We start from the raw sequence: 144,179 nt of genomic DNA, 5'->3' as shown, positions 1-144,179 counted from the left end.
ATCAATTCTGTTTTTTCTCGTTTCAGTTTACAATCCATCAACCTCTATCTGGTTTGGCAGTTCTTCTTGGATGTTGGCTGTCGTTGTATTCAGTGTATCTAGGACTTCGTTTTCTCCATGTTTTTTTCTGCCTTTTGTTGTGTTTTTGTCGCAGCTTGAAAGAGAAAATGATGCATGGGGAGGGGAGTTTTATAGTACCTAACTTTTTTCTGATTGGTTGTTTTTTCTGTGCTGCTGTGGAGTTCTAGTAAAGAGAAACTTAAGCAAATATTCGCCTCCTGTCATTAATAAAATTAAGATTATAGGTACACTAAAGCTAGCATAATCTACAATTATTTATTCAATTGTATAATTTACATAGATGTAGAAGACTGTTCCCTTTTAACCATTTGTTTTTCGGTACTCTAAACTAACCAGCTATAAATATATACAGCGCAGCAGATGGAAATATGGTTATTTTTATATAGCAGCACCTTCCAATTACAGAAAGGCCCTGCTCAAATGAGCTTACAATCTATGCGGATTTGAGATAGGCAGATGTATATCATTAGAAGTCTTGTCCAGGGACACTTACTGGTTAGGTGGTCTAACATGGATTTGACACTGGGATTCGCAGTTCTAGAGCAACAATATAACTAGTTCTCTAACCAGCCATTTCAAACATGTCCCACACTTTAGTAATGTTAACGGTAATAGAAATGCAGAACTGTCCAATGCTTATAGGCAATCTATGGACATTGTAACGCACCTCACAGCCCTAATTCAGTTCTTCACTAAAAGCCTCAGGAGACCTGAAATACTTCTTGCTCTTTAAATTTACGCATATATTTTAATAGTCCATTTAGGCTGAATTTTCCAAAAATAGCTCTTTCTCCAATGCCACTTTTTTTTTGCCTTTTCTTCTTCACACTGATCTCCCTTTGCTCCCTCGTCTGTTCTACATTGAATTTCTTTATTTCGATCCCAGCAAGGTATCGTCTTTTCTCTTTCTTATATACTCTCTTCTTGTGTGTCTGTGTGATCTCAGCGCTGTGTGTACCCCAGATACACAGTCCTGTGTTCTCTACAGAAACCTGTGAATGTCAGTACGGCTTTATTCTCCGTATACATTTATGTGGCTCTTCTTTGACTTCTCTGTTTAGACTTTAATCTGGGCACCGATTCTTTATATTTTAATCTTTGAACTATATTGTTCAATTCTGGCAGCATTAGGACCTTGAATTTGGGTGGGTTTAGTTTCCTAATATGAAGGGGGAACAAAACCATATTCAAATGAAACCATATTCAAATGTTCACAAACAAGGTTATTCACTAAAATCAGAATTGTCAGGAATTCAAAGTGAATTTCAAATGTAAAGCAACAATAAAGTGCTAAAGTGTTAAATTGTCCCTGTTTATATATACCTCCCCTCCCCCCCCCCCCCGCTCCTTTTCTTCCATAAAAGATTTTACTCAAACATTTCCAGCGTTGAGGCTTCCTCGGCATTGCTTACCTCTCTGCCTCCTGCAACAGCATGGCCTCCTCCATGATGGTCCAATCCAAAGCTCCTCATAGAGGAGTATTGTTGACTGAATGTGCATTTGCAGCAAATCACAGTGAGAAGCGCGAAAGCGCCTCTAGTGGCTGTCAATGAGCCACTAGAGGCTGGATTAACCCTAAAATAAACATAGCAGTTTCTCTGAAACTGCTATGTTTACAGCAGGCAGGGTTAACCCTAGATGGACCTGGCACCCAGACCACTTCATTGAGCTGAAGTGGTCTGGGTGCCTACAGTGGTCCTTTAAGTATATGTGGGTTTTGAGGTATATCATCTTTAATAGCAATTATGGCGTCTCCATTTAGTTTTAAAGGAACCCCACAACATATTTATTATTTTGTAATTATATTCATATTGAAAAAAAATTAGTTAGTAAAACATACAAGGAAATGGCAAACAATGTGCATGCATAGAACTTTGAACATCAAACCCAACATCAAGAAGATGAGAATGGTTTAGAATAGCGTGTGCATGAAATAAGAATATGAGGGGACAGAGGGGAGCTAAATTAAGGAAAGAAAAGTCTGCAGTGTGATGGGATACCTCCAGAAATTATATACAAACCAACTGAATGCCTTGGATGAGAAGTGCAGAGTTGCAGTGATTTTCTTTAACAATTATGTAAGCTCATTGAGCAGGGCCCTTCATTGTTCTGTTCCTGTACGTCCAGTTGTCTTGTTACAATTACATGTCTGTTAGTCCACCCGTTGTACAGCGCTACGGAATCTGATGGCGCTATATAAATAATATTAAAATAAAAATAAAAAAAATACCAGATTTTATTTTCAATCACAGAACGTGAAGGAAAGCCAGTCTTACAGTTTTTAGCAATTGTTAGTCTAACAGCAATGAAAAGATGAAAGACCAGTTTATTGATGAGCAGAGAGATTATTTTGAGACCAAGACTCCTCTGTGAGTTGTAAAGATCTTTTTTTGTAACCAGGTGAGATTGCGCGGTGCAAGGGTCATTTTCACTCCATATACTTTCACCAAGAAGGAACTATTATATTTATACGCATTCGGGAGCTGCTTGTAAGTGACCAAAGGCGAGATATAAAAATGAAATGTTGTCGTGTGAAAAAAGAAATGGTATAGTGGTTATGGTGCCTGTCGGGAAGGCACAGCACTTTATTTGAGCCAGTGCTGACCTTCACTGTATACAAACATCCAGCATCTCCATAAAAGAAGCCGGGACGCAGTGTGGATGCCTGGGGAACCTTGGATAAACTGTCAAACTCTACTAAAATGCTTTCACTACTTACTGCAGGACACCACCAAGACACTCCTGGCACGATAACCTCTACAGCGGGCTGTAGTGCTTATGGTTCTTAGAGTATTACTTTCTCCGGATTTACACAGGATTTCCATTTTCATCGAATTTCTGTAGTAATGGTGGAAACGGACCTTTGACTATCCTGAATGTAATCAGCCGAGCCTAATCCCAGCTAATATTCCCTTCGACCCTGTTTGTGTAGATACTTTATAAACCTTCTCTTGCATTAGGTCTAAGCTAGTTTTAGGATCACCCCCGCATCGGCTGTATTGTTCGTGAATTCTGATTACCTGGCGTTTGACTCTCATTGTTTATGCAGTGCTCTGCCTGATTGTTGGCAGCTCTTGTGACCCTGCTTCAGATATTGTCATTGCCTGATCTCTTCTCTCCTCCACTCCAGTTTGCATAATGGATTTTCTTATCCTTTTTTCACTAAGAACCAGACACCCCTTGATTGTAGCCCCATAGCGAGTGCGAGGCCCCTATTTCTGTGGATACCTGCCTAAAATTCATCTGTTGGACTTTTTTGTGGACATTAAACAATTGATATTTTACTGCTTTGTTGTGGATAATCTTCATTTCTTTTATTTTCTAAAGGTTTCTAAAAACCTTAACTGCTGTTTCTCTCACTGGGCCCTTGTTTTAATGATTATTGAATGACTATTGTTGCTTAACTACTAATATTCACTAAATGGGACATTTAAAGCACCCGTATTTTTCACAGATGATCAATCTGCATTTCTAACTTGTTTCCAGAGACCCCTGGGGACAGCTTTTTACCTTATTGTGTTAACTCATTTAGTACAGAGGGGAAATGGGTAGTTACAAAAAAATGGTTGGTGGTAGCTTTGAGATCAATGGAAATGTGACGAGGGAGGAAACCAGCAGAGGATGGTACATAGGGGCAGGTGGGACATTTAAGGTCAGGGTAAAATGATACGCGCCAATAAGCTCCACACAGATACAACTTCACGTTCATATACACTGATACAACACACACATACATATCATACGTTTGCAGTGGGAACAAGCATTTATGGCCCCTAGAGAAACAAGTAGGTGCTGACCAGGTATGACTGCCTTTAACCCCTTAAGGACCAAACTTCTGGAATAAAAGGGAATCATGACATGTCACACATGTCATGTGTCCTCAAGGGGTTAAGGGACCAAATTGGGGAACACCTCACTCCTCTACAAACTGGGGATCCATAGTAAGTGTTATAAAGTGCTTCAATTGTAGCAGAGTTCCTTGGAGCAGACATAGAGTGGTGCAAGTAAGTGAAGCCGTTTGCAATATATATAAAATGTGGGTACTGACCCCTGATATTGGGGTATCCTGTAGAAAGTGGTGGGCTTAAACTCATTTTGGCCTTACGATATGACAAATCATAATATTTTTAATACAAGAAATGTGTTTTTAAAATGGCCTTGAAATATGATTTGTGTGTGCACCGAGCCATATTGTTGTATGATTTCAAGAGACCAAACATCTTTCTACATAAACCCTATATAACCCCGCTTCTATTGAATACTGAAAGAACAAACAATAAAATAAATAAAACTCCAGAAAACACAGGAACCTACATGCTCTAGCCTTGAATAAAGTGTGTGTGTCTCTAATTTCATTACTACTTAAAAATCGGTAGTAACGGGGCGTTGTGATAGATTGTTGTTCACTGCAAAAAAACATAAACGTTTTTACGTTAGATTACATTTACTGACTATTTTTTCTAAAAAAATTTCCTCTATGTTGCAGAAATATTGAGAGATATAAATTATTGCAGGTCGTACACTAATCTACGTCTTACCATCTTTTCTGAGAGGTTTAGAAATATTAATGTAGAAGGGCAAATGCTAATTTTAAATTCCATGCTGTACATATAAAAAATGTTATATAAATAAAAATGACAATAAAACCCAGCTCGTGGGTGATTTAACAACATATGTAATAAATACGGTGTCTGTGAGAAATAGCACTGCATACAACATACAGATACACAGCTACTTTAAATTCAGCATGTACACAGGCTCTATAACCTGTGACAGGGGCTTTTTCCCTCTAGATTTGGTTACAACAGGCCAGCAACCTCTGTAACTGTTTGCTGAATATCCTGTCAATTCATATCTGGGGTCTTCTTGATAAAACAGGACCTGAATGAATAACTAGCTGTGAATCAATAGTGGATTGGGGAGGGGGGTTGGGACATTTGCCCCTTCCTGGAATGAACAGAAGATTGTACGACTAAGGGCATCGCATTTTCTTTTTTCTATGTTGAATAGGTCTCCTTGTCTGGTGAATTTCAAACCAGAGACACTGCCTTAGTATCATCAGGTGGCATTCCTGCAGGCTGAAAGGCTGGAGAGGTGAAATTGATGTCCATCGGGAATGCCGGCTTGAGACTATGTCAGTCTAGTGGACTCCTGGAAGATGAAGTCATCGGGAGATGAATATAGAGCCAATGAGAAATATGTCACCTGCAAAAAATGAGAGGTGTAGGTACATCCACCATGCTCGTCTCCTGCAAATTACCACCATGGATGCAGATAAATCACTCTCTTTCTTTGAAAAAAAAAATGGAAAGACCCTACAGGTGACAATTCCACTTTAGCTCATGTTGTTGTAGATGCGGATGCAACATGCACATGCATGTCACAGGAACTCAGGAAACTTCTTAGGCGGGTGCTCAGCCGTCAACTTGAGCGAAATAGTTGGCACCACTTGTAAATGTGAAACGGCCATTTTCAAAGCCTAGGATTTCTGGACCTAAATGTAATACAAAAAAAACTCCACATATTCAGTGAGAAGCAAACTCTGAAGCTTAGGAAGTCCCCAATGAAGTGCCAGGGGACCCAAAATGATAGTAAGTTAGGGAAAACAATAAATGAGGAAGGACATGGGAATGGCAGACAGCAGATAAGGCAACAATGTATGATGTCCGTCAGCAGCTGGTAAGGCTAATAAGGTATTGTGATGCCTAACGAAGGTTCTTAAGTCACAAGATGAAAATATAATTTTACTGGGGTAGGCTACAGAATTATTGAAGGGGAATGGAATATTTTATTTATTTAATGAGTGTTGGAGGGATTATGATGATAGTCTACTGATTTATACAGGGCCAGCACCAATAGTGCTTTGATAACCTGCTCATTAATAGAACTGTACAAAGAGGAAGATGATGGGTGAGTGTAATCAGCTGTCTAAGCAGAATTATATGTGAAGAATATAGTTACTCTTGGACTATACTCCTCTCTATTCCACTTAAAAACCTCAAAGGAACTGAAAATAAATTGGTGGCTGGAGTGACAATCACTGGACTGGAATACCATAGAAACTCAACTCAGCTAATAGATCAAACATTAAACCAGGCAATGCTAAAATATCTAACATTAATGTGTAGCTGTTAGTGATGTCGCGAACATAAAATTTTCGGTTCGCGAACGGCGAACGCGAACTTCTGCAAATGTTCGCGAACGGGCGAACCGCCATAGACTTCTATGGGCAGGAAAATTTTAAAACCCACAGGGACTTTTTCTGCCCACAATAGTGATAGAAACGTTGTTTCAAGGGGACTAACACCTGGACTGTGGCATGCCGGAGGGGGATCCATGGCAAAACTCCCATGGAAAATTACATAGTTGATGCAGAGTCTGGTTTTAATCCATAAAGGGCATAAATCACCTAACATTCCTAAATTGTTTGGAATAACCTGCTTTAAAACATCAGGTATGATGTTGTATCGATCAGGTAGTGTAAGGGTTACGCCCGCTTCACAGTGACAGACCAAACTCCCCGTTTAACGCACCGCAAACAACTGCAAACAGTCCATTGGCACAAGGTTGGATACCAAGCTAGCCATGTCCCGTTCCTTGTCCTCACTGATGTCATTGAAGGTCTCTTCCTCCACCCAGCCACGTACAACACCAAGGGTCCCCGAATGGTGACAACAAGCCCCCTGGGACGCCTGCTGTGTTTGGTCTTCCACCTCCTCAAAGCCACCTTCCTCCTCTGACTCCTCTTCTTCAGACTCCTCTCTCTGCGTTGCCTCTCTCTGAGTTATTATAAGGTGTGTTAAGTAGTACTATTCCTATCAGTTTAATCCCTGTTACGTCCCCTATCAGGGGACGTGTATATAAGGCATCGATTTTAGGAAGCGGTAGATGGAAAAAGATGCTGGGTCGGTCCTCCTACTTCAAATTTGGGGCACTGCGCGTGCAATCTAATGTGCCACCAGATAGGAGTGGTGTGTTAAGTAGTACTATTCCTATCAGTTTAATCCCGGTTACGTCCCCTATCAGGGGACGTGTATATAAGGCATCGATTTTAGGAAGCGGTAGATGGAAAAAGATGCTTGGTCGGTCCTCCTACTTCAAATTTGGGGCACTGCGCGTGCAATCTAATGTGCCACCAGATAGGAATAGTACTACTTAACACACCACTCCTATCTGGTGGCACATTAGATTGCACGCGCAGTGCCCCAAATTTGAAGTAGGAGGACCGACCAAGCATCTTTTACCATCTCCCGCTTCCAAAAATCGATGCCTTATATACACATCCCCTGATAGGGGACGTAACAGTACTACTTAACACAATCTCCTGGGAGGTCTGCTTAATTTCCAAGCTCCTAGTTCCTGGTATCCGCATAAGCTGATTCAGGGTCTTGGTATGTGGCTGCACAAACGCTGGTGCTCAACACCAGGGGGCGTGCGTTTACCCTGCACCAGACCGTGCTAATTCACCTCCACGCTGAAGACTCCCACTTAACATCAGGCATATTGGGTCCCGGTCCACGCACCGCCGCCTGGACACTGTGTCTGGGTCCCGGGCACCGGACCGCCTCCCTGACAGGTACCTTCCACTGCGGTGTCCCAATAGCTACAAATTTTTTTAAAAGACCACCAGCTTGTATGGTAAAAGCTGGCGGGCTAAGAGTTCAGTCAAGCCAGCTGTCAGACGCCGGGCAAGGGGGTGACTTTGTGACATTGGCTTCTTACGCTCAAACATGTCCTTGACAGACACCTGACTGTAGGCAGATGAGCAGGAACTGCTCAAGGCGAGAGACGGAGGGGTGGATGGTTGAGAGGGGGCAAGGAGGACAGCAGTGGTTAACGTGGCTGAAGATGCTGGACCAGGAGGAGGATGGCGGCTTTGAGTTTGTGTGCTGCTTGCACTCATGTGTTGATCCCATAGGCATTTGTGATGTGCGATCATGTGCCTAGGTGGGTGTTGGACTTCCCACGACTCAGTTTCTTTTGGCACAGGTTGCAAATGGCATCGCTGTTGTCAGAGGCAGACACACACAAAAAATGCCACACTGCTGAGCTCTGGAATGACGGCATTCTGGTGGTGGCAACAGCATGCGTTGATTGGCGTGCTGTCTGGCTGACCACGGGTGCCGATGCATGCTGTCTGACTGTGCCACTAGCTCGTCTCCTCCTCCTCCTCTCTGTCTCCCAATCTGAACTTTCCCCCTGTTCTTCTTCTCTTCTAGCGGGCACCCACGTGACATCCACGGACGCATCGTCATCATCAACCGCTTCACTTGTATCTGACAACTCAGCAAAGGAAGCAGCAGTGGGTACAACATCATCATCATCACACCGTACGTGTGTAATGCTGCCTGACTGAGACATATCCCTGTTATCTACATCCTCTGGCAATAATGGTTGCGCATCACTCATTTCTTCCAACTGATGTGTAAATAACTCCTCTGACATACCAAGTGAAGCGGCTGTGGTGCTAGTGTTGGTGGTGGCGGCAGGCGGGCGAGTGGTAACTTGAGAGGTGCCCGAAGCTAAGCTGGAGGAGGATGGTGCGTTGAGGTTCCGAGCGGAAGCTGTAGAAGATTGGGTGTCCTGTGTTAGCCAGTCAACTATCTCCTCAGAACTTTTCAAGTTCAGGGTACGTGGCCTCTGAACACTGGGCATTATTCTAGGGCCAAAGGGAATCACAGAACCACGAGCACAACGGCCCCTACGGGGTGGCCTGCCTCTGCCTGTCATTTTTTTTTTTCGATTAGTGCTACTATGCGTGCAAGCTACTGTGTCAACAGATATGAGTGGCACTGGTGTGACACTGTGTCCTGGCAGGCCCTGAAACTCACACTCGTGAAGGAAACTGACTGCTATTATATTACAGTCCAAAAAGTTATTTTTTTATTAAATGCAAGCTTTTGGGACACCAGTGAGTGAGTGGTGGCACTGGGCAGGCCCTGAAACGCACACTAGTGAAGGAAACTGACTGCTATTATATTACAGTCCAAAAAGTTTTGTTATTTTTAAATGCAAGCTATTGGGACACCAGATATGAGTGGTGGCACTGGGCAGGCCCTGAAACGCACATTCGTGAAGGAAACTAACTGCTATTATATTACAGTCCAAAAAGTTTTTTTTTTGTTAAATGCAAGCTATTGTGACACCAGATATGAGAGGTGGCACTGGGCAAGTGGGCACAGTATACGCTGCGAGCCTGACACACACGCTGGCAGACAACTAACTGCTATTCAATCTATTACAGTCAAAATTGTATTTTTTTTTTTTAAATGTACACTACTGTTACACCAGATATGAGTTGCACTGGTGTGACACTGTGCTCTGGCAGACCCTGAAACGCACACTAGTGAAGGAAACTGACTGCTATTATATTACAGTCCAAAAAGTTTTTTTTTTGTTAAATGCAAGCTATTGTGACACCAGTGAGTGAGTGGTGGCACTGGGCAGGCCCTGAAATGCACACTAGTGAAGGAAACTGACTGCTATTATACTACATTAAAAAAAAAATTTTTGTTGAAATGCAAGCTATTGTGACACCAGTGAGTGGTGGCACTGGGCAAGTGGGCACAGTATATGCTGTGAGCCTGACACACAGGCTGGCTGGCAGGCAGGCAGGCAACTGCAATTACATTACACAGAAAAAAAAAGCAGACTAATGTTCTAGCCCTAAAAAGGGCTTTTTGGGGTGCTGTCCTTACAGCAGAGATCAGATGAGTCCTTCAGGACTGTAGTGGACACTGAATACACTAGCCTAGCTATCAATTTCCCTATCAAATCAGCAGCAGCTACAATGTCCCTACTCTCACTAAGAATGCAGCTTCACAATGAATGTAAAATGGATGCTGTCCAGGAGGTGGGAGGATCTGGGGGGAGGGTCTGCTGCTGAATGGCTGGAATGTGTCTGCTGACTGTGAGGTACAGGCCAGGGTCAAAGTTTACTCAATGGTGAGGAATAGGGGGCGGACCGAACAGCGCATGTGTTCGCCGTCCGTGGCGAACGCGAACAAGCGATGTTCGCCAGGAACTATTCGCCGGCTAACAGTTCGGGACATCACTAGTAGCTGTTTGACTATTTCAGCAAGGTCTTTTTTGTCTTAGTATTTATTTACCCTTTTATTTTGGATAAAGAAAGAACTATTCTTGTTATAGTGTGTGTTTGTTAGAAATTGCTTATTTATACGTGTTCAAAGGGCGAGACCAGGTTGTATAAATAGACTGCGAAAAAAATCTGTTGCCCATTCTTTCATTTTCAAAATTCCAACTTTCATTCTATAAATCAAACAACGACAAAGAAAAACAGATTTCATACCGAGTACACACAAACATAACAAACATTGCAGTGTTCCACACGGATACTTTGAATACTACTTAAAAACTCAATAGTGGTAGTGTGCCATTTTTGGCTATAAAAACAAAAATCCTGCAGATTGATGTTCTCACGTGGGGGATAACATTTATTTTCTTAGTAAAAAGATTGCCCACGTCCCATTTTTTAGAGATTTCTTACCTGCTGGTCTGCATACCAACATAAAACTTACCTCCCTTCATGAGCCAATGGGAAGATATTTTAGGACTCGGTACTACTACTGCTGACAGAAGATCATTTCACCCAATGAAACACTGATGTTGGCTGCAAAATATATCAGATGCTACTGAACCCTTGTGCCTTTCTGCCTACATTCTATGCTGCTCCATCTAGCCAGCCGCTAGACTCCTTCATTATCTGACAATCCTTTAACCCAAGGATAGGAAATCACTTGTCATCTAATCAATAAAATAGCTCAATCTCGTCTTCCAATACGCTTGAAGGAACCATTTCCACAATCAACAAAGAATAGAGTCTAATGCACAAGATAGATTACACCTTCTCCATTCCTTCCGTTCTTTATCAGAGAAATTTAACCAAAGTGAGAATGCCCATAATTCAAAGTGAATTTAAAGTGAATTGGAAATTTAAGACCAAAATAGCCTCTGAAACGGAAAACACAATTAACTTTGAGAATATTTCTAATTTGGCTAGTTATGATTAAGTTTAAAAATTCATTGTGAATTCCTAGCAATTCTTCCTTTTTTGGATAATAACAAAGTATTTAACCAGGAAAGGTACATTCAGATTACACTAGTTTCATCCTGGGGATGTTACTATTACCCAATTTAATTGTACCCATTTTATCTAACTCGGAAGGGTGAAGGGATGAGTCAACCCTGCTGGGAATTGGACCTGCAACCCCCAATGGTTCAACAGGTTCTACTGATCACTAGCCCACTGAGCTATCTCACTGGAATAATCCTGCATATGTTTAATAAAGTCCCTTCTATTGCAGCAATGCACAGCTTCCTTGTTGCTAACATTTTAATAGGGGCTCACAAATTAAGAGTGCAGTACACTAAGTCACCAATTACTGCTGCAAAAACTACAGAGATGCTGTTATTGTACACAACAGACAAAACCCAGCTCCATCTGGTTGCATTTATTGGTCCTAGAGCATACAGAATCCTCTCCTCCCTGGCTGCAGCATGTATAATATAGCCATGGGTAGTCTGAAATTCTCTTACCATCCGCTGCGTTTCCCTTTTGCAAAAGGGCACAAAGAACATGAATTTGGAGACATGGGCAAAGCATCAGGAGATGTGTAACTATATCACAGCTGGGGATCTGCTTCCTGGCTGCCTGTGCACCTGCCTATATATATATATATATATATAAACATTAGATTCTTATATGCCTGGGCCAATACAGAGTTCTAAATGTAGTCTGTATTCAGTCTGACTGATCTATATTTCACCACCCTCAACTCTCCAATCTCACAGAAACCTGCACTGCCTTGATCTCCAGCATTTCTCCACCAAACTCCAAACTAGACATGTGTAATTTGTTTCGTTCAGAATGTAAATTTGGACGCATTTCTGCAATTTGAATGCTTCCTAATGTCCGAATTACAGAATTTCCAAAGTGCCGAATTTCAGAAGTGTGGAACCGAACCGAATTGCGAAGTACCGAATTGCCGAATTTCAGAAGTGCCTAATTTCGGAAGGGCCGTAGTGCTTCGGATTTCTGAAAATTGGCAAAAGTAGAGAGGGAGGGAAAATTATGTCAATGATGACAGGAATCTACACCAATAAACTAATTCCTGGCACTGGGATCCCATTAGATGTGTAAGTGGTTGTGGTGGCAGTCGGGGCACCTAACCCTACCCTACCCTACCCCTAACTCTACTCTCATCTCAGATATTCTGATATCACGCCTTTCATTATATCGTGTGATCTTAAGAGGGAAAAAACACAGCCACAGATAATGGGATCACCCTTGCTGCTCTGCACCTGGATAAAAGCAGTTTATTAGGAGAAAAAGGAGTTAAAAGGGTCTACAGGGGATCTAAGTAAGAGGTGACTTTTGTAGGTTTTCTTGATTTTGTTTAATTTATAAAGTGTGCTGCACATTAATTCAGTTATGCAATATTCTCGTGTGAGAAATATGGGTCCTGTACGCTCTCTCCAAAGTAATGTTTGTATTATGTATAGATCTCCAAAGTAGAAGTGACCTTTAAAAAAAAAAAAAAGTGCAAATAAGTATGTATCTCTGTCTGTATGTATTGGGAGTGTTTATAATACTACCCATGTGTAGAAGAATTTACCTCTGGTTACATCTTTAACATTGTTAACCTTATACCACTTTGATTACCCCACCCCCATAGTTTGGTGGACCAGAACTACCGTGAAAGGCATCCTAAGAGACATATTGATAATCAGACATTCTGTAAACCTTCTAAAACTGTCATCATTCTATATGATTCCACCAGGAAGTAGCATTGCGATGGGTTTCTGTCTCCAAACTTTTTATTTTATACTCTTTACGCTTTGTATCTAGCTGTGCATAATTTCTATATAAATAAATTGTATAAAAAACATTCACCGCACCGAATAAGGGTGAGAATGAAACAGCCATCGGTGGATGTCATTGTGCAGAGCAAAACATGGGTTACTCTTTCGTCAACTACAGTCCAAAACATTAATGTGTTAAATCCCATGGAATAACGTACAGATGAAGCACAGTGGTGGCTGATTAAACTCATTAATAAAACACATGGAACCGTGGTTTTACTGGTTTACAGAACAACAACAAAAAAGGGATACTGGGGGCTTGCAAAACAATTAAATGGTTTAATTTAAAAGGACACTCAAGACCCCTAAAGAACTTTAATTTACCTAAGTCCTTCATGTGTGAATCGTGTGTCCTCTTTTTTTTCCATGTTATACAAAATGCAGATTTCAATGGAAATTGACACTTTTCAGAAACTGACCCTAACTACACCTGCCTTGCAAAGACTCATTGAGCTGCATTGGGAAGTCTGTGATTGGACAGAAACCGAAATTATGGACGGCGTTAGGAGAGCTTTTTCAAACTGATTTAGCTCTACCCCAATGAAAAAATACAAAATGAATGGTGTATATCTACTAAACAATGGTATGTATGTTTTGTGTGTCTGTGTGTTTGGGCAGTGTAGTGTCCCTATAATGATTCGGTATTCTTGCTTCACAATGATGGAATGATTAGGTTATGGAAAAAGCCCCATGGGTGCATGCCTCTACCATTGCTACTTTATGATAACATTTCCCCAATAGTTTAAAGCAGAACTAAAAAAAATCACTAGCCTTTAGCAAGTGAAAGTTTAGCCCTGGCAAGTAGAAATTCACCCCCCGTGAGTATAGTATGGGCTCAAAGGCACGCAGTGGTGAATTACTTTTATTGCCTGGATAGTAGTATCGGAATTAAAATTTGAATCCCTGGTTTAAAGGATTCTCTTAGGAGGGTGTTGCCCCGTGCCAAAAGGCTAGGAATTCAGCAAAATCTGATCAATAATCTGAAGAAGGTTGATGGGAAACAATCAGCAAAAGAGCTCCACTAGTAACAAGCGTGGTAATCTGTGGGACACACTAGAGAGTCGAGAAAAAGGGAGCTAGTATCCAAGTACCACCTGCTCTGCCTTAAGAAAATGAAGACAAAAAAATATTGAATGTAACAGTGTGGCTAGTAGTGTGTGTAACAGAGTGGGTAGAAGTGTGTGTCGTTTTCTGGCCCCAGTTCTCTTCCCATCTATCTTTGCTTGAGATTTTTGTGTTGTATTCTCTCCAGGAGTTCCACATAAAAGTCTCCATAACATACCGCTGTTGCCTTCTGGTAAAAACCACAGGATGCAAGTGATAGACACATCATTTAGGCCAGAAGCTGAGCAGGAAATGTCTGTAAATACACAACTGTAAGCATTTGTGTAGATTGCCTTTCCAACACTTGCCCATAGGATCCATGAAGAACGAACTGTCCTCCATGAAAATAGTGGTTTTCCTTGTAAAATAAAAAAAACATTGTCCAACTTAAGCTCTGAATCCTACACATTCTCGTTGTTCCATTCACGTTGCTGAATGAGTCTAAATATCCATGGGAACGTTTACTTATTCCCTGTCTAATAATGCATGGCCCAGCCAGCCATTTTCACAGATCTTCAGACTTGTAGTTTAGATTTTGAATGACAATTCAAACTCTTCTTCAATCAGGAAGTTTATGATTTTGCACCTATAAAGCCCAAGTTTTGGCTTTCATCTTTAGCAGATCACAGATGGGACCAAGGTCCAGTGATTTCCAGGATCTTCAAGGCAGTCATGAAGACAAGTCCACCAGTAAAAATCATCTCCCCGTTGTTATCCTCACAATAAAACAATTACTTGTCGCGGGGGAATTTCATGGTGGACTGGGGATAAAAGTAAAAAATATCCTGGAGGGATTACTTCAAATAGACTAATAATTAAAAAAATCTCTTGAACATATGGGATACAAGTATCATAGGGTTGCCCCTAGGTTATTTAATGCAAAATGTAGCTGATTTGAATCTCTATAACTGGATTCAATCAGGTCTAATCAAAAAACATTTTTTATTAAAAAACAATAAAATAATTGATTTTACATATATTTCTATAGACTATTGATTACATAATAGAGAATTAAAAAATATATATTAGAATAAAAAGTTATCGATGTGATCATTTAATTACAGACAGGCCCTCTAAACAAATTAAAACATAAAAAAATGTTTAAGAATATAAAAATAAAAAATCTAGTTGCTGGATGTTTAGATTTACTTAGAGGAGATCTTGATAATCCTATCCAAATAGTTATAAAAAAAAATGGGAACAATAACCAAGTATTAGAATTAATCATGACGCATGGATTGAGTCACTAAGATTGGTGAACAAAAAACTAAAAAGTTAATTGTTTAACTCTATTACTCTAATCTACTCTACTCTAATTGCTTAAAGGGAAACTCCAGTGCCAGGAAAACAATCCGTTTTCCTGGCACTGGAGGGTCCCTCTCCCTCCCACCCCCCAATCCCCAGTTGCTGAAGGGGTGAAAACCCCTTCAGTCACTTACCAGGGGCAGCGACAGGTCCCACGTCGCTGCTTCCTCCTCCCCCGCCGCTCCTCCTTCTGGTTACGTCGGCCGGTGGGCGAGACTGATCTCGCCCGCCGGCCGAGGAGACCTAATGCGCATGCGCGGCAATGCCGCGCATGCGCATTAGCGCACCCCATAGGAAAGCATTGAAAATGAATTTCAATGCTTCCCTATGGGGAATAGAGCGACGCTGGAGGTCCTCACACAGCGTGAGGATGTCCAGCGACGCTCTAGCACAGAAAACCTGTGCTATGAAGCAGGAAGTGTCCTCTAGTGGCTGTCTAATAGACAGCCACTAGGGGAGGACTTAACCCTGCAAGGTAATTATTGCAGTTTTAAAAAAACTGCAATAATTACACTTGCAGGGTTAAGGGTAGTGGGAGTTGGCACCCAGACCACTCCAATGAGCTGAAGTGGTCTGGGTGCCTGGAGGGTCCCTTTAACTCTGGGAATGACACCTTTGCAACTATTTTGGAATATGATTCACATTAAAATTCAAACTTTACTTAAAGGAGCACTATAGTGCCAGGAAAACAAACCAGTTTTCCTGGCACTATAGGGTTATTAGGTCCCCCCCTTCTGCTGGGCTGAAGGGGTTAAAACCTCTTCAGCTTCTTACCTTAAGCCAGCTCCTGAGTGGAGCCGAATGCACATGCGCGGCCAGAGCTTTCCTATGGGGATCTGAACTCACGCTGTGTGAGTTCAATGCGATTTTCACACTAATAATCGCGAAAGCGGCCTCTAGTGGCTTTCAGGGAGACAGCCACTAGAGGCTGGATTAACCCAGCAGTGTATACATAGCAGTTTCTCTGAAACTGCTATGTTTTCAGCTGCAGGGTTAAAACTAGGGGGACCTGGCACCCAGACCACTTCATTGAGCTGTAGTGGTCTGGGTGCTTATAGTGGTCCTTTAAGAAAACCTTCAAATTTCACCCTGAGTTGATTTTATTGCAATTAAATATTTACAAAACTTTTAGCCCTTATTCGTCTACAGTCAGTCATTCACGTTTTGGCCACTGCCAAGATGTTAGTAGGGCTGATGTTGGAAGATGGTATCAACCCCTTGCTGGCCTGCAGTTAAAGAACAGCTTATTTTTTCGAATTAAGATGGAGATGGGTATTTTCCGGTCAACGTATGATGGATATAAAAAGTGGCTTGTGCGTATAGAGGAACTATAATGGTGAGGTTCACCACAGACGTGATTAAGTTTCAATAAAAAGAATATTGAATTTTTGTCAAGTTGGGTGTACTACTAAAAAAGCATATTTAAAAATAAATAAATAAATGAATAAACAATTACTTGTTGCGGTTATAATCAGCCAAATGTATTTCAGAAGTTCAGGCTTTCATCTTTGAATAACCCTATAATGCCATTCTTCTAGGTATGGCTGTCCCTCAACCATTTCAAGGCTTTCTTTTGTCTCATTTCATTATTATTCTTTCAAAGGTCATTTTTTTGAAGAAATAAGTTACATTTCAGCTTTAACGCCCACTTTGAGAAGATGGATATCTCAAAAGCTTTCTAAAGTTATGAAAATTCTTCTAGGGGGGTACAATCAGCATTATAAATGATTCCACAACAGCCATGTACACGTCTTGGGGAGCTCACACAGATGTATCTCCTGACTCTAGCTGCAGGGCAGCCATTTATTGCTCATTAAACAAATGTCCTTAAGCATCATCGATTGGATATAACAAAATAATGAATCTTCTTTTCTTTGAGGAACCTTATCTTTGGTGATATCTGCTTAATTATTAAACTCTGTTTGTCTTCCTCTTCTTTGGCAAGGCTTTTCCCGACAATTCACCCTCACAAATATCCATGCGTCAACACTAATTACTATAAAAAATAATAATAAAGATTACCATATTTTGTTTTTGTGGAAGAAATGATGACACTGCCACCGTAAACGTCTGCATGTATTGTATACCAATAATCTTATAGGCAATAAGCTTGAAACAATGTAGCCATTAGACTTGTGCACAGCATACATTTTCGGTTCTTCTGAATACGTTTCATCCATTAGTCGATTGATTTTTGGATGAAATTTTCCCAATATTTTCAGTTAGGAATTTCCATTCAGATAAATGATATGTCATGATCGTCAGCTATGGTTAGTAGATAGATTCCTATTTTGGTATTTCTAAATATGGCAACTCCACCTAAGGGTACCAACTTAGGGAGCTATCTACAAAAGAACTGAAAGATCAAAGTTAAGAAATTGACTTTTCTTAATTTTAGCCTTTTAGCTATTTAGTAGATTGTTCACCAACTAAATAAAAATCGTTACCCTTGTTTGGGATTGCCATATTCTAGGTTACCAAATTAGGGAGCTGTTTAGTAGATATAACTTGCTTATTGTGACGGCAGTCACCATCACCATCACACTTTATGTATGACCCTGGGCTACTCCTATGTCTAAGTCACCCTGTGCCCATTATAGGTGCAAGCTGTGTATAATGTATTTGTTTATTGTGCTCTCCTGTCCTGCTGTTTGTTACCAATTCGGTGGATTTGGCAACAGAGCCTGTATAGCGCCCTCTGTTGGTAGCAACAGCTATATGCACTACCTGAATAGCATGGAGTTAATTTGAATATTCAGGTAGATTTGCATATTGCTAATTCTGCAGTCGGGAAAGATATTTTCTGCGAATTATTGTCTTCCCCACCCCTTATAAATATGTCATTATGTTTGCATAATGTTCCTGTATCTTGTCTGATATGATTTGATTATTTGTATTTTTATTGTGTTGTCACCATAAGTTACATGTAATTAGCATATGGGCTAGTACCAAGAAAATGTGTGCCCTGCGTCGATTTTTAGGGATTGTAGTAACAGAGTCTTCAGACCTGTTGGCTGGCTGCATGTAGAATATTTCACATTCTATGTTTCTATTGATTATGTATGGATGTTTTTTTTTATAAAAATAAATACATTTATGACCTTAACAGAGGGAAGAGGGGGAACATTTCCTGATCCCTGGTGATCGCAGTGGTGAGAGTAAACTCTAGCCCAGGAGCTGCGGGCTAGAGTTTACTCTCACCACTGCGACCACCAGGGATCAAGAAATGTCCCCCCTGTTCCCTCAGTAAAGGTCATAAATGTATTTATTTTTATAAAAACATTTTTTTTATGAAAAAGCCCCCCTACCCTACTCACCACACTTTTACACACTGCCCCCCATACACACACACCATACAATTCACACACAGCCCACCATACACACATTGACCCCCACACACACACATCCCCACATACCCCATACACACTGCACCACTGCTCCTATGCCCTACTACAGCCCCATATCCCAGCAGACCCCAGGTAAGTTGTCAAACTGTTCTTAAACGGTTTGACTACTTACTCTGGGAGGGGTCCCGGCACCATACCCACTACACCGAGCTGTAGTGGTTATTGTGCATGGATTATTTCTTTAAATAATCTACAAGTGCCCCACTCCTATGTCTAAGTCACCCTGTGCCCATTATAGGTGCAAGCTAGTTGCCATGGCGACCTGGCACCTGGGATTGGTCGAGCCCTGTGTATGTGTATAACCACACACACACATATATATATATATATATATATATACACAATTTATAACTGCCCCCCTACTTTCGTCCCTGGCCCCTTATGTGCCCCCCCCCCCCCGCCCCCTCCCCCCCCCCATGAACCTTGGAAACGCCACTGTCCTAAAGCTATAGTGTTCTTTTAAAAGGAAAACAGAAATGTCCTTTAACCCCTTAAGGACCAAACTTCTGGAATAAAAGGGAATCATGACGTGTCACACACGTCATGTGTCCTTAAGGGGTTAATGAATCTAGCACCTAAACTCCATGTTCCAGAACTAGTTCAGAATCTATGCAGTTGGGACTTATCAAATTGTCTGAGGCTGAGAACAATTTTCGTGGAACAAGGGGCCATGCTTATGTTGTGGAAAAGAACAAGGACATCTCAGACTGAAATGCCCTAATCGTCTGGAAAACGCATTTTAGAGGACAGGCTCTGGGTGTTGGGGCCATAAATGGTAGGTGTCTTCAGACTATTATGATCACTAAGGAAACAATCCCTGTGCACATGACAAGGGTGTAACACAATGAGGTTGTTATACTCCAGGCTCTTTCTTCCCTTTCTTTTAATATTGTGTTGGGATATCCATGGTTGATGAAACATAATCCTAGAATAGATTGGGAGGATGTCAAATAATTATTTGGAGGGGGCAGGGCTTGGCCGCCATGTCGAGCAGTCGCATGACACACAAGCTCGACAATTAATCGTCTAAATCATCAACAATAAATCCACCCGACTGCACAAATCGGTTTGAGCTGATACCTGAAGGAGCCTGAATGTTGCAGGGATCCCTGAAGCAGCTTGCTTCCATCTGCCGCAGCCGAGACCTGAGCTGTTTGCCTTGCGGCCTAGAGTGGTACAAGCAGGGAGTTACAGCCGAACTCGCTGGGGGAACACTGTGGGCCGATTTGTGGTGCTTTACCCCCCCCCCCCCCTCCTTTGGACCAGGGGCGTTACCAACATCGCTGTTACCAGTGTGTCACTTACCTGAACGAAAGCCTTTACCCTGCCTCGGCTAACATCCGCATGCACTTAGTGTCGCCAAGATGGCGGACGCTTCTGATCCTCTTGTGAGCCCACTATACAGCTCAGGGGGGCTCCCCATAGCTCAGTGGAGCATATCCTGCAGAGGATCAATGACATCTTTACATGATTCTGGACAGAGCTAGAGAAACACATGACAACAAACCTACAGCAGCCTCGGGAGGGAAGTTGGAGGAGAGTGAGCCAGGAGGTGAGAGGATCTCCTATGGGCAAAGCAACTCCCAGGCATTCCGTCTAACCAGATGCTAGCCTACCCAGGCCGAAGCCAACCAGGAGCTCAGCCCCAAGGCATTGACCACCCAGACGGAGGGCTGTGCGCGCTGCTGGCAGCACAAGACCATCCATCTCCCCAAAGGTAGGAAGGACTAGGGGCTCACAGATGCCGGCCTATATCAGAGCCTGGGGCTATAGGGAGATACCACCTCACTCCCACTACACAGCTGACCCCACCAATTCCCTTGTGATGACGGAGCACATTTGAAGCATGGGCATCAGCTGAAGACTGGCACATCAAGCTAAGCAGCACATGCCATTCACCCTACTTTCTGAGGATGCCTGCCCTTGTCGAACTCAGTCCCTCTATTATTTGTTCATGTTACTGTATTATCTTCATACATGCCTTTTTTTTGTTTGTTTGTTTTTTGTTTAAATGCTCACACCTTCACCTTGTCTAATTCAGGGTCCCCACAGTGAGTCTAGTCACACCAAACATGATTGCAAACCATGTTGAGTATAATCGTCTGGAAACATAAAAAGTCAGTTAATACAGCCTTTTGCTCCTCTAGATTTTTCTAATCTACCTGTTGACATATTTTCCTCATCTTGATGACACCTAATTAGTAATCACCATCTCGAGCCTATCCTCACCTGAATCTCTTAGATCAGTCTCTCCTAGACATGTATACCTACATTAGCTTATCTTTTTTCACTATTTTGTTTGTGTAAAATGTGCACTTCTCATGACATGCCATGTATTGTCTGTGTAATGTCTTGTACATTAAAAGAAAAAATTGCAGCACATCTTGACCTTTTAAGCAGATCTTTGTGTTAATACTTTATGTTAAATGCCTTATGTCATATTTTGTATAAAAAAAGAATTATTGTTTGGAGACATTTTTGTCAAGAAAGTGGTCTTACCAGTTTTCGCATGATCAACGTTCTCACAACAGCTCCACTTTCTACCGAGGTTCCAGAGCTATATTTAGACCTGAAAGAGGTTTTTGACAAGAAGCAAGAACATTGCCACCTCCTCATTCACATGATTGTGCCATTGATCTGCCTCCTGACACTATGTCACCTTATTAGCTAAGGAGCGTATAATAATGGAGGAATACAAGCAAGACACCTTGATTAGGGTTTTATAAGGTGTTCCTTTTCTTCAACTGGTGCAGGGTTATTTTTTGATGTCTGAAAAGGAGGTAGACTCTAGTCTTTGCATTGATTATAAGGACAAAATGCAAATCTCTGAATTGACGGGCCAAGGTAGCAAAAGGTTTTACCCAGTTGAATTCCGAATGGGTATACAACTCGGTAAGAATCAAACAAAGATGATTGCAATACTAGGAGCAGACAGCAAGAATACACGGTAATATAGTTTGGATAGTGTGACGCTCCTTACCATCTTGTAGGAACTCATAATTGATGCGCTTAGGGATTACATACATGGCTTCATCATGTGACATTTCAATCCATTCCACAGACCGTGAAAACCATATTCAAGTACATGTGATTTTACAAAAAGTATGGGTTGTACTGCAAACTAGAAAAACGTTTGTTCGATCGGTTCCAAGTACAATTCCATTACCTTAGATCTAGCTATGGGTTTCAGATGGATCCTAAACATTTGGAGACTACTCACTTGGACTTTACCTTTTCACCTAAAGCAATACATCACTTTATAGGCTTTTCTAATTACTCTAGGACAGTGGTTCCCAAACCGGTCCTCGTGCCCCACGAACAGTTTAGGTTTTGTCAGTATCTCCATTGGAATAAAAACGGGAAATACATTAATCCTGATGGTGGGCCATGAGAACTGGTTTGGGAACCATTGCACTAGGATATTCATTAAAAGATTCTCATCCATTCTATCTGCCATCACTCACATGGCCCCAAAAATGGGCTAAAACCCATAACCTTTTTCCTGAGGCCCTGATTGCCTTTGATAATCTTAAGACCGCTTTCTCTTCTGTTCCAATTCTTGTACGTCCTGACCCTTTTTCATTCATAATGGAAGTGAGCACATCCAAAACTGGAATCTGATCACACCAGAAAGGAGATTATGATATAGGAAAATCCTTGACAAATCCTGGCATATTGCTTTAGTAAAAACCTCTATATCCCTTCTGATTTCTGCTCGTTCTTGACTTTCTCTTGTGCCAGCCATTTTGCCTTCTACAGGCACAGCATTAAAGGGTGGCCACTCTAAGAACTAGTAATACACCACTAGCCATTTTCTTACTCTTTTACGTAGTATTAGTTTAAGTTTTGCATGCCAAGTATATCTTTTACCTAGACAGGGACAAGCTGACCAATAAGGGATGGTGCCACCAACACTAGGCTGAAACATAATTTGCAGGCGGTATGAATACATTTTCTTCTTTAATTGCAGGTTGCAAAATTACCAGTGGAAATGTTCGAGGGCGTTGAATACTAATCTGAAAGTGTCTAATACCGTACGCTGAATAGAGCTTTGTTGAAACCCCAGCAAAAAAAAATAAAAAAAAATATATATATATATATATATAAAACACAACGAGGGAACCGGCTGGTAGCCTAAATAGAGATAAATACAAAACGAATATAGTGTAATAAAGTTTTACAAAAATAACATTGCGCAATATGAAATGTACTCACAGGATCTTGGACAGTTCAGGCATATATGGTGCCTCCCCTGATGGTATGGGGGGCAGGGGGAGTTCCCCTGGACACTTCCCTGGATATTTCCACCAAAAAGCAGGACTCCGGGTGAAGGTATGAAAAAGCGGCTTTAATTTTCAATAAAATATATATAAAATGAATACAATAACGGTCCTACGCGTTTCGTCCCTTCTATAAAGTATGGGACTTCCTCAGGGACCAACAATATTAAAATTACAATTAATGCAGTACAAAAAAGCAGCCTAACCACCCTCCACCCACAAGTCCTTTAAATAGGGCGAATCCCTAAAGTTAATTAGTCACATGTGCCTCTCTGTCCCTCCTCATTGGTCCTGTGTCGATGAATATCATCTGTTGGAAATTGCATTCTCCAATATTCACAGCTGATCTTCCTTGCTGTTTTGCAATTAATTTCGGCGTTTTCGTACATTCCGGAAACCGGAAGTGCTATGCGTTCCAACTGAGTTCGCAAACCCGGAAGCTCTGTATAACCGGAAGTAGCTTGCGTTCCACCTTCGTTTTTTTGCGTTCCACCTATATTGGGGGAAATCTAGCCACAACAAATACACATAAAAGGTCTGTAATTTGACCCAAATGTTATATCACCATATACTATATACCTTTATTGACCTTAAATCCTCTATAAAGTGTTCAGTGTTACAATGAATTTTCCCATTATATTTATACAATCCTATCCAATTGCTCATTCCAGCTAATGCAACTTATCATAAAATATTCAAAGGATATGAAAGATAAAATTGAGGAGGAATTAGAGCTATTGGAATCTAATGCACAGATTGACCTAGAAAGTATGGAGTATAAAGAGAGAGATGAAGCTTTACAAACAAATGTAAAACAATTAGATGAAAAAATTGCAGAAACTAAAAGTAAAAAATACAGAAGGGATAAGGAAGACAAAACCAATAACACTTTTTCCACCCTAAATAGGATGTCGAGGAAAAAACCTCACTTCCAGAGAGGCCCCACTTTGGACTCTCACTCCCCCTATAGGAAAAAAACAGTATCATATGAATACAGGAAAAGAAACCTAGGATATTCTCAGAGAAAGGAAATTACTAATAGATTTACCCGTACCCCCTCAAGAGAGAGAACTGGGCTACAAAATAGAAACACACGTCCACTTGAGAAGAGAGTTACTCGTACTCCCCCAAGAGAGCGACCAGAGTTTCATAATGGGAATGTACGCCCATTTGAAAAAAGAGGAGTAAGATCCTATGCTCAAGTAGTTAGACAAGAAGAAAACAATAGTAGTTCTAGCTCACAATATAATGAAAAAGAGGAAAGTTTTCAGGGGAGGACCAGAGGTCCAAAAGAAAAACCCATTACCAACTACTTTTATCCCAGGGCCAACAACTGGGAACATCGCAACCGGTTCTCACCCTTACAGGTAGACTCTCCGAACAAGAGAACACGAATGGAGGATTAGAGGATTTGGCACGTGGTATGGCCATTGTGAAGGCCAAAGAAAGGGAAAAGGGCATCTTTAATATATCTGGTTTACCTATATCAGAAGACGAGATACAATTATTATCAAAAGGCATGAAATTTGCTCCAGATAAGAAATCAAATGAATTTAATTTATATATTGATTTAAAAAAGTATATCAGATCACTAACGTTGAAAAGACATTTTTTGTTACAACCAAATCAGTTAACAACTCCAACTATGGATGAGGAAGAACTGAGAAATAGGAAATTTAGACCTAAATCCCACTTTTATCCCACGCAAAATAGGGGTCCATATTTGGAAATTTTTGAAAAATTGGTGGACAGAGAATTTAAATCTATAGCTAAAAAACAAAACTCTAATAATAACAGAAATTTAACGAGGGAAGAAGAGAAATGTCTAAATACACTAAAGAAGAGGGAAGATATCATAATCAAGGAAGCCGACAAGGGGGGGGGATTGTTATTATGTCTAGGAATTATTATTTACAAGAAGCCCAAAATATTCTAAGTGACAGTGATACTTATATCATATTAATACGGGATCCGACTAAAGAATTTAATTTACTTTTAAAAAATCTGTTAGAAATAGCAAAGAATAAGGATATAATTTCACAGGCAAATTACGATTTTTTGCTTTGCAATAACCCAAGAATTCCAATTTTTTATTTTATTCCAAAAATTCATAAGTGTTTATTTAATCCCCCTGGCCGCCCCATAATTAGTGGGATAGATTCCTTGTCAGCCAACCTATCTGCATTTGTAGATTCATACCTACAAAGGTATGCCCAAAGTGCCCTTTCTTATATAAAAGACACAAAATCATTCCTACAGGAATTGGAAAATATTGAATGGCATTCAGATTATAGTTGGGCAACATTGGATGTATCATCCCTTTATACTATAATTAGCCATAAATTAGGATTAGAAGCCATCAATCATTTTTTGATGGAAGATCGAAATCTCCCTCAGGATGCAAAATAATTTATCTGGCATTCAGTTAAATTTATTTTAGAGCACAATTATTTTTTCTTTAACGACCAATTTTTTCTACAATCACGGGGACTGCCATGGGCACCAGGTTCGCCCCCAGTTATGCCAACATCTACATGCGTAGATGGGAAGATCTAACTGTTTGGGTTGGGCATGACTGGAGGGAGAACCTGGTGCTCTGGCGGAGATATATCGATGATGTTATTATAATTTGGAAGGGGCCTTTTTATTATTTCAATCATTTGAAAATTATCTGAATCAAAACAAATATAATCTAAAATTTACTTCTGCGTGGAATAAAAAAGAAATACATTTTTTGGATTTGTCACTGATAAGTGAGAATAACCAGATCAAAACTAAGTGTTTCTTTAAACCGAGTGATGGCAATGGATATGTTCATAGGCAAAGTTGCCATCATCGCCCCTGGCTTAGAGGGATAGCCAAGGGACAATTTGCTAGGGTGAGAAGGAACTGTTCGCAAGTTCAAGATTTTGTAACACAATCTAACCATATTAAGAACAAATTGGTAGAGAGAGGTTACAAGAAGAACACCATTGACAAAGAAATCCGGCTAGCTTTGCAAACCGATAGAGGCAATTATTTAATGGACAGACCTCGTGCCAAATCCTATCAAGATAATGTAGCTGCCTTTAGAACACAGTACTGCACGGACCATGCTGGGATTAGGAGGAGTTTGCAGAAACACTGGTCGATTCTCCAACAGGATCCTATACTCAATACTTTTTTACCAGAACAGCCCAAACTTATTTTTAAGAAAAATCAGAATTTTAAGAACACTCTGGCACCTAGCTATGCAATAAAAAATCATGGAGATAGTCAGAAACCAGTTGCAAATGGTTTCTCCAGAGGGTGTGGAGTTTGTAAAGCCTGTCGGACTGTTAATCTAAAAAAGATAGAGGTTTTTTCTAGTTTCGTTACTGGGGAAGTATTCCAGATAAAAACAGAAATTGGTTGCCGCACGGACTATGTAGTTTATGTACTGCAATGTCCGTGCGGCAGGCAATATGTGGGCAGAACCAAGAGGCCCCTAAAAGTGCGACTTCTGGAGCATATAAATAATATAAAAAAGAACTTGGCCACACATTCCATCCCAGTACACTGTAATCACTGTTCCCAATTTTCTTTCACGGGTTTCAAATGTATAGGCATTGAAAGGGTATGTGTTGATTGGAGAGGGGGGGATAGAGTTAAAAAGTTATCCCAGAGAGAGACCTACTGGATCCACAAGCTACAAACTCTGGAGCCTGGTGGTCTAAACGTGGATGTGGATCTAGTATGTTTTTTATAAAACATATCATTATTTGTAATAGTCACTATAGAATATAAGAAATAGGGATGGGACTAATATTAAGCACTGTTTGTTATAAGAATAATTTGGTTTATTAATAATAACACAAAACAATAAAAAAAAAAAAAATCCTCTTTGATTAGAAGAAGGAGAAAACAAAGTGATATATCACAAATTAGAAGTATTATATGTAAATAATATCACATAAAATAGGACATTAGAAGTAATGGTAAACATATAAATTAATATTGTAAAATTATAAGATAAGGAATTAGTTTATATTAGATACACTTCACTAATTATTTGTATAAATATAATGGGAAAATTCATTGTAACACTGAACACTTTATAGAGGATTTAAGGTCAATAAAGGTATATAGTATATGGTGATTTAACATTTGGGTCAAATTACAGACCTTTTATGTGTATTTGTTGTGGCTAGATTTCCCCCAATATAGGTGGAACGCAAAAAAACGAAGGTGGAACGCAAGCTACTTCCGGTTATACAGAGCTTCCGGGTTTGCGAACTCAGTTGGAACGCATAGCACTTCCGGTTTCCGGAATGTACGAAAACGCCGAAATTAATTGCAAAACAGCAAGGAAGATCAGCTGTGAATATTGGAGAATGCAATTTCCAACAGATGATATTCATCGACACAGGACCAATGAGGAGGGACAGAGAGGCACATGTGACTAATTAACTTTAGGGATTAGCCCTATTTAAAGGACTTGTGGGTGGAGGGTGGTTAGGCTGCTTTTTTGTACTGCATTAATTGTAATTTTAATATTGTTGGTCCCTGAGGAAGTCCCATACTTTATAGAAGGGACGAAACGCGTAGGACCTTTATTGTATTCATTTTATATATATTTTATTGAAAATTAAAGCCGCTTTTTCATACCTTCACCCGGAGTCCTGCTTTTTGGTGGAAATATCCAGGGAAGTGTCCAGGGGAACTCCCCCAGCCCCCCATACCATCAGGGGAGGCACCATATATGCCTGAACTGTCCAAGATCCTGTGAGTGCATTTCATATTGCGCAATGTTATTTTTGTAAAACTTTATTACACTATATTCGTTTTGTATTTATCTCTATTTAGGCTACCAGCCGGTTCCCTCGTTGTGTTTTGTATATATTGGTATTGAAGTTGATTGCTAGCTGGGAGCGATCTGAGGGAGGCTGTATTTCACCTACCACTGATAAGTATCATTGTATATAAGTGTGTGTATAAGGTGCATTTTTTTGTTGTATTGATATATATATATATATAATTTATTTGATTTTATAATGAATAAGCACTGATGCACAAAAATGCATCAGGATTTTGCTGTAGTTTCCCATAGTTTCAATGTCTTATTCTATTCAGCAAGAGTTTGAATCTTATGAACATGCAACTGAAAGTATTTACAGTAAAATAACCTTGTTTGGACACGGACCTCTCCTCGTTGGAACTGCTTATTCTGTCTGTGGTTAAAGCTTACTATGGACCTCCAATGCACTTTGTGTAACTTGTTTAGGTTTCTAAATTGGATAAGTTAACTTTTAAAAACCCACAAGAAAAAAATAGATCAACCGTGGCTAGCACCTAAATTTCCCACAATGTTATACTATATATGTCCACAAGTGGAGCCTTTTACAACTACTACAGCTTTAGTTCAACGGAGCACTTTTGGTGTATAGATCATGCCCCTGCAGGTTCACGACTCTGCCACTTAGGAGTTAATTCACTTTGTTTCTGCAACGATAGCCACATTTCCCTTGGCTTTGATTTACAATCCCCCTACACAATTCCTGAATAAGAGGTCTAGTTTTTAAAGAGTTACTCCAGGTACCATGATCACTGCAGTGATTTGAAGTGGTCATGGTGGCTTGGCTCTATATGTGCAGTGTTTCGCCAACTCCTCTGCTGCAGGAGGTATAACAACGTCAGAACTAGAGTTACAGGCTGGCTAATGTCAATTCTGTCCACCTTTGCACAGAATGACAGTCATTGGGCAGCTCACACTCTCAGACAATGAATGTCCACTCCCACGGCCTTCGGCTTCCTCTGCAGCAGGTAGCACGTCACTAGATCACCAAGGAACATTGGAGTCCAGCATAGACTCCGGTAAGGAGGAAACAGTTGCTAAACAGTTTGCCCTATTACTGGGGAACTGGGCTAGGCCAGCAGGCTGTAGTGGTTATGATGCCTGGAGTAAATCTTTAGCTTACATTGTGTTTAATTTAGAGTCTCTAGTGTGCAACAGACTCCTGTATGTGGAGATAAGAAATTCTAAAGAGAATTGAGCAGTGGTGCTTACAGTATCCCATTAAGGCAACAACAACAAAAAAAAATAATTTAAAAGGCGAACATGCAACACAAATTATGACAGGTGGCAAGAAACAGTCATAAATTGACACCAATGGGAAAAAAAAAAAAATTAAAATAATACACATGGAACTTGCAATCTGTAAGACAGAATTTCCTTGTTTGCCAGGATGATGAGAATGGCATGGTTGGTCACAAAACATTTAAACAAAATTTTTTCATAGGAAGCAGAAAGCATTCTTGACACAATTACCGCACATTAATGTTGACATACGTAGAAAACTCACAGTTTCTCAAACAAAAACAAGGGAAAAATTAGATAACGCCAAAATTAACAGAAAACAAATTGTATCATGCTGCCTCTTCCACTCACCGTAGCAGTAAAGGAGTCTGTCAATCCCTTCCTCATAAACAAGGGAGGTGCATTATGCATATCATACATATATATAATACATTTATAAAGAGGGGTTTTCTTTTCGTCAAGGACACAGGTACCCTGAGAATTAATCACATGATGCTGGTGTGCTACATACTGGATTGGGCGACAAATGCTTCTTTCTAAATTGTCTGTGTCTTAACCACAAAGTTACAGGTCAATCAGCACTCTCCATAATACCTCTAAGCTATTGCCAATGGGACACCGAATGTCCGATGTCAAAACAAGCATGAATTCGAGCCCACAACACACTATACAGCAGAGAACTGGAAAGGAGAGTAGACTGCGGTCACAGAAAACAATGTTAGAAGATGGTAGTAAAGCTGAGAAGGTCACTCTCTGGCACATGATGCCCACAGACATAAAGGAAGTGCTGTAAATTTAGGCACAGTAGATAGTCACACACAGTCTCTGACATGTAACATGGTATTTGCTGCAGGTCCGTGTGTGATTCAGTGAATGTGAGAAGGAAATAAAGTGGGGCACAGTAGGTTGACGTATAGCTTCAGTCTGGACCATCATCCACCCCTCCTCTTGGTGTAAATCAAATGACGAGATCTCTTTACTTTTCAAGTTATACATTTATCTCAAACCTAAACATAGGTTTAAGAAAAACAATCCAGTCACATCTACAATGATTTGGTATCAGCTAACTTTATACATGTGACTTTACCGGAATGTACTGCTAGATCATCAGCATAGCAATAAAGACTGCATCTAATTGTGCCAGGATTGCAGCTGACCCAGCCCCCACTTGACATAGTTGCCTCTCATAACCCTTAGCACTAGATATTATATGTGGCAAGCTTCAAACGCTGCATGCCACATCACGTCTAGGGCACCACGTTAGGAATGGAAGACACGATCTTCAGGTGATTAAATCATAATCCATACCTTTGACGGCTTACTGTACAGATTATACCTTCCTGAAGGTAAAGCTGCCTCATGGTTTATGGATGGTGGGTTGGAGAAAGTATTTGAAACTGTGCGTGGGGTGAAGTTAGTGCAACTACACGTGGGTTTTAAAAACTGGGTGCAGGAAGTAATAGCACTACAGACAAAATGGTGTGTAGGGTGGAGATAGGGTTTTCATGTGTGTTTTAAAGTGACAATCCAAAACTCGAAGCAATGCACACAAAAATAGTTGCACCTGGGTTTTATTCAGCTAACTGAATTGTGGACCACTAAAAACTGAGATTGCAAAATTCAGGCTAAAATAGTCAAGCTGTGACCGTAGAAGAAATGTCTAATTTTTCCGAAACCAATTATTTTTGCTAAAATGATGCAGTTTGTTTTTTCAATCACTACAATTCAGTGTTTTGTGAATAAATCCCAAGTCTAGTCTTCCAACGGTATAAGAGGAGACTACTAGCAGGTTTTATACCATCAACGTTTTACCCATTTTTATATGCAAGTTTCCCCATTCCAGTGCAGAGAATCACAGGGACGGCTGAATGAGAGTGAGCATAGGCCAGCAGTCGCAGCACATAGAAAGAGCAGTAGCATGGGGTACAGTAAAGGGTTCTCTCAGTACAACAAGTGCAGCAGGCCCTGTTTGAAGTAGGCACCATTGGCAAGAGACAATTTGTATGCAAAACACTGTACATATTACACACGAGGCCCGGTTCTTATAAATACTTTCTGCCTCTATCCTCATGCCTGGGGCAGAGCCAGATGTTTAGTTCTTAGTGGTATCTGAACAGCAGAGGAGACTACGTGGTCATATAAATACCTTAGAAAATGAAATTTAATAGCCAGGTTAATAAAATAGTAAACTTTTTTTAAAAGGTAAAAAGGTCCACAAGACACATGGGCACCTCCCCCCCAGAATTCACAGGGTTCCCAAGCCACCCCTGGCTCCCACATTGGTTTAACATTGTGGTACATTAGATACCGAGCTCCAGTCTCCATATATATATATTTTGCTTTAGCCATGAAATCTGGCTACAATGTTCCTCTATCAGGAGCTCATACTACAACGTTTCCAAACACTGTCTGTCTGACGAAGAAGAAGAAGAAACAAACAACTTCCGTGGTATTTTCTTCTCTCTCAGAACTCGGATCGACCCAGAACAGGCTTTTTACCCATAGGGTTCACGCAAAACACCGGTTCCACCGTCTTTAAGTCAGTAGCGTACAAATGGATTAGACGTTTGCTGTGGCTGTGTATCTGTTGGAATACGGAGAGAGCAAAACAGAGAGTCTGTTATATTGTTGTTTCTGGAGAGTTCGATGTTCACATTGACCAGCAATGACTAACCTTCGCACTGCAGATATGGATGAAAGTACGTTTCCATTCTATCGGAGCCAAATATCACAGGAAATGTAGTCTTACAAAAATCTGCAGTGTTTGTTTAGCTACTAGCAGACACCTTATACAGGACAGCAGAGAATGGCTAGGAATCATCAGTAGTTCTGGAACTACGAATATACTTATTACGTTACTCACTGGATAGTTGTTGCTGTAGTTGCCGAACGAGTGCTGCAGTCTGTTGCTGCTGCTGAGTCTGCTGCAATCCCGTTCTCGGAAACTGGGAAAAGAAAAGAGGTCAGAAAAATAAAAATGAGTGGTCAACTCTGAAAACGTCCTGCATATACTGGTAAAAGGGGTGTTGCTAATTACCATTGGTTGTTGAGGGGGCAAAGACTGCATTCCGAGTCCAGGTGGCTGCCCTTGAGACTGTGGTACAGATGCGACTTGCTGGGGAGGTGGTTGTGGCTGTGCCTGTTGTTGTGGTGGAGCCTGGGCCTGCTGTTGCTGCTGCTGCTGTTGTTGTTGTTGTTGTTGCTGCTGCTGTTGTTGTTGTTGTTGTTGTTGCTGCTGCTGTTGTTGCTGTTGTTGTTGCTGCTGAATCAAAAAAATCTAATTAGTAAACTAGTGCAAACACTCACAAAAAAAATAATCATAACCTTAACCCCTATAAGAAACACATGACGGTCTATGCCATCATTCAGTGCAGGCTTTAACGCCCAGTGACGGTATAGACCGTCATGCAATAGGTACCAGCAGGGAATACAAAGGAACCCCAGGTATCTTTCAATACTTGAGGTTCCCCTCTGTCAGCTGCACCCACAGCTGCACAGTTAAAAAAGGCAATAATACAAAAAGGGCAAAACCTGCATCTGCAAGAATGAGGAAAGATAATATGACCCTAGTGAGTAAAAATCACCCTTGGTGAGTGGGACATGGGCTCCCAAGGCTTGCAGTGGCAAGTAACGTTTCAGACCTGGCTAGCAGTGTAAGACTTGACATTTAGTATCTATAGTTTATATATAGAGAGAAGAATCCATATTTAGTCTTCATAACCAACGGTCTTTTCCTAACTTACCCGTATCATTTGGTTTCTTAAGTACTGCTGCTGCTGCTCTGGTAGCATTTGGTTGGGCCGAATTGCCCCTGTTACCGACTGAGCAGTGATGTGACCCATTCCGGCCATCATTCCTGCCTGTGGCATCTGCTGGTGTGTAAATCTGGTGAAAAGTCACAAACATTCAAACAAGGTTATTAATTAATTAATAATTAATAAATGAGGACAGCGAACATCACTGGGAAAGCGAAAATGTAATTTTGTGAAATACCTCGGTCCTCCAGAAGGCGCATAACCATAGCCGCCAGCTGCTTGTTGGTGAACATAGCCCCTCTGGGGCATTTGACGCATAGGGTCAAGGAGAGCCCCACCAGAAGTGGTAAGAGTTCCAGGGTAAGGCTGAGTGACATAAGCTGGAGATACCAATGTGCTGGGTTGAGCAGGAGGGGGGTGTTGCTGGATTGTTAGATGAGGGCTGTAAGATGTGTAACCCTAAAGCAGAATGGAAAGGTAGACTTTAATAAAGCTCTGTGTAGCCTGCACCGTGTTACCGTTTAATATGATCTTAAAGAACACGTCATACTTGAGATGAGGGCATTTTATTTTCTAAAGCAAATAAAAATAATTTATAATCATCATTTTACACACCATTCAATTTTTATTTATTCTAAACAAATGGAAATAACTTTACTCTAACATCACAACGGCATTGCTAACCGTCAACTTGCATATCCCATGATTCCCATCTCACACTGGCTAAACGCAATAAAACAGCAACGCATATTAACAGGTTTTTACAGTAAACTAAATTACATTTTTTATGTGTTTTGCTAAATAGAATTTTTGGAAATAGCAAGCAGAAGTGTTTACAAAATGGGAAAAAAAAGTGAAAGTTCCACTTGACGTCACCTTATGATATCAGATGTAAAACTACGTTTACTAAATGAGACATTTCTACTCATCTTACATACCTGATTGGGCTGAATGGGGCCATAGGGAGGATTTGGTGTCATCTGCCGGCCAGGCTGGGGCATAGTTCCTTGTCCTTGCTAAGTGGGAAGTAATTAAACATCGGTCACTAATTTTCTGTACAACTACATTTTTATGCCCAATGCAATTCCTTTACATATACACATTATTGTATCATCGTGCAAGACTGACACTTGGCCCACTTACCAGCTTTGCCTGTAGATGCTGTCTCAGTAGCTGCCCCTGGGGAGTTGGAGCCTGAGGTCTGTACATTCCTACATTGGAAGGCATTACCCCAGGATATTGAGGTCGAGTCTGTGCCACCTTTACCATAGAGACCCTAGGGGGTCTATAGGCACTACTATCTACACGTGGGCCACCTGTTTGGACAAGGAGATGGTGTAATGAATGTAGTTAGAGGCAGCAGTGACACACATTCAGAAGAGGAATTCTACAAATTATTACCATAATGCAATAGAGAGTAAGGCAACACTCACCAGGAGGAAGTGGCTGATTATGGGCAAAAAGTGTTGCTACATTTTGTGCAACATAATTCATACGAGACACTTGCCCAGCCCCTTGGACATGCAAGTGGTCATTTTGTATTCCAATCCCTAAAGGCCCAGAACGGCCCGCACCGAGCCCGTAATCCTAAAGTGAGGCAAATAAAAGGATGGTTACAGAGAATGTGTGTGCTGACAGAAAAGTAACATTGTCTAGTTATTGTGACCAATTGCAATTAAAGGTTAATTTAAATATAAGCACCACTAACTGGTTCAGTTCTTTATGATAAAGGTATGTAAAGACATACAAACCTCTGCTTTACTTGTTGCCTGGGCTCTCTTTTTAGTTTTATTCCTATTTTGTTTCTTTCTTTCATCGGTGGCACCAGTGCTTGCCCCTCCACTCTTATCCACCTTGATGGGCTCCCCAAGCTTCTTGTCAGGTTCTATACTTGTGGGCGTTGGAGGCTCCTCGTCCTCAGGGGGGAGTGCGAGTGGCTCCAAGTAGTAGGTACGTGGCTTGGGTTTAATGTGGGTGTGGTACAGTAATAAACGTTGCTGCTCTTCTAACCGAGACACGCGCCTGTCTACACGCACAGTCCCAAACCAACCCCAAGAGAGGGGGGCTGACTGCTTAAGTCCCTCAAAGAGATCCCACGGGGAAATCTTCTGCTTGGTTGAGACTTGTAAACCCTGTTAATTAAGGAATAATGTCAAATTGGAACAGGTTTATACATGAAACTATGCCTCTCTAGATGAATAAAAAAAAAAAAAAAAAAACACAAAAGTCAAGGAATACTACTGGGAGATGAGAGGGAAAACAACCGTGAATATCCCCCGCTAACAAGTCTAAGATGACTGAACTGGAAAAGAACAAACGGCAAGTGATAAATCAATATTCTCACCTCCTTCTTGAAGATAGAATCAAAGCCAGCGATTTTGTTTCCTTTGGTATCAATGAGAGATCCCTGAGGCTCGCATGTGATCACATCCCGGGTCTGCTTAGGAAGTGGTAACAGCTGTCGCACTTTCTCCAGACTTTCCGACTGACGATCACCCAGCTCCTTCTGCCGAGATACGGAATGATGGAAATCAGAGACTGTCTAACACTCATCATTCACACGGAAAACACAGACGAAGCCTTACCCGAAGTTTTTTCACCAGATTCATGTACGCCCTCTTGTTCTCCTCCATGCTGCCCTGAGAGATACTGGACATGTCGGCTGCCAAAGTTCCGTTAATCAGCACACTCAGCATGTCTAGGACTGTAGTGAAGAGCTCGCTGGTAGGAATAGGAGAGATTACAAAATAATTTTTTGTGTGTGTCGGACAAAAGAGCTGGAAAAGTTTTGAAATAAAAGAGAATAATAAATAGTGAACGAGAGTAATACCGGTAATTAAAGGGGAGATGTTGTATATATATATATATATATATATATATATATATATATATATTGGAGTCTTTATAGCAATACATATAGTGAAAAGCTTACTTGTTAGATTGCATATCGACTGTGCCGCTGCTGATAATGTCCAATAAAAGCACGGCCCACTCTGTGGTCTGCTGAGTGCTTCGCTGAACTGTGTCAAACATACCGCCCACCTGCAGCAGCAACAAACAGTCAGAAGAAACACAGCACACAGTAGAATATTCACAGTGCTAAAACAAGGTGACAAGGCAAATCCAGCCATATTAAACCACATGCACATTGTATTTGTGCTCTCCCAATATTATTTCCAATTTCATGTTCATTAAGACTGCTTCAATTAGGAGACAGTTTTACAAAACTCACCAAATTAAGTCTTAGTTTTAAGACATCATGCAGCAACTGAGGGGTCTTGCAATCATCCTGGTACTGGTCCTCTCGCCAGTTACTCACAATCTATAGGGACGGGTAAAGAGAGTCAGAGGTCATATATAAGCAGAGTGGGAATATAAACATAAAATAGAACTTCAATAAGGGCTGTGTTGAGTGTGAGATGGATTAGAGAGAGACTGGAGGTAAATATACGGGAGGCAGAGGAGGGGTGTTGCACTGAAGGAGCAGCATGATATTCCAGGCAGAAGGAAATGGGAAATAAAATCACTGATGGAAATAAGAAAAATAGGGCTAGCATTTCAGGATAGAAAAAACTAACATCAGTTTCACTTACCTGCTGTACCTGACTGTACAGTGAGGTCAATAATCCTTCCCTCTGTTCATCCTGGCCCTTTAAGCAAGTCAGAACCAAAGAAAGGAATGGCTGCTGACTAAGCAAAGACATGCTGGAGGTGGAAAACAAACAGTGAAATATGATCAATCAACAGCACTGATAATGACATGTTGGTAGAATGATGTTTGAATAGATTTTGATAGGTTTCCTGGAAGGACACTGTCTACATGATACATTTGGATACAGTACAGGGATTTTATAAACGCCAATTTAAGTGCTCAATTTTAGACTTTGAAGATACAGAAGTAGTGAGGGTAGGTGATACACTGTTACATCAGTAAGTAAAGGATGCACTGTTTTGTCAATACGTGTGACATATTAGTTAAGACTGTAAGCTAGGGTATCAAGCACTCAAATTTGTGGCGTTTCTTGTTAAAAGGACAGGATCACTGCACCAAGACCTCGTCATTGCGATGCAGTGGCCTGGGTGACTATAGTGGTCCGTTAAAGGGCACTGTCTTGCCAGTTTTGTTTTAAAAAGCCCCCCTTAAAGGTGTTATACCCATTTAGAAGGTGGTACCCAGTGGAGGGGGTAGGCAGGTCAAATCAGTCGAACCTCTCGATACTCAGTGCTCCCATTTTCTGCTAGAGAAAACTGGCTATCAAGTTGTCATACTGTCAAACAGTCTGACGTCTTACAGTTGGGTGGCGCCAGGGCAATCCTGGGACCATGCTCACTACAGTGGGCTGAGGTGGTAATGGTTTTTAAGTATTCCTTTAAACAGGTACATGCATCACACCTCTTCTGCAGCTGAGATGCGTGCCCAACAATGCAATTGTTTTATATATTCTGGTTTGTATACTTGTTTAAAAGTGTTAGCTTGCTGGTTTAAATAAAATAAATAAAGTGATGCCTGTCCCTTTAATAACCGTGAGAGAGGATATCGATTGTGCAAAGTACTCCTACATGAGCTGCTTTTCAAAGCAGTGTAATACTCATTCCCGAGCACATCAACTACAAATATTTACCCCCGACTGGTGAACAGGCTCATTTTCCAGACCTGTAGAAGTGGATGACTGACAGCTTAATCATAACTACGTTCACTTGATTTACTGATGAATTGCAAAGTGTGTGTTCTTTTTATTCTCTGGTTACTTATCTCTCAGTAACGTACAGCTCCGGTATATATAAATATATGTATGAGGCAGGTTTAGACAATTTATGCTCTATAATTTAGGGTTAGTCTAACATGTGCTACAGTACGATTAAGGGTTGAAAATGATTGCAGCTATGCAGCAAATATTGCAATTTTGTTGCTTAGGAACAGCCTGTCATGAAAAGCATTGACGAGGTAGGGTTTATTAACCCTTCGAAGACCTAAGGCATTAGCACAATTTCTGGGAAGCTCCATTCTAAATTGCCAATGTGCAAGGCAGTAGAATACAGAATGATAATCAGATAGCTAAATGCTAAATGAGTGGCATATTCTAAGACATTGCATGGTCAAATAAGGTTTAAAAGTCTCGGATTGTCAGGGACTGGGTTGAAACATGACTGATACGCTCTGTTTCCATTTTATTTCCCTGGTGGTGTTTTACGACATGTTTAAAAACACTTATGGTAGAAGGAAAGAAAAAGGAAAATTGACCGGAACAGAGAGAGACTCTAGTTTTGGTGTTTGAGCTGCCTTCAACTGTATGTGCTAGAAACCTATATGGTAAATATTTCATGTTTGAAAACACTACCTAAACCCTCACTGGCGTAATTTTGAGTTAGAAAGAAGGTACAGAAACAGTTATCATATGAACACTCCTAATTCACCATGAAAAAAGCAATTAAGCATTAGAGAGTCTAAGCATCAAACCTTCAACTGCACAGAAGCTGTCCCTTTGCTCAGACAGGTAAAATATTGCCATTTGTGAGACCCAGCAATGTTTTACCAGAACGTGTGTCTGACGGCCACTAGAGCAGGGCTTGACAAACGTAGGCACTAGATTAATGTGTGTGTGTGTGTGTATATCAGGGGGCCTTTGTTTTTTAATGGCCAATGAATACATAAATAAATTCTTTACAAAATATTACAATAAATTGGGCAGCCTAATTTTGACTCCTAGAGGCACATTTTCGTTAAGACCATTTTTGACAGTCTGCATGTTTGGGATGATGCCGAACACAGCTAATGCTTCTCATAGAGAATAACTGAATTCAGTAAATTGTTCATCAGAGAGAATGATGGAGCTCTGAATTATGCCCAAGCTTTACAATGCTTTTCTAAAAGAAGCATTGATTGGACCAAAGATCATCAAACCTGATCACAATATCCATTTAAAAAAACAAAACAAAAAAAAAACATTTTTAAACAACAGAAGGAACACTATCCTTTAAACAAGAGTACCCCAAGCAGCTGCATTTACCTTTTCTGCTTTTGTCGATCACGTTCCTTGCGAGATGAGGACCCAAGGTGCTGTCCTTTCTCTAGTTCCTCCCCAGCTGCCTTCAGGACATGGCCTTGTACAGACGTTGGCAGTTTTGCTATCAGAGGAGCCACAAGCCATACACCAGACCGCTCCAAAGCACTGAAAGAAGGGGGATTAAAGGGTCAGATATGGGAAACCATGCATTACTAGTTGGGTTGGTGGGAGATTTAAACAGAAAAGAATGGGCTATATACCTGAGCACTGGTTTGGTCTTGGCATTGGGAGGAGTGTTACTGGGAGGTGCATTGTTGAGTGGAGGATTTGTGGCAGAAGCTGTACAAACATTTTCAGCAGATTGTTGGAACACTTCAATAGTTGCTTTGGCAATGTTCTCCAGAAGTGAATTCATTTCCTGGTTTACATGGAGAAAAAAAAAAAATCAAATCCATCTTTTCACCTGACACATGTTAAAACCCTCTTGGTTCATTAAGCTAGTTTTTTTTATAGATGGGACAATTTAGCAGCTAAAATCAATCATATCCCCACTCCATGTGGTGATATGGGTGAAATTCCCCGCATACAGGCAGCAGGAATCCCCTTGTTACAGTAATGGCTGTTCTTTGCTTTGCGGAGGTTGCTGTTGGGAGAAACGGAAACTACGGAGAGTCTCTGGAAACAGTTTAAGCAGCTTAAAGGGAAATCCATCTATCTGCCCACACAGAGTGGTGACATGCTTGATTTTAGCTGCTAAACTGTAAGTGCAACGATTTATGAAAACAGAAAAAAACGATGCAATACATTCTCATACAAGAACAATTAGATATAGAAGAATGTACCTGAACCATCTGATCCCTTTAAAGGGTGATAAGTGTAATGTGTTTCTCTATTCTTGTGTTCATACAATACCCCCTATGTGTAGCTTATAATTACTATTTTCAGAAGCACAGCTTAGTGGATTACCCAAACTTATTTTAGGAAGTGCAGCTTTTTTCCCCCCCAATGTATTTTGTAAGTGATTTCTAGTTTACGGTGGTGGTTTTTGCATCACATCTCAGTTCCTTTTCACTTGTTTTTTTTGGCATTGCTTTAATGGCACCCATGTCTTTCCAACAAGAAGTACAAAATAACTTTCCCCTACTTGTCTGTATCAAAACAGGGACCAATCTAACCTACGGAGGCCTGGTAGTAAGTACTCCTTAACTATATACGTGTCATGTGACATATGGAAGAAACATAGAATGTGACGGCAGATAAGAACCATTCGGCCCATCTAGTCTGCCCAATTTTCTAAATACTTTCATTAGTCCCTGGCCTTATCTTATAGTTAGGATAGCTTTATGCCTATCCCACGCATGCTTAAACTCCTTTACTGTGTTAACCTCTACCACTTCAGCTGGAAGGCTATTCCATGCATCCACTACCCTCTCAGTAAAGTAATACTTCCTGATATTATTTTTGAACCTTTGTCCCTCTAATTTAAGACTATGTCCTCTTGTTGTGGTAGTTTTTCTTCTTTTAAATATAGTCTCCTCCTTTACAGTGTTGATTCCCTTTATGTATTTAAATGTTTCTATCATATCCCCCTGTCTCGTCTTTCCTCCAAGCTATACATGTTAAGATCCTTTAACCTTTCCTGGTAAGTTTTATCCTGCAATCCATGAACCAGTTTAGTAGCCCTTCTCTGAACCCTCTCTAAACTATCAATATCCATCAGGAGATATGGTCTCCAAGCAGTTCTATTACAGACAGCCATCACAAACAGTGTGACCCACAACAATCTCTGGCAGATGACTAGGTGCTTTGCTAAGGAACGAACACTAGCCTTATATAGTTATGTAACCACAGAACTAAGTGTTATGGTTATAGTGCCTCGCTGGCATTACTTTCCATGATACAAACTTTACCATTACGTATTGTAATTTAATTGTTACACACACAGTAACACAGAAAGTTTACTATATGCAAGACAGATAAAGACAACCAAACACCACAACACTGTTTTTTCTTACATTGCTCGATGTCTGTTTGATCATTAATTGCAGCTCCAGTGAAGATTGCCGCATTGTCCATTGATCCAAACTCTGCAATTAGGAAAGCACATGTAAGTAGAGAGGGGGGGGGGGGGGGGAGGCGGGGGGAAATATAGCAAAGACAATAAGAAAATGAGAGTGAGAATTGTATTTAATGGAAAAAGGTTAAGCTTGGAAGGGATGTTCAGGGTGTTTCATATTTCCATCTCAAAAAGGAACGTCAGATTGTCAGCAACCTTTGTTTAACACTTATCCATGCTCACCTGCAAGATGTGTTTAATGCGCTGCCTCTGTGGGTTGTCGCCCTGCTCTGTGTCATTGAGTCTGTGCGGATAGCAAATCAGCTGCATCAGGCGCTGGGCCTGCGCACTGCTGAGAACTGGATCCTGTAGGTCATTTGAGTCCTCGCATAGAGAGCGCACGCAACGCTCCCCTACCCACTCCTAGCAGTGAAAAACAACAGCAAACATGATGCACACAGTCTTAAGCAAATAGAATAGCATTGCACAAGGCTTCTTGCACTAGCAGAGACCATATAATAAGGCACAAACAGGATTTGGGACTAACAGAAATCTTATGTGATGTGAACAAAGTTAAAAACATAATTGCAAAAACAAAAGGGCCGCAATACAACTGCTTAATTGGATAGGGCGGATTTTGGATTGTTTGTAACACTTTTTCAACCTTTCTTTTCTGTACCCCCCCCTTTTTTTTTTTTAAATTGAAGAAAAATTATAAACAAACTCAACAACCACTTAATTTATAATTTAAAAAACAAAACCAAAAAAAAAAAAAAACGAACCGCCCCAAAAACTGGTGGCGAAAAATGGACGATGGCAGACAGCACTAAAAATCCACCCCTTATGCAAAGATGGAGAGCACTGTGACTCTATACAGGGATGTAGAGACGGGATGCATACAAAACCAGCTCAGGGAGAACTGAATCGGCTCAGTAAATTGGGAACTGAATTGAGTTTCAAAGCAAGAGGGGCCTGAACTTAAATAATACAACAAATTCACCTTAATGAATAAACAGCTTGTATTAGCAAACGCTAAACTTAAACAGATCCATTATGGTTTTATTTTCAACATAAAATGATTTTTATCAGAATCTGCAGTTTTTACATTTGTTTACATGTTTTTAATACTGCAGGTTTATTTAAAATTACAGTAGGGAATACTTTTCATTATGAGCGGGTTTTTTTTTTTTAATTATCTCTAAAGTCCCTTTAGAATGTTCTGCTTAAATCCTCCTCTTTTTCCTCGATTATTGGCTGACCTCACTACTGGGTGCTTTTCATTAAAATATACTTAACATTTATTTGAAACACGGAAAGCATAGCAAACAAAAAAATGTGTAAAGATTCCTGTTCAGACATGCAAGAAAAAGGAATTAAACCGGTGTATATTTACACTATTTCTTCATTTATTCATGCTTCTTTCACAGAAATATGAAGGGATAAAAAAAAAAAAAAATGGAGATTATTTCAAGCCTTGCAATGCCTCAGACCGATTCTAAAATATTATTGTAAAAATGTGAATACCAGGTTTGATGAATAGAAACAAAAAATAGACAGATATCTGCTTACAGATATGTGAAAGGATTCTACTGACATTTCAAGAAATGAAAACAAAACAGAAATCTATATGTGAGCATAATAACCACACACCAGGAGTCGAGTTGTAACAGCCCTGTTTATGTAGTGTATAGTGTGCCCCACAGTCCCTGCCTCCAGGAAGTAGCTCTGTACTCTGGAGCCACACAGGCTCTCGTGTACAATAAGGTGGTGACATTCGCAGTCCCCTGCACATTGCGGAGGGATGGCCTGGAGCCTCTCTGGTAGAAAATGTTCCTCTACTGAACAGCAGTACAGCAAGCACAGGGTGCAGGCAATGTGACCTATTTTTACAAACTCACCTGCTGGCAGATGCTACGAAGAACATATTTTGCATAAACATCTAGGCTGGCTGTTTCTATGGAGACAGGACGACCACCTGTCTTCTTGGTTGCCAAATCTTCCTCTGTGATATCATCAGTACCCGCTGGGAGAGAAAATCCAGAACCTTTCAATTCTGCATCACCTGCAGAAAAGGGGGGCAGGAAATACATGACAGTGGCAGATTCCACGATAGGAAACAAGTGGATGAAGAGGTAAACTCACATCTTACCTAATACAAAAACAGCCTTCAGGACAGCGAATAGTGCCCCAGGGACAATGCGATTCTGAGCAGCTGCCAGCAGGTGGCGGTCACAGGAAGAGCGAATCCCAAATGTTGGCTTGCCTAAAAACAATCAGTTTTTGTTTTTAATAATAACGAACCTCTCAGATTCACTCAAAATATGTACATCCTCCTGTCTGACTGCCAACGTCCCCTCCTCAACTCAAGCTCAACCACCTTTTCCCAACTTATTGAACATTGCACTCACTTCCGTCTGGTTCATATGGGTTGAGTTGCGGAGTCTTGAAAAGCTGCAGCAATATACGACATGTAAGCCTTGCTCCAGATTCTGAATCCTGCTCACTGCATGCTGTGCGGAGAGAAAAAAAAAAAAAAAAAAAATTTGATCTGTTGGACTACAAAAAATACTAGAGAAATGGAAATGAGCATTAAACAACATTAAAGGGAATCGATAGTGCCAGGAAAACAAAGTTGCTTTCCTGGCACTATAGCTCCCTATAGTGCCGAAGGGGTTGAAAAACCCTTTTGTTACTTACCCGAGTCACGCAGTGATGTCACTCGGATGTACGCTTCTCTCCAGTAGGCTGAGACCCATTGCACATGCGCAGCAATGGCCGCGCTCATATTAATTCTTCCCCCATAGCACAGCATTATACAATACTTTCCTATGAGGTTTCGGGTGATGCTGGATATCCTTATGCATAGTGTAAGCAAAAGTCGCCTAACTACCCTGAAGTCCTTTTAGTGGCTGTCTGGTAGCCACTAGAGGTGGAGGGAACTCTGGATGGTCATTATTGCAGTTTCTCAATAACTGCAATCATTACTATTGCAGGGTTAAGGGACCTGAGAATATGCACCCAGACCCCTTCAATGAGCTGAAGTGGTCTGGGTGCCTAGTGTCCCTTTAAATAGTGTTCGGCAAATTTATGTTCAGAGTATTAACACTAGACTTAACAAGAGATAGAATAAATAGTTACCAGCATTGAGTAACGATGGAATGGCTGCACAACGTATCAGATCCTCGAGGGAGAGACACTGGCGAGCGACCAGGATTGCAACAAACGTAGCAAGGGAATCATGGAAAGAGAGATCACTAACCTGATGGAGTAAAAAGTGATTATTGGCTTGAGATGAACAATATTAAAAGTATAATAAAAAGATGGTAGACATTATAAAAGGAAAATAAGTGGCCACCGCTATATACTTACATCCACGTTGCACAGAAGGTCATTAAACCCACAAGTGCCATTGTTGGAAGAGCAACAAAGTGCTTTTAAGACTCCCAGCCATTCAGAGCTCAGATCTTTGCAGGATCCAGTTAATTCAGCACACAAAATGGCAATGTCGTTTACCCTGTAGAGAAGAAAGAGGTCAGATCTGCAACAAAAGTCTCAGAGATACACGTCTGCAAATTCCAAAGCTATCGGCAAGATGGTGCCCTCAATCTGTTTTGTGATGATTCTACACGTGGTTGGTCCCTTACCTATCTGTGTCATGATCTCCTGCACACACATGGACAAGTGCATTGCACACAAAGCTGTAACGGTTTGTAGGAGAGTCTTTCAACAGCTTTCCCAGCATTGCACAGTTTAAACTCTGTGGAGACGGATTAATGATTGTGTCCAACATGAACTCCTGTTCCCAAAGCATATTGGAATCCGATGGCTCAACAATACAATATATTGTGTTTTTCACCTTGGAGCAGAAGTCACTGTGAGGAAAAAAGGGATATATATATAATATAGAAGATACACTCTAGTTTGGCCTGGACGTTCATGAGAATAGTTATTGCCATACCCTATGGAACCCCAGAATTATCTACCATGCAATGTTACAAGATACCGAGTGATAGACATTGAACAGAACATTCTTGGCATTAAGTGAAAAAGCACATGTTTTTAGCATTCTAAAATAAGATTTACAGTTTCCCATCATGGTCACCATGAAGGTCATCTTTTCAGTGTTCTACCATGTGCCTAAATGGACCCTCCAAAAGATTAACTACATTGTATCTGGGGCACTTGATGAGGAAACAAAGAGGATCCAAGGAGTAAAACTAATTTTTTATTTATTTTTTTAATAATGCATAATTCAGCTAAAACTTCAATAGTAAGTCAACATTCTTACAAGTCACAAGGAGTGCAGTGATTGACCTGACTAACTTCCCAGCCACAATACTACTCCATCGCACCACCTACTCTCAAGCACAAGATAATACATCTCTCCAAAACACCAGTACCCTAAAATCCTTATCAATCATCGTTTCAGGAAAGGGTGGGTGGGGTACAATAGACTGTAGGCTCAAATATCCCCATACTTAAAGATTTCCCCCAAATCACCTGAATGTAAGGGGGCTTGTAGGAAAAAAAAAATTTTTTACATTTAATTAGCTCCTATTTTTGCCTAGAAAAATCCTAGGTGATGCTACACGCTGTGCCCGAAATTTTGTAAATTTATGGTTCTCAAAAATTTCCATTCATCTATCAGACATTATGGCTCCAAGTTTTTCAAAGCATGTGATACCCACTATCTTTCTTTGTAGACTATTACATTTGTTTTGTTAGGGTGATTTACCAACTTCCAAGGTATGAATCATTTCCGGTGTGCAGACATATCTGTAGGTAGACAGTCGATGTATTTATTACATTGGCTAAATCATAGAATATTGTTTAACTACAGTTACACCATGCAGCTCGTAATCATCAAAAGATGCTCTAACCTGGCAATGTGGTGTGCCAAACCTTCCAAAAAAAAAAAGGTAACTGGTTGGAAGATAACAGTTTATCATGGCAATTCCAGTGGGTAACTGGTCTGGTCAGTTAGAGGGTTGTGCAGATCGTAAAACCATTGTTAGTTCTTGACTGCTTAAGGACTGATAACAGTCTGTGTCGTGATAATCTGTTCTTTAAGGGTCTTACTTGGACAATTGACTACTGCAGGGCAGAAAGCAGCTACCAACGATAAATCAGCAAGACACCCCATGGGTTATTTAGGGACAAACCTGTGATTACAAAACATTGTGACATTTGGTCCTTAAATGGTTAATATTAGCTCCAGCAGCAACAATGACTCGGTACAGAGTCTGTGATTCTAAAGATCCCTTAGTCGCCTGCCATATCTTATTATATATTCTGTCACTGAACCATTCTATTATAGTTTTGTGACTTCATTCAAACTAAAGTGAAATTGTGTATGACAAGTTCACCTTGAGGTAGTTAGAGATACAAACACAAATGCATTGTGATGGGAAAATTGCTACCACCGTTCCTTACTTGGTGCCCTCATTCAGATGTAGTAGCTCTGTAGTCCACGGCCTGAATCTTTAAATGGCACAAGCAACCCATAATGAATTTCTAGTATAAGGATAAAACCACGCCATTTAATACCTGGGGAAATGCACCTGCAGCCAATCGAGCCACCTTTTGATTCACCCTTAAAGGAACACTTTAGGGTCAGGAATAGACACGTGTAGTCCTGATCCGATAGGGTTAAAAACACTATTTAGGTAGCCGGAACACGTTGACCCTCTAAAACTTAACTTTTTTTCCAGTGCCAGGGGATCCTGACCCTGATACACCTCTTGGCTGATTGAAATAGATGATCTCAACCAATCCAATGCTTTACCATGGGAAAGCATTGGATTGGCTGAGATAGTCAATTCTGATGATTTCAGCCAAGCAGGCAGGGTGGAAGGCGGAGACAAAGAACAGTGAAAAGGCAGTGTTTACATGAAAATTACTATAGACACCAGAACAACTACATTAAAGTGTCGTTGTTCTGGTGACTTAGTGTCTCTTTAATTACGTGCTCAAAAAGGTCAAATATAAAAAATATTTCATAATTTTACAGTGCTATTTACTAGCACACTCTATGTTATTTAAAGTGACACCAATACATTTTAGGCATGACAGGTTCAATTTAAGATTCTACCAATCTCTACCTTTAAAGCCGACTGTTGTGGTTATGGTATTTGGAGTGCCCAATTAAACAAAAATTAGAACGAACCTGGGAAAACCTTTCCACAACAAAAAAGGATTTCTGGAATACTTTTGCAGGGTTAAAAGTTTAGTGTAAGCTGTAAAATATAACTCTCACTAACCTGAATAGTTCCCCGTACTTGCTCTTAAGATGGCTGCAAGACATGTACAAGTCATAGAGGTACGCAAGAATGCAACGCTCAGCAGATGAGCCATCTAGCCGATTCATCCCGTGTTTTACAACTCCACACAGCCTGTAAGGGAACAAAGAGTACGCCATATACCTATAAACTTTCAGACATATTTTAACAGTCAATTTCCCCACCCACGTTCATGCTGCTCTAGTCTACTATCCAGCCCCCTCTCTTGCACCTATCTCAATAAGCACTCACACGCCTTCCTTTCCCCACTCATTCTTCCCTTGCACTGCTCTCACCCCTCGAAGACCTGTGCTGTCTGCTCCTGACTCAGGATCAGGCAGGTGTTGTAATGTCTTAGAACAGCGACGATGCACAAACACAAACTCATGGTGTAACTGCCGACCAGGCTGGATGACTTCAGTAGGAGCTCTGCTTCTACCACACTCAGTTCATTGAGCAACTTGGGGAGGAAAAGACAGAGGTTAGAAAGAAGCAATGTAATTCACTACAATGTATGAATGGCAGAAAAGCACACCTGAGAATAGACATGGAAAGCAAAGGAAAAGGGTACGTATCAGAGAAGAGACAGAAAAGGAGGGGAGTAAAACACACCTGGATGGCAAAGTCAATTAATCCATTAATATTCAGAGAATATTCCATCAAGTCGAAGATGAATTGAACATGTTGTACCAATGGTAGATGATAGGATAGGCCCAGTGCAAAACTGGTAATCTGCTCTAGAACATTTCGAGAGACCTGGGAATTGGGAGATAACTTTTAAAACTGGGCACAGTAAACCAACATGCTCAGTACCATGGCGCAGGCACCCAGACAGGCTCCATAACATTGGGGCAGGCACCCAGGCAGGCTCCATACCATGGCGCAGGCACCCAGGCAGGCTCCATACCATGGCGCAGGCACCCAGGCAGGCTCCATACCATGGCGCAGGCACCCAGGCAGGCTCCGAACCATGGCGCAGGCACCCAGGCAGGCTTCGTACCATGGCGCAGGCACCCAGGCAGGCTTCGTACCATGGCGCAGGCACCCAGGCAGGCTTCGTACCATGGCGCAGGCACCCAGGCAGGCTTTATACCATGGCGCAGGCACCCAGACAGGCTCCATACCATGGCGCAGGCACCCAGACAGGCTCCATACCATAATGCAGGAACTAAGACATACTCGGAACCTCAGTCAGAAATAAAGACAGGTGTAGTACCTAGGGTCCAGGCACACAAACATGCTCAATAGTCTCACAGGCATTGCACAGAACCTCAATCAGCCGTAAAGATATACTTAGTCAGGTGCAACACATGCTCATTTTGTACCAAGTCAGATTCATAATAATTCTTGCATAGTACAAACTTAATAATTAGACATGCCCATTCAATACCTAGGGTCAGGCTCACAGACAGCTAATGCATGCCATCTCGTACACAGATAACCTAGTAACTGTTAACAAGATCTAAAGATTAACCTTCTACTGCATTTACACCAGCACATGTATGCATGCCTGTGCATCCTCCTTACCTGGGCAGTTACCTGGTGTTGGTCAAAATGTGAGAGCTGCTGGAATCGACAGAATATTTCCTCTGCTGTAGGAAAGGCCTCAGGCTTAACCCTGCGTCTCCGCTGTCCCTCATTTGACCCTGAGAGAAATGGCAGTTTACAATTAAAAGCACAATAGATTTTCACCTTAAGGCCAATCTCCTTACTCTCAGTTTCCCTTACCTGTTTCAGCAGTGCTCTTACGGTTCAGCACCTTCAGGATATCCCGTGTGATCCTCTTTATTATATGACGAGCATCATCTCGCTGTCGCCCTACTCCAAAGAGGACAACTAGCCTTTGGTTACACTCATGGCTGCAAGACTCCTCCTAAACAAATACAAAAGAGAAATGGAAGTTTAGTAGGTCTGTGTCCCAATGGTAATTTGTTACAAGCGGTGACACTTGAAAACTGACCTGAGGTATGGGGAAGTGTGTGGCATACTGGATGTGTCTTGGTTGCTCATACAAGGAAGAAAGAAGACCGTCTCCACTCACACCCTTTGTTACACGACGTCCATCACAATCTGCGTCATCTAGACCTGGACTTCGTGCTTCACGTGTCGCAGGTGAAAACATCTGTAATACAAAAAAGAATGTTACAAGAGTGGCACATTTAAGCAGTCTACATTTTTTGAGAGTGTTATTATAAAGTGCACAGGTCATGAAAATGTAATTGCACGCTGTAAACTGAAAATTAACCTATCTTCTGGACATTGTGCTAGAGAAATGCACATTTTCAAACTTTTTGCCATTTTCTTTTTTTTTACTTTCTTGATTTTCATTTCTTTGTTGCCAGCACAGTACTAAAGACTACATACTGGCGCCCATTGGTGAATGTACGCAAAGCTCCCAGATAATGTGGTGACAACACACAATTCTAGTGTCCTGTAGAACTTGTCATTTAAGATTTTGACACTGTACATGCAGCTCTCATTTGTGTAACTGTGTGTGTCAGTGTCCTCCGGGCGTAAGAGTGTGTCTGTCAGTTTCCGCTGTGTGGTTTATCCACTGTATGTGTAGATGTGGGACTTCTAACTGTTTGACATGCTTGTGCACCAGGAAGACGTGCAAGTGGCACACACTACACAAGTACACACAAAAGTTAATTGACCAACCGAGATGATGAGATAAATAGTTGACCTCTATTCTCTACACACTGCTCCACAAAAAATGATCAGTAACTGCAGCAGTCAAGTAATTGGGAAAACAACAAATAGACAACGGGTGATATATTTTGACATTTTAACAATTACCGGAAACTCGTTTTTTTCCATGTCATCAAACAGAGCTCCTGAACTGTGGTCAATATCCATGGTTTCTGAAAGTGCAGTGTCCTGGGGAGGAGGTAGAATCAATATAAAGTATATGATATTGTATGCATGTAGTATATCTACATATAGCCAGACGCACAGAATTAAAACATTGCAACTTATAAGTCATATGGCAAAGCTTGCAGTAAAAAGGCACAGTTAGCACCTTAACTACTACATTCTGTTGCTGTCAAGCAGTTTGAAAAAAAAACTGTCCCAACCCCCTTGCTTAGCATATTGCTATTGTGGAAGTGTAAAGTTCCACATTAGCAATTTTAAACAAGTTTGGATAGCATGCTTTGGTGGAGGTGGTTTTGCCCATATGGCCCATTCGTGTACAGTGGAGGATTTGGGGAAGTTTTATAAACTGACATAAATGCAATATTTCAGAAATTTCTTTAAAATCATGTTTGATTGTGAAGCATAAGTGCTTCCATTCAACTTCTCAAAAAGATTGTCAATTCCTAATGTTGACTCTTCTACTTTCTGCTCACCTCTAGTTTAATGCTACTGTTAGCTTCACCTTCCTTGCGGTCATTGTCATCCGATGGGTCTTCATAAGGAGAGCGGGGTCGCGGTACTTGTCCGTCCAGCCCTAGGTCACCTCTTGATATGAGGGTGCACATGTACATGTTGTGTGAGAAAACATCATGTCTGATCAACTCACAAAAGAGCAGCACCAGGTTATAGAATTCCACGCGCTCCGATTCGTTAGCTGGATCAGCTGAATGTGGAGACCAAGTTTCAAGGAGAAAATGAAAGAGAAGACATCTTTAGAATGTAATAAACGGCAAGTTAAGGTCCGGTTTAAACACTGGTTTCAGGCAGGGTAGGATGAAAATAAATTGCACCAGTTGAATTGCAGACAATGCTTTTCTGACCTGCATGGAAATTAACTGGGGACCACGGACCATGCAACAGCTTGAGATTTCATACAGATCACCCACAGCTTCTCATAGCTCATCACACTTACCTAAAACTGGAGCTTGTGTGTCAAGAAACTGGAGTAAAACTTCCTGGAACACAGGAGGCGAACTCAGAGCAGACAAGGAGCCAGAAGAGACAGATCCCTTTTCATCCACTGCCTCAGAGTCTCCACAGCGCTGTGAAGATTGTAGAAAGAAAAATACTTATTAAGAGATGTTAAGATGAAGTTGAGATCGTAAGCAACTCAAATAATTAAGATGCAGTAATTTGAGTGTCTGATAACATAATAGCACTTACTTCGGCTTCAATCTCCAACTGTCTCTTTTCAAGCAACTTGGCTACAACCAGTGCGCGATGGTGTCCGTAACGCTTACAGCTGACAGCCCATTCACAGAGAAGGGCAACTACAGCATCATCATCCGGAGAGATCTAGTGCCAGAAAAATAAGTAACAATACGGTAAGGAGACCTGAAGCTTTTCTGGAACCAAAAGAGCAACAAGAGAAGACAGCAATCCAAGACAGGGAGACAACACAGAAAGCGGATTTTCACGCTAATCTGACAAAAACTCTGAACAGTTATATGTTGACTTGCATTCATCACCTCGTGTCCATCTTTGCCGAGGCCAAGTCCAAAAATCCGGTTATAAAGTGAGTCCAGGTTGTTGCTGAAGTCAGATTTTTCAAAACTGTGGCTGTCCAGTACTTCCAGTGTATGGAGAACACGTCCAATTGGAAAACCTGGAAGAGAACACATCTTACAATGACCATTGCTCATTAAGTGAAAGTGGAGCAGTAACCTAGAAAATCCCACATAATTACCTGCGGTTGCTTCCTGACATTTATCAAATGACCACCTGACCTCCACTGCCCGTCCACGTTCCTTTATCTGTTGCTCCATCTCCCGCAGCTTCCTGCGCACCTGTGAAGTAAATGACCTGTAAGATTGGTTGGATCTGGAACGACCCCAAGACACTAATGGTCAAAGTTATATATATATATTAAAAAAAAAGCCATATATATGTAATTTGTGGTTTTATCGAACAATCATATTATGTTTGATCCAATAAGAGATCGGACTGCTATTCTGGGGTCGAGAAGGATTTTTCCGTCTTTTGGATCAACAGCAAAAACAGATGTGAGGAGGGCTGAACTTGACGGACTGATGTAACTATATCTTCTGATATTTTACTTTTAATCTCACCACACACAAATACCAAGAAATAAAATGAAGCCATCCTAGCGATGTACAATAGCTGTGTGTTGTTAGTAACATATTGCTAATAGTGTAAAGACAGTTATGTACAAAGCATTCCTTATTACAAATACACAGTGCAGCAACTGTTTCTATAAAAATTTATTGCATGGAAGTACAAGGACAAACTTTCTAACAAAAGAACTGTTATATTATTATTGGTGTGTAATAGATAAGGAGGGTAGCCTGTCACGTATGAACAGCCACAACATATTAGCCACTGACAGGTGAAGTTAATAACATGGATTACATCATTACAATGGCATCTGTCAATGGGTGGAATATATGAGGCAGCAAGTCAGTTCTTGATTTTTGTATATCCAATTCAAAATGACTTATCTTATCTCACTTTCACCCATTTCTGAGGAGGAGTTACTAACCTGCTGTGTGAAGGCAGAATTACCCCCAGGCATTGGTAAGCTGGACGGGGCGATAGGAAGATGATCCAAGGGCGATCCAGTCTTTATACGGTTATCAGTTAAAGAGTAATGCCAAACAAGGGCACTGGGACAGCAAAGGACAATGCTCTGCAAAGAGAGAACAATTTGAAACACCTGCATTTTTAAACTTCTTCAAGCTTGGTGTTGGATAAAGACAGTATGATCCTAAAGGAAAGCCAAATTCACAATACATAAGTGAGAAACACATACACCAAAACGTTTTGATTCCATGTGCAAAAAGCAGACACCGATGTGAACAAGAAAATTACTACCAAAAAGTGAAACGGTACCTGTAACATACAGCTTAGCCCAAATACCAGGGGCCGATGCTGGGGGCAGTGAAGAAGATCACTAAAAGGAGACGAAGGGGCAGACCCAGAAGGAGGAGGGGGTGCAGGAGCTGGGGGAAGAGCATTGCCCGTCTGTGCTGTCAGGAGGTGTCCAGTATGGCTCCCACTGCCCTCCAACTGCTGTGCTAGACGCCTTGTGCAAAAATAGGCCAAACGCCTGGAGAGGTATGCAGACTGAACCAGAGAACCCGAATACTGGGGACAGACAAGTAAAGATTAATAAGGTAAGTGATTTGTACAAAACCCACAATCAGTGTACTAGTACTCGTAACTCACACGCAGTAAAAGGGGGAGCAGCAGTTTCAGAAGTTCATCTTCCCCAGCACGGATCTTCTCAAAACACTCCAGGACCCAGGTAAGAAACTCATGGCGATCCAACATCCCATCCTATATATTGATTAAAATAATCAGTTAGACTTCTTAACCTCCCTTTCTAAATTCACAGAACTCTCTATGAATTAAACCCTGAAAGGGTTACTCCAACCACCAAGACCACTTCAGTTATTTCAAATAGTCATGGAGGTAGGAATTTGGAGGTGCAGTGTTTCCGCTTCAAACACTGCACAAACTGAGATATTTTTAATTGTGAGCTGGGGGCTAGTTGCACCCAGTAAAGGCTTATCCATAGGGGCAGTGGCCCACTAGTTTTTCTTGCAGAATGAAATGTTTTAATTGAAAATAAACTATATTTTTAAACTAACATCTTTAAAACATTTGTGTGATAAAAATGTGTTCTCTCACTTTAAATATTGGTACTGTAGTTCCCTCTGTTATTTCCATCTGCTGTTGTTAGGGTAAAGTACTCTATTTCACCAACCGTCACTGGCTGTCTGGCAGCCCCCTATTGTTCCCTAATGGAGCTCATTAGGGCGCCAAATTGGTGGGACAAGAAAACAGGCTTAGTAAACATGCCAGACTACCAGCCTGACTACACTGCACTGTATTGACACTGCATTGTGCTCAGGAATACTGTCAGCAGGCACTGCTTTAACACTGGATGTCTGTCGCCGTGCTCACAGTGTTCCAGGTTCCCTCCTCAGCTGTATTTTGATTATTAAACCTAGTGGCAGGCATCGTAACACCAGGTGCCTGCTGCCGTGCTCACAGTGTTCCCGGTTCCCTCCTCAGCTGTATTTTGATTATTAAACCTAGTGGCAGGCATCGTAACACCAGGTGCCTGCTGCCGTGCTCACAGTGTTCCCGGTTCCCTCCTCAGCTGTATTTTGATTATTAAACCTAGTGGCAGGCATCGTAACACCAGGTGCCTGCTGCCGTGTTCACATTGTTCCCGGTTCCCTCCTTAACTGTATTTTGATTACTAAAACTAGCGGCAGGCATCGTAACACCAGGTGTGCCTGCTGCCGTGCTCGTAACACCAGGTGCCTGCTGCCGTGCAGGCAACGCTTTACCACCGCATAAACACCCCCAAAAAGGCACATCAGTGACTCCAACAGTGGGTGCCTGTCACTAAAACAACTTGGACCCTGGGCAAACTGCTTTTTTATTTTATATAAATTTTAAAGTTATTTTAATTTTACTTCAGTTATACATTCTTTTCATGAGGATAATCTCCTCATGAGAATATATCATAACTAAAAAATGTAATGCAAATACATCTGCTTCAATGTATGTTTTTTTTCCTATTAAATCAATTTTTAAATTTACTGTTAAATATTTGTTAACGTAATATCCTTTAGCGGCATCTTGTGGCTTAACTCTGTATTGCAGTTGTAATTTTCGTTTGGCCTAAAAGAGCCGATTTATTTTACTCATTAATAAGAATATATCTATAAAGGTTTATATATGGTATCGTCCACGTATTTGGAGGTAGGTAGACTTATTCCTATTCTTGATTAACAATATTTAGGAACAGTTTCGAATACATGTGTATTCGACTGTGTCAAGTCTGGCTCCCCACCAACTTGAAAAGTCACTAATCACTACTGTTCCCCCTCCAACACACGTGACTTTTTATGTGCACCTTTTATTCCCATGCATTGATTTTAATGCCTGTGTCTGTCTGTGCACGCTGCGAACAGAAAGCATATTGCAATGTCCTGGATCTGCCCTGTTATCCCATTGTACAGCGCTACAGAATCTGATGGCGCTATATAAATAATAAAATAAAAATTAAACAACTGTATTCTGTTAGCTCTATTTTCAATTTGTAGTGTATCGTCAATTCTTTGACAGCCATAATCTCATTTTAATACAAACAGGGCTGGAAGAAGGATTCCCAGAATTCCCACGAGGTGGGGAATGTTAAGCACTACACACAGTGACCAGAAACGCAATCACTCACCTGAAACATAAACATGGCAAGTTTCTCGTTATATTCCCACTGCTTTAGTGCCAGTTCTACCTCTTGTGGCATTGGCCCAGGAGTAGAGACACAGCCTCCAGAAATCTGACGGTAATACTCAGCAATCTTCTGTAATTGTTCCCACAGGTACCGGGTGATAATCTGGGTCCATTCTGCAGAGAGCAAATAAATGAATGACTTAATCCACTGAAATCCTAGTTGTAGCACTCACAGTGCAACCTGGGCCCTTAGAAATGGAGTAATCAATACCTATGAAAGGATCCATGACATGTCTTTTCTTTACTTTGGTTTCTGTAATGGCTGCATAATAGGCACAGGTCATCTTAATGAGCCAGGCTGCTCTCATCACAGGCACAGAGTAACGTGCTAGGAAACCAAACACTTCCTCCTTCTTGCCGAATATGGGCACCTGATCACCGCAGAAAAACAGGTTATTCAAGCACATATTTACATTCCTTTAAAAACACAGTTCACATACAGTAACCATACAAAGAGTGGGTGAAATGGGCATAGACACATCCCCAAACAGCACTACAGAAACATACGATAGCACAACACCAAATAAATTGTTGTATTCTAGTGCATTGAAATATCACCATGAAGCATTCACACAATAACAGCACCTACAACAACATGTACACCATACAAGAAAAAGCCATGAATTGCAGACACACATTACCATATAACACACAGTAGGGACATTTAAATAATATCTACAAATCCTAAATACAGCATCACTGCTGTATCACGAAAGTCATCTGGTGCATACACAAACATCCCTTTATACAATCACAGACAGACCGTGCAGGATAAAGTACTGTGAACACTTACCTTCTTGGCGAGGTGAGTCAGAGGCTTGGTTCCTGCCAGGTCAGTAAACCAGTTATTGATGGAGCTCTGCGAGCGAGCCGTCACGAGCCAAAAGTTATCCTTCTGGTTAACCTGTGGTTTCCTGCGACCAGTATCTGGCAGAGTGTTGCATCGCAACTTTTCTGCCATGATATTGCTGAAGTTCGAACTGATCTGTGGGGTGGGGAGAAATGAACCAAGTGAGTAGCAGGGAAAAGAAAAGGGTAGGTTGCAAATCTTGGGGACCAGGGAACAAAACGCACGTGGGATGAGGAAAGGTGTGTACATGGTGGCAATTGGAAGGCAGAGCGGTCATTTGCAGGGTTATGGGAAAAGGTGATTTACCTTGGCAGGGTTAAAGTTAACATTTTTGGCGCTGGCATGTTCATCTCCTGATACGGCTGGTTGATTGTTGAATCCTTGTTTCACATTCAATGCTGTTAGTTCATCCTAAATAAACAGAGGGAAAAAAATGAATATCTCCTGGATTCAACCCACATCCTTGCACGAGAGAGACGCTATACATCTTATTTCTATATATCGTGGTTATACAGAAAAGGAGTTCAGAAAGCACAGAGATGGGTCAAGATGTAGCTGAATTTTTTATCTTGAGCTATTTCATTATACAAAGATCAAAGTTACCTCTGCCTAGCCCAGAAAAATTAGAAATCAGTCACATCAACTCAATTCTAAATGAACTGGCTTGAAAGCTTTCTAAGCTTGTTACAGACAGAATTAGCACACGGAATGGGCCTCATTCATATAATATTATTCTAATAATGTTTAAAGCAACAAAGATGACTCATACAGAGTGACATCTTAATGTGGTGGTTTTGGATGCCGCCTCTTCTCGAACCATGTAAAACATTGCAGTGTCTATATATTTTTTATCATGATTAGAGTGTTCGTTTAATAAATTTAACAAGAACTATGTCTGGCAGGGTATGAGAGATGAAGGCTTTATATCCATCTGCCTCACACTGTGCACAGCTAGCTTGTAGTACTGAGAGATACTTTGGCTACAGTTGCCCCAAATTCTCTCTCAGAAGTTTAGCACAGAAGACTAACAACCAACAACCTGCTCTACTTAAAATGGCTTCATTAAAGAACATGTGCCTCACAGTTGTAATATCTCATGTACTGCAAGCAATGAACGTTATTTCTCAGTGGCTACCATACCCTTCCTCAACTTAAGAGTAATAACCAGCCAGTATATCATTCATTGCTGCAAACTATTTGGAAACCGTGATAATGTAAATCACTGTCAAGTGAATCCCGCGGCCAGTACTGCATTCATTACTGAATAGCAATAAAGTGCCATTCAGTTTGGATTTTATTATCCTGACCGTGGTCTCCTGCTGACCTTGGGACCCCGCACACCACCTATATCCTTGGTGGGGGTGGAACCACCTGTGCACGTCAATTTGAACATTATATTTCTCTGGACGCAGTTAGTGGTACCTAATCTCTTTATAGAAGATCTATTCACTATAGCTGCCTGCAATACTCCTGAAGACACCCAGTCTGTACTATTACTGAAGATATACACAGCAGAGCAGGAATTGTTCTGCTCAACACTATGATACCTGAGCTCAAGAAGTTCTGGCAAATGGGAGTGTGTACATATACGGATATAGCCATACAGTCCATATTGGACTACTTCCCATATTATACCGATGACGGTCACACATGAGGCAACATGTGGACATTTTTTCTTCTAAAACCACACATACTGTAAATGGAACAGACCCTCAATGCCTACGATCCATCTCTTAACTACCCTAGAGCAAGGATTGAATCACTCAGCATTACCATACCGGAGCTAATGGAAAAGTAAATGGAATTCCACAAGAAATTATACCAAATCAGAAGCAAAGAGTTGCACAGAGCCTAATTTTGCTATTTATTGTCGCAAGTGCAGAGATTTCAAAGAAGGTCTTCGATTTCCAGCTGCTCAATGTATTCCAACAAGATAGGTCTTAATCCCAAATATAGGTTGCTCATGTGTCCTTAATCCTATACAAGCTACAATGTAATCTTTGTCTGTATATGCGTGTGATGGGTTTAATCACTGTCTGTATGTATCATGGGTACAATCAAATCTCAGCAGATCTATGCCGAAAGCTCATTGGCAGAAGTAATTTATTTAGAGAACAAAGGCTGATGTGTTTCTGGGTATTAGTAAAGTGACATCCTACCCCATTTACAACCAAAGAAAGAAGGCAATTAAACTACTACTCCCACAAACCCCTGCCATGCACATAAAGCAATGATTTATAGCCAGTTACATAAGCTAGATTACGCACTGTTTTGTAGGGAGGGCACTGAAAAATTATAAATTTCTTGTACACTGTATGCCCAGTCATACTGAATAGCTATAGGGCTTTTTTGCAGACAGGGACTCTAAGTAAGTTAGACTGACATTCCCTGGTAAGGGCGGAGTTTTGGCATTAACGGCTCATTCATTTAATTTTATTTTTTTTTGCCAAAATTACTGGAAAACTGATCAACAACCAGAAGGACAGCACACACAGTCTCAATGTATTATAATAACTACAGTAAGCCAGTGTTACAATGAATCCTCAAAGAACCATAGAAATGTATGCTTATTGCAAAAGGTATGACACAGGGAGGTCTTAATCTCTATGTCCCTGCACACAGCTGCTTACAACTACAATAGCCAGCAAAAAAAAAAAAAAACTATTAAATGCACTTAATTAAATAAATAAAATTATTGCTATAAGTCTGCACCTTCGGTCTTACACAACAGTGGAAGATGACACACTTCCTTTTCTGCCTGAATGCAAATGTGCGTTCACTATGTACTCTTCTGTTCATAAAATTAAACGATCAACAGGCTGATTATGACACTTAATTGCATAAAAGACAAGTATTTTATTATAATTTAAAATAATCACCAAATGCATATCATTTGCAAAAGTGGTCACCATGGGGACTCTCACTTGATATATTTTGAGCTTTATTGAGTTGCAATTTTTTTCACTGTTTTTTCTTTTCTTCAAATGTTCTGGTTCCAATTTTTATTATTTCAATTTTTACATACACATTGTATTTTTTATGATAATTTTAAATCTTATGTGTCCTACTGTACTGAGCAACATCTCATAAATACAACATCGGTTGCAAAGTAATCTTAAAACCAATCTAAAACCTTAAACATAAAACAAACCCTAATTCCAAACCAAATCCTAATTCCACACATAATTCTAACCTCACCTCAATCTTAACCCATACCATAATAATCCCAACCCCTAGCAATAATGTTCAAAGGATTCCCTGCTGATGTCAGAAGAGGAATTCTCTAGCAAGCCCTAATCCGAACCCTGCATGAAAGGCAGATATTTGTCTTCCTGAAAATAGCATGTCCAATGCATTGTGATGGTGATGGGCAGCTAGCAAAAAACATTTCTCTCTTTTTTGTTTTTAAATAAAAGAAAACTGATATTAGGGAAGGAAGGAGACCCTGGGGGTGTCGCAAGCACCAGATCCACTGAAGGAATCACTGTGGCTGAGCTTCGTCACTCAACCATGGTGTTCTAGATTTAGTTAAAGGGACACTCCAGGCACCCAGACCACTCCAACTCCCACTACTCCTAACCCTGCAAGTGTAATTATTGCAGTTTTTTATAAACTGCAATAATTACCTTGCAGGGTTAACTCCACCTCTAGTGGCTGTCTACTAGACAGCCACTAGAGGTCACTTCCTGGTTTCTATCAAGGATTATCCTTGCTAGAGCGTCGCTGGACGTCCTCACGCTGTGTGAGGACCTCCAGCGTCACTCAAATCCCCATAGGAAAGCATTGAAATTCGTTTTCAATTCTTTCCTATGGGGAGCGCTAATGCGCATGCGCGGCATTGCCGCTAATGCGCATTAGGTCTCCCCGGCCGGTGGGTGGGATCAGTCTCGCCCACCGGCCGACGGAATCACAGGGAGTAGCGGCGCGGAGGAGGGACATCGCCGCTGCCTCAGGTAAGTGACTTAAGGGGTTTTCACTCCTTCAGTAACTGGGGATTGGTGGGTGGGAGGGAGAGGGACCCTCCAGTGCCAGGAAAACTTATTGTTTTCCTGGCACTGGAGTTTCCCTTTAAAGACCTGTATTCAGTGCGGGGCATCATCACTGAATGCAGCTCATTAAAATGGCCCCAGCTGACAGAGGGGAGGTCTTCCTTAGGTAAGCAGGTATTTAACCCTGCTCAAATTACTTTGCTACAAATCCTCATTGAAAGAGCTATATGCCAAACTCACTTGGAGATCAGCATGGAGCTTGACAGTTTGGGGTCACGAAAAAAAAAAAAAGGCCTCAGCTGTTAATAGGGACCCCAGGTATCTAATGATACCAACGACTCCCTAGGGCTGCACCTATTCTGTGGAACTCCCTTCCCTCCTCAATCAGACTTTCACCCAGCCTCCACTCCTTCAAAAAATCTTTGAAAACTCACTTCTTCATTAAAGCGTATCAATTAAACTGTCAGCAGGCTTCTCATCCCCCACCCCCATGACTCCTCTCCTGCAACTGTCAAAAATGACCTACCAAGCACTCAATAAACCCTTCTCTAACAAACTATTTAATTCCCCTACTTTAACCCTTTGTGTCACTATACCCCTCTAGCATGTAAGCTCATTGAGCAGGGCCCTCAACCCCCTCTGTTCCTGTACGTCCAGTGGTCTGATCTCAATTATGTGTCTGTTAGTCTACCCATTGTACAGCGCTACGGAATTTGTTGGCGCTATATAAATAATAAATTAATAATAATAATAATAATGAGCAGGGTTTAAACATCCACACACCAAGATCTAGCCTATAGTTAGGGTTTCCAGGGACACAGATCACGTATACATATTGATGTGCAGCACATCGAAAGGGTTGCCCTGTAGTATGTAGAATTCAAAAGAGGTGTATCAGATCAGGTAATTATACAATGAAGAATCCTGCAGAATATGCATTATACATACTGCAGGTCAGCCCTCTTCATGCATTTTCAAAATATGACAAAATTACGTGTCGCTGAAGACATGGTGGATATGGTAACCTTAGCTATAGACATTTACATGCCTAAAGAAGAGGCTGCATGCCATGCTGAATGCAGCTTATCAAAAAGTCTGGAGTCACCGCCCAAAAACTAACTCTATAAACAGTTGTATTGTATTTTGAACAACAAGAGCAACCACTGCAAATAATGTATGAAACAAACCGTTATTGTCAACCCCCTCCTTTTTCTCTTCTGTACCCCTACCCCCCCCAAAAAAAAATCCGAACTCTTCATAAATAAAGAATTTATAAAAAAAAAAAAAAAAAAAAAAAAAAGTCTGGAGTCACTAAAAATAGCCCCAGCTGACACAGGGGAGCCCCAGGTATCAATTGATACCTTCGACTCCTAGGTGTTAGCAGGGATTTAGCCCTGCTCACACTGCATTGTAGCAGTGGGGAGTTAAATATATATTTAACCCCTTAAAGACCAAACTTTTGGAATAAAAGGGAATCATGACATGTCACACATGCCTCTCTTCCATCTCTGACTGGATGTCGTCACGCTTTCTCAAACTTAACCTCTCTAAAACTGAACTCCTTGTCTTTCCTCCTCCTAATACTGATCCTCCTCTCTCACTCTCCCTTCAAGTCAGTGATATCCACATAAGTCCATCCCTACAAGCGCGCTGTCTTGGCGTCATACTTGACTCTGGTCTCACCTTTGAGTCTCACATTCAGTTTGTTGCCAAGTCCTGTAGGTTCCAACTCAAAAACATAGCCCGCATCCGCCCCTTTCTTACGCAAGATGCTACCAAGGAGTTTGTCCATGCTCTAGTAATTTCCCGCATGGATTACTGTAACTCTCTCCTGATTGGTCTCCCCAAAAGCCGTACTGCCCCGCTACAGTCTGTAATGAATGCTGCAGCTAGACTGATTTTCCTATCCAGTCGGTCCTCTCACACCTCGCCCCTCTGCCAGTCCTTACATTGGCTCCCTGTATCCTATCGGAGTCAATTCAATGTGCTAACCCATACATTTAAAGCACTGAACAATTCCAGCCCCTCTTATATCTCTTCACTGATCCAGAGGTATGCCCCTCCTCGTACCCTCCGCTCTGCCCGCGACCACCTCCTGACCGCTGCTCGCAGGACCTCTCACGGGCGGCTCCTCTCCTTTGGAATAACTTGCCTACTGCCATCAGACTCTCCCCTAGTCTTCAATCATTTAAGAAGGGCCTTAAAACCCATCTCTTCAGGAAAGCGTATGGCCTCCCAGAGTAATCTTTCCCTTACATACCTGTCTCTTGCTCTCTCCTATGGGATAGTGCTTTGCTCTCTTCTCCAGCTCTGCTTCACTCCTACCTGATATTTCCTATCCTAATGTTTCTAATACCCCACCTCCTATAGACTGTAAGCTCATTTGAGCAGGGTTCTCTTCAACCTATTGTTCCTGTAAGTTTTCTTGTAATTGTCTTATTTATTGTTACATCCCCCCTCTCAAAATATTGTAAAGCGCTACGGAATCTGTTGGCGCTATATAAATGGCAATAATAATAATAATAATGTCATGTGTCCTTAAGAGGTTAAATGCCTGTTTGAAGCGCAGTTAACAAGGCATCGGTCAGTCTGGAGCTGCAAATACTGGACCCAATGAAAGAGAGGAGCCCCAGTCATTAAATGACACCTGGAGTTCACAATTATCATCAGAGAAACAGTCACTGCTGGTAAAATACTGTAAGTGTATTATGTGTAGTGAGTGTCCCTTTAAGTGTAGTGAGTGTAGTGAGTGTCCCTTTAAGCTGCAGTGGTTCTGGTACTTTGTGCCTGTTTAAACATTAGGAGATTTTGCCTAACATATACTTTGCGACATTATATATATATCACTTTTCTATTGCAGTAAAAGGAACCCTCCAATTCCCCTATTAGAATTCAGATGTAAACTGACAATATTTTGAACCATGTAAAGGGAATATTTCCATGATGGAAAAACAGAATGTTCTAGCCTCATTCCACAGCTGTAGGTACACCGCCACCTAGTTAGATCTTGGAATGTTTCTATCAGTGGAAATTATTGGCAAGTAGTGACTAATAAAATATGGTATATCATCTCGATAAAGTCCCTGTTCAAAACCTTTATTTAGATTTCCTATGTAAAGGCAAGGTCTAATTGATAAGAGTTCATAGCTATAACAAAAGCGCTTTTACGTGATAAATGCTGAATACCATTGTTAGGGAATTTAAAGAAGATTGTAATATTAGGAAATCAATGGTTAAAATTGTGTGGAAATACAACTATAACATTTTGGGAAACGGTGATTAAAAAGGATCAAAAACTCAAAATAGCAAGCAAAACGGTTTGGGGGAGATCTGAACAATATGCCATGATGCAACAGCTATCCCACTTACTAGAATCTAAATGGCTGAAAAAAATATATATATTTGCGCTTTTTTCCCCAAACACAGTGACCACTAAAGAGTGCTGGAGTAGTTATGGTTCTAGGAGTTCCCTGGCGCACACCCAAAGTAATTTCAAACTGTTTTACAGCGGTTTGATGACCAAGCTGCTTCCTGCCATGTGTCCACGGCTACAGTGCCGGACAGCATAATCACTATAGTAGACTGTAGGGGCTATGGTGCGTGAAGTGTCCCTTTAATATTTTATTCACACTTAAAGGGACACTCCAGACACAAACTAAACATTAATGGATTCTATAGCTTTTGGCTTAAGTAATTACCTACATTTGCTGTATGCTCAATTTTGCACAGTTTTAAGAAAGAAAGAAAAAATGAATGATCATTGTAGTAGTCTGCATTTAACACCTTCTTCTTCTGTTCTAACAAAACATACTTCTTGCTAGTTACAGAATGTGCATTCAGCACCCTTTCTGCTCCTCTCTTATAGCCCGCAGTGTCCAATAACAGAGTTGCGTCAGAGTACACAGTACCGGTTTCTGGTAGTTGAGATGTGGCTACCAGCTTTAGTAACTGGCAAACATAAACCAACCGCTGGCCACTGAAACCCCTGCTCTGAGCAGAATGAAGACTGTGCACAGAACAATCAAATCACATATATTTGGGCAGTTAGAATGTATAATTAGTCAACTCCCCGTAGAAAAAATATCATGCCAACCGCGAAGACATACAAATAAACCCGACATCTACAGCGTGCCCTGCCCTCCCTGAACACCACAACAATTCCTTCATATGGGTTGTCCATTCCAGCAAACAGGGCCTTTATCACATCTTGTTTGCATTTATTTAAGTATGGTTTGCATATCCACAGTGCAGTTCCGCAGCATAGACGGACAATTTATAAATACAAATGTACTATTCCTCTCATTCATCCAGGATACAGCAAGACTGTTTTAAATTCAGACTCAAGTCTCACCATCCCCAGTTACTGTTCTTGAACAGTATTCAGAAGTGGGGGGAAAAAAAAAAACCTCTGTCACATTCCAGTTAGCAATGTGTGCTATTCTCCCTACTTATCGTTCATTCTATATTACCACTAACCCCAGAATGTTCAGCCACCAATCTATTTACTAAGATTTAAAAAACATTTTGTAAAATTGATGTCAGTCAAAAATAGCAAAAGGTATTTCCATGTTTATTTAAACAACAAACTGGTTAGGTAAGTAGCACGTTTAATTTATGGAAATAATAAACATTTTGCTACTGTGTGGATGGTGATAGATAATAACCACATTTTTGTGAGGTTTTTTGTTGTGTTGCTATTCTGTGAATTGCAGATAGCTTTTTAACATTGGTTGTTGGTAAGCGGTATGTAAACCCCAGACCTGCCAATACCAAATGTCCTACCTCGTTTGGCTTAAAACCATAAAAAGAGTAATAATCCAATGAACGGAATACTCAAAACCAGCCTATCCACGTCCTACGCTTTTCCACTTGCCTATTATTGCATTGTATGGGACAGAAAATGTGATTCAGTCCGTGTCTACACTACAATACAAAATGGCCTGCACTTACCACAGCCTGCGTCCCCAAATGAATTTGCACAGTATTAACTCTATACGTTCTCAGATGTCGTACAATGCGTGAGTCTGTGCCACCTATTAATCAAGGACCACAGACAGTGGTAGAACCAAACGCCCCAATTCACATTTAAAATGGATCAACTTTCCATTGCAAGCCGACATTTAACCCCCTTGTTGACAGGAAAGGACCACTACACATTTAACTGTAAGTCACTACCAGCCTGACAGACCCATTCACATTTAGCCTCCAGTCTGGCAGAGACTGGGCCAACATATATCCCCTTTCATGTCAGAGACAAGCCACTTAGCTGCTCACTCATTCCCTGACAGACACACATATCCTCTAACATTTAACCCCTTCCCTCCCAGAGAGTCTGATCCAATGTGTTAACTCCTTCCTGCCAGAGACTGAATTGGGGGAGGCACCATGTGAAGATGTTTATTTACCACAATCTTATGAGTTTTATTTCATCAAGTGCATACTAATTTACATTATTGTATTACACTATGTTGTATTTTATTTCAATATAAGGTTAGCCGATTCCCAATTTTGTATTTGTTGTATTTTATTTCAATATAAGGTTAGCAGATTCCCAATTTTTTGGTAAAGTGGTTGAATTGCCCTTTAGCCCCTTTCTTGATAGAAGCGCATCCTGATGAATAGATCTCCTACCCTATAAGAGACACAACCCCTTTACCTGTCAGAGACCCACAACAAAAGTTCCCACTGTCAGACCTGCACCTCGGATATTTAACACCTTCTCTGTCAAAATTTGACCCCCTCAGTTGGTGGACCTCATCCTACCAACCAGGCTCCTTTATGGCAATTTTGCATTATAAGATAGGTATAATCCCACCAATAAATTAAGCTTAAGCCTTAAGGACCAAACTTCTGGAATAAAAGGGAATCATGACATGTCACGTGTCCTTAAGGGGTTAAATAAATAACCTTTGCATTCTACAATGGCAATTTGAAAATATTATAGAGTAACATTAAATTAAAGGGACTCTCCAGGCAGAGCCTTTTATTCACCTGGTTCCAGCGCCGGGAGCCTCGTGAAGCCGCGCCCCCTATTTCGTCAAAATGACTAAATAGGCGGGCGCGAGCAGGGAGTAATCAGACGCTTCCATTTGGAAGCGTCATTGCTCCCTTGTGCGCATGCACGGCTTCGCCCACCATGCGCACATACTTCACACATTCATGCCGCCCTCTGAAGTCCTGAGCGCACTACCGCGCATGCGCGCGGCCGCGAGCTAAGCTGACAGCTCAGCTCGCGGTCTTTGCCCGCCACCTCTCCTCTCTGACAGGCTGGAGAGAGAAGGCACGCGCACACAGTGCCTTCTCTCTCCTGCACACGTCAGACGTATTTAGGGCCCTACATGATAGGAAGTCCCTCTAGTGGCCGTCTGAGTGATGGCCACTGAAGGTATTCCTATCAATCAATGTAAACACTGTATTTTCTCTGAAAATACAGTGTTTACATTAGATCGCCTGCAGGGAGCTATAGATCTCACCTGAACAAATACATTAAGCTGTAGTTGTTCAGGTGACTATAGTATCCCTTTAACTGTCTGCCCCTGTCAGGGATTTCAGCAATTATTTACCCTCCATGTATTCTATATCCCAGTCACCCTTTCCCTATGTTAATTTACAGCCATGGTTTGGTCTTTTTCCCCCTTTCCATGATCCCCCTAAGAGTCCCAGTCCAGATAAAGCATTGCCTTTCCGGTTCATCTACTTGTTAGGACCTGTACATTTACCCATAATGCCCCTCAGTATCCCAGTCCTCCCTGTGTATTTACATATTACACCCTGTCCATTTACACATAATGCCCCTCAGTGTCCCAGTCCTCCCTGTGTATTTCCATGTTAGACCCTGTCCATTTACACATAATGCCCCTCAGTGTCACAGTCCTCCCTGTGTATTTCCATGTTAGACCCTGTCCATTTACCCATGATGCCCCTCAGTGTCCCAGTCCTCCCTGTGTATTTCCAGGTTAGACCTTGTACATTTACCCATGATGCCCCTCAGTGTCCCAGTCCTCCCTGTGTATTTCCATGTTAGACCCTGTACATTTACCCATAATACCCCTCAGTGTCCCAGTCCTCCCTGTGTATTTACATGTTAGACCCTGTCCATTTACCCATGATGCCCCTCAGTGTCCCAGTCCTCCCTGTGTATTTACATGTTAGACCCTATCCATTTACCCATGATGCCCCTCAGTGTCCCAGTCCTCCCTGTGTATTTACATATTACACCCTGTCCATTTACACATAATGCCCCTCAGTGTCACAGTCCTCCCTGTGTATTTCCATGTTAGACCCTGTCCATTTACCCATGATGCCCCTCAGTGTCCCAGTCCTCCCTGTGTATTTCCAGGTTAGACCTTGTACATTTACCCATGATGCCCCTCAGTGTCCCAGTCCTCCCTGTGTATTTCCATGTTAGACCCTGTACATTTACCCATAATACCCCTCAGTGTCCCAGTTCTTCCTGTGTATTTCCATGTTAGACCCTGTCCATTTACCCATAATGCCCCTCAGTGTCCCAGTCCTCCCTGTGTATTTACATGTTAGACCCTGTCCATTTACCCATGATGCCCCTCAGTGTCCCAGTCCTCCCTGTGTATTTACATGTTAGACCCTGTCCATTTACCCATGATGCCCCTCAGTGTCCCAGTCCTCCCTGTGTATTTACATGTTAGACCCTGTCCATTTACCCATGATGCCCCTCAGTGTCCCAGTCCTCCCTGTGTATTTACATGTTAGACCCTGTCCATTTACCCATAATGCCCCCGTCCTCCCTGTGTAGTTACATGTTAGACCCTGTCCATTTACCCATGATGCCCCTCAGTGTCCCAGTCCTCCCTGTGTATTTACATGTTAGACCCTGTCCATTTACCCATAATGCCCCCGTCCTCCCTGTGTATTTACATGTTAGACCCTGTCCATTTACCCATGATGCCCCTCAGTGTCCCAGTCCTCCCTGTGTATTTCCATGTTAGACCCTGTCCATTTACCCATGATGCCCCTCAGTGTCCTAGTCCTCCCTGTGTATTTACATGTTAGACCCTGTCCATTTACCCATAATGCCCCCGTCCTCCCTGTGTATTTACATGTTAGACCCTGTCCATTTACCCATGATGCCCCTCAGTGTCCCAGTCCTCCCTGTGTATTTACATGTTAGACCCTGTCCATTTACCCATAATGCCCCCGTCCTCCCTGTGTATTTACATGTTAGACCCTGTCCATTTACCCATGATGCCCCTCAGTGTCCCAGTCCTCCCTGTGTATTTCCATGTTAGACCCTGTCCATTTACCCATGATGCCCCTCAGTGTCCTAGTCCTCCCTGTGTATTTACATGTTAGACCCTGTCCATTTACCCATAATGCCCCCGTCCTCCCTGTGTATTTACATGTTAGACCCTGTCCATTTACCCATGATGCCCCTCAGTGTCCCAGTCCTCCCTGTGTATTTACATGTTAGACCCTGTCCATTTACCCATAATGCCCCCGTCCTCCCTGTGTATTTACATGTTAGACCCTGTCCATTTACCCATGATGCCCCTCAGTGTCCCAGTCCTCCCTGTGTATTTCCATGTTAGACCCTGTCCATTTACCCATGATGCCCCTCAGTGTCCTAGTCCTCCCTGTGTATTTACATGTTAGACCCTGTCCATTTACCCATAATGCCCCTCACTGTCCCCGTCCTCCCTGTGTATTTACATGTTAGACCCTGTCCATTTACCCATGATGCCCCTCAGTGTCCCAGTCCTCTCTGTGTATTTACATGTTAGATCCTGTCCATTTACCCATAATGCCCCTCAGTGTCCCAGTCCTCCCTGTGTATTTACATGTTAGACCCTGTCCATTTACCCATAATGCCTCTCAGTGTCCCAGTCCTTCCTATGTATTTACATGTTAGACCCTGTCCATTTACCCATAATGCTCCTCACTGTCCCAGTCCTCTCTGTGTATTTCCATGTTAGACCCTGTCCATTTACCCATAATGCCCCAGTCATCCCTGTGTATTTACATGTTAGACCCTGTCCATTTACCCATGATGCCCCTCAGTGTCCCAGTCCTCCCTGTGTATTTACATGTTAGACCCTGTCCATTTACCCATAATGCCCCTCAGTGTCCCAGTCCTCCCTGTGTATTTACATGTTAGACCCTGTCCATTTACCCATGATGCCCCTCAGTGTCCCAGTCCTCCCTGTGTATTTACATGTTAGATCCTGTCCATTTACCCATAACGCCCCTCAGTGTCCCAGTCCTCCCTGTGTATTTACATGTTAGACCCTGTCCATTTACCCATAATGCCCCTCAGTGTCCCAGTCCTCCCTGTGTATTTACATGTTAGACCCTGTCCATTTACCCATGATGCCCCTCAGTGTCCCAGTCCTCCCTGTGTATTTACATGTTAGACCCTATCCATTTACCCATGATGCCCCTCAGTGTCCCAGTCCTCCCTGTGTATTTACATGTTAGACCCTGTCCATTTACCCATGATGCCCCTCGGTGTCCCAGTCCTCCCTGTGTATTTACATGTTAGACCCTGTCCATTTACCCATAATGCCCCAGTCCTCCATGTGTACTTACATGTTAGACCCTGTCCATTTACCCATAATGCCCCTCACTGTCCCAGTCCACTCTGTGTATTTACATGTTAGATCCTGTCCATTTACCCATGATGCCCCTCAGTGTCCCAGTCCTCCCTGTGTATTTACATGTTAGACCCTGTCCATTTACCCATGATGCCCCCTCCTCCCCTCTGACCCCCATTTTTCTCTCCTCTCCCCCATGGTTACCTCTTTCTGCTTTGCGTCCTGCGGGTAGACGTCAGGGGGTCCCAGTCGGGGTCTCTTCAGCGGCCGGTGTTCGTAACTGAGAATCCCAAAGGCCGCCATCTTCCTCCCCGAGCTGGGTGCGCGCACGACATGACGTAGGAAGGAGACAACACCGAGTTCTAAGCACCCACCACACGGCTGCTGCTCTCCCTGTCTCCGTCATGGTAGCCATTTTGTTGGAGCCTCCAGCCCCAGAACACCCGTTAAACCGCAGTCTCTGAGCACACGGCCCACTTACCGCAGGACCAGGTGGGTACACATCGCGGCCACCTACGTTTGAGGAAGTTATAAATCCCATGCTTCGAATATTCGCTGAAAACACAACCACAGACCAAGGCGCGTTTTGATGACGTCACTGCAAGGAAGGGCACTGATGCCGCGGCAGCCATGATTAGTCCTGTCATTGCGCTAGTGCAACAGTGGCCAACTGCTGGTAGAAAGGTTGGCTGGGCGTCATAGGAAGTGTAGTCCATAACAAGAAGGCAGTGAAGCCCTGGCTGGCTGGGAGACCTGCTGGCAAATGTATAAAACCCTAAATAATGATCTGGTTACTAAATGGTTGGGGTGAAGGGGCAGAGGAATGAAATCCCATTAGTGATCAATCAGAATTCTGATCAATTTATTTCTTCTCCCACCTTGTGTCACCCTTGGTTTGATCTAAAACCCCAGTAAATTAGTATTTATAATTGACATTTACACAGTTTTATTTTTTTATTATTTATTTATTTTTATTGGTGTTATCAGTAATATCAATAACATTAGATACATTGAAGTTGAAGAAAACTCACATATAATTAACGGACAATCCCTTTAATAGCCTGGTAACACGAACAATGAACACACAGAAGAGGAGAATTTATTACAGTACTTCTGGATCCTGGATTTTTATGGCTTTTGTACAGTTTACTGTGTGAATCAGGACTATCACCTGTCACTATGCTTTGCCAACCTTGGGGCTGGCAAAGCTTCATGGGACTGGTAGTCCTTCAACAGCTGGTGATCTACCATTTGACTGAACTATAAACTATATAAATAAATGCCAACAATAAGAACTATAGTGCTGGATAGCTGGAGTCCAGCAGTGTCTGAGATTGTACTATACTACAGCCATCACTGTGATAGCAATTAGCAGGACAGCGGAAGCAGCAGCTGCTCCAAAATTACATGGGGCCCCCTCAACCCCCCTCCACCTTTGCCCAGAATTCAGATAGCGTCTGACGCAGTCTTTGATACATGGCGTCAGTGCGCCTGCCTCGCATGTGCTGCCCGTCTGCAGACCCTGGGACAGAGCTGGTGCTGGGATTCAGCCCCCGGGTTTACCATGTACTGTGTGCCTGCAGCGGGGTGCTCAGTATTGGGGGCATGGGGCTCTGCTACTGCTTTAGCCATGGCCAGAAAAAGAGCCGAGCTGTGAGGATAGGTGGCAAAGTGCGCCTGCCTAGCTTCCTGGGAACTGCAGGTGGGGGAGGAGGAAGGGGTGATCACTGCTTGGAAACTGTTACAGCTAGACTGTGATACTTTGTAATTCCTTCCATAGAATGTTGCAGAATAACTGTTACTTTGACTTTTACAAATATGCTTTTGGAACTTCCACAGATGAATGTTTATTCAGGGCTTCAGGCAGCTATGGTCCATTTTATTTGTATTTTAAGCAGATCATTAATTGGTGTCCATGGTAACACAAGAAGAAGGCTACCCCGTAATGTGCATAATTTATAGCCTTTAACATTGAAATCAATGATCTATTATAAAGGCAGTACTTGTAATGGGGTTGTCAGATCCCCCCCCCCCCCTATTTTACTGGTGCGTTTAAATGGGGAGTTATTATTGGATGAGAGAATTGCAAATGTTAGCATAAATTGCCAAAATAGGGAGAAAATAACCCAAAATTGAATTTCTGCGTTCTATTCCCTTTGTGAACTTTCCACAGATCCAGGTTTTCTGAATAAACTCCAGGTTGTGGGGTAGAATTAGTGTGTAATTTGTTAAATCACAGGGAGTTACATCATTAGAAGCAGTTCCTTTGGGAGCTGTTCTTAATTTATTTCCTTCCTGCTCCATTTGAATTCTACATATTCACAGAAACCGTCCCCCACATCTGCTGGGGAGTATCACTTCCATTTCACAGGTATCTGGCTGTGTGCTGATTAAAGAAATACGTAATTAGCAGTTCTGTGTGTGAAATTGCCGACTGATGAATAATCAGAAACCAGTTTATAGTGGATTCATGGTGACGGCACTATATTAGAGTATTTTCACATGTTTGCCTAATTGAGAATTTTGTTTGTTTAGGGCTTAGGCAGTAATATTTAGGATTGTTTCATGGTTCAATGTTGTGGAGGATATGCTCATGTTATATTGCATTTTTATGACATTTAAAAATCAGCACTATAACCACTACAGCTCCTTGCAGTGGTTATGGTGTTAGACGTCTATTGGCACAGTCCTTTCTTTCTCTGTCAAGCCATCATGGAGTGATTTGATAAACCTAACACCAATGGCCTGTCCCCTTTACAGCCACATTGATAATGCAAAAATGACACTTCTGCTTTATCCACTGTAAATCCATCCAACCTTGGCCAGCAATGACCTGCTCAGAGTGCTGGGAGTGGATCACTTGTCTGCAGAACCCTATAATTAGAGTTATAATTGCAACATAAAGTCAGTGTTCTACAAGCTTGCCCCAATCAAGAGATTTCAAGGAACCTTTAATGCTTGTGGGGGTTGAAAGGATTATAATCTGAAAGTTAAAATCTTTTGACCTCCTTCAGTCTGTGTGCAAATGTCATAACTGCAACTTGTTTGTTATCTCTACCAGTACAGTAGTTGTTGTTGTCCAACCAAATTTGCTTTAAGAGGTATGTGTGCCTTACTTTGGGAGGTCGCAAGGAACTCTAGACCAGGCTTCAGGCCCTCCAGATGTTGCTTAACTACAACTCCCATGATTCCATGAATGAACTAGATAGGCTGAGAATCATGAGAGTTGTAGTTCAGCAACATCTGGAGGGCCACAGTTTGGGGAAGCTTGCTATAGACATTACAATTTTAAAGACATCCTTGCATCCAATCTTTTTGTTCATTCATAAGGAAAATACAGACTTATTCACGCAAAACCATCTCATTCTGTATGGCAGTGGTTCTCAACCCAGTCCTCAAGTACCCCCTAACAGCCCAGGGTTTTGGGATTACCTTGTTGTGTCTGAGGTGCTTTTGGATTAAGAAAATTTAAAAAAAAAACACTTTAGACACAACAGGGTAAACCTTAACCCTGGACTGGTACGGGGTACTTGAGGACTGGGTTGGGAACCCCTGCTGTATGGGATTATTCAGATGAAAAGACTGGACACTGTTCCTAATATTTAACAATTTCAGAATTTTTGTTACAAAACAAAACAAGCCAGAGTTTTAAATGCTTCTCAGTCTGGCCAAGCACTGCTGGATGATTGAAGTCTGACCCTGATTGCTTGAAAGATTTTTGATGTCTGAAGTAGTGAGATGTCCCTTGCCTAGCTATATTACAGTCCCCACGCCCTGCCCTCGGGTGGGGGTCAAGGGTACACAGGCATGTCCATTCCTGCCGCCCTAGGTGGGATCCTGGCAGACACTGACATGAATCCAGATTTATTATTATAGCACATGGGTAGCTAATCTTTGGCACTCCAGATGTTGTGGACTACATCTCCCAGAATGCTCTTGCAGCCATAATGCTGGCGAAGCGGCGCCAGGAGAAATGTAGAACAAAGGTTGCCTACCATTCCCATACACAGTTTACAGATGGACCGTGACATGTCAATCCACCATTATTAACAAGTGGACCAATCTAGGTTCCTCCTTCTAATTTGCTGGTAGCGAATTGTTCTTTTAACCCCAGCAATGCTGGTATGTTAACAGTGAGCAGTCACTGGCTGCTCACTGTTTAATATATACAGGGAGTGCAGAATTATTAGGCAAATGAGTATTTTGACCACATCACCTTTATGCATGTTGTCTTACTCCAAGCTGTATAGGCTCGAAAGCCTACTGCCAATTAAGCATATTAGGTGATGTGCATCTCTGTAATGAGAAGGGGTGTGGTCTAATGACATCAACACCTTATATCAGGTGTGCATAATTATTAGGCAACTTCCTTTCCTTTGGCAAAATGGGTCAAAAGAAGGACTTGACAGGCTCAGAAAAGTCAAAAATAGTGAGATATCTTGCAGAGGGATGCAGCACTCTTAAAATTGCAAAGCTTCTGAAGCATGATCATCGAACAATCAAGCGTTTCATTCAAAATAGTCAACAGGGTCGCAAGAAGCGTGTGGAAAAACCAAGGCGCAAAATAACTGCCCATGAACTGAGAAAAGTCAAGCATGCAGCTGCCAAGATGCCACTTGCCACCAGTTTGGCCATATTTCAGAGCTGCAACATCACTGGAGTGCCCAAAAGCACAAGGTGTGCAATACTCAGAGACATGGCCAAGGTAAGAAAGGCTGAAAGACGACCACCACTGAACAAGACACACAAGCTGAAACGTCAAGACTGGGCCAAGAAATATCTCAAGACTGATTTTTCTAAGGTTTTATGGACTGATGAAATGAGAGTGAGTCTTGATGGGCCAGATGGATGGGCCCGTGGCTGGATTGGTAAAGGGCAGAGAGCTCCAGTCCGACTCAGATGCCAGCAAGGTGGAGGTGGAGTACTGGTTTGGGCTGGTATCATCAAAGATGAGCTTGTGGGGCCTTTTCGGGTTGAGGATGGAGTCAAGCTCAACTCCCAGTCCTACTGCCAGTTTCTGGAAGACACCTTCTTCAAGCAGTGGTACAGGAAGAAGTCTGCATCCTTCAAGAAAAACATGATTTTCATGCAGGACAATGCTCCATCACACGCGTCCAAGTACTCCACAGCGTGGCTGGCAAGAAAGGGTATAAAAGAAGAAAATCTAATGACATGGCCTCCTTGTTCACCTGATCTGAACCCCATTGAGAACCTGTGGTTCATCATCAAATGTGAGATTTACAAGGAGGGAAAACAGTACACCTCTCTGAACAGTGTCTGGGAGGCTGTGGTTGCTTCTGCACGCAATGTTGATGGTGAACAGATCAAAACACTGACAGAATCCATGGATGGCAGGCTTTTTGAGTGTCCTTGCAAAGAAAGGTGGCTATATTGGTCACTGATTTGTTTTTGTTTTGTTTTTGAATGTCAGAAATGTATATTTGTGAATGTTGAGATGTTATATTGGTTTCACTGGTAAAAATAAATAATTGAAATGGGTATATATTTGTTTTTTGTTAAGTTGCCTAATAATTATGCACAGTAATAGTCACCTGCACACACAGATATCCCCCTAAAATAGCTAAAACTAAAAACTACTAACAAAAATATTCAGCTTTGATATTAATGAGTTTTTTTGGTTCATTGAGAACATGGTTGTTGTTCAATAATAAAATTAATCCTCAAAAATACAACTTGCCTAATAATTCTGCACTCCCTGTATGTCCCCACCCGCAGCATATCAGGTGGGGGCAAAAGGGGTGCTTTAGTTTGATAAACGCCATATTATTTTGACCTTATCTTCACCAATCTCTCCAATTTTTGTTTTGTTTTGTAATTCTTTATTTTTGGTGCAGATTTGCATGTAACATCTGTATATACTTTTACACCATGGTTATATACAGTGGATAACATCGCATGTAACATTATGTCTTAGTAGTTATGTTGGATTAGTGTATTGCACATTTTTGTGGGTATGGTGGTCTGTTGGGTTGTAATGAACTGGTCGCTATTACGGGTAGTTGACCCCCCCTTTGTGTAGTGCTGCGGGGATTGTGTGCCAGTGATGCTGCTAGATTGAGGTCATTTGGGTTTAGGTAAGGGGAGAGTTGGCTTTGCAATTGCATCTCCTTCATCTGGTGGGGGGTCTGTGGGTCTTCCTAGTGTCTACATTATCTTCCGGGTAGGTTCCCCCTTTGATGAGTGGGATATCTATGGGAGATAGTCGCTAGTGTGGGCTCTGGCTTTTGGCCCAGTTCTGGAGTTCTGATCCCATGTCCCCTTATTGTTCCTTCTTTCCTGACACTTCTGTGCCCTGTGTGGGGGTGGGGGGGGGGGGGGGGGGGAGAGTCGCTAAGCGGTGTGTGCGTGTTGTGTGCTGTTTGGGTGTCCCGGCAAAGCATGTGTCGGTGGGTGTGTATATGTATGTAGGTAAGGTAGTCGGAAAAGTATCACCAAACATGTTAAACATTTTAAAACTGTGATAGTCTCTTATATGTCTCTGCAGCTTGGGTCTGCTGTTTTCAGGTCGTCGGTCTCCTATCTCCTCTGCGGACAGATGAATGTGTATCGGTGTCAGAGTTCATCTGAGGCTGTGTGCCTGGCATTTCGTGGGTGGAGGCGTGACCTAGAGGTAAGTTCAGTATCGCCAGGAGCGCGGGGGCGTCTGCGGGGTCTGTGACCTTGTAGTGCTTCCCTTCTTTGGTGACCCACATTGTGTGTGGTGTTGCCCATCTGTAGGTCACCCCTTCTTTTTGTAGGGTCTGCGCGAAGGGCTGCATGGCTCTGCTGAGGTCCTGGAAGAAGGAGATTTTACATTCCTCAAAGGTATATGGTGTTTTCCCTTTGATCGACGCTAGTAGGCTTAGCTTGGTAGACATCGATTGACACCTAAGGATGACGTCACGTGGTGCAGTTTTGGGGGCCCTTGGTGACTTGGTAATTCTGTATGCCCCATCAAATGCAAGGAATTTGGCCTTTTTCGCTAGCAGTAAGGATGTCACTAACCTTCTCACGAAGTGTGGCAATTCTCCTAGGGGTATTGTCTCTGCTATTCCTCGCACCTTTGTTTTTTCTCCTTCCCCTGTCACCCAATATATGTATTTGCCTGTTCGTTTCAGCTTGTGTATCTTGCAGGTTTTGCATCCTGTCGCTGAGTGCTTGCAGTCCCTTTTGTAGGTCTGCCACGTTTCCCTCAGTTGTATGTGTGCGCCATTTAACGGCCTGTACCTCTGTTGTGAGGGCTGCCAGGTCTGCCTCCCACATCACCCTAAGATTGTTTTGGAGGCCGATGAGTATGTCTTGGAGTTCCCTTTTTTTTGCCGGGGCTTCTGTATCGGGTGGGTATCGGGTCTCTCTGTGTGCCGGTGTTGGACTTCGGCTTGCGGTCCCGCCCTCGGCTCCTGAGGTCGAGGGCTCTCGGGAGAGTGAGACCTCTCGCGGTGCCGGTACCGTCGTCGGGGTTGTGTGTTGCAGCATCTGGCATATGTCCTGCTGCGTTCCAGTGGTAGTCGCGGGTGTCTTTTGATTTCTCCTGCCCATAGTGCCTGCCAGCGAGGTTAGAAGGTCTGGTTCGTCTCAATCTGGGAGGCTTACGAGTGCGGAGGGCTGTCTACTGGCGTGGTAGGCCTTGGAGCCTCGGCTCTGTCTTTTTTTTTCCCTGGGGTGAGGAGAAAAGGCATCGGCAGATTCGGGGTGATGTGCTGCTGCGGTATCTGCCCTTTGTTCGGCCGGGTGTGCAGTGATGCCGGAGATATTTGGTGGATTCTGTGTTTTTTGTTCAGAGCTATGTAAAATGGCGTCTAATCAGTTGCGCTGCTAGGCTCCGCCCCCACCAATCTCTCCAATGTTCCATTTCCTCTATCTGACCACCATCTGCTGACCTTTGACATCGGCATACCCCGTACCAAAATTTCACCACCCTCAACTCTCCAATCTCGCAGAAACCTACACTGCCTTGATCTCCAGCATTTCTCCACTAAACTCCAAACTCTCCTTTTACCCATCTCAAATCTCACTTGCCCTAACTCTGCAACCTCACTCTACAACTCCACTCTCTCCTCTCAACTAGAGATCATGGCACCTCCTACATTTAAACGCTCCAAAAATGCTCTAGAACTGCTGAACGCGGTTGGAGAAAGTCTCACTCTGCACCTGACTTCCTCCACTATAAATTTTTGCTGCGCTCCTACACTCTGGCTCTTTCCTCTGCAAAAGTAAATTACTTCAACACCCTCACAAGCACACTGCCCCGCCAACCCAAATGCCTATTTCATACTTTTAATGCTCTCCTTCGCCCTGTTGCTCCCCCTCCTTCTACCACCCTGTCCGCCTCAAACTTTGCAACTCACTTCACTGAGAAGATTTCTTCAATCAGGGAAAAGATCTCTAACCTCTCTCCCTCCACTTCCAATAAATCACCCAACCCCACTCACTCTGCTGTTCTATGCTCATTCGCACCTACTACAATGGAAGTGGTTTTTGCTCTGCTCCGGTCCACCTGTTCCCTTGATCCTATTCCCTCATTTCTTATCCGCTATCTGGCTCCCGCTCTTGCTCTTCCTCTCACTAAATTTTTTTATCTCTCTCTCTTTCCTCTGGCATATTTCCTTCACCCTTCAAGCATGCAACCATAACGCCAATTCTGAAAAAGCTCAACCCTAACTCCCCATCCAATTACCGCCCTATATTGCTACTGCCGTTTACCTCCAAGATCCTTGAGAGAGTTGTGTATGCAAGATTGACAGACTTCCTCGAATCCAACTTTCTGCTTGACCCACTTCAGTCTGGGTTCCGCGCTAATCACTCGGTTGAAACTGTTGTGACCAAAGTATCCAACGATTTATTCGCTGCTAATTCTCGCGGAAATTACTCTATCCTAATTCTCCTTGATCTTTCTGCTGCCTTTGACACTGTTGATCATCAACAGCTTATTCTCGTTCTTCATAATCTTGGTCTACGAGATACTGCTCTCTCCTGGTGCTCCTCCTACCTCTTCCAGCACTTTTTCAGTGTTTCTTTCTCTGGCTCTGCCTCTTCTCCCCAACCCCTCTCTGTTGGCCTTCCCCAAAGTTCTGTCCTTGGTCCCTTACTGTTCTCCATCTATACTGCCTCCCTTGGTAAACTTATCAGCTCCTTTGGCTTCCATTATCATTTATATGCAGTTGACATGCAAACCTACTTTTGTCCTCTCCTGGTCTTTCTCCGCCCATCTTGACTCGTGTCTCTGACTGCCTCTCTGTCTCCACTCCGTCAAAAAATATTTGAAAACTCACTTCTTCAAGAAAGCATATAATTTAAACTGTTAGCGGATTTTCCTTTCCCCCTCCCCCCCATCACTCCTCTCCTGCAACTGTAAAAATTAACCTACTAAGTTCCCAGTGAATACATTTCTAGCAACCTATTTTATTTCCCCTACTTATACCCTTTGTTTCACTATACCCCACTCCCTCTAGAATGTAAGCTCATTGAGCAGGGCCACCAACCCCTCTGTTCCTGTGTGTCCAACTCGTCTGGTTACAATTACGTGTCTGTTAGTCCACCCATTGTACAGCGCTACGGAATCTGATGGCGCTATATAAATAATAAAATAACAATAATATTGTAATTTGAAAAAGGCTAGGTTTAATGCTAGTATGACTGCACAGTCAATATTCTGTAGCAACTGTGAGGCTGATAATCTAGGAAATGGGTTATTTCAAGTGTTTTTAGATGTGAATCTGTACAGTAGTATTTTTCTCATTCCCTCTGCCAGGTTAGCATTAGAGGCTCTAATTTCAGGTTAGCAGTGAGTGCTTTTGACGGGTCCGCCTGAATGCTTTACACTCAAGCATTGAGGCCACTTAGCAGTGGATAAAATGGCTTGTATCTGAAAATGTAAATACATTTTCCCCCTCGCTCTGCATGTTACATATGTTGCGTTATTGCAAGTAGTCAAACTGCTTAATTGTTTTCACAATAGAGAGCCTTGCTAAGCCCTGCGGTTCTGGTCTAGTGCATTGACTGAGAGCATCACATGGTCGTTCTCAGCGAATAAGCGAAGCGAAGCCCACTCCATCGTTAGTAGTTGGAAGCGGGGAGCAGCACCCATCAGACCCCAGGGGAAAAAAAGTCAAAACATTTTAAAATGGTTTGACTACTTATGAGAAGGGGGGCTTCCTGGCACCATAACCACAACAGCGAGCTATAGTGATTGGAGTGTTCCTTTTAATAGAGTTCAGAGGGTAAAGGATTACTCCAGCCAAAAAACTAGGAATTTATAAAACACTGGTTTTGGTTAGAGTTAGGGTTAACAGATTCACCATGTTTTCATGGACACGTATAATTTTGTCATATTTATAAAAACAGTTGCCCTGCAGTATGTATAATACATATTCTGCAGGATTCTTCATTGCCTAATTATTTAATCTTATACACCTTCTGAATTCTACATACTACAGGGCAACCCTTTCATGTGCTGCCTATCAATATGTATCCATGCTATGTGTCCCTGAAAACATGGTGGATCAGGTAACTCTTGTTGGAGTAGCCCTTGCTGTGCTGGCCCTCACCCAGATAAAAAACAAATGGAGCTAAAGCCCTGATCCTACCCAGAAGAAATCACTCTACCTCATTGGAATGGAAAGGAGATGAGTGTATGTTAGTCCTGGGGGCAGGACATGGGCAGCATGGAAAGGTTGGGGCGTGATGTTGCTGTGGGTAGAATTACACTTTTGACAGCAGAATGCTTGGTGGTATAGGGAGAGGTATTCGCAGTAGAAAGAGGGAAGTGCTCATGGCTTTGTACAGAACACTGGTGAGACCTCACTTGGAGTATTGTACGCAGTACTGGAGACCGTATCTCCAGAAGGATATTGATACTTCGGAGAGAGTTCAGAGAAGGGCTACTAAACTGGTTCATGGATTGCAGGATAAAACTTACCAGGAAAGGTTAAAGGATCTTAACATGTATAGCTTGGAGGAAAGACGAGATAGGGGGGATATGATAGAAACATTTAAATACATAAAGGGAATCAACACAGTAAAGGAGGAGACTATATTTAAAAGAAGGAAAACAACCACAACAAGAAGGCAGTCTTAAATTAGAGGGGTAAAGGTTTAAAAATTAATATAAGGAAGTATTACTTTACTGAGAGGGTAGTGGATGCATGGAATAGCCTTCCATCTGTAGTGGTAGAGGTTAACACAGTGAGGGAGTTTAAGCATGAGTGGGATAGGCATAAGGCTATCCTAGCTATAAGGTAAGGCCAGGGACTAATGAAAGTATTTAGAAAATTGGGCAGACTAGATGGGCCAAATGGTACTTATCTGCCGTCACATTTTATGTTTCTAAATGGTTTAAACTCGGTATGTGCAGTGCTACATAGCAAAGCGCTCATCATACAGACTCTATGTACAAAGACCACTTCAAATCCGTAAAGTGGTCATGGTGCTTGAAGTATCCCTTTAAATTTCCACTTAATAAAAGTTTACAAACAAACTGTGCCCCTTTTTATTCTTTAACCCCTTAACGCCGTTACGACGTTCTATGCCGTCGCGGCTTTAAAGGGCTTTAAAGCCGTTGCGGCGGCATAGAACGCCGTAACGGCTTGCAGCCCCTGGAGGTCCGGCGTACTCACCTCCGCCGCGATCTTCTTCTGGGGGGCTGCCTGAGAGCCCAGGCAGCCCCCCTCCGGCAAATGAGGCCCCCGGGGGCCATGTGATCGCTCTCAAAGAGCGATCACATGGCCCCCTATAGCTGGCTGTGGATCTGCCAGCAGGGGGACTGTCTGAAATATCAGACAGTCCCCCTGCTGGTAGGTAGTGTAAAAAAAAATTAACATGTTATAAAATAAATTAAATGCCTTTTTATATATATATAATATAGTAATGTATTTTAATACTAATATAAGTATATATATATATATATATATATATATATTATTAAAATACACTTAGAATGACGTTACATATATAATATGTATATATATATATTATCTATATATATAATAGATCTACATATATATTATATATATATATATATATATATATATATACGTATAATTACAATAATAAATAAATGAAAATTAAATAAATAAATAAAATATTGAAACAAAATTTAAAATAAATTTATATATTCATATGTAATTTCATTCTAACTATATTTTGTTATTAATATATATATATATATTGGAAACAGAATACACTTAGAATGACATTCTATATATAGCTATCTATATATAAAATACAAATAACCGCAAATAAATAAATATATATATATATATATATATATATATATATATATATATATATATATATATATATATATATATATATATATATATATATATATATATATATATATATATAGAGAGAGAGAGAGAGATACATATAATTACATAAAAGATTACATTAGTATACACGTAGAATTTAAATACCTATAAATGCATATATATTAAAATTCTACGTGTATATTTAAGTAATTTTTTAACATAATTATGTCATTTGATTAATTAAAATTTGATTGACATGCCTGACAACACAGGGAGAAAGTGCAGAGAATTTAATTCACAAGCACTATATTTGACCCTGTAACTCTCCAAGACACCCTAAAACCTGTACATAGGGTGTACTGTTTTACTCGGGAGACTTCGCTGAACTCAAATATTAGTGTTTCAAACTGGTAAATTGTATTACAACGATGATATTTTAAGTAAAAGTGATGTTTTTTGCATTTTTACAAACAAACGGCACTTTTATGGACTATATTATTGTTGTAATATGTTTTACTGTTTTAAAACACTAATATTTGTGTTTAGTGAAATCTCCCAAGAATAACAGTACCCCCCATGTACAGGTTTTATGGTGTTTTGGAAAGTTAGAGAGTCACATATAAGGCTTGCATTTCATTTTTTTGACATTGAAATTTGCCAGATTAGTTATGTTGCCTTTGAGACCGTATGGTAGCCCAGGAATAAGAATTACCCCCATGATGGCATACCATTTGCAAAAGTAGACAACCCAAGGTATTGCAAATGGGGTATGTCCAGTAATTTTTAGTAGCCACTTAGTCACAAACACTGGCCAAATATTAGTTTTTTGCTTTTTTCACACAAAAACAAATATGAACGCTAACTTTGGCCAGTGTTTGTGACTAAGTGGCTACTAAAAAAGACTAAACATACCCCACGTTCAATACCTTGGGTTGTCTACTTTTTCAAATGGTATGCCATTATGGGGGTAATTCTCATTCCTGGGCTACCACACCGTCTCAAAGGTAACATTACTAATCTGGAAAATTTCAATTTGAAAATGTTCTATATTTGAAAACGTTCTATATTTGACCCTGTAACTTTCCAAAACACCATAAAACCTGTTAATGGGGGGTACTGTTCTACTCGTGAGACATCGCTGATTACAAATATGTGCATTTTTTTGCAGTAAAACAGTATTATGACATTTACAGCTAAAATGTGAAGCGGAACTACAAATTTAAAAAAAAAAAAATTAATAATTCTCAGTTTTTTAAATTTTATTCATAATAAATTGTTTCATATATAAATATTTGATATGAAATGAAAGCCCTGTTTCTCCTGAACAAAATGATATATAATAAGTGTGGGTGCATTTAATATGAAAGAGGTGAATTACGGTTGAACAAACATATAGCGCAAATTCCAGTTTTTGTTTACATTTTGTTTTGATCAGAACGTGCACTATTGACTCAGTCCTGAAGGGGTTAACATTTAAAACGTATTCAGTGCTTTAGAAAGTTATGTCTGGAGTTTGAGTTGTAATAACAGTATAGGCCACTGGGTGGGGTGGTGACCCACAGTATGAAAAACTTAATGCCAGCAGGTCAGTGTATTTAGTATATATGTATATATATAAAGCTGTGTTACTTGGATGTAAATTATATGGTCAAACAATGTGATATTTTCTCCAAATTTACACATTCATTTTAGTGAAAGAGAGATTGTTGCTGAATAGGATTCCATGACTTAAAGGAACACTATAGTCACCTAAATTACTTTAGCTAAATAAAGCAGTTTTAGTGCATAGATCATTCCCCTGCAATTTCACTGCTCAATTCACTGTCATTTAGGAGTTAAATCACTTTGTTTCTGTTTATGCAGGCCTAGCAACACCTCCCCTGGCTATGATTGACAGAGCCTGCATGAAAAAACAAACTGGTTTCACTTTCAAACAGATGTCCTTTACCTTAAATAATTGTATCTCAATCTCTAAATTGAACTGTAATCACATACAGGAGGCTCTTGCAGGGTCTAGCAAGCTATTAACATAGCAGGGGATAAGAAAATCTTAATTAAACAGAACTTGCAATAAAGAAAGCCTAAATAGGGCTCTCTTTACAGGAAGTGTTTATGGAAGGCTGTGCAAATCACATGCAGGGAGGTGTGACTAGGGTTAATAAACAAAGGGATTTAACTCCTAAATGGTAGAGGATTGAGCAGTGAGGCTGCAGGGGCATGTTCTATACACCAAAACTGCTTCATTGAGCTAAAGTTGTTCAGGTGACTATAGTGTCCCTTTAAAAGGGGATTCTAAGCAGCGTAACCACTGCAGCCCATTGCAGTGTTTAAGGAGTCAAACCGTATTTGAGTGAACGGACACACCTTGAGGTCCCCCAGGCTTGGCCCTCACTCTCATTATCCCTAACGTGGAAGTTACACTTTCTCATTGGCAATGTGATTTTTTTTTTTTTGCCCATGATTGACTGAGCATGTCAGCTGACACTCTGTGCTCCTACGCGGAGCAGAGTTTACACCTGCATGTTGGGTATTTTGGGATACCATACTTTGACAGCAACACAGATGTGCTACACATGCCTTATAACCTCCTCTGTTTTAAGGAACACCCTAAGCACCATAACCACTACAGAGCACAGTAGTGGTTATGGTTTCATGAGTGCACTGATCCTAACCCCACAATGTAAGTAGTTAAACAGGTTTTAGAGCGTTTTGAATTTTTACTTGCGGCATGCTGGGTGCATCTCGCTATCTCTTCTGGAGCTAGCGGCACTCTACCTAAGCTAAGCCAGAAATTCTCAATCAATGCGCTACCTTTACATGGCATGGTATAACTCAGGAGAGGTAACCGAAGCTCCTAGCAAGAGAGGGGCACCCAGCAGAACGCAGGTAAGAAGTCAAACCATTCTAAAACAATTAAGTGTACGTCTTCCAATCTCAATGCATATTGACTTCTAACCCTTCTCAGGTATCCTTTTGCTGTCTGTACTGTGGCTCTCCGCGCCAGATTTCATCTCTGACCAGACGGCTTGGCAGGCTCGCACTCTCTGCATATTGATTTCAGTGAGTCTCCTAGTTATTGTTTACTTGCTACACGTTGTATCTAATCGCTTTGTTCCTTCTATCGACTCCAAATTCGGTCTACATTTCTTTCACCTTTCATGGGCATCTGGTACCTATCTCATCCTTATTTTATTTTTTTCCCTCCCCTCTTTTGAACCTAATGATGTATCAAGGGCATGGTTGATGATGACTACTGACCTTTCGCACTGAATCATTTCTGGTCTGATTACATGTACCACACTGAGGTCCACCTCTCCAGCACCAAAAGTTGACCATTACAAGACAATATGATTGTAGTGTGCCCTCTTTTCCTTCAGTTTAAATTGCGTATATCTGCAATGAAGATGATTGACAATGCTTTGTGCCTGTTGATGTAACAAGAGGACCAGTGTCCTTGGCATGCAACACATCATTTGTTAATTATTAATTACCACCAGGAGAGAGAGTGGAATTTTGGAAGCTGCAGTCCATGTCTTCTCCTGGTGGTGCAGATGGTCTCTCCTGCTCCTTCCAAACTCTGCTCTATTGAAAGTAGAGAATGCGATGATATCGTGTAGTATCCTTGCACAATGTGGGTAATATGTGTCTTTGCCCCCTAATTCAAGGTTTTGCTTATTCACTAATGCTTATTCTGCGTTTTCATTCTCTCTAAATGCAGACCTGGATTCACTTCTTCTGTAGTGTACTGTTCTGGGCCTTCTTCTTTTACTCTCTGGAAGTTGTTCAACTACTCAGTCCGACCCCCTCACGCAGGTAATTATGAATGTAGTTGGAAATCTGAAATCACTTGACGTACGAAATATGAAGGTTATAAAATAAGAAGATGTTGAGAAAGCACCAGGGAATTGCGAAACGAGTCCAGGGTACTTGCATCACTGGTTTTTCGGGTAGTGATGTGGGTGGTAGCAGTAGCAGGTATTGGGACAATTTGTTATTCCTCTCATTCATCTGTCCTATTTTTGCAAAGCTTGTTTCTTTTGCTTGGATATCTATGCTATTTTTGGAGACATGTCATCTGTATAATATATTATACCAGTTTGAACCCTCGAATACCTATGAGGGCTGCCATGACAATCTGATGCCTTTTGTTTAGGTCTTTTTTTTTTTTTTATACCAATAAATGTGCACTTTTTTCAAACTTTCCATACCCTCCATTTAATTTTTTCTATGAACTATAGGGACTCAACCCTTTGTGTGGACTATTGTATTTATATTGTGAGATATTTTCTATGATTGGGAAAAGTCCCAGGATCTAAACCCCATTAACCATATGATCTCAGGATTCCTATCTATGCACTAAGAATCTACCCGATACCAACGATACTACAAAACTCGGTGTTGCAGCCTCGTTTGTGGTTGGGATTTTATCTCATCTGCATTTTTTTGTTTCAACTTATTGTATAATAAAATAAGAGCCTAATGTTTCTGGAGCTAAAATATACCAATGTATCCATCCATGCGAGCAATCTCTAACCTTCTGTGAAATGCTCAATAACATAAAACACAGGTTCTTCACACAAGAGTTGAAAAGGCAGAGATTCCTTTATTGATTGTGCACAAGGAGAGTGTCAAAGAAGACTGCCCTCCCTCTATATGAAAAACACATATCTTATATACAGGTAAACAACACCGCTTACGTGCCTGGAACAGCATAATGACAAAAAAGGATTAGACCTGAGCTGTAGGAGCTCCACACTAGTCCCAGCAATGTAGTATAGCAAACAAAGAAAAAACTGAGTCCTGCGCATCCGGTGTAGTTGTGCACACCCAGGTGCTACAGCAATTTATTAGAGGACATAGTACAGATAGCAGTGTCCATTAGCATTGAGAAAGGGGCTTGTGCCCGATACATCTGCTATCTGTACTATGTCCTCTAATAAATTGCTGTAGCACCTGGGTGTGCACAACTACACTGGATGCGCCGGACTCCAATTTTTACTTTGTTTCTTGATGTATCCAATAAAAACACAGTATCCTGTAATTAGTTGCCTCTAAATCTACTCATCCTGCTGTGGCCAGTTCAGTCTACTTCTGAATTAATCACTTCTGACCATTTACCCTATCGTGATAACCCACCTTTATCTATTTCCATTCTGATCATTGAATAGATAAACCAGTTTCTTATAAACATGCTTGGAGCAAAGAGCCCAGACATGTCCATACTTAACCCTTCAAGCACACAGTCACACAGAGGGCAAACATGGCTGATATAAGAATAAGATGGCGGCTGAGGAGCTAAGACACTTTCTCAACGTTCACAGTCCTCCCTTTTTATTCTGAACAGATCCTGTTCATGAATCCATTAATAGGTTGTTCCGTGACCAGATGGAGTTTGTTGCAAAGTGATCATTGATTTCTGTTCATGTGAATCTTCATACATTGCATTATGCACAGTTTCCTGGTCTTATAAATTAGGGAATTCTTCACCTTGCAACAAAGGCAATGCGTGGCTAGTGCCAGTACACTTTACAATCAGCACCTTAATTAGAAGAAAGAAAACATAGACACATACAATAACAAACAAAGCCACAATCACACCAGTCACTAGTTTTTCTCCAAGTGAACTCCGCAATCCTTCAAGATCTAATGGATCCCATTTATCATTAACCTGACGTAGTTTATCCTGAATTCCTCCAATTTCATCTAAGTCAGTTTATATATATATATATATATATATATATATATATATATATATATATAGTCTCCACTTCTGTCTATGATAAATACACAACATTGCTCTTAATTAAAGCGCACACTTCTCCTTTTGATGCTAAAATATAACCCAAGGCCATTCTGTTCTAAGACCATAATTCTAATTTAATTTGGAGATGGCATCATTAGAGTAATTCAAGGCATTGTCTAATACTTCGGCTAATTGATGTATCTTAGTTAAAGGAACACTATAGTCACCTAAGTTACATTAGCTAAATAAAGCAGTTTTAGTGTATAGATCATTCCCCTGCAATCTCACTGCTCAATTCACTGTCATTTAGGAGTTAAATCACTTTGTTTCTGTTTATGAAGCCCTAGCCACACCTCCCCTGGCTATGATTGACAGAGCCTGCATGAAAAAAAAAACTGGTTTCACTTTCAAACAGATGTAATTTACCTTTAAATAATTGAATCTCAATCTCTAAATTGAACTTTAATCACATACAGGAGGCTCTTGCAGGTTATAGAAAGCTATTAACATAGCAGGGGATAAGAAAATCTTAATTAAACAGAACTTGCAATAAAGAAAGCCTAAATAGGGCTCTCTTTACAGGAAGTGTTTATGGAAGGCTGTGCAAGTCACATGCAGGGAGGTGTGACTAGGGTTCATAAACAAAGGGATTTAACTCCTAAACGGCAGAGGATTGAGCAGTGAGGCTGCAGGGAAATGATCAAGACACCAAAACTGCTTCATTAAGCTAAAGTTGTTCAGGTGACTATAGTGTCCCTTTAAAGCCAATCCCACTCCTACCTGGGGAAAACATGGGACAACTGACCTTTTTAGTTGTACTGCTTTTAATATTCACATCTCTTCGATTTCTCAGTCTTCCCTTAGGTGGATCATTTCTTATTGTAAAGGCAGGCAATACTCGCCCTAGATAACCGCTTCCTTTCCAGTTGCAGGGTAATACTCTATAAGCCCACTTACCGCATAGCCAATAAATACTGCGGGGTAAGTTGTGATTTCTGCAATTATCATTACATGGGGCCCACATTGCCTTTTCTGTAACACTTAGCGCATTAGAGTTGTTGGTGCAATAATATCCTTCTGACTCCTACTCTGTAAAATTATTTAGTGTTTTACCAAGGTTTGAAAATTATTTTTCATTTACAGAGTGTCATTTTTATCTGCATTAATTATAGAAAGCATGGTTAACTTTCTTTTATTGCATTTGTATTGTCGAATAGGTTATTAGGTTTCCCTTTCTGTTAACTGCAGCTCCAATTCTAATATTTTTTAATACTCTTCATTTTTTTTCTTAATGTTTTCTGTTTGTGCTCCACTTCGTTTTCTTATTAAATTGATGTAGCCCTGTTCCTGATGCTACAATATCTATTCTACCACTCCTGGTTCCCCAGGTTGTCGGGACTGTATACGTTATTGTGCTGGGGAGTCTCCAGCCTTCTGTGTCTCCAAGGACTTCTGATGATTACGATTCCTTTTAATGATGAGGACAGGTATGTTGTTTTTCCTCTTAAGTTCGGACAGGGCTAAGCAAACTTTTAGTCGTACTGTGTCAAATCAAGATTCTGAAGTCCCTTGGTGTGCCTGTCCTATTTTCTTTTTTTAAAATTGAGGTGTGGATGTTGCCATATCATGCTTCTGTTATTTCTGGGTGCTGTAGTTTCTTTCTAATGTTGTATTTGTGAGTATGTGGTCTGTTATATTGTACAATATACATTCAGGAGATGTTTGTGGTATAGGGGCTGCTTGTGGAATTGTGTGTGTGTGTGTGTGTGTGTGTACACATGATATGTAACAGTGTGTTTGGTTTGTGTATGTGTGGGGCTGCTTGGGGTATTGCATGTGAGAGGCTGCTTCTGGAGGTGTGTGTGTGTATGTGGATTGTCAGTGGTGTTGTTTGTGGGGACTGTGTGTGTGTGGTCTGTTTGTATTATTTGTATGAGGGAAGGCTTCACTTCCTCTAAGTGCTGAAATGTGTTAATTGAGGATTACCACCTGCAATCACCACTCACTTTGCACTAGGGACTCCTCATAGGTCAGTCTTTTTGGCTCTGGCAGCCATTAAGTTCCGTGCAAAGGCACCTCAAGTGCCATAGGTTGCTGACCCCTGATCTAGGATAAATTCTATGACAAACTCAATCCCAATGCATGGCTTAACCCATTTCTGTTGGTGCTTTCCAATTCTTTCCTTAAACTATTTTAGTTGGCTCTTGCATTAGTGAAGACTGCAGCAACTGTTATAGTTATTATACAATTGTTTTTTTACTGAATGTCCCCTACACTTTGTTTAATGTACATCCCTAGACTTTCAACACAAAAATAACCTATATAAAATGTCCTTCCTCCACTGTTATTTTGCCAAAACAATACACATAACACAAACTGTATCTTCTGTAACCTAAACAACAAGCAAAAATGTAATTACAATGTGTTACTGTATCACTCAATAAAGTAAGTCCGAAGATTGCTCACTTGGCAATGGTTTGTGATGGCCTAGGCAGGGGTAGGCAACCTTTGGGACTCCAGATGATGTGGACTACATCTCACATAATGCTTGCAAAGCATCAGGGGATATGTAGTCTACAATATCTGGAGTGCTAAAGGTTACCTACCCTTGCCTAATGTGTGCACCTGTATAATTAAGCTCAAAACTGGGAAGTGCAAGCTGTTTGAGAGAGATAATTTTTAATTTTATATACCATAATTCTAGTCTGTTGCCAGATTGTCTTCTGGATGCTAGTATGGTTCTAATAACCATGTTAGACAGGTGTCAATGGATAGTTTTACAGAAGGTAATGACCTAAAAGTTAACATCTATTGAAAAAGAAATATACAAAAAGGTGTCCTTTCGTAGATTTGAGTATCTCCACTCTATTTGCACCGAAATGTAAGCAAATGCTCAGTTCATATTCAATCAAAAATCCCAGAATATGTTTTGTGTTTCTACCATCATTTTCATGTATACAGCCTTAATACCTTGACCAGTAAGTCTGTGTTTGTTTACCCTATAACAGCAGAGCAGATATTTTATCTCACAGCCACTAGTGGAGCTTAACCACTACGGCTTACTAGGCTGTGCGTTTACAGGCTAATTCCTCACGAGGTTGTGTCCGTCAGCTCGGACTAATGTCTACCCCGCTTACCACTAGTAGCCCAAACCCAATCTCTAGCTGGAATTAAACCCCATCCAGCTGGCCTTCTCTCCAACGAGCAATGCAGCTGAATATCCAAATCATAAGACAGTACAGGTGGACATTGATAGGTTCTGTTTTACCAGCATAATCTATTGGAGAAACATTTTCAAAAATAAATTTTGTAATTGGGAATTCAACTTGAAACCTGAATTTCATTCTCCCATTTTTTGAAAGGCCAACCCATAAATAGCAGCAGGGAAAAGTGGCCACCATAAATCAACATGTAGATGCAATTATAGTGTTATAAGTAGGTGAGAGGAGATTACTTTTTTTTTTTTTTTTATTTAAATACGTGAATTTGTGCGGTGTTCAGTCATCCTTTAACTGCACATTTTGTTCTAAATTCTCTTTTACGGTTTGCATTCCACCAGGTGTAATTCTGCGAATGGTCTTATTCTCTTCCATGATATCCTAGTGTATATTCCTCTCTTGCTTGCCCTATGTGGAAGCCCACTGCTCCTGAAAAAAGCCATGTCTAAAGGTTTGTATATGGATTTACACTGACTATATGTATTGGATTCTGTAGACTTGTTCAAAAAATTGGCTTGTATTTTATAAAATGTGTATTGGCAACTTTGTGTGTTTGTGGTTTTTGTTTTTAAATACAACCAAAATCAAGATTTCCAACATCATTACTTTAAATATTGTTGAACTACAAAACCCATCATGCTTTGTTGGCATCAGAACCAATTAAAAATCTATATAGACAGTCTACTAAAAACGTACTCCCCCCTTGCCAACACTGATCAGTATAAAGCTTGCGCAGGCTGGGCAATGCCACTGTTCCTCGGTCTTACCACTGAGCTCCTTGACCTACCTCTGTCCTGTATGGCGGGGTGTGTGTGCAGGTCCGTAATGGTAATCATGAAGGATTTGTGATAGGGGTGATGTGAGTTTTGTGTGATCTCTCTTTGTTCAGCCTTTAATCCACCACTCCTGACCTGGAGTGATGGTTGGCTATGGTCTGCAACTGCTGGTGGTGCAGACTGCATGCTCCCAGCAACACTAAGGGTTACTGTGAGGGTCAGGGAAGATCTTCTAATTTTCCATTAGTCCCTTGAGGGTTAGTGCATTTCCTTGGGTCCAGTGTGCCAGGCCTGTGATATGTGTGGATCCCCACTGATTTAAACCAGATAGCTGCTGCTCCATCTATTCCGGTGCAAAATCAATGTCCATGTATGTGGGTTTTAATGCTATGTACAAGTTAGCCAGCTGTACCTCATGGAACCATACAGAATATGAGTTTACACTTATTTGCATATATTGAATGGCATTCTGGGAGTTTATACATTGAAGAAAGACAGACATAGCCATGAGAAACAGGGACTCTAAAGTGTGTCCTGAAAATATTCAGTAGAAGGGGGTAACCCTATATATAAACTTGAAAAATAAACAAAGAAAAGAGATCCTGAGACACAATGTCCAGGATACACAGATGGGATATATCAGAGTAATTTGTTACTGGTAAAAACCATAAATTTATTAAGACATCATAGACATAAACAAAAATAAATAACAAACACACACCCAGATTCCCAAAAAGAGGAACGAATAATAAAGCTCAAATGGCTAGGAAGGGAGAGCCAGAATATATGGGAGAAAAAGGGAAAGAGGGGTAAGTTGCTCCTATATGGCAACTAAGGCATATGACGCAAATATCTGAAAGACCTATAGTATCATCTAGATAGATCTCCCTAATTTATAGTCCATCTAAAGAAGAAACTTACAAGGAATAATATCTACACTGTGATTACATAGGTAGAATGTATAGAACCTCTAATTCCAATTTATAACAAAGCTCCCGGATTAGCAGAGTCATAGATAGTAATAGGCACTGATGAACAGCTGTCAGGAAACAAGTCCCTATTATCCTGTTACATCTATAGGTAAAAAGCTAGCCATTACTAATACTGTTAATCGCTTATGAACTCATAGAACAGGCTGCATCCCTTGCTAGGTTGCATAGAAATAACGGCTAAAATTCCCCATGAAATAAATAAACACCCCAAAAAAATAAAGTGCTTAAAATAAATGGTGAAGTGATTTAATAATCATAATAAGCCTAACGCGTTTCGGCTCTTAAACGAGCGCCTTTCTCAAAGGCGATCATTGAGGGGACTGACCTGAGCGTGTCTTTATACAGCCTTTACTGAAATAAGAAGCCAATCCGATCGGGAGTAGGCGACGTTTCCATTTCACGCCCCCCTCCGATCGGATTGGAGGATGTCTTCTGTCAGTTGTCTGATAAAGGACCAATCGTGTACCAATGGGCGGGGCTTAATGCCGATAGTGCCGAACGAATGTATATTCCGTAACCATGGACACCCTCTCACCATATAAGTGTATAGAGACGTGTGATGGATGGACAAAGTCCGTTGGTTCAGAGCACTTTAGGGATAGCAAGCATTTTGAAAAGCACAGATGTATTCATTAGTACACAGCAGCTAATAATAAATACATATAGATTTCTTTCTTTACAGTCCCCAATATGAAATAATTATATCTATTAAGTTATACAGCAACCATATATAAAATAAAGTGAAACATATATTGTTACGAACAAGAATAGTAATAATAGATATAATGCATATTGAGTAAACAGAAGTTGCCTAGTATTGTGTCCTCAAACAAAGGCACAGTATTAGCTTGCTACAAACACTTATATATAGACAGACAGTAGGAGACCAGGGGATAGCAATCGTATCCAACATCTCTTAGATAGAAGAGATTAGTATTAAACTAGTGTGTAAATATGAGTGTAAAGGCTAGCTCAGTCACGTAATGTAGCAGAATATTGACCTCAATGGTTCATAACTATGATGTGATTCTTTGGCAGATATACGGTTTGTCTTTCTGTCATTCTATTTTGCAATTTACATTAATCATTATGGAGTGTTTGATTCTCATTTTGTCACTACACATCTTTATATATGTATAACATGTTCACACATAAGGAAACCAGCTTCCAAGAAGCATACCATAAAGCAAAAGGAAAAAAGTAGCAAGAGAGGTGAGAACTTGCTGGCATTTCGGATCTGGACAGCTTGTATGGGTGGAACCAGTCTATGTTTCAGAGATGTTCTCTCTGTAATGGCACAAGATGAGCTAAAACCAGCTTGAGATCTGAGCGGGGACACATCGGAGGGCAGGCTAATTGAGCTGTTGTCCGTTCTCACCTCTCTTGCACCTTGTTTTTCTCTATGATAAAGCAAGTGCTCATCAAGAAAATACAAAATAAAAATGAAAACTTTATTGAATAGTTGGCTGGAGACAAGGCATGGAGGAAGGTGGCCAGAAAAAAAATAAAAGGAACCTTAATGCATTTTAGACTTGGACTTCATTATTTATAAGAATCGGATTACAGATTTCAAAATGCATAAAGCTAGATTTTTCCATTTCCCCCCCATTAATAGGTTTTTTTTAATTTTTTTTTATTTGGGTCGTTTTTTCCATTTTTATTTTTTGTGCTTTCTCTGTGAACGTTTGTTCTAGGCAGGCTGTTTGGAGCCTGGCCTTTCTTAATTTGAACATGCATTTGGGGTCGAACGTCACCACATAGCACCTCCCAGAATGCTTGTAGACCTTCTTGTTTGTCGCAACTCTTTTCAAATGTTATTTCCCCTATCTGCATATAACCCAAGCCTTTAATTCAGTTTTATTTCAAGTTCTATATCATTTGTTCACATACTTTTTTTTTTTTTTTCTATGTTCTTTTAAAATGCCTTTCAGTGCCCACTGTGCTCCGGATGCAGTGTGGAGTTTATACCTGTAACGAACGGTTTAGAAAACGCAGCTTGTGTAAGAGGCTCCTGCAAATAAATGGCACCTTCGTAGCCTGGTAAGAATGTGCTCTAACTGGCTAGCTGGGAAACATTACAACTTAATCAACTTTAAAAAGGGAAAAACTATTTTTTTAAAAAAAAAAGAGAAAACCCCGTGTTAAAACAATGTCCATTGCTAAGGATATTTGCAGAAATTTAGCATGAAGTCTAAAACTCAACGCCTGTCTGTGTTCATTTGCATATTAATCTGGGAACTGTTGGGATGCTTGTATAAATTGGTTTCTCAAAGTTATATACACAATAAGTCCAACTTGAGATATGCAAGTGGTGCAGAACAGTATTTTTTTGTCTTTGCTTTCATGCCTTTCCCCCCCCCTCCCTTGCACCTTTATGTCTTCCTCCCTATTTAATTTTCCCCATTCTCCTCTTTCTTCTCCTTTCCTAAGTTTCTTCTTTCACTTACTCACTAGGAATAACCTTACATATCCCACCATTTGTTTATTCATTTTATTACAATATATCTATATAGGTCCCACTGCCTTTGTGAATACAGAAGAGACCTCTTTAAAGTGGTTTCTGTAGGGCATGTAAATAGATCTCCACTAATAGTCTTGCTGGGTGTGGTGTCTTGGGCTCCGTCTGGTCCTTACAATGTATGAATGCAAAGATGGAGCTACACACCAGACTTACTGCAACTGGATTTTTATTTTGCTAAATGTGGACCTGTCCGTAGGCGGTCTTCATTTTGGATCTTATTTTAATAGGATTGTTGATTGATCTGGGTTGGACAGTCCCCAGTAACCCTTTAAAAAAAAAAATTTAATAGTAATCATGAAAATGGAAAAAATATAAATAAATTAAGCTAAAAAGACTGCATTCATTTTCTCCTAAATGAGTCCATATCAAGTCATCCAATAATATGCAGAAATATTATGTACAGTATATAATATCATGCTGAAGTGAAAACAAAATGCAAAGACATTGTAACGAATCAGTGCTGCTTTAACAAAGTATATAGAATAATAATGATAAAAACACAACCAATCCAATTATTGTTGGTTAGATATAATGTGCTGAGAGAACAGCCTTCACCTCCAAATCATACATACCCCACAGTCCTTGCCTCCGTTACGTCTACACGCAGATCCAGAGAGCTGAGATACAATGTCAGACTCTGGAGGGAGCAAAGATTTGGAGCTGTAAGAGACACAGATCTCCACCATTGGATGGATTACAATCCTAGGACAGTCCAGATCTCCAATGGCTTGGTAGGCAATTTTTCTGACTGTTAACACAGCAAGACAAACATCACCCAGCCTTCATTAGAACAACTTTATCTTTGTATAACATTACCCTTGCCAGTAACCTATGCCCATACTTTAAATTAGTGAAGTCTACAGGGATTAAGAAACCTAGACAAATGGGGTCCCAGCAAAGTATTTCCAAAGGTCTGGACCTCCTGCTCAATGCCCCTTTTTACAATGGATTATATTTTTCTTGGCACAGTCTGCTACTGGTGTTAAGTTCATTGTTGGGCTGTACGTTAGGCCCTTGTCATGTTGTGTGCTTTATTGCTTTGTTCTTGACCATTATTATATATTTTATGACCGTCATTTTCCCACAGCTGGATTACCAACGTGTTTTGTGATTTCTTAATGTTTCTTCTGGAGATGTGGGGAAACTCAGAACCTCCGCACAAGTTACAAGTGGCAGCTCGAACCGCCTGGATCATTACGGTAAGTATACTTATAGATCAGGACTTCTTGCCATCTACCTGCCACAAACATACAGGGATTCTTTGCTTTTTGTTTTTTTGTGCCGTGGTGTGATATGCACTTATTACTCTGATACAGGTTCACAAGGTTATTTATTAAACAAGTAATTGGCTTTTGAATTGCAAATTTTGTGCATTTTTTTTTTGTGATTCTCCAAATCTTTTATTTTAGCAGCTCACTATTGCTGTATTAACATTTGCAATACCTCCCTGTCCCACAAACCTATATCAGTACAGTCTATTAAAAAATAGTAGATGTACCCCCAAAGAAAATATGCATGTAATTGATTTTGCATGTTTTCTTTGGGAATATAGGAAACCATGCCTTGCAATAGCTGCAGATCTAGTTCTGCAGCTGCTGAAAACCCCTCCCCTTCTTCCCCAGCACAGACTTTGCGTGGCTGTCAAATCACGGAATTCTCAATGAGCTTCATTACTAATCATTCAGACATCTTTGCAACCCAGTGTTTTGGACAGTTACCTGCCTCTTGCGATTAGCTCTAGGGCTCTATACTACCTGGAAGAAATGGGACTGGCTATCTGATTGATAGTCGGGGAAATGTAAAAAAATAATACTTTTTAAACATGCACATTTTTATTGAATGACCAACTCTTCACATATAAAACACTATACACAAGCTAAAATGCTTTGTGTTTGGAGTGTTGCTTTAAGCTGAAATAATATGATCTCTTAAATGTGTGTTCTTTAAATAGTATAAATGCAGTGATGGTTTGATGTGGTTGCATAAGCACAATTTTAAACTAATAAATGGTGTTAATGTTCTGGAAATAAATACTGAATCAGTCCAACACATACCTGACAGCTGCACACAGCATTTTACAACAAGCTTAAAACAGCCTCGTGGTTTTCCTGGCTAAAAGCAAAGGTCCCCCTGCTGGCTGAAATTCATGACAGTGTATATATATATATATATATATATATATATATATATATATATATATATATATATATATTTATATTATATTATATTATATTATATGGAAAAATAACTTCTCAGTGATACAGTGGAGTACAGAAAATTTGGAAATCTTTCGATAGATTCCTCACTTACAGGAGTCACTAAACTGCTTCGAGGCTCACTGGTGGTCCTGTGACGCACTCCTGGCTACAGAAGCCTGGAGCCAAGGCCGTCACTCTTCATTGGCTGGGAGTGTCAGCTGATCACTCTCCGCCAATGAGTGATATTCTGTGCAATGAAAGTTGCACAAAATTGACATTAGCCAGGGTGGAACTCTTCTTCCGGGCTGGGTGATGACGCTGCCAGAGGGGGAGTTACACCTTTTGTTGCAGAGGGGTTAAAAGCCATAATGCATCTTTTCACAGCAAAACGCTGCACCATGGCCACTTCGCATTGCTAAAGTGGTAATGGTGCTTGAAACCTCCATTTCAACTGTCTGGTTTCAATGAAAGCATGCTTACAAAAATTGCTTTTTCTGAGTACATTAAGCGCAGTAGAATTTAGTAGCCCTAAATTAAGATCAATAATGGAAACTGATACATTGTACCATGTCCCAACACCATTATGCTTTTGTCTAGGATTTGGTAACATTGGCCCTCTTGACCTAGTGGTATACCATCAATATTTAATCTCCTACGCTTGTAGATGGGCCAACAATTTACTCACCAGTGGAAGCCTAGAGGGTCCACGGCCCCACTAACCAGGGGAGAGAGAATATCTGCCCGCAACTGGCAAGTAATAAAATCTTGAGCCATGTTGTGCAGGATGCACGGTCTGCATTTTACAAGGAGCACATACTATCTGGTGTATTCAATAAAGTGTGAATTTACAGTATTCCAGAGGTTATTTAAAATTGCAAATTTTAATAAAATAAAAAAAACAGAATTGGAAAAACTGGCTGCTATACTTCAGTTTGGGTATTTCAACCTCAAATTTTAAGTTTACTTTAAATTTCCCAATATTTATATTTTATGGAATAATCCTGTGAGAGTTCTAGTAGAACAGCCTAATGCATGGGTCCTCAAACTCCGACCCCCCAGATGTTGCTGAACTACAACTCCCTTGATTCTCTGGCTATCTATGTAATTCAAAGAATCATGGGAGTTGTAGTTCAGCAGCATTTGGGGGGCCGGAGTTTGAGGGCCCATGGCCTAATGACTCGCGCTTCATGAACCTAGATCAGGGATGGGCAACATTTGGCACTCCAGATGTTTTGGACTACATCTCCCACAATGCTCTTAAAACCATAATGCTGGCAAAGCTTCGGGGGAGATGTAGTTTACAACCTCTGGAGAGCCGAAGGTTGCCTCCGACTGACCAAAATATATTCCCTTTCAGTCTATAGAAGTGTGATATACAGGCCCTTGAATCATTTGGGCATTAGTGTACATTTATTGTGTATACCATTGCGAATTGTTTTTTTTTTTTTTCTGATTCAGAAAACAAAATAACAAAAGCCTACTCTGCATTTAGGGTATCTTGAACCCAATGTTTTGCGGCCTCCATTCTCTTGCATATTTCGGTTGGAGGAGTAGCAGTGGTGTCTGTGTGAGCCAGAGCAGTGTATTGGCAGAAGTTCAATCAGCTGACGAAGGTCCAAGTAAACTGGAGGAGAACAATCCCTTGTTAATGAAGATACCACAAAAGGCCGCAGGGCGACTCTCATTTCCAAACATCCTGAGAATGATGGACTCCTGGTCATCTGTGGGTAAGGGATCGAGCATAGTGAAAATGCCTTTAAGTTTATTTTTAGGAATGGATTTGATGCAGGAGATTCTATGATAGTAGTGTGTTTGCGCATGTATAAATTGGCTGTGCATCTTCAAGCGTTCATGTTTTGTGGATTGGATGGATGGATGGATGGAGGGACCTAGTTAAAGATTCACAATATCTTCTCTTTCTTCTAGATTTCACTTGCTCTGCCTTGGAAATCAATGCTGTGCGACTCCTAGGGACTCGATCTTCCCCCAAAGCCTGCTCCAAGCACCTGCCAAGGCATTCCCGTGTTTGATCCTAGAAAATTATGTACCAATACTCATAATAAAATGATCTAATTACTGTGCGACTGTCTTGCCGTTTACTCTCACCAGTGAATAGAGGGGAAAGACACATCCACCACCTATTATTTTTTATTTTATTTTTTGGTTATAAAGTTTTGAAATTATGCATTAAAATACATAGCATTGTCCAAGAGACGTTATCCATATCAGATATTATGCAGATACATCGTAAAAAAATCAAGTGACACAAGATGGTAGCATCGGGGGCGGGGCCTGACCGCAATGGAGGATAGACGTGTCTCGGACGAGCTCCTCCACACTGTCACTAAAAAAGGCTTTTTAACAGCCCGATTGCCCTGGAAAAGGGCAACACCAAGAGAGGTCTAAGCTGCCTGACCCACCTGAGATGTGGCGAGGTGGTCGGTGGCTCCCTGAAAATCTGCAAGCCCCGTCGGGGCAAAGGTGGCCTACTACATGCCGGACAGAAACAGCGGCCAATATGCTGAGCCAGCGTTGCACACAAAGCCTTCCTTCTATGCAGTTGCCCCGTTACCCCCCCCCCCCCCACCCCCCGCCCTTGGGACCGGCGGGGGTGATCCCGGTCCATCTTCGAAAAGCAATCCAAACCGGACAGGTCAGCAAGCTGAAGCCGCAAGCATAAGACAGGTCGACCGAGGCCTAGTCATAATGGCGGCAGCCAAAGCCCCAACGCCGATGATATCCTCACCAGGCTGGATCAGCACTTTCAAGACTTCTGGATAAAACTCGAGCTCATGATGTACCAACAAACACCACCACAGCTATGTACTCACCCGCAACTCCAGAGGCTCCCACAAGGCGGCGGATTGGGGGGCGCACCTCCCTAAAGCGCAGAAAAGCGAGACCACAGCCACGAAGGCGCTTAACCTGCCGACCCTGCTGGGAAACCGCGGGAATGCGTCCACAAGGACAAAAATCACCCAGGAGACAGAACATCTCAGCAGTGGAGGGCTCCCATGCAAAGCCCAGGCCCTCAAGATGGACCAGCACGCACCAGCAGACACCAGCTACATGGTATCAGCCACTGGCAGCCCTGCATGAACTGCCCCCACATGGAGGCTCACAGCCCAGCAGGGGTATCGGCTGACTGACCACTTGACTATGCTGGCACACGAGGCTGGCAGCCAGGACATGGCTGAGTTGCATATTTCTTAGTTCTATCAGTTGATGTTTAACTGTTCCTGTTAGTTCAAGCGTTTGCTCCCTTCTCACCACTCAATCTCACATAACTTACATCTGTCCCACACTATCTTAGCTAGACACTGAGCCTCCCAAGCCAGGCCTCGCTATAACTCATAAATGCAAACCCAGCACTGTGACTATCTATGCATAAACGAGGCTTCACTGTTAAAATGCTTTAATCATTTATTTTATGTAACTGCCTCTCCAGAGACAACCTATTAATGTTAAGAAGGCAATGGGCCACGTGGAACTCTCTCACAACAAGTCAGATAATTAACGCAGCTAACCCCTTCTGTATATTCTCTGACTACCACTACACTGCTAATTAACCTCCTCCATCTGTAAAACAGAAGCAACGTAAAACTGCAGTACCTTACAGCAACGCAGTAATTTATCATGTATGTTCTAGCGGTCATTATTTAGTTTGCCTAAGTTTTGTTTATGTCTCAGCCTGTAATACAACTGACTTTACCAGTATTGTCGTTCAGCGCCATAAACATAATTGATAGCCTATCTGACACTCCTTAGGTTTAGCTTGTTCATTTATATAAAAATGTGCAAAAATACATGCCACTACCTAGCCTGCATGCAACTGTATGATTACGCTGTTGTGGCGTCTTGACAAAGCTATGTACACACCTGCACAATAAAAATAAAGAATTAAAAAAAAAAAAAAAAGATGGTAGCATCCACCTCTATTTTTGACAGTCTGAAGCAGAGGAGGTCTCGTCATTTCTATGTGTTCCTTCATGAAAGCAGCATAATATTAGACATGTTCACAGTGAGAAAATTCGATTCAGGTTTCTCCAAAGAATTAGAAAAGTTTATGGGACTCCTGCATTTCAGCCATATGTTGACTTGGCTACCGAAAACCTGATTCAGAAACAAATCATATGAAAGAAGGAGTGAAAATAGGTGAATCAGTGTACTGCAAAATATTCACCTAATAAAATAAGCATATATTTTGCAATACATTGATAGGAGCATTTTCACATTATTTGGTTCGGAGATTAAGTGAGAAAAAGTAACCGATGATGAGAAAAACCAGGAGAAGCCGTAAAAAAGCGAGCGTATTTCTGTAGGTTGTGGGTCAACTTAGTGTGCCACGGTTGGAGTTGCAGGAGAAGGTATGGATGGAATGAACATCAACTGACAGTTGCCGGAGGTCAAGAGAATTCAGATTTTTCCAAAGTTGAGGAAAGTTAATTTGAGACTTGGGTGAGGGGACATTCAAAATAAAAAGAGAAGAGGTGGTGACCTGAGAGAGGAAAAGGAGTGTTACAGAAATTAGAAACCGTGCATGCATCTAAAAAAAAAAGTAATATGTGATTAATAAGTCATGGACAGTGATTCATTTAGTGATGTTGGGAAAAAAAAAAAGCATGCATTCCTGATGGCAGTACGAAACGAGGACCTAGCGGGAGAGTTATATGGTGGGGTTTCTGGTTTGGGCACAAAGTTGATTAGCAGAGGATGGGCCAGGGCTCGGAGAGACCTCTCCAGCTGTCATGGGCAGAAGGGTAGAAAGGAGAAGGTGGGAGTATGATTGAAATGTCATGGGTGAGAGCTTGTGTTTGGAGGCCTCAGAAGGAGTTGGTGGAGAAAGGGTGGATATGCATGGGATGAATAAAGAGTGGAGGGAAGTAAAGTGGGGACAATAAAGGTGGTGTCAGGAGGAGCAGGAGATATGTTTTTTTCTGCTTTTCCTTTCTTGCTCATATTGTTTGTCAATCTTTCATGTATTGTGATGATAGCAAGACTTACAAAGGTAATAACATCATAAAGCAAAAGCGTGGTATGCATATATGGTATACAGTGCAACATGTCACATTTCACTCTGAGCAAGAAAGGCATTGTTTTTTTCTGGGGGGGGGCCGAGGGGGGGGGGGGTTTGAGTAACAAACAGGCTAAGCAGACATGTCTAAATCTAAGCAAGTAAGATAGGAGGCAGGAGTAGGTAGACATATGTATGAATCAAGAACAAATTAAGTAAGAGTACAAAGCATGGTATATGCTAGGTGAAAGAAGGCCTCAGGGCATTTTGTCAGGTCTCTGGGGGGTTACAGGCTTGAGTTCAGTATCGGGTGATACCCCTGGGTGTCCCCTTCATGCTAGTGTCTGTCCGGTGTGCGATTGAGACGGTTTTTGGGGGGATTATCCCCAAAAAGTGCAGAGTGTAGCGGGAGCTGAGGTTCAGCACCACCGCTCTGTCTGGATGCTAGGTTCCGCCCCCCGATTTTATTTTTCTGTTTACTTATGCTCTATAGTTCGCAAATATGTTTTTGTGAGGTCTGGAAAATAAAATTAAACTTAGTAATCGACACACATCCTCTGATTGAGAGCACTGAACACAGTAAATGGAAGTGGAGACACTGAAAAAAAAAAATCATTTTTGTTCTCATTTGCATTGTGTGCCTTGACTGCAGTTGAATTGTTCATTATTATTTTTTTATATACATTTAAAAATAAAACCAAGCATCACATGAAGAAAATGTTAAGTTCTGGTTGATTGTAAAGTTTTATTGAATGGTATAATTATCAGAGAGCTGACAGGTCTACTTTAACCTACAATATTGTCTGCAATGGCAAAATATATCAAAGTATATCATGCTAGTGAGACTTATGTTAATACTTTGCATATAGAACCCTATAAACACCTGGAAAGTTGTCTACTTGTAATATATAAACTTACAAGTTTAGTTTAACGGATTAACCAAATCCTCTGAATTCATGCTAATTGTCAATCATTACTACTTTGTGATTTGCTTAGACCTGTATGACAGATAGATCTTTACCAAAAAGAAAATTTCTTTTGGACCCCCGTTCTCCCTTGCAACCTCATGCAAATATTACAGCGATACTCGGAGATGCTAAAAAAAATTGTAAATCTGTCAACAACTATAGCTAATTGGGAAAACGTTAAACTACAGAAAGTCAAAACAAGGCTGTTTACTAACGTGCAAATTCAAAGCAAATTTTAAAGTTAAGGTCAAAACACCATAACCACTTGACACGTTGCTATTACTGTAGCTTGAGAATACCAGCTGTATGAGTTGCTTTTTAGGAGCATGGTCCCACGGTGTGTAAAAATAAATAAATAATAGTTTTTTTGGTTATGAAAAGTACCTTTGAACAGTTTCAACAACATAATCCATTATGTATACGTTTTGCAATTGTAAACATCGTACATTTACCCCTAGTTGAGCTCAAAATTGAGTCACACTTTCTAGTAGTGGGACTGCTTGCAAACACAGAATTTGCAACACACTAAAAATGGTACTTTCACATCAATATAATATACAATAAATGTGTGTGAGTAAGCAATGTAATCAGGGGATTTTGGAGACATCATAAGAAACCACAAACAGAAGGTCCTCTAATTCACACATATCTGCTAGGTTAGGGTTTGCGTGTTTTATTTTTTGGGGGTAATTTATAAGTTAATGTTCAACGTACTCTAGGGGCTAATGTCCAGTGATATTGTGGTGTGTTGGGGGTAACAGAGGGGCTAATGGTGGACCTTTCTATGAGGACATCCTTGATTGATTTTTACAGAGGGGGCCCACGCAATCCAAATACAGCCAAGCAGCCCTCCCATTGGACAGAAGCAAAAATTAAAGGACCCCACAAAAACCTGGTGGTCTGGCAAGAATTAAAAAAGGCCAGACGTATACACTAATATGTAAATTGCTGGGAATTTGAAGCTAAAAATTTTACATCAAAATTATCATATTAAAAACATAGCTGACTTGGCGATAATTTTTTCTAATTAATTCCTGACAATTCACGCTTGAAAAGCCCTGACAAAATATATATATATATATATATATATATATATATATATATATTTATATCAATAGTACCCACAGACCAGTAGCTCCAGGTATAATGGCCAAGGAAGGATCCTTATCTACTTCTAAATGACTTTGTGACCTACTTACACCCAGCTATTTAATTATTAAGACAGTCACTTACAGCAAGGCTAGAGTACTCCTTTAAACAAACAAAAGCAATTGTTTTTTTTTTTTTTTTTTTTGCTGTATTTTAAAGCACATTATCAAGATTTTTTTATTGCTTTTGAGCCCTGCAATATAAATAAACCCACAGGTTTATTTACCTAATTTTAACCTCAGTTGACCTGAGATGTGACATCAGGACAGAGCACGTCCGCATGATCAGTTGTTTTTTTTTTTTTTTTTGTCTGTCTGAATTAATCTATAGTCAATACATTGTTAAACACAGATCTGCACACCAGACAAACCATAAGACTTGCTTTTCCCACAGAAATCTCACATTTGCAGTGATGTTACTACTGCAAAGGATTCTGGGTGGGCATATGCAACTTAGTTCAACAAAAAATAAAATGTTTGCCTCATTCCATTTTAAAAATTAATTCTTTGGAGTTTGTATTCAATCTATAGAACTCATGATATAGGTAGGAATGGGAGAAGGATTGACAATTCTGACATGAAACCTATAGACTGTAAGCTCGTTTGAGTAGGGTCCTCTTCAACCTATCGTTACTGTAAGTTTTCTTGTAATTGTCATATTTATAGTTAAATCCCCTCTCTCATAATATTGTAAAGCGCTACGGAATCTGTTGGCGCTATATAAAAGTAAATAATATAATATTAATAATAATTCTTAGACACATTATTTCTTCATAGTGATGCAGGGTGCATAATTCTTGTGATTTAGATTTTTTTTTAAATCAGCAATTGATTGATTTTCTACCTACAGCATTTGTCCATGTAGCAGAGTTGCAAATGGAATGTTCTGCCAGTAGATAAGTAGAGCTGTTACTTCTAAGAAAACATCAAACTGGACGGCATGTACTATAATGAGTTTAGACCAGACATCTCTAACCCAGGCTCCCCAGATAAACTACGACCATGATTCTCTGATCAACTATTGCATTCAAAGAATTCTGGGCCAACAGACAGGGGAGCAGAGTTTGACACCCTGGTGTAGAAGGTCAGAAAGTAAGAAAATGTACATCATGCCTTTAGTGACAGGGCAGGATATAAATTCAAAGGGAGTAGAGCGGTTCTTGGGGGCAACTATTAGAAACCCCACAAAACACAGAAACTAATCTTAATGAGTGATCAAGAAACTGTCATCAATCATTTTGCAGTAGAGGTAGTTGATTAATAATGGATTATCCTCAATAGAAGTCCCTGACCTGTGGTGGCGCCTGGTGAAGTTTAACCCCTTAAGGACCAAACTTCTGGAATAAAAGGGAATCCTGATATGTCACACATGTCATGTGTCCTTAAGGGGTTGAAGGGGGGCCATCCCATCCCTGGGTTGTTGGGTTTTACCCATATAACCCCAGGAGACTCCATACCTTGTTCAGAGCCAGCTGCATATCCAGTCATCGATAAAGGAGAAAAGGGTGGCTGCAGATATAATCATGACAGAGCGTGGTTTTATTCCTAAGACACACTTATCAGTAGTCCTTCTAAGGTCAATGGACTTTTAATTTTTTTTACACTTTACCTGCCCCTATGAACCAGCCTTTACTGTTCTTGTTTGTGTCAATGACAATTGGGAATGAGACATTTCCTAGCACCTGCACCATTCAATCACCTGGTTTCATTAATCACATCTGGTGTTTTGTTGTACAATGTGAGTAATATGTCCACTCAATGGACTAAACGAAGCTTAACAAAATCAATTCTGCATATTACCCTGGTCCCCCAGCTCTGAATCCAGTGTCAACCACCATGCTTTATTTGTCGTGTCGTACAATTCAATTAGTGTAGCTAAATGTTATGCATCTTTATAAGGCATTGTCATGGACAAGTACATATTAAACCCAAGAACACAGAATACAACCTCAGTAAATTAGGCGTTGTGCCGGTCCTTAGATGTGGCCGGGGTAATTATAATTCAAAACAGAATAAACGCGTTATTAGGTCAAGGAAAGCCACAACTGGACACTATGCAGTAGGGAAAACTGCTGTTTTTGTAGGTGGTGGCATTAATAAGGTAAGCACATCCCCAAAATGTGGGGGCAAGCTAGGCTAAAGACACCTTATAGCCATACAGGCATGAATCTTTTGATTACGAGTGTGATAATCTAATGCTTTTATAGCCTTAAATAGATTGCTTAAAGGAAATATAGCAGGGTTTTTTTTTTTAAAACAGGTGAAAGGTGTACATTTGAACAGGTGAAAAGTAATATTTCAAAAATTGTCTCTGGATTTTGAAAGTAATTCACTTGGTTGATCACTCAACTCGCCAAGAGGCACTAGTAACATTGGGAAAATCATGTTACAAGCAGGGGGTGTAACAAGGTTAATCTAGCTCTTGTAAAATAAAGGGGGGGGGAGGGAATAGCTCTTGCTTTAGGGGTCTGAAGTGTCCCTTTAAGTCTCTTCTGGTCCCCTACAACTATCTTTGAAAAATTGAAACAGAACACTGCAAACATGGTGTGTAGTTTTCCTTATGATCTTCATAAAGGAATGTGCAAAAGGAGACTATTCCCACCATTTACAACAGGAGAATGTAGAAGAACCTTGTTTTTTGTATTTATATAACTTGTGTGTTTGTTTTTAATGAGTTTATGGTTGGTATAAGACTGAACCTTTTATATGTCATTATTGCTGTACAAATATTTGTATTATTGGATCTCAACACATAGAATTGTAGCTATTGCTAATCTAACATTTGAAGAATGTGTTCAGAATCCTACCCAACCAAATTTATAAGTGTATTAAAGATTATACTATCTTTTACCTACAATCTTAATCTTAGTAATGTCAGGAGGTGAATATTTTGCTGTAAACTCTCTTTAATAACTTTAGTAGTAGCACAAATCAAAAAGAAAACATCGACCAATCAAAACCAAGTAGGAGGTAATACAACCGCATGTCTTCAGCTCCTTCAGAAATAGTTTGCCAAACAGAAGTCCATTGGCCAGGGGTCCCAGTTCCTTAGTGGCAAGGTCAGGGAAATTTGAGTCAATCATCAGGAGTGCTGCTTTATGCCATTCTGTTCCTTATCCTTGGAATGGCCAGTTGCCTGTTGGGAGGCCCACTAGTGCTGTGTGGCTGAGGTGTTCGGATCGCATTCAGATCGCTCTGATTCCAGTGCGTCCTCTGCAGCGGAAGTCTTGCAATCAACAGGGATCACCACCCTGGCTTCAGAACTGAGGCTCACCCAGAAGAGACCCAGTTAAAGTCAGGGCAGCGGGTCCAAATTCTATTACACAGGTCCAGGGCAGTGGGTCCAAATACTATTACGCAGGTCCAGGGCAGTGGGTCCAAATACTATTACGCAGGTCTGTGGAGCAGTAAATGTGTAGCCCAACCACCAGTGGGCAATAAAGGTCCCACAGAGGATAAAACAGTTATAGATGAGGGCCCGAAGTTTAATTTACATCAATAACTAGTGTGGGCTAAAGAAGCCCAAACTCTGACCAGCGAGGATGCAGAAGCAGCAATGAAAGAGAAGGTGCATTTAGGAACATGCTCTTACATCACCTCATACTAGTTTTTGAATTAGTAAAGAGAGTTTCTAGCTAAATATTCTCCTCCTGTAATGTGGTAAAATTATCATTTTGCTAGTGACTTTATCGTAATCTGAAAGGAGCAAGATGGATTCTCAGCCCAGTGGTGTACAATACTGAAGACTACAAGATTTAATGCAGGGCGGATTTATTTTATTTAATTGTAATTTCCTTTATCAAGAAAGCATTTACAAACAACCAACAAATTTAACTTAAAAGAAAAAAACAAGAAGCACAAAATACTTTTGTGAACAAACAAGGCCGTAAGAACCAAATATCTCTCTCTCTCTTTGCTTTCAAAGTCCTTTGATTACCTCTGTTTGCTAAATAGCACTATAAGCACCTTTAAATTCTAAGAACCATTTGAGTTCAAGGTGGCATCAAAGGAAGAAAAACAAGGCATTTTATTATACGAGATAAGGCCAGAGATTCCTTTTTAATCCCTTCAGACTAAAAATAAATGTACAGAGAGGTGTGATTATGAGAGAGTTGGTTAAAAAGTTTCTAATTCTCACAATAGTTTCACCACAGAATTGGTTATATCTGTCTATATCAGGGATAGGCAACCTTCGGCACTCCAGATGTTTTGGACTACATCCCCCATAATGCTCTTACAGCCATGATGCTGGCAACGCATCAAGGGAGATGTAGTCCACAACATCTGGGGTGCCGAAGGTTGCCTATCCCTGGTCTATATCATTGTTAACAATACACCGAGCTGACACATTTAAAAATGATACATTTAAATTAACGAAGTATTATTCCTAGTTTAGAAAGTATTGTAGATGCAGGCAAATCTGGGCTCGGTCTTCCATGATAATTCTAACAAAATCTATGCCACCACCTTTTGTCACCAAAGTTCCATCTATATGCCCTGGGTGGGACAATGCCTGTTCTAAACCTTGAACAGTGTATGTGATTAAGGCTATATTTCAGCAGTGATTTGCCTCTATTCTCCCCTGTGTGTTAAAGTATTAATTCAAAAGACAGATTCACAATGAATTAAACCACCTATTACAGTAAGCTGTGGGTTAGAGCAGTGGTGGCGGGCCACCTTCGACACTCCATTCTCTGGACATCTCCCCTGATGCTGATAAAAGGTCAAAGTAGTAGCGCTATTTGAGTGATATGTAAATTTTTCTTAAAAAAGTATATACACCAATTTTACGTAGCTGCTAAATCACCGTAGTATCTTTTAAACAGAAAACAGAACAAATAGACGTGCCGGTGTAGCGCTTATGTGAACAAAGGAAGGTGTAAAATAAAGTAAAATATTAGAGCCTATACCTTAGACTTTAAAATCTTCTTTTAGTATTATTAACCTTCCTGTATGTACCTTAAATAAAGCATAAACAAATACAAAACATAGTGCAACCTGTATAATAAAATTGAATAGGTATAGAACGAAATGCCAAATGGCAACTTGCAACAGACCCCAAAGCGCAAGAATCTGACCTAAATTTATTAGCTCAGAAAAGTGTAAGTTGCACTATGTTTTGTATTTTTTTATGCTTTATTTAAGATACATACAGGAAGGTTAATAATACTAAAAGAAGATTTTAAAGTCTAAGGTATAGGCTCTAATATTTTACTTTATTTTACACCTTCCTTTGTTCACATAAGCGCTACACCGGTACGTCTATTTGTCCTATCTCCCCTGATGCTGTCCACAAACTACCATGTATGATGTTTGAAGGCCTGACTTGGAGTTTGGATAATGTTTGGGAATGTAATATAGTCATCCAATCCCTGGCAGGCCTAAATTAATTCTGGCAATTTTGCAGTTGTAATTAAAATGTAGCATATTATTTACAGAGGACAAATGTTTTATTTTCCATTCTTCTTCCAAAATGAAAACAAAAGAAAAAAAAATTCTCTACAAATAATTCTACATTCAGCAGACTAGAAAACATTCTTAAAGCATTACTCCAACCAAAATGACTGTTTTTGGATGGAGTAAGATATACCAGATCTCTCTAAAAACCAAGAAATAAAGAATAAACTTATCTTTCTAAGGTCATGTTCCCTTTTGAGCTCTCTGCAGGCTTTAGTGGAGGTGGAGAGCAGAGCTTGGTGGACCCCAAGTGAGAAGTCATACCACTACTTATATTGGGATGTTCACCTAGAATTCATGGCACTTGGAGTGTTCCTTTAAGAGTTCCTTTAAGCCTTCAATATAATTATATTTCAGTAGCTGTTTTGAGAAAGAGTTCCTTTAAAAGTCAAATAATTATATATATACTAAATTAATGTAAACCACTATGTTAGCGCACTTTCACACATTATCCGCGCCACATACCTAGTGTTCTAAACAAACTAGAGCCTACATACATACCTTAACAGGATAGGAATGCTAATACATTGCATTATGTTCAGCAATGTGTGCAACAAACTGCAAAGTCTAGCTTAAAATACAAACCTCGCACCTTTAGATGGGGGATGGATGGGCATGGACATGACACAATTATCATCAGTACGAGCTTGCTGTCTGTAAAGGGGGCACGTAAAACTAGCAAACATTAAAGCCCTGATAACACGCTGCACCGCCGGGTATCTAAACATGCTTAGCCATACTTTAAAAGACTAATAAATGGGCTCCTCGACACGGCTGTCACGGGAATCCAATCTTTCAGTTAAGGTCATCTCTGTACTGTGATGCTAGGGATAGTTATTTACTTATTTTTTCAATTATATCCTCTTATGTTATTTACACCAGTATCCCGCAGTACATGTTAACACATAAAATAACTACTTGGTTTAAACTTTAAGTTAAGGGTTAAATAGCAGTCCACACTGGCGTGCCGACTATGGGAGCCGGTTGTCCTTCGGTGACACACTGGGGACTGGCCTGCTGCCTTCTCAACGCATCCAAGTAATCCCCGCGGCCACTATATTGCTTATTATATGCAAGCATGTTTAATTTCCTTTGGTAGGCTATCCCTGGTGGTCACTACCAGACACATAAGCCGTGCAATGTCCATTCTACACAGTTGAGTCCCATGCCTCCATTATCCTCGCTGTTAATACTACTAGTATGTTTTATGCCTCAGTACATAACATGTGTAAATCCAGCATACCCCATATATTTTCCATATTTAAGCTCAACATGAGACCTACATATCCCACTATAAGCAAAAGTGAGCTTATATACGTTACTCAGTTATATGCATACATATACCGTTAATGCGTTCACACTGATATTGCCTCAAGCTTCAGTTTATAACGAGCGTAACAAGTTTGACTACTTTACTATTTTTTCTTTTCATACTTAACATGAGACCGGCACATTTCAATGTAAGCAAAGGTGCACTCATCTAGGATACTCGAAGCTCCATGAATACTCAACCTAGCAGGTCATGTTATTCTACGATACTCGGTTATATGCATACTTGTACTGCTAATGTGTTCACACTGCTAATGTCTTAAGCTTTAATCTATAACAAGCGCAAAAAGCTCGACTATTTTACTAGTTTTATTTTTATTCATATTTGTTCCTCTTATGTATAACATAATATTGCATATTTCAATATAAGCTACAGTGTGCCCATCTATGATTTTCAAAGTTCTGTGCAATCTTACTCTAGCGTGTCATACTACAAAAATGTGCAAATTATCTACAAGCCATGTTTATGTTCAACCCGATGAAAAACCGCGCTTGTGAAAGCTAATGTGGCTATACAAGCACTGCTGTAACTCCTTTTGCGCAACAAAAATAAAGAATAAAAAAAAAGACTAATAAATGGGCTGAGACGCTCTGTAATTATTCATAGGTCCGTTTCATTGCCTCATTTCTCCAGAGACTGTCGGGGTAACTCACTGAAGTGAAAATTCAAAGTGAATTCAGAATTAGTTTCTAGTTAAGGCCAAAGAACTGTTTTTCATGTTGTGCGTCACAAAATCACGTGACTTGAAAGAACAGAAAATAGCTGAAATGCTAAATTAGCTGACCCTCCCATTCTTATTTTATAGTGCAGGCATAGGCAACCATCGGCACTCCAGATGTTTCGGACTACACCTTCCATGATGCTTTGCCAGCATTATGGGTGTAAGAGCATTATGGGGGATGTGGTCCACAACATCTGGAGTGCCAAAGGTTGCCTATCCCTGTTGTAGTGTATAACCGGTGTGCCCAATCGGTAGATCCCCGGATGCTGCAGAGCTACACCTGCATTGATGCTTTGCATGTCTTTAGAATGACAAAGCATCATGGGAGCTGTAGTTTTAAAACATCTGGGGATCTACCTTTTGGGCACCCCTGGTATATATCATGCTATTGTATCTAAATATTTTAAGAGATCTTAAAATCTAGGACAAGGGAAATTATTCACTAATCAAGAACTTGAGTTAATGGAAAATCAAACTGAAAATATTAGGGGAAAGGTTGGCTGGTTTTGTAAAATGTTCCACCTCCCCTATATCCACAGCTTGGTTGTTTTAGCGTAAATGTAGTAATCTGATTCTGAGTTCACTCCAGTTTTCAAGATCATTCAGTAAACTCCGACTTTTATCAATTAAATCAAAGTTAGAAAACTAAGGCTAAAATATCTGATTGGATAAATTCTCTCATTCATCTTTAGTGACAGCTGCTCTATTTTAGCCTCATTTTGCAATTTTCACTTGATTTGCTTAGATTTGAACCTCAGTGAATCAACCCTTTTTAGGGTTTAGTAAATCCATCCCTTGCAAGCCCTCTCTATAAAACCTCCTGCAATGTGTGCACCGACCTGCAGGTGGAGCACTGCGATTTCTAATATTGTCTGGGTTTTCTGAAAATCTTGCAAGTATCAGGTTCATTGTGGGCTAGGTTCTACGCCTGAGTTAGCATTTATTTTTTCTTGTCATCATGAACCTATTGAAGAAAGGTGTGGACTGTTTGTTCTAGTATAATAAGTGCAGCCCCCGCTAGTGACTTAGCAATATGCATGGCAGGGAGTGCGGTTGTGACCTTATTAAAATGGTGAAAGCCTCACGTGGAGGTAGAATCACAGGATTAAATACCGAACATTTGTGATTTAAAAGCTGAGTAAGGAAAAATGACGGTGTTAATTTTCTGCAATTTGAAAATGTTCAGTGATCTGTATAAATACTACTGTATTCTAAGCAGTGCTATCTCCTTACAGTAACAGTGTGGGAACTATTTTCTCTCTGCATATATAGTAAGTGGAACTGAGTTCCTATTGGTTTTCACTACTATACCATAAGTGACACTCCACTGCCCAAATACAACAAAATAAAAACTCACTATTATGTAGAAATCCCCCCAGTGAAAGCCTGCATGTGCTTAATTATGCATTTTTCATTAAGGGTATATCTAAACACAACTTGCAAATACTGCAAAACTCTTGTCTGCAGCTTTTGCAAGCCCTCCTTTTTGCAAGCTTTTGCAAGCTAACCCCGCCCAAACTTTCTGTGGCTGTCCAATCACAGACTTCCCAATGCAGCTCAATGGAAAGTCTTTGCAGGCGGGTGCTGGGAAATTGCGGCCTCTTGAGTTTAGCTCCACTGGGCTAAACAAACCAGGAAGTAACAGGAATGCCAGGATCAGGGGAGGGGAGGGAAAGGGGTAGGGAACAAAGCTAGTTTATAAAAGTGCCAATTTCTGTTGTAATCTGCACTAATTGTAAAATGAAAAGAAAGGCGCACTCTTTAAACATAAAACACTTCGGCTAGCTAAAGTGCTTTAGGAGTTTGGAGTGTTCCTTTAAAGCATCCGAAAGAGCTGTCCAAATCTGAAATACTAGCCGTACGCTTTAAACATCTCCATGCATTTAGGATGGATTGGGTAGAGTCACTCTCACAAAGAGAGAAGGTAACAAAAGTTCTTATAGAGTTGGCAAGTTTTTATCAATACACTGGACGATGAAATAAAACAAAAATAACAAGAATAAGAGTTTGAGTATACCAATCTGTATCTTCACAAGATATTGCGAGAACAACACACAGTGTTTACTCTGAGGTGAGCAGTTACGGGGAAGAAAGTGTTCTTTTGGAATCTGTGGTCTCATTTCAGTGTCCAATTTAATTCTTGTTCTACATACTTTGTTTTTCATCTTTCTCTCCTCAATAAAAATGGTTTGAAAGTAAATTATAAGCTGTTGTTGTTATCTCAGCACCCTTAGAACAAAACAATGTCAGGACTCAAGGAAATCAAGGGGTTGGAACACCCCAGGCTACGAGAGGGTTAACTTGCCATTCCATCCCTCCTCTTCTCTCTCTCTCTCTCTCTCTCTCTCTCTTTTCTTTATTTGTCTGTTCTTCCGTTGTTAAAGCACTAACTGCAGCCCCCACCCTACAAGAAATATATCTATTGAAAAGTGAAACACTGGTATGGAAATGCCCCAGTCCAGAGGTGGTTTCTGATTAGTTGATTTAGGCAGTGATCTAAGGACTTGTGCTCACTGGGGCACCGTAACTCGACTCTTAACCCGTGACTCGTTTCTTATAGAAACACAATGGAACCCCTATTTTTCATTCACTTTGAGTGTTAGTGGGGGCCTAATGTTTGAGCTTCGCCTAAGGTCTCTCAAAGTCTAGAGCTGAGACAGCCCCAATCAATTGTGTTAAGCCCCAACTGACCCAATCAATTTTGTTATGCGTTCGAGCTAGTGAATGTTCTAAATAGAATAATATATTTGTTTTAACACATTTATTAAAGAAGCTCTGTCACTTTTTGGGTGTCTGCATATTTTGCAAGGCTGGTGGTGTAAGCAACGCCTTTTGTCAGCATTTGCCAGCCTGGACTTTGCACGTAATACAAAGTAGTCCCTTTAAAATAGTATTTCATCTTCATAAAATACTCATTGAGTGACACGTGGTGATAGAACCAGTTTAAAGCACCAACTTTATCCAACCTAGCAAATCTATGTAGGATTGATGCACAGAAAAAGCAGGTCTGATAAAAGGTTGTCTTAAAGTAAGAAAACAAATGTTGAATTTTTCATTTATTTAGAGAGATCAGCATTAACCCCTTAAGGACCAAACTTCTGGAATAAAAGGGAATCATGACATGTCACACATGTCATGTGTCCTTAAGGGGTTAAAGGAGGAATGCCACTTCTCTGGATTTTTATTATGTTTTACTTATCTCTTCTATTTAACAAATCTGTATTTGTAAGTTGTAAAAAAATGAAAACCATATATATAAAGCCAATAAATCAGGCCGACTCAGACTGAATACCCATAGTCCTAGAGCATTTGTACTGGTCCTCAAACTGCAGGTGGTAGGGTAAGGGCTACTACTATCAGAGTAGGCACCCACATCAGGCATGGGCCTGTAAAGTGCCTACTCTGCCTAATATAAAATCCAGCTCTGAGGAGACATTAAACAACGTTTCTACTTCTCCACATTTTTTGTAATGTTTGTATAATTTATAAGCGTGCCAATTACTTTTATCTGCACTTTTTGTTTAAAAAAAGGACACGCTCTTCACACATAAAGCATTTTGCAGTTGTGTACCTCATGCAGGAGGCTGCAAATTCTGGGATCTCCATTCCAGTTCATCATGAAAGCAGGTACTTACCTTCTAATCCCAAGTTCCCCCGGCCCCTCTAACCTCAGCTCTGCACAAAACGTTCTGTGCTATTTCTATTGCAGCGGCATCGCCCCATCATCTCCCAACATTTAAAGCAGTGGTTATGGTGCCAAGACTACTCAATCAAACAATTTAAGAAAGGTCTGATAACTTACCCGTGCTCTGACAGGAAGCTCTGTCACTGAGTAAAGCCTGAAAGGGCTGCATGCGCTCAACTGACGCTCTCAACCAATGAGACATCTCTGTACAGCAGGGCTTAGCACAGTGGATCTAACACAAACTCCTGGCAGGAGCCTATGGCTTTAAGGGTGGCTGCGACAGGCTCCCTACAAACTCCAGGTAAGTTATCAAACCGATTTGAATACTTGGCCTAGGAATTAGGGTTTGGGAAAACATAGACATTCTAAATTCTGGGAGATTGGATTTCGAGTATCTGATACCATTACAAACTGACCCAACCAGAACTGCCCTGCCTTTCACATCCTGCGCCAACGACAGAAGACTAGCCTCACAGAGTCCATTTATGTGTTCCAGTTATAGTTAAAACAGAAATGTTAAATCTCGCACCTTGTGATGACTCTGGACAGACCATGTGCATCCATTACACATATTCTGCATAATAAACGCAGCCCAGATAAAGATTTCTAACAGAATGCTGGGGAGATCAGAATTGCAAATGTAGTCACATGGATTCCCCCCCCCCCCCCCCCCCCAACAATGCATACAATGGTCCATTCATAATAATGTATGCAAAATAGCGGTCATAAGAAAAAAAAGATATATCTACAAACGGTCTGCACATTTCTGATGGGTTAAAGCCCAGAGACATGATATTTGCCAAATTTACTGTGACATGTCTAAAAATTAGGATACTGGTTTCTGACTCATTCTTAAATTTCCCATTCTTGGTAGGAGAGCCTGGAGACTGTTTCTTCTAATGTTATACAGTGTTATATGAGAAGATGATTTGTTATAACAAGGGGGTACTCTGAGCACCATAACCACTGCAGCGTGGAAATTGCACTTGGCAATACCAATTTTGTTTAAACTGAATGGCATTCACTTGCTAAGCGTGTTAGCTAATAGACTGATTTGAGCCATCTGTAATTATGTAATAGGAGATATTTTTACTAAGAAAAGTATTTTTATCTAACAAACAATAAAACTAATCAGAAAATAAATGGACAGGGTCTCACCTGCCTACTAGTGTTGCCAGCATGCCAAGGTCCTCTATACCTTCAGGGCCCATGTCCACCTGTCTCCACGTTGTCCCGGGTGTCCTCATTGCAGATTCAGTCACCACGCCCATGGTGGATCCTTGAGAACCACGGGGTCCTAGCACCATCAGCTGTGTGCTTCCCAAATGACGCATGAATGGGTTTCCATGCATTACTACCATACAGGCAGCCCATTTTAACATTGCACTGTAAGTGTGATGGGTACCAAGTGTGATGGGTGCATCACTTATGATTCTTAGAAAAAAAGAAAGCTGCTTAAAAAAAATAAAACAAAATTATCCAAACATTTAATATTCTGATCACCTACATCATTAAAGCTACCTGCCATATATATGCTACCAAAATAGCTCTGATGTGTCAAATATTTTGATGTGACCTGTTGACACCATTAGGCGTTCACGCACATGGAAAAGATGCAATTTATAGTGGAGGTGTGCAATGCGACACAAATGGAACCAGGGCCGGACTGGGAAAAAAATTTGGCCGGGTCATTTTTTAATCACAGCGGCCCACTAAGAAGGGGGCGGGGCAGAGAGGGTGTGTTTCGTCATCACTAATGACAAACACTCCCCCTCTCAAAGTGAGCATGTTGGTTCAATGCTCTTCCAGGGCAGACCATGCGCAGAGCTCTGCTGAAGAGCTCTAGCATGAGAAAAAAAGCCCTGTATTTGTTCTGCACAGTGCACGCAAATTTAATAACATGCTTGCGCTGTGTTTCCTTGCAACTTGTCTCTGGTGTCTCTATAAATGGATACCAGGATACAAAAGGGCCAGTAAAGAGTATTGTGCATGTGTTTGGAGCCTGCTTGTGGTATTGCGTGTATGTAGAGTGAGCTGATTGTGGTGTGGTATTGTGTAATAAGGTTGGTTTTCAGTCGTGTTGTGTTTGTGGTGTAATGTAATGCATGTGTGTGTGTGAGGGGTGCAGTGTTTGTCTAAGGGGTGCTGTAGTGTGTATATATATATATATGTGTTAGGACGTATTTTGTGTGTGTGTGTGTGTGGTGCAGTGTGTTCAGGGGTTCAGTGTGTGTGAGTGAAGGGTGCAGTGGGTGTGTGAAGGGTGCATTGAGTGTGTGTGAGGAGTATAGTGTGTATGTGAGGGGTGCAGTATGTGTGTGTGTGTGTGTGTGTGTGTGTGTGTGTGTGAGGGTTAAAGTGTGTATGTTAGAGGGGTGCAGTGTGTGTGATAGATGCTGTGAGTGTGAGGGGTGAAATGTGTGTGTGTGTGAGAGTGGTGTGTGTGAGAGTGATGTGTGTGAGGGTGATGTGTGTGAGAGTGATGTGTGTGAGGCATTGTATCCCCCCTCCCTTCTTACCTTTAGCCTGGGATGGAGGAACGTGCTGCTGCCATCCCTGGTGGTGCTGGCGGTGAGTGAACTCTAGCTTGTGGGGCTAGAGTTCACTCTTGCGAGATCAGAGGCATTGCCATGACAACACTCCAGATCTTGCATGAGGAACCCGGCAGAGCTGCAAGAGCTTGGCCTGGTCCTCCCTACCTCCCTCCCCAGCCGCATGTCTGTGCAAGTGGGCCGGTGAGGGAGATCTTTGATCTCCCCACCGGCCCGTCATGGACTACTGCAGGGCCGATGCTCAAATAGCTTGGCCCCTGCATGGACCGGCTGGGGAGGTCCTGTGACCTCCCCTGCCACCTCAGCCGATGGCCATCGCTGCCCACCAGGCATTTGCCCGGTGTGCCCAATGGCCAGTCCGGGCCTGAGTGGGACACAGGTTACACAGGCATGATGCAGGGGGATGTTGTACCAGTTATCCCTGGACAAGCCTAGTGTCTCAGAAGTACGTCTCTGTTTTGGTTTTGGTATTTTGGGGGGGGCTAGAGGGGGTTTAGGAAGGGTTACTCTACCTCAAACACTGGTTTTGGTTGGATTAACCATTTAAACCAATGTAAAAATTTAATTCATTTGAAATTTGATATTTCTACAGATGTAAAATATATTTTATTCAGAAGTGACAGATTTCCCCTTCCAGATTTCGAACCCAGTCACTGAGTTTAAAAATTCTTCAGCAGAATTCACACCTGAAAAAATATTTACAATTAATAATGACTGCGCTGAAATGCTGTGCACACATCACACTGCCTGGTACTCTACAATTAACCTCACGCCTCAATAAGTCAGTGCTGTTATCTTCACACCTTCCTTGGGAAGCTCACCACACCTATAGTCTACGCAACAGTTTCATCAGACATCACATCCCATGTCTCAAGATGTTTGTGCATTGCACTGTCGATATTATCACTACTTCCCACCTCATCCGATGTGTAGCCATGCGTCATTGAGTCAATCAGGCATTTCTGCTCAGACATACGTTTATCAAGCAGACGTACAAGGTGGCATATCGCCAAAGTATTTAGCAGTGCAGTTGTATCAGTATCTAGAATGACAAATTACAAATACATAATTCTCTTACAGTTCATTCATGAGAGACCAGTTGCCTTAAAGTATTTAGTGCGATCAAGGGAGGGCTTGGGGGGGCAACTGCAATCAATAGCCCAATCTGAGACCAAATCAGCAAACGCCACTCCCTTTCTTAGTTTGATATGAAACATTTTATACTAATATTGCAAGAAACATAGAAACATAGAATGTAACTGCAGATAAGATATGTTTTGCCCATTCTAATACAGAAATATTACATAAAATATAACATGGGTGTAGATACATTCTAATACAGATACATTGTATAAAATACAACATGGGTATAGATACATTCTAATACAGAAACATTACATAAAATATAACACGGGTGTAGATACATTCTAATACAGATACATTATATGGAATATAACACGGGTATAGATACATTCTAATACAGAAACGTTATATAAAATATAATATCGGTATAGATATATTCTAATATAGAAATATTATATATATAATCTAACACGGGTATAGATACATTCTAATACAGAAACGTTATATAAAATATAACACGGGTATAGATACATTCTAATATAGAAATATTATATATATAATCTAACACGGGTGTAGATACATTCTAATACAGAAACATTATATAAAATATAACATGGGTATAGATACATTCTAATACAGAAGCATTATGTAACATATAACACGGGTATAGATACATTCTAATATAGAAATATTATATAAAATATAACATGGCTATAGATACATTCTAATACAGAAATATTATGTAACATATAACACGGGTATAGATACATTCTAATACAGAAACATTATATAAAATATAACATGGGTATAGATATATTCTAATAAAGAAACATTATATAAAATATAACATGGCTATAGATACATTATAATACAGAAACATTATATAAAATATAACACGGGTATAGATACATTCTAATATAGAAATATTATATAAAATATAACATGGGTATAGATACATTCTAATACAGAAACATTATATAAAATACAACACGGGTATAGATACATTCTAATACAGAAACATTATATAAAATATAACATGGGTATAGATATATTCTAATAAAGAAACATTATATAAAATATAACATGGCTATAGATACATTATAATACAGAAACATTATATAAAATATAACACGGGTATAGATACATTCTAATATAGAAATATTATATAAAATATAACATGGGTATAGATACATTCTAATACAGAAACATTATATAAAATATAACATGGCTATAGATACATTATAATACAGAAACATTATATAATATATAACACGGGTATAGATACATTCTAACACAGAAACATTATATAAAATATAACATGGGTATAGATACATTCTAATAAAGAAACATTATATAAAATATAACATGGGTATAGATACATTCTAATACAGAAACATTATATAAAATATAACATGGGTATAGATACATTCTAATACAGAAACATTATATAATATATAACACGGGTATAGATACATTCTAATACAGAAACATTATATAAAATATAACATGGCTATAGATACATTCTAATACAGAAACATTATGTAACATATAACACGGGTATAGATACATTCTAATATAGAAATATTATATAAAATATAACATGGGTATAGATATATTCTAATAAAGAAACATTATATAAAATATAACATGGGTGTAGATACATTCTAATACAGAAACATTATATAAAATATAACATGGGTATAGATACATTCTAATACAGAAACATTATATAAAATATAACATGAATATAGATATATTCTAATATGGAAGCATTATATAAAATATAACATGGGTATAGATACATTCTAATACAGAAACATTATATAATATATAACACGGGTATAGATACATTCTAATACAGAAACATTATATAAAATATAACATGGGTATAGATACATTCTAATACAGAAACATTATATAAAATACAACATGGGTATAGATACATTCTAATACAGAAACATTACATAAAATATAACACGGGTATAGATACATTCTAATACAGAAACATTACATAAAATATAACACGGGTATAGATACATTCTAATATAGAAATATTATACATATAATCTAACACGGGTGTAGATACATTCTAATACAGAAACATTACATAAAATATAACACGGGTGTAGATACATTCTAATACAGAAACATTATATAAAATATAACACGGGTATAGATACATTCTAATACAGACACATTATGTAACATATAACATGGGTATAGATACATTCTAATACAGAAACATTATATAATATATAACACGGGTATAGATACATTCTAATACAGAAACATTATATAAAATATAACACGGGTATAGATACATTCTAATACAGAAACATTATATAATATATAACACGGGTATAGATACATTCTAATACAGAAACATTATATAAAATATAACATGGTTATAGATACATTCTAATACAGAAACATTATATAAAATATAACACGGGTATAGATACATTCTAATACAGAAATATTATATAAAATAGAACATGAATATAGATATATTCTAATACAGAAGCATTATATAAAATATAACATGGGTATAGATACATTCTAATACAGACACATTATGTAAAATATAACATGGGTGTAGATACATTCTAATACAGATACATTGTATAAAATACAACATGGGTATAGATACATTCTAATATAGAAATATTATATAAAATACAACATGGGTATAGATACATTCTAATATAGAAATATTATGTAACATATAACATGGGTATAGATACATTCTAATACAGAAACATTATATAAAATACAACATGGGTATAGATACATTCTAATATAGAAATATTATATAAAATATAACATGGGTATAGATACATTCTAATACAGAAACATTATATAATATATAACACGGGTATAGATACATTCTAATACAGAAACATTATATAAAATACAACATGGGTATAGATACATTCTAATACAGAAACATTACATAAAATATAACACGGGTATAGATACATTCTAATGTAGAAATATTATACATATAATCTAACACGGGTGTAGATACATTCTAATACAGAAACATTACATAAAATATAACACGGGTGTAGATACATTCTAATACAGAAAGATTATCTAAAATATAACACGGGTATAGATACATTCTAATACAGAAACATTATATAAAATATAACATGGCTATAGATACAATCTAATACAGAAACATTATATAAAATATAACACGGGTGTAGATGCATTCTAATACAGACACATTATGTAACATATAACATGGGTATAGATACATTCTAATACAGAAACATTATATAATATATAACACGGGTATAGATACATTCTAATACAGAAACATTATATAAAATATAACACGGGTATAGATACATTCTAATACAGAAACATTATATAATATATAACACGGGTATAGATACATTCTAATACAGAAACATTATATAAAATATAACATGGCTATAGATACATTCTAATACAGAAACATTATGTAACATATAACACGGGTATAGATACATTCTAATACAGAAATATTATATAAAATAGAACATGAATATAGATACATTCTAATACAGACACATTATGTAAAATATAACATGGGTGTAGATACATTCTAATACAGATACATTGTATAAAATACAACATGGGTATAGATACATTCTAATATAGAAATATTATATAAAATACAACATGGGTATAGATACATTCTAATATAGAAATATTATGTAACATATAACATGGGTATAGATACATTCTAATACAGAAACATTATATAATATATAACACGGGTATAGATACATTCTAATACAGAAACATTATATAAAATACAACATGGGTATAGATACATTCTAATATAGAAATATTATATAAAATACAACATGGGTATAGATACATTCTAATATAGAAATATTATATAAAATATAACATGGGTATAGATACTTTCTAATACAGAAACATTATATAAAATATAACATGGGTATAGATACATTCTAATACAGACACATTATGTAAAATATAACATGGGTGTAGATACATTCTAATACAGAAACATTATGTAAAATATAACATGGGTATAGATACATTCTAATACAGATACATTATGTAAAATATAACATGGGTGTAGATACATTCTAATACAGATACATTATATAAAATATAACATGGGTATAGATACATTCTAATACAGACACATTATGTAAAATATAACATGGGTATAGATACATTCTAATACAGATACATTGTATAAAATATAACATGGGTATAGATACATTCTAATATAGAAATATTATATAAAATATAACACGGGTATAGATACATTCTAATACAGATACATTATGTAAAATATAACATGGGTGTAGATACATTCTAATACAGAAATATTATATAAAATATAACATGAATATAGATATATTCTAATACAGAAACATTATATAAAATATAACATGGGTATAGATACATTCTAATATAGAAATATTATGTAACATATAACATGGGTGTAGATACATTCTAATACAGAAACATTATATAAAATATAACATGGGTATAGATACATTCTAATATAGAAACATTATATAAAATATAACATGGGTATAGATACATTCTAATACAGATACATTATATAAAATATAACATGGGTATAGATACATTTTAATACAGAAATATTATGTAACATATAACATGGGTATAGATACATTCTAATACAGATACATTATATAAAATATAACATGGGTGTAGATACATTCTAATACAGATACATTGTATAAAATATAACATGGGTATAGATACATTCTAATACAGAAACATTATATAAAATACAACATGGGTATAGATACATTCTAATACAGATACATTATATAAAATATAACATGGGTGTAGATACATTCTAATACAGATACATTGTATAAAATATAACATGGGTATAGATACATTCTAATACAGAAACATTATATAAAATACAACATGGGTATAGATACATTCTAATACAGAAACATTATATAAAATATAACATGGGTATAGATACATTCTAATACAGACACATTATGTAAAATATAACATGGGTGTAGATACATTCTAATACAGATACATTGTATAAAATATAACATGGGTATAGATACATTCTAATACAGAAACATTATATAAAATACAACATGGGTATAGATACATTCTAATACAGAAACATTATATAAAATACAACATGGGTATAGATACATTCTAATACAGATACATTATGTAAAATATAACATGGGTATAGATACATTCTAATACAGATACATTATATAAAATATAACATGGGTATAGATACATTCTAATATAGAAATATTATGTAACATATAACACGGGTATAGATACATTCTAATACAGAAATATTATATAAAATACAACATGGGTATAGATACATTCTAATACAGAAACATTATATAAAATACAACATGGGTATAGATACATTCTAATACAGAAACATTATATAAAATATAACATGGGTATAGATACATTCTAATACAGAAACATTATATAAAATACAACATGGGTATAGATACATTCTAATACAGAAACATTATATAAAATATAACATGGGTATAGATACATTCTAATACAGAAACATTATGTAAAATATAACATGGGTATAGATACATTCTAATACAGATACATTATATAAAATATAACATGAATATAGATATATTCTAATACAGAAGCATTATATAAAATATAACATGGGTATAGATACATTCTAATACAGATATATTATGTAACATATAACATGGGTATAGATACATTCTAATACAGATATATTATGTAACATATAACATGGGTATAGATACATTCTAATACAGATATATTATGTAACATATAACATGGGTATAGATACATTCTAATACAGATATATTATGTAACATATAACATGGGTATAGATACATTCTAATATAGAAATATATAACACTGGTATACATACATTCTAATACAGAAACATTATATGGAATATATCATGGGTATAGATACATTCTAATATATTATATATACTCAGGACTGAGGCCATGCTGTTTATGTTTAACGTCAGTGAGGGCATGTATTCATACCATCACAGAGCACTGGGAAACTCAAGATGCCCCTTCCTCGTCATGAATGAAACTTGGCTTTGCAACAGGAGTTTGGCAGCAATGTCGAACATGTGAACAGGCTCTTTAAAGAAACAAAGTAAATAAATATTGTGCCTCCCATTGAATGTTTGCTCTGTCTAATCTCCGCGTACCATCTCACTTGATTCAGTGTGTACAGCGAGCGATGCCAGGATTACTAGTGACCTGGCACAACTATTCGAAACCCAACAAATCATTTCTACATTTTTAAAGACACTCTAATGGCGTATATTAAGTGTTAATATTTTCAGTACTCAAAATATCTTTTATGCAGATAAAAGTTTACTTAGCCGGTAACAGGCAGGATATTACCTGATATGGGCTATTACAATCTGTATTTTCCTAACTTACAGAAGGGTAAAGAATTGCTTCTTTAGAAGAATCAAAGGGCAAAAGAACAAGTTTATTTCGTGGAAAAAGTATTGATCAATAAAATGACACTAAAGTATCCTAATAGGCACACTAAGCCAAACGGAGCGACGGGCAATAGATCCAGCTACATTCTAATAGATAAGGCAATTGTTCCACTATAAGTAGTGTATTTTTGGGGTGAACAACGGTGAAATATCGTGTCTCAGATTTTTGGGGTACCTATAATTTCATGCTAAGGAGCTGCACATGAAAAGTGCTTCCCTGCGGTTTGTGGTATTCATATACTGCACGAGGAATATCAACAGATTAATGCATCAGTTCCTTTATTGGAAAAAAAACCTCTCCAAACACCATAACCACTATGCAGTGCACGGTAAACTTCCAGGTCTCCAGTGTTAGTATTGGAGGCTGGGAGTGGCACTTGAAGGAACCCAAGATAAAATAGGGGGCGGGAGGCACTCCTGGCACCATCACCACTACAGGGAACGGAAGTAGTTAAGGTGACAGAGTGTTCCTTCAAAGATAATTCTTATTTTCTTCAAGACGTACACAGAATTTTTTCAAAGTATTTTATTACCAGTGAGTATTAGGAAAATACTGAGGTATTTGGGTGCTGAAGCCAAAAGGTAGAAAACTGTACCGCTCACACACACTGCCCCCCACACACACTGCCGCCCCACACACGCACACTGACCCCCACACAAAATGCCCCCAATACACACACACTGCACCCCTCACACACACTGTCCCACACACTATGCATCCCTCTCACACACACTGTACCCCTCACACACACACACACACTACATCCATCACAAACACAATGCACTCCCATATTCACACTGCACCCCTCACACCCTTCTTACACACACTGCATTCCTCACACACACTACTGCCCCTTTCCCATATTACAGCCCCTATCCCGGGAGATCCCAGGTAAGTTGTCAAACTATTCTTAAACAGTTTGACTACTTACCCTGAGAGGGCACCATGACCGGGTTCCTCATGCGAAATTCGGAGCGTTGCCATGGCAATGCTCCGGGTCTTGCGAGAGTGAACTCTAGCCTCACAGGCTAGAGTTCACTCACCACTAAGACCACCAGGGATGGATGGCAGCAGCAGGATTCCCCCCTAACAGGTATAAGGTAAGCAGGGAGGGGGGAAATAATCACCCAAGTCACATCAGCAACACAGACACCCCTAACACTCACAGCCCCCTTACTCACACAAACACACACACTGCACCCCTGTCACTCACAGCACCCTCACTCACACACTCACACACACTGCACCCCTGACACTCACAGCACACACACTCACACACACTGCACCCCTGACACTCACAGCACCCTCAATCACACACTCACACACACTGCACCCCTGACACTCACAGCACACACTCACTCACACACACTGCACCCATGACACTCACAGCACCCTCAATCACACACTCACACACACTGCACCCCTGACACTCACAGCACACACACACACACACACACTGCACCCCTGACACTCACAGCACCCTCAATTACACACTCACACACACTGCACCCCTGACACTCACAGCACACACACACTCACACACACTGCACCCCTGACACTCACAGCACCCTCAATCACACACTCACACACACTGCACCCCTGACACTCACAGCACACACACACACACACACACTGCACCCCTGACACTCACAGCACCCTCAATTACACACTCACACACACTGCACCCCTGACACTCACAGCACACACACACACACACTGCACCCCTAACACTCACAGCACCCTCACTGACACACACTACACCCCTGACACTCACAGCACCCTCACACACACACACACACACTGCACCCCTGACATGCACAGCACACACACACTGCACCCCTAACACTTACAGCCCCCTCACATACACACACACACTACACCACTGACATTCACAGCACCCTCACACACACACTGCACCCCTGACACTCACAGCACATACACACTGCACCCCTGACACTCACAGCACCCTCACTAGCACACACATACACACATACACACACACACTGCACCCCTGACACTCACAGCACCCTCACTCATAAACACTGCACCCTGACACTCACAGCACCCTCACACACATACTGCACCCCTGACACACATAGCTTCCTCACACGCACATAGCACCCTCACGCAAACACAGCACCCACTCACACACAGCACCCTTACCTACATAGCACCCTCACACAAACACAGCACCCTTCACTCACACACACACACTACATCCCTCACACACACACATACTGCACCCCTCTCGCACGCACACTACACCCCTTACACCCTCACACACAAATTTCAAGCAAACACATGTTATTGGATTTGCTTGCGCTGTGCAGAACAAATAAAGGGTCTTTTTTTTCATGCCAGAGCTCTTCAGCAGAGCTCTGCGCATGGTCTACCCTGGAAGAGCATTGAACCAACATGCTCACTTTGTGATGGGGGCGTGCTTGTCATTGGTGATGACAAAACACACCCTGTCTGGCCCGCCCCCTTTTAGTGGGCCGCTGTAATTAAAAAATGCCCTGGCCGAATTTTCTTCCCAGTCCGGCCCCGACCATGACACTTCTGGCACCATAACCACTACAGAGTGCTGTAGTGGTTATTGTGCTTGGATTGTTTCTTTAAAAAAATCTACCAGTGCCCCTCCTAAGATTAGGTTCTGGATCCGCCCCTGATGGGAAACATTTCTGCTGAACAGGGGTCCAGTATCTGCTGCAGCGCTGTACATATATACAACCAAGAAAATTGCTTTGACTTGGGGCGCCTTGGAAAAATATTGAAATAAAAGGGCGCCTTGAAACTAAAAAGTTTAGAAACCACTGGTCGAAGGTGTTTTTAGAAACAGAAAAAAAAACACTTTAGACCAGTGGTTCCCAAACTTTTTAGGTTCAGACGCCAATATTTTTCCAACGCGTCCCAAGTCAAAATTTCTAGGTTGTATATCTGTACAGCGCTGCGGCAAATGAAGGGGTGCTTGTATATAGTTTTAGTGTTTTAATATACGGGTGTGTTTGTATGTAATGTTTGCGTTTGATTGCAGGGGTCTGTCTGAATGTAATGTTCACTTTTAAATGCGGGTGTACATTTGTGTGAAGTATTTGTGTTTGAGTGAAGGGGTGTGTTTGTATGTAATATTTGTGATAGATTGCAGGAGTGTGTTTGCATGTTGTGCTGATGTTGTATTGACTGCTTGGATGTATGCACATACTTTTATATAGTGAGTGGGAAAAATATTTGATCCCCTGCTGATTTTGATTTGAACGTTTGTCCACTGACAAAGAAATAATCAGTGTACCATTTTAATGGTAGGTGTATTTTTACAGTGAGAGACAGAATAACAAAAAGAAACAAATCCAGAAAAATGCCTGTCGAAAAAGTTATGAATTGATATGCATGTCAATGAGTGAGATAAGTATTTGATCCCCTATCAATCAGCAAGATTTCTGGCTTCCAGGTGTCTTTTATACAGGTTATGAGCTGAGATTAGGAGCACTCAAAGGGAGTGCTCCTAATCTCAGCTCGTTACCTGTATTAAAGACACCAATCCACAGAAGCAATCAATCAATCAGATTCCAAACTCTCCACCATGACCAAGACCAAAGAGCTGTCCTAGGATGTCAGGGACAAGATTGTAGACCTACACAAGGCTGGAATGGGCTACAAAACCATCGTAAAGCAGCTTGGTGAAAAACTGACAACAGCTGGTGCGATTATTCGCAAATAGAAGGAACACAAAATAACTGTCAGTCTCCCTGGTGCTCCATGCAAGATCTCACCTCGTGAAGTTTCAATGAACATGAGAACAGTGAGGAATCAGCCCAGAACTACACAGGAGGATCTTGTTAATGATCTCAAGTCAGCTGGGACCATAGTCACCAAGAAAACATATGGTAACACACTACGCTATGAAGGACTGAAATCCTGCAGCACCCACAAGGTCCCCCTGCTCAAGAAAGCACATGTGCAGGCCCGTCAGAAGTTTGCCAATGAACATCTGAATGTTTCAGAGGAGAACTGGGTGAAGGTGTTGTGGCCAGATGAGACCAAAATCAAGCTCTTTGTCATTAAATCAAATGCCCATGTTTGGAGGAGAAGGAATGCTGCTTATGACCCCAAGAACACCATCCCCACCGTCAAACATGGCGATGGAAACATTATATTTTGGGGGTATTTTTTTGCTAAGGGGACAGGACAACTGCACTGCATCAAAGGGATGATGGACAGGGCCATGTACTGTCAAATCGTGGGTGAGAACTTCCTTCCCTTAGCCAGGGCATTGAAAATGGGTCGTGGATGGGTATTCCAGCATGACAATGACCCAAAACACACAGCCAAGGCAAGAAAGGAGTGCCTCAAGAAGAATCACATTAAGTAACTAAAGTGTTGGCCACCAGAATACAGCGAGTGCTACCGAGTATCATTCATGCAGATCAGACAGGGTTTATCCCTGGAAGAGAGACGAGAGACATCATCTTACGCCTGTTCTCAATACAAGATCAAGCACGGAAAGCAAAAGATCGCCTTCTCATCCTCTCCACGGATGCCGAAAAGGCTTTTGATCGGGTCAACTGGTCTTATATGATGACTACACTAAACACCATGGGACTGGGACAGAAGATGATGTTGTGGATATCCGCTGTGTATGACAAGCCTCGGGCATCGGTCCGGTTCAATGGCGCGCTGACCGACAGCTTTGAGATTAATAACGGGATGAGGCAGGAATGCCATCTGTCCCCTCTTCTGTTTGCAATGACCTTGGAGCCTTTGCTACAGGCGGTGAGACAAAATCCTGACATTCATGGCTAAACATGGAAGGGCTCGAAACATAAGCTGGCAGCTTATGCAGATGACCTCCTCTTCTTCATCACTAGCCCCCGAATTACAATACCCTGCCTACTCGCGAAACTGGAACACTATGGTAAGTTGTCAGGATTCAAACTCAACCTGTAAAAGTGTGAGGTGCTGAATGTGACCTTCCCATTGAATGAATACACTGAACTGAGCACTATTTTCACGTTTCAATGGCGTGAAGAACGGATGAAATACTTGGGTATATGGATAACCACCGACCCCCAGGATATCTACCGACACAACTTCGCTTACTTGCTACGGACAATTACATCAGATTTAGAAAGATGGGCATACCCGCACGTCACATGGCATGGGCGTATAGCGGTTCTCAAAATGAATGTGTTACCAAGAATTCTATACTTGTTTCAAACCATTCCACTGGCACTACCAAGAACCCTCTTCTCGACCCTGAAAACGTCGATTATACGCTATGTCTGGAGAGGGGAGAGATCCCGACTGCGACATGAGACGCTGTGCTTACCCAGGTTCAGGGGAGGCCTAGCGCTCCCCGACTTCAAAAAATATCACCAAGCTGCCACTATGCAACGCATTCTGGAGTGGCACGCAGCCGAAAATCAGAAGCAATGGGTGACCCTGGACAGAGGTGACTCAGGGGCCAAACTCAGGACCGAAGTGTGGCAGGAAAAATTGAGATGCCAAAGGAGAGATGACGACGGGAACCCGGTGGCTCAGACGCTGAAGGTGTGGGAAACAATTCGGGGATTGGCGTTTGTCTCCCCGAGTCCTAGCCCCTTAATCCCGATCACACACAACCCTAATATTGGAGGGGGCCTCCCGGCTGCGGCATGGACATTCCTGGATGAAAGTGAATATATTCCCATCCACGCGGCGCTAGAAGGGGGTCGGATGCGATCCCTGGACTCCCTGCTGGGTGATAGAACATGGACGCCCATGACAACTATGCGATACCTGCAACTGGTACACTTTTATGACTCCATCCCCCATAAGGAGCTCCTCCACAGGGAGTTAACGTGGTTTGAGGGCCTCTGTCACAGAGGAACCCGATTAGGCAACGCAGTGTCCACACTTTATCAACACTTGCTGGTGGGAAACAAAGCGGACAATAACACTTTCAGGAGACGGTGGGAAAATCAGTGGAACAAAACACTCACGACTGCACAATGGGACACAGCACTCCTGTGGCAATACAAAAGTTCCTCTAGCTCATACTACCAAGAAGTCAATCATAAATTGATTTCTATGTGGTACAGAACACTGGTGGCTCTACAACGGATATTTCCGGCGGTGTCCCCGATATGCTGGAGATGCCAAGAGGAAAGAGGCACCATACTGCACCTGTGGTGCGAGTGCCAAGCCATTGCACCGTACTCGGACCAAATTCACACGGAAACTAGAGCTATGCTAGGTGATGACGTGGAATGGTCGATGGAACTGGCTCTGCTACATATCACCTCACAATCCATCTCCAGGTACAAAAAGTCTATCCTGCGCCATCTACTGAACGCGGCAAAATCCCTCATTCCCGCATACTGGAAAAAAAACGAAATTCCAACGCGTACGGAATGGCTCCATAAGGTAGGGGATATACAGTCGGCAGAGGCGCTACAGGCATCCATCGCGGGGCACTCGACCAGGCACGCGGAGACTTGGGGACCATGGTTCTTGTATCAACCGACCGGACAGTAAGCGGATGACTCCGGTGCCTCCGAGGGAAGGAGGGACAGGAGACAGATCCACAACCGATCACAGCCTGATTCAGCACCAGCGTTCATCCTCAGGCGAGATGTATCTCGGCTATAGACTGAGTACATAAGGGCATCTACTGCCTGATAACAGACTATACACTGTATTTTACAAACTTTCACACACACACAGAATGAGGCGACACGACAGGTGGCCACTCTGACCGACACTGCCATGCGTACACTGACACATGACACAAGGTCGCGGAAATCAAATGCGAAAAACTGGTCGGGCGTTGGACTGCTCACGACAGGCAATGGCGACACACATAGTACTCGCCCGCAGGGGGTGCCGAAGTTGGAAGGGGGAATCCTCCTCATACCTATCCCCTTTACCTTACTCTTTCTCTATCTAACCAAATCTCTGAACGACACCTTACCCATTCTTGACAATAGGAAAGCAACTGCTATTCATGGTATCACTGACTGCAACAGACGAGGATAGCACACGGGGACAACCCAAAAGTATAAAAAATTTTTTTTAAAAAAAACTGACCTACCGCACACACCCACCTCACAAAGGAAGGTGACTTACTAGGAAATGCATTCCCAAGATACTTAGACATATTATGAACCCCATGGTAGTATCTGTATCCGTATCTATAACACTTCATATATTGTAACTAAACTTATTTTGTTGAAACTTGTAACCAACATACCAAACTCCAATTGTTATACTTATTTACTATGTTATGTCTGGAGGCCTGTGAGCCTCATACTCTTCCTGTTCCACATCAATAAAACAGATTTACAAAAAAAAAGAAGAAGCACATTAAGGTCCTGGAGTGGCATAGACAGTCTCCAAAACATTTTGCTGCGCTCCTGTGTGCCCGTTGCGGCGCCCCAGGGTGCCGCTACACACAGTTTGGGAACCGCTGCCTTAGACACAACTGGGTTCCTAACTGGGTTCCTAAATCCTGGACTGGTACAGGTGTCTTGAAGACTGGTTTGGGAACCACTAATATATAGGTTTCATAGAACAGGGAGGCTGCATTCACAGTAACATGCAGACTTTATAAGGGGACTGTTGAGAACCAGTAGATACAATGTTTAAAATTGAGTGCACTGAAAAATCCACCACACTTGGGTAATTAGTGCAGGATTTATTTGCAGTACGTAATTATATATTGCATAAGAATGCCACAAAACCCAATGCTCCCCATTTGGCACCCCTCCCGTCACAGGTGATTCACCCTATTTCAACCTTGAACTACAGAAGGCCCCCTAGAGGAATAATGTCCCAAGTAAGTGGGTTAATCTTATACGAGCACGCATTAGGACTATCGCCAGTGTGGCTACACTGGGATCCTTACATTAAAGGGGCCAATTGGTAGCTCATGCATTTAGGGACACCCGATGGAAAGTTTCTTCATGGGCCTGGTCATGCGCTTCGGACCATTAACAGCGCAGTTGGACCCCTTTTATATCGGCAGCTAGTGCTGGGAGGAAGTGAGAGCCTACACCTTCCTCCCAAAACCAGAGAATATGAGAACTCTGAGAACAGACAATAGCTTAGAGAAACTCAGTAGCTTGCCCTTCGTAAATCCCAGCTCAGGTCTCAAAATAGTTTTTGCTCACTTGTGCCATTAAAGAGAGAGAACAAATTCTGAAGCATTTCAAACTGATCCCACCCGTAAGGGCAGTCCAGATCTGAAATGCCAGAAAGATCTCTCTGCACCAGAGATACAGCAACACAAGACAATTGTGTCGGCCTTTTTTTGAGCCTCGTCAGTGAGGTGTAGCTGATATCCCTCTAGGCACAGTGAGCATGGGCTCCATGTCTGGAGTACCCTTTTAACTTTGGGAGAGCCAAGTTAATGCATTGCAGCAAAAACAAAAAATATCACTTCCTCCCACCTAACACCAAACCGCACAGGAGGGAGTGGAAAAGGCAGATTCTGAATGGAGGGGGGCAAGAACCAAACTCTACTGCTTGGACCACTTTTTTTGCCGTGAGCCTTATCACCTTTTACATTGTCATGTTTATCCTCATAGAGTATGTAAGATAAGCAAATTTACATTGTTACTATTATTTAGTTATCTAGCTACTTAGTATTTTTTGTGCTTTGAAAGCATTTATAATTTGTATCTTTGCACCTTGCAGGATCCTGCTCCACGATTAAATATTTATTACCCTGGTTTAATTATTATGTTTTATTTGTATACACACGTGTGTCTGTACGTTTGCTACTTTGGTGATCTCACGTGTTTGTATTTAGCACTTATTAGAGATCGACGCTCCTTTTAAGAAACTGTTCCTTTTCATTTTGGGGGAATTTTCCAGTTCTTGTCTTGTATTTTCTGGTTTCACTATCTTAGCATTGTGTTTCAATACCTCATAGTCCACTTTCTACTTGCATTTAGCCACAGTTTCACTTTCACATAGACTCTTTCTTCATTTTGTGCATCCTCTCTTACTTTCCCTTCCCTATAAAATACACACACATACATATTTAATTCTAAATGTATTTTATATATTATTTACATATAATTATATTATTTTATTAATTATATATTGAGGGACTATCTGACGACCCAGGCAGAAATAACAGATAATTAAATTTTCAAGCCCTGTATTTACCCCTGTATTTCACCCGAATGATGAGGGTAGCTAATTCATGCCCTCTCTTCATTGGAAGAAGTTAGGAGGGGCTCAGGTACTGCATATATATACAGCGATACTCACGATATATATGCAAATAGGGGGGCCCGGGACAAATACAGCAGATTTCTTAAAAGTACAGGGGCGACAATATGACACCCTTGTGAAAGTGCCGCCACCTGGAGCCATGGCCTCATTAGGACCAATGCACGGGCTGGCCCTGGACGCACTTCATATGATTTTTTAATAACACTAACCATTACTCCTGATCATGTCAGAAGATGTGAATTTTTTTATTGTGGCACTGTTCCACCTGCGGACCAGCCTCCATTGCATGTATGTATGTGTGAGCGTAGTATTGTATATTGGCAGCGTTAGACAACCTTCTCACCCCAGATGTTGCGGACTACAGCACCCCTAATGCTTTGCCATCATTATGGCTGTAAAGCATTACATAGTTACATAGATACATAGTTACATAGCTGAAAAGAGACTTCCGTCCATCAAGTTCAGCCTTCCTCACATATGTTTTTGCTGTTGATCCAAAAGAAGGCAGGAGATGAAGTCCACAACATCTGGAGTGCCGAAGGTTCCCGAAAGCTGGACTAGGGTAACCGCTAATGTGAGACCCCTGCCGTACTGCTGTCAGTCATTTAGACCCAGCTTCTTCTCTATTCTAATGTCTGGCCGAACAACAATATAACAAAAACATTTAACCATAAGTATACAATCTGCATACATTATGTCACGGCTCCCCGCGATTCTGCTGGTGTGGCCGCACTGAAACATAGTGGCCACAATGACAGAAAAAATCTCATACTTACCTTGATCGCGGCAAACCGCTGCCCGACCTCCTTCTATTCCGGTTCCCAGCGAGTACGGCGTTCCTAGAGACACCGGCCGCTGCAGTTCCGGTTTTAATAGTTGACTTACCTCCACCCACATCAAAGATGGTGCCAACGTGCGTGCGATGTCACGTAATAGACGTACACGCACGTTTTGGGGTCCGAGGTCAGAGACAGCCAATTACAGCTTAAGGAGGGTTATTTAAACCCAAATTACCTTTCTGTCAGTGCCCTGTCGTGGTTTCCACTAGCTGGTTATCCGAGAGTGTGCTCCTAATTGCGTTTTTCTGGTATTTGACTTTGGCTTCGTTTTGACTTCCCTAACTTCTGGTTTCCTTAACTTCTGACTTTCCTCATCGTTGTGTCCCTGACCTCGACAAGTATTTTGACTATTCTCAGGTACGTTAAGTCCGGCCATTCTAAGGTCCAGTTAGACGTTATCCTTAGTCCTAGGTGTGATACTATTCTGTGTGCTGGATCAACTATAATCCTGACACATTACACATTCAGTCACCGCCACGTAAGTTGCTGTGTTGCTGTTTTTGCTGAGCAGAACAGGGAGGTGCACATAATATAGTGCTCTGAATATTGCACATTCTACTGCACATAGCTGGCGGGTCAATAGCTCTAGGAGCATTGCAAGCATTGTATCTACTTAAGCTTACCATACTTTTTAGAGTTAAAATTGGGACCAGTTTGAGTATCACCAGGAATGGCACCGGGTGTGCTGGGGGTGTAACATCCCCTTTGGGGAAACAGATATATAAACAGACTATACACACATACACATATACACACATATACTGACACAAATACACACTGACACATACTGACATAGATATACATACACACTGACACACACACACAAGTACACACACACACACTAACACAAATACACACACTAACACAGATACACACACAAAGTGACATAGATACAGATACACACTGACATACACAGATACACACATATAATAACACAGATATACATACACGTTGACACACACATACTGACATAGATACACATACACACTGACACACAACTACTGAAATAGATACACATACACACATATACTGACACAGATACACACACATAGATAATAAAGGGAACTGGGGGCATACCTAGAACATGCATTTCTCAAATTATATATAAAACACAGATTACGGAACAGTGCACATATAAAAATAAAGGTTTGGAGGCGGAGCTTAACAGCCACAGCGAGCGGTCGCATGTTTCCAGAGCTCCTGGAGACTAAGGCCCAAACCAGCGTTAAATATCCTCATCTACTGGCACATTTAGGCCGAAGAAGTCCCCCAAGCTAATAGAACTACCATGGGGAAGAAAACAAAAAAAATGAAACCCGACAAACCCCGACTGGGGATGTCCATCAACGACATGTGGCGGCAGGCAAACGGCGAGCAAGAGGCCAAGATGGCGGCCCTCATGGGAGAATTCTCAGACTTCTCCGATGACCAGTCCACGGATCTGGGCGAGGAGTACCCAGCCACGCAGACAGCCGCGCCAAAGACGCCTCGGCAGCACAACAACTCTGCCCCTGTAACGACGGCAGTAACGAAGGAGCTCTTAGCGTACCTACAGCGGAACCTCATGACCGATATGGCTACCATACGCAGAGACATACAGGGCCTGACAGGCCGCCTCGGGGACTTGGAAAGAACCTCCACCGAAGGTACAAAACAAATTGCATCACTTCAAACGGCAGTCCATGACCTACAAAAGCAAAATCTTATACACGAACGCCGCTTCGCGGCCCAGGAGGACACACGTAGGAAAAATATGCCAATTTTTTATCGAGGTTCAACCTTACTATGCCCTACTTACACCCTCACGGAGAACCCTCACATATACCACGCAAAGCCTGCATATTAACCTAGGTTGAGACAACGCACAGCTTTTCAAACGTCGGAATGTTGGCGAAACTGCACAGTATACCTAATGCCTAGTTGCATATAGATAGCCCTCGACTGTCCACTGCTAGTGCGGCGCAACAAACACGATCGATATGTAAAAGTTAATCATGCCAAACACGCACCCTAAACAAGAACCACCGCGTACATTACCCTAAGCCTGTTTACCACTCTAGGTTACGAAGACACACAGTAGGTAAACTGATTGACTAGCGAGTTTTCTTGCATACTACCTTAACACTTTGACTAACACGCACCCTAAGAGAAAACCCTCACCACTTAAAGCCCGCATGTTACTACAAGTTTTGACAACACTTAATTTTTTTTTTCTTTTTTCAATTTTTAAAATGTTTAAATATCCTGTTTATTGTCATGGTACTTCCTAAAAATGTGCACGGTACTCCCAATGCTAAGTTGTGTATCGAGGCCTTATAGTTACCTACCGCCGTTATGGCGAGGCACCCCAGATTGTTACATTCTTCATGCCAGTGGCGTACATACCGGGGTCGCGGCTGCGACCGGGCCCGGCCCACCAGGGGGCCCGGCCGCCCTGCGACCCGGTATGTATGTCACTGGGCCAGCCTCTTCTCCTGGGGGGCCCAGGAGCCGGCCACCTCCGGGCCCCCCGAGGCTGGCCCTGCTGTCATCCGGCTGGCCGGTACTGCGGGCGCGCGAGGGAGCTCTGTCTCCTGGGTGCTTCCTCTTCAGCTCCCTCGCGCACCGCACTGATACCGGAGCCGGAAGATGACGTCATCTTCCGGCTCCGGCATCAGTACGCGGCGCGCGAGGGAGCTGAAGAGGAAGCACTCAGGAGACAGTGCTCCCTCGCGCGCCCGCCAGCCTGCCTGCCCACCGGGTGACCGGCCCCCCAGGAGCCCAGCAGCACCACTGGACCCCAGGGAATCCCCTCAGCTCTCCCACAGGTAAGGAGGCTGGGGGGATTTAAAAAAAAATGTGTTTGTGAGTGTTAGTGTTAGTGAGTGTGTGTTAGAGTGTGAGTGTATGTTAGTGTGTGTTTGTGAGTGTATGTTAGTGTTTGTGAGTGTATGTTAGTGTTAGTGAGTGTGTGTTAGAGTGTGAGTGTGTGTTTGTGAGTGTGAGTGTATGTTAGTGTGAGTATGTGTTAGAGTGTGAGTGTGTGTTAGAGTGTGTTAGTGTTAGTGAGTGTGTGTTAGGGTGTGAGTGTGAGTGTGTGTTAGTGTTAGTGAGTGTGTGTTAGAGTGTGAGTGTATGTTAGTGAGTGTGTGTTTGTGAGTGTATGTTAGTGTTAGTGAGTGTATGTTAGTGTGTGTTTTTGAGTGTGAGTGTATGTTAGTGTTAGCGAGTGTATGTTAGTGTGTGTGAGTGTGTTAGTGTGTGTGAGTGTGTTAGTGTGTGTGAGTGTATGTTAGTGTGTGTGAGTGTGTGTTAGTGTGTGAGTGTGAGTTAGTGTGTGAGTGTGAGTTAGTGTGTGTGAGTGTATGTTAGTGTGTGTGAGTGTATGTTAGTGTGTGAGTGTGAGTGTATGTTAGTGTGTGTGAGTGTATGTTAGTGTGTGTGAGTGTGTTAGTGTGTGTGAGTGTGTTAGTGTGTGTGAGTGTGTGTGAGTGTGTGTTAGTGTGTGAGTGTGAGTTAGTGTGTGTGAGTGTATGTTAGTGTGTGTGAGTGTATGTTAGTGTGTGAGTGTGAGTGTATGTTAGTGTGTGTGAGTGTATGTTAGTGTGTTTGTGAGTGTATGTTAGTGTGTGAGTGTATGTTAGTGTGTGAGTGTATGTTAGAGTGTGTTAGCGTGTGTGTGTTAGTCTTAGAGTGTGTGTGTGTGAGTGTGTGTGTGTGAGTGTGTGTGTGTGAGTGTGTGTGTGTGTGTGTGTGTTAGAGTGTGTGTGTTAGTGTGTGTGTCTGTTACTGAGTATGTTTGTGTGCATCTGTTAGTGAGTGTGTATGTATGTCTGTCACTGAGTGTGTGTCTGTCAGTAAATGTGTGCGTCTGTTCATGAGATTCTGTGTGTGTGTGTCTTAAGCACTTACCTTTCTCCAGCGCCGGACTCCCTTGGCGCTGGGAATCTCTCCGCCTCTCAGCTCCGAATACGCATGCGTGGCAAGAGCCACGCGCGCATTCAAACCGCCCATAGGAAAGCATTATTCAATGCTTTCCTATGGACGTTCAGCGTCTTCTCACTGTGATTTTCACAGTGAGAATCGCAGAAAATCCTCTAGCGGCTGTCAATGAGACAGCCACTAGAGGCTGGATTAACCCTCAGTGAAACGGCTATGTTTTCAGCTGCAGGGTTAAAACTAGAGACCTGGCACCCAGACCACTTCATTGAGCTGATGTGATCTGGGTGTCTGTAGTGGTCCTTAAAGTGTATGTGTTTATGCATGCACTGGCGTACATACCGCGGTCACACAGGTCGCAGCCCTGCGACCTGGTGCCCGCCGCCATGTGTTGCGGCCCCTGCCCGCGCAGCGTAAGCGCGCGCGCGGGGGGGCCCACGGATCAGTTTTCGCACCGGGGCCCCATGGGTTGTGTGTACGCCACTGCTTCATGCACTAATGAACTAAAATTTATAAACGAAATGACCTTTGCTATTTGTACCTCTCATATACTATTTTTTGGCTAATAAGCATGATGCTATCGTAAAAGCACTTCAGTGCAGTACCTCCCAACCTTGCCTGTACCTAAACTATTAGCGTGCACCTTGCCGAATGTCACCATGTACTTTTTTACTGCCACTGCCTAAACTGTATTAGACTTGATGTTATGCATGTTATCTAAAAATGTGCAGCCTGTTCCCTACAACAAAATGTAAAATTTGTGCTAAATATTCTATACCATGTTATGTTTATGATGCTTGTTCTGAGCTTACGACTGCTATTGTGGCTGAGTGAGACGACTGTTTTACCATGCACTACAAAAATAAAGAATAAAAAAAAAAAAAATAAAAAAAAAATAAAGGTTTACATTTTACAAGGCTACTTTATATCACCTATCTTAACAAACAAATATGGGGATTCAGTTCCACCATATGGTCAGATCGCGTTAAGCCCACCACTTACCTACAGTACCCCAATATCGGTGGGTCCTACAATAATTTTAAATTGGGAGACTAATTAAATAGCGCTAGTGCTCAATGAGCTAAAGTGTAATTAATGAATCATAAACACGCACATCCTCACGCACAGACACACATACTGACACAGATACACACACACACACACAGATACACACAGTGATACAAACACACATCATTAATATCATATGTTTTGCCATCCTCCTGTTTCCATACCTTTTAGGGGCTGGAGGGTGGCTTCCCTGGGGTCCATTGGTCCTGCTGGCTGAGGGAATTTGGAAGTCTGTGGCTGCAGGGAATTTGCTCCTTCCTTGGTGTGCCTGCACCCTTTCTCTCCATCCAGTCCTCCCATGCGCGACTCTCTCTGTTAACTGAGAGGAAGTCATCTGCTCTAACTTCCTCCGAGCAACATCTGACATAGGGCCCGGTCAAGCTGTCAAAAGGCCCAACGAGTTTCCATAAGTTTAAATGACACGTGATGGGCCCAAACAGCGTGCAGGTCCTGGTGCAGTCGCACCAGTCGGACAGAATTACCAACAGTGCCGGACAATGGGACAGCTCTTCGAACCAGGAGCATTCCCAGTAACACCAGGACGTCTGGTAACCTTATATTTACTGACACCCAAAATGTACTGAATCCATCTTGTTTGATGCAAGAGAGACATTTGCAAGGTTATTCACTAAAAAACACGAATTCAAAACAAACTAAAAGCCAAGTTTAAGTGTCAGACCAAAATGGCAGAACTATAAACATAGCCTACTGGGAGGATTATTCCAGTTTAGCTATTTTGGCCTTACATTTAAAATTCCCTTTGAATTACCTTGATTCAGTAAATATCTCTGTTAGTTTTTCGACAATTCACACTTTCATAAACAACCCTCACAGAAATAGCTACGGTATTTTTTTATTAACATTTGAATATTGTATAAATCCTTTTTTTTTTCTGTAAAACACGTAAAATTGGTTACAAAGTCCACCTCTGGAATGTGTGTAGAAAACGTTTTATCACACAATGCAGTCTAGTCAATAGTTACTTGCCTACCCCCTCCCTCTGCCATTGTTTGCTGCGAGTCAGGGGTTTAAAGATTGTTGCCTTACTTTACACATTAATCCCTAATTTACAATTGCCGTGGACTTTGCCCCAGTTGCAACTCTTTGCAAGACCCACCATGTGAGTGAAACTTACTCTGTAAGATTTTAATATTATTATTATTTTTTTAATCTTTATTTAATTTTTCACTAGATATACAGAAAAGAATTAAGAGTACCTGTACAATGCCATCTCATCACTACTACAATAACAACAGTACATTTGTAATTATTATCAACTAGTGTATCAAATAAATAAACTAATAACCTGATACATTGATCATTCACATTGGCTATGTCACGTACATTGTATCAACGTGCGTCCCTTACGGACCTCGGCACCTAAAACTAATGTCAGTATTGAAAGTCTACAGGGTTCACTATTAATCGTCAGTGACGTCTAGTGTAAAAGTATTAGTGTAAAGAAATGCAGGAGTAGTGGAAAGGTTGGGTTAAAGGGAAACTATAGTGTCATGAAAACAATCTACCTGACACTTCAGCCTTCCCCTCCGCAAGCCCTCCCCCCTATGGGGATTCTGATGAGGACGTCCAGCATCATTTAGGGGACCAAAAGTCACCTAATCACCCCGAATTCCATCTAGTGCAAGCATGTCAAACCCGCGGCCCGCATGCCGCATGCGGCCTACAATGAATATTTTTAAGGCTCAGTGAGCTGCGAGTTTGCCATGCCTACTAAAGCAGAGTAGGCACCTGCTCGCCCCACATTGCTGGTGCCTACTCTGCAAAAATTACCCGGCTGGGGAGGAGATGTCCCTGGCGGCAGGAAGGGAGCTCAGTCTTTCTGATCCTCACTGTTCCCTCGCGCGTACCCTCTGTAGTGGTGCCGAAATATGACGCCATTCTGACGTCATTCTGGCACCTGGCATCACTAAACTGTGCACATGAGGAGCAGGAAGACTGAGCTCCTGTCAGGATCGGGACAGGGATCCAACATGCAGAGTACAAACAGTAGCCAGATACGTATACCGGACCTTAGAATGGCCGGACTAACGTAAGTAGTACCGTATAGAATGGTCAAAGACAAGCCGAGGTCAAGGGTAACAGAAGACAGGTAAGCGAGAGACAAGCCGAATCAAGGGTAACAGAGATAAGCAGAGTAAGGTAAACAAGCCGGGTCAAAACCAAAAGGAATAATAGAATACACAAGCACTGAGTGACTAGAACAAGCTAGAACCACGACAGGGCAATGAGCTAATGAAGGAAGCTCTGTTAAATACCCTGTTCAGAGCAGTAACCACACCTCCGAGACGTCCTGATTGGTCCTGCAGCAATTGACTGACAGGTCGATCCGGGCGAGTGTCCTGATGATGACTTCCTGCCTAGATGGTGTAAAAGGCAGTCACTCCCTCGCGGCCGGCCTTGCATGACCGGATAGACCGCGGGGAAGGGAGTCATCAGACCGTCTGGAAGGTGGAACAGCTAAGTCTCTACCTCTTTTGGAGGTAGAGACCACAGGTACCCTGACAGTACCCCCCCTCTCAGATACGCCCACCGGGCGGAATGAACCGGGACGAGATGGGAAGCGAGAGTGATACGCCCTGCGGAGACGGGGAGCATGAACATCCTCCTGAGGTACCCAACTCCTCTCCTCAGGACCATATCCCTTCCAATCAACCAGATATTGTACTCTCCCCCGGGAGATTCGAGAATCAATAATAGAGTTGACCTCATACTCCTCCTGACCCTCCACCTGAACGGAGCGAGGAGGGGCTATTGTGGAGGAAAATCTGTTACAAATGAGTGGTTTCAGCAATGAAACGTGAAACGAGTTCGGAATGCGTAAGGTATTAGGAAGAGCTAAACGATACGCAACCGGATTGATACGGGTCAGCACCCTGTAGGGTCCAATATAACGAGGAGCGAACTTCATGGAGGGCACTTTTAAACGGATGTTCCTCGTGCTCAGCCATACCCTATCACCTGGAACAAAGACCGGAGCCGCCCTCCTACGTTTATCAGCGTGTTTCTTGACCAACATAGAGTTGTGCACAAGGATTTGTCGAGTTTGATCCCACAACTTCCTCAAATTGGCAACATGAACATCAACCGACGGCACCCCCTGGGAAGGAGAATCCGAAGGAAGAATAGA

The 144,179-nt window shown here is 41.0% G+C and overlaps 2 protein-coding genes across 5 annotated transcripts; one reads left to right on the top strand and one right to left on the bottom strand.

Moving 5' to 3' along the window:
* Nucleotides 1-31,448: 31,448 nt before the first annotated feature.
* Nucleotides 31,449-70,119, bottom strand: MED12 (mediator complex subunit 12). 4 transcript variants are annotated; one of them, XM_063432763.1, is made up of 44 exons: nt 70,005-70,119; nt 56,552-56,656; nt 56,189-56,380; nt 55,607-55,766; nt 55,337-55,509; nt 53,311-53,421; nt 52,975-53,229; nt 52,625-52,771; nt 51,812-51,911; nt 51,594-51,730; nt 51,289-51,420; nt 51,038-51,167; nt 50,559-50,788; nt 50,008-50,088; nt 49,169-49,330; nt 48,937-49,081; nt 48,736-48,854; nt 47,821-47,964; nt 47,505-47,668; nt 47,191-47,322; nt 44,575-44,802; nt 44,300-44,444; nt 44,069-44,189; nt 43,339-43,440; nt 43,080-43,193; nt 42,829-42,992; nt 41,174-41,353; nt 40,890-40,961; nt 39,135-39,292; nt 38,878-39,039; nt 36,463-36,574; nt 36,102-36,191; nt 35,802-35,911; nt 35,455-35,590; nt 35,214-35,375; nt 34,621-35,001; nt 34,303-34,456; nt 34,013-34,185; nt 33,808-33,885; nt 33,108-33,328; nt 32,858-32,999; nt 32,152-32,376; nt 31,978-32,059; nt 31,449-31,698 (listed from the first exon to the last, which is right to left on the bottom strand). In XM_063432763.1, exons 1-44 carry the CDS (start codon nt 70,101-70,103, stop codon nt 31,655-31,657), a joined length of 6,474 nt encoding a protein of 2,157 aa, XP_063288833.1. In that variant the 5' UTR covers nt 70,104-70,119; the 3' UTR covers nt 31,449-31,654. The 4 variants fall into 4 exon arrangements, with proteins under 4 accessions (XP_063288833.1, XP_063288834.1, XP_063288835.1 ...); XM_063432764.1 differs by having other exon boundaries at nt 32,152-32,373; XM_063432765.1 differs by having other exon boundaries at nt 32,152-32,361.
* Nucleotides 70,120-71,261: 1,142 nt separating this feature from the next.
* On the top strand, nt 71,262-99,572 carry LOC134572515 (G-protein coupled receptor 143-like). Its single transcript, XM_063431518.1, has 9 exons — nt 71,262-71,502; nt 85,014-85,108; nt 85,767-85,861; nt 89,180-89,278; nt 91,351-91,460; nt 94,709-94,817; nt 96,386-96,497; nt 98,989-99,223; nt 99,423-99,572. Exons 1-9 carry the CDS (start codon nt 71,277-71,279, stop codon nt 99,524-99,526), a joined length of 1,185 nt encoding a protein of 394 aa, XP_063287588.1. The 5' UTR covers nt 71,262-71,276; the 3' UTR covers nt 99,527-99,572.
* Nucleotides 99,573-144,179: the final 44,607 nt, after the last annotated feature.

Source organism: Pelobates fuscus, chromosome 9 (genome assembly GCF_036172605.1).
Source record: "Pelobates fuscus isolate aPelFus1 chromosome 9, aPelFus1.pri, whole genome shotgun sequence".
Classification (NCBI taxonomy): domain Eukaryota; kingdom Metazoa; phylum Chordata; class Amphibia; order Anura; family Pelobatidae; genus Pelobates; species Pelobates fuscus.
This window is presented reverse-complemented; position numbering and strand designations above follow the sequence as displayed.

Excerpts from the sequence above, each read along its gene's own strand:
- MED12 (XM_063432763.1), bottom strand. The coding sequence starts at position 70,103 with ATGGCGGCCTTTGGGATTCTCAGTTACGAACACCGGCCGCTGAAGAGA. Across the intron at positions 50,089-50,558 it reads ACAGTAGCATTAAACTAGAG|GACACTGCACTTTCAGAAAC; the intron begins GTGAGCAGAAAG and ends CCTCCTCCCCAG. Across the intron at positions 31,699-31,977 it reads ACTACAGCAACAACTATCCA|ATACACAGCCACAGCAAACG; the intron begins GTGAGTAACGTA and ends GTATTCCAACAG.
- LOC134572515 (XM_063431518.1), top strand. The coding sequence starts at position 71,277 with ATGGCGTCAGTGCGCCTGCCTCGCATGTGCTGCCCGTCTGCAGACCCT. Across the intron at positions 94,818-96,385 it reads AATGGCACCTTCGTAGCCTG|CTGGATTACCAACGTGTTTT; the intron begins GTAAGAATGTGC and ends ATTTTCCCACAG. Across the intron at positions 99,224-99,422 it reads GGACTCCTGGTCATCTGTGG|ATTTCACTTGCTCTGCCTTG; the intron begins GTAAGGGATCGA and ends TCTTTCTTCTAG.